The sequence below is a fragment of the Alligator mississippiensis genome, chromosome 1 (assembly GCF_030867095.1).
Source record: "Alligator mississippiensis isolate rAllMis1 chromosome 1, rAllMis1, whole genome shotgun sequence".
NCBI classification, from domain to species: Eukaryota; Metazoa; Chordata; order Crocodylia; family Alligatoridae; genus Alligator; species Alligator mississippiensis.
In genome coordinates this window covers 254491760-254635938 of record NC_081824.1, presented here as the reverse complement: position 1 = coordinate 254635938, position 144179 = coordinate 254491760, and the positions used below count along the sequence as shown (strand labels likewise).

At 44.5% G+C, this 144179-nt stretch overlaps 1 protein-coding gene across 2 annotated transcripts; it reads right to left on the bottom strand.

The window, feature by feature from the left end:
- Positions 1-82596: 82596 nt before the first annotated feature.
- PROS1 (protein S) lies at positions 82597-143699 on the bottom strand. 2 transcript variants are annotated; one of them, XM_059720511.1, is made up of 15 exons: positions 143482-143699; positions 134609-134766; positions 132521-132545; positions 132091-132177; positions 128311-128433; positions 125947-126078; positions 119852-119977; positions 109800-109921; positions 105767-105885; positions 101833-102022; positions 99885-100052; positions 98639-98807; positions 96635-96783; positions 95589-95811; positions 82597-85401 (listed from the first exon to the last, which is right to left on the bottom strand). In XM_059720511.1, the coding sequence occupies exons 1-15, from the start codon at positions 143543-143545 to the stop codon at positions 85238-85240; spliced, it is 2019 nt and encodes a 672-aa protein (XP_059576494.1). In that variant the 5' UTR covers positions 143546-143699; the 3' UTR covers positions 82597-85237. The 2 variants fall into 2 exon arrangements, with proteins under 2 accessions (XP_059576494.1, XP_059576495.1); XM_059720512.1 differs by lacking the exon at positions 82597-85401 and adding an exon at positions 86632-91963.
- Between the last annotated feature and the right edge of the window lie 480 nt (positions 143700-144179).

Genomic DNA, 144179 nt, shown 5'->3' with positions numbered 1-144179 from the left:
ATACTGCCACTGCTCTGTCTCCACTGCCAAATGTCTGGATCCATAGGGAGCCTGTTTCTATTCATATAATGCAAACTCCAATTTTACCAAGCTGGTTTGGGAAGAAAGATGTGCGTAATATGCAAGAAAATATGATAAATGGGATCTTGTTCCACCCTTTTCATGTCTCTGACAAGCCATTAACATCCATTTGTATGCCTTCATCGTAGCTTAACAGTGATTCACAGAAAGGGGTGAAGGGGAAGAGGACCCTTTGCATCCTTTGCATTAATTTTATTTTTTTTTAGGAAGCTGTGCATAGTGGAATAGAATCACCAGTTACTCACTGAAATGCTCTTTAAAATGCTTATCAGGTTTAACTGGATCTGCCCCTAAGTGGTTTGCCCAATGTCTCAGTGGAAGGCTGCAGCTTTTTTAGCATTAACACCTGATAGTATTGAGAGTCTGCTCCTATGTTATTTAATTGAATGTCTTCTAGACATGGCTATTTTTAAATTACCTTTTTCTCTACTAATGCAGATGCTCACAATTATGGCTGTGCAATATATATTTGAGGATGTTGCACCTGAATAGACCTCATTGCTGGATCGCTGTCTTCCAGTAGGTCAACTGAAACTATTGCATTGAATGCTTAAGGCTAGACTGTGTTTCTAATTCTGCTTTGTATAAGGGCCCATACATAGTTGCAGTACTTGAGGAAGCAGAGAAAGATAGGAACTGTGGCATGAGTCACAGTTCTCATCCTGCTTTGTAGTAGATGCAGTCCTACAGGTTTTGGATTACTATCCTTATCCATGTTAATTCAGCTACTTTGGCTAGGGCATGGGGTAACACTAACTAACTACTCCCTAGAGACTGTCTTTCCCATTGCACTGGTACTCAACCACAGAGCCTGTGGCTCATGCAGAGCAAAGGGCATCCTTATCAATGAACTGCTATCATTTTAAATTGAAGCAGGCTAATGGACTTAAAGTGTATGTTGAGAAGTAGTAACCAGTGCACATTACCTTCAGGTTATTTTAGCATGCACAGCATCCGTCTCTTGTTAATATGCCAGCCTAATTCTGCTCTTTTGCTTCACAGTCAAGTACTGCTTTATTAGCCTCAAATCTATTATTTTCCCATTTGAAGGGCTCTGAATGGGCTTAAAGCAAACGTGCTGCTTTTGTAATGCAACAAGCCTTTTCATGTTGATAAAAATACTTTAAAAATAAATAAATAAATGTCGATGGTGACAGAAATTCCAGTCATTCCTTTCATCCTCCCAGTGAGAGCCAGCAGGTGCAACTTGACATTCTTCAAACAAACCTCCCTCCCTTCCCCCCCACCCTTTTGCAGCTGAAGAGAGGCTTTGGCAAATGCTTATCCTTTGATACGATGTACACTTGACAAAATTCATAGGGAGAACTGAACCACTACTTTGAAGGAAACCCTTTTTAGAACACAGGAGCGCTAAAGTGCACTATGATTTGGCTGGGTTGCTAGTAAGACATTGTGGTACAAATACGAGTAGAGGTTAGACATAATGATTGAATTTAGACATAATGACTTTTTGCAAAATGCTTCTGTATTCAACATAACTTGCAAATAGCTTCTGCATATAGGTTAAGGGCAGCTTTGCACATAGAGTTTCACAATCGCACCTGTTCAATGACATAAAGTTACACGAAGATAAGGGGTTACTAAAGGACATTAAGTTTACCACAGCTTCCCTAACACGCATGTGCTATCATCTATCCCATAATAAGTTGAGTCTAACTTAAAAGACCCTGACATCCTGTGGAAACTTAGACGTAACGGTAAAATTGTGAAACTGCCAATAGTTGTAAGACACGCTACAATTCTTTGTTTAGGTAAGCTATAAAAGACCCTCAGACAAAGACCGGGGGTCGACTCGGCTTTGGGCCACTAGCCCTCTTGTTGATCTTGTTTGCGTAAACAATAAATTTGAAATGGACCCAGCCTGAGTGTGTGACTCTCTCCTTGAGGTCAATCGGAAAAGCCTCCGGGGGCACGAAACTAGCCATTTGGGCAACAACATGAAGTAAAATGTACCCATTATGTCAATTCAAAGGCAAGTCTAAACACAGTGACTTCAGAGACATTTGACGAGGCTGAACAATTCTCCTCTTTTATTGCTTCTTTAATTTGCATCCTCCTCTGTGTTCATCAGTACCCCCATGGTGTTTACATTACAGAGGCAGGGGAATCATCTGGGATTCACTTCTCAGTTTCATAAGGGCCCTCCAAGATTTTGTGCCACAACAGCCTTCCCCATAGCCATGGAGGTGGGAGGCTAAATGTAAGACTGGCTTGAGGTGTCAGCCAAAGGGATTTATTCCAAAGTTAGAGCCCTATTAAAAACCTCAATGTACAACAGAACATTAAAGGAAGGAGAGGCAGGAAGTGAGTGGCAGATTCTGGAACAGGCTTATTGCTAAAGTGAAGCTAAAGCACCTTTCTGTCCTAGAAAGAAGTGTGAGAACCCCCCGCTCCCCTCCCCCCACCTGCAGCATTTAAACTTCCCATAAATTATTGTATTTTGTTCTTTTCTCATCTGTGGAAGTATATGCAAAGGCCTTTTCCCTTGATAGCCCACCCACTTCTCTTGCTGAATTGTGCAGTCATGCTACAATATAACGTTTCTGGTGTCCTTCTGGTTCTTGCAAACTTGGTAGCAATTGCAAAATCCCTGAACTGCCTACTGCCATGTTGCACGTTTGTTCTGGTAGCTATTCTGTCTGTTATTGGGGCGCCCTTTCATTTAGCAAAGGCTTATCAAGATATAGCATCTGGAAAGTTTTGAGCAGACTAGAAATCAGGTGCAAATTTCTCTATCAAGACCTGAGGCCTTTTTAGGAGGCAACCAGGAGTTAAGGGCTCAGTGTGTTCTTTGGTTTATATTATGCAGAAGTCCAACTTGGTAAGTCTAATGGTTCCATCTGCCTTTGAAATGGATCAGTCTCTTGCATTCAGAGGCACTCAATAGGTTGGAAGTTAACTCAGACAGGAGGCAAGAGCAATTGTCCAATGACTGTACAAGAGCTAATGACCCTTATAGAAGCCTGTGCCTTCGATGTTACAAGGTGCAGGCTTCTGCAAGGTCCTCAGCTCACCAGGATTAGCTCCTTCCACTGAATTTACCTCCTCCTAGTCTGTCAAAGAAAAAACGTGTTTCATTTCTCCCCTTTTCTTTCCACCTCTCTGTGACAGGATGAGGATACAATTTTGCTTTCATCCTTGGTGGTGTTGCTGTTTACCATGGAGGCTGTATTTGGTGCCTATCTTAACAGCATTCTTTCTGACAGTTACTGGGGGTAAACATCTAACCAATGCTAGTAAAATGGGGAAAATGATACTAGCCTTCCTGTGTATCTGGAGATTGAACGTGCTTTGTAGGAAGATAAGTCATGATGTATTAACCCACAGCTCACTAAGGGATTCGTCTGCTAGCTCTGATTACCTGATCTCCCACTAAAACGTGAAGTGTTTCAATAAGCAATGCAACCTAGGAACTTCAGCTTTCCCCCTGCAACTTCCCAGCTCTCTCAGACTTCACTGTGGCCTTTGAAATGTGTCCCCATTTTTAAATTGGGGTGTTTTTTTTTCTTTTTTTCTCGCCCTTTTTCTGTCTCATCTGTTTAGGTGGTAATTTTTTGTGTGATGTGGCTGTTGGATGCTTGTGGCTTGCCGGTAGGTCTCATTTGGGACCTCTAGGTGCTACTTTAAAACAAATTAGTAATCTTTTGGGAAAATATTTATTAAACTAACCTTCTCATGTAAAACAGTACATTAAGTTCCTTTCCTGTAAAAAAGGGATTAGCAATTGTTGCTGCCACCTCCTCCAGCTTCTCGTTGTCATCTACACAGTCACGCCCCCCAGTTCTTCTCTTTTGCGGGGTGAGATCTGTCAGCCTGTTCCCAAGGGCCGCAGGAATCTGCTGCTCTCCTTTTTAATACCTTTTGTCAGCCAGTCTCTTGCTCCTGCATCTGAAATGAGACAACACTTCTGAACTGACATCAGATGGAGGCAGAGCAAAGCAACTAGGGAAAAGCACAGTGAGCAAGGCTGAATCCACAAGCCCTTAGAGAAATTCACTGTCAAATTGGAGCTAGGAAATGCAACATTACATTTGCTGTATTGGTTTTTCTGTTTCTCTTAAAAGTGCCCAAAGGTCTCCCCTCCCTCCAGACTGAAAAGACTATAGTAGGGGAAAAAATTAAGACGAACATGTCTTTTACACAGAAAGACTCTTCAACTTCAGCCAGCTCGGAAGCCATGCCTATTCTGCTGACTAAGACAGTATCTTGAACATTCTGGGTCCTATATTTCTCTGCAGTATTAGCAACCCAAAAAGTGACTTAGTTATACCTCACCTCTGATTTCATGGAATAACATGGAGAGAGGAATAAAATGAATTGCTCAGTTTAACTGCTTTTGAATTTTAAATGGGATGTAGGAGCTGATAGGTGTTTGGGAAGGAAGTGGGAGAGTAGTGGATGAGCACTCTTTTTGTATTTAATGGTATTTGTAATCCAGTCAACTATATGTTTCATGAAATCACTTTATAGAACCCAGGGTATGGACACTACTTCAATAGGGACAGGTCATGGCTGAGCCTTGTGTGGTTGCATGGGGAAAGGGCTTAGGCAATCTCTTCACAAACCCATTCCCACATGTATGGACACGTAAGGGTCATCCACAATGGTACTACTGAACACTGGAGAATTTGGGATCTGCTTCCCCTGTGCACATTTTCATCCCAGATACCCAGAAGGAACAGAGAGCAACAAAAAATGAGTCAGAGCACTACCCTCTCCTCCTCCCCCTCCATGCTCACCAGTTGCATCTATAAGGCACACAGGTTGGGAGCAAGTAGCACCAACTGAATGAACATGCACCCTATACATTCATGCATACATGAGGAGGGCATAGACCTTTCTACTATTTCCTGTTTCATAGTTTTCTCAGCACTGCATCTTATTCAGGCCAGTGCCTTTAAAGCACATTTTTGCCTGTAATAAATAGATGGTATTAAGCTATAGGAGCACTCTAAACTAACTTCCCTGGCCTCTCAGTGCAGAATTCTTATCCTTTAAGATTTAAAAAAATCCCATCCAGAGCTTGCAGTATCTACCATTCTTACCAGCAGAATTCAAGTGGAGCCTATGCTGCTGTCATCCACCTAGCTATTAGGGCTGTGTGAAGCTTCAGTCCCTGATTCAATTTGACAGAGATCGGCCCAATTTGGTGGCCAAATCTCTGAATCCAAATCGAATCAGGAGACCCTTTAATCTCTCCAAATTGAATTGGAGCCCTCCAAATTGATTCATAGAGATTCGGAAAGATTTAGCAATTCAGACATAGAGACAGCTTTAAAAGTTTTTTCTACATACCTCAAGGTAGCAGGCTCGTGGACGCTGCAATGCTGGGGTGCATAGAGCATCCCACAGGAGTGCCGGCAGGGTCCCCAGCGCACTCAGCAGCAGACCTGGAAATGGACCAGAAGCACTTTCAATCCACTTCCTGGTTCGCTGCTGAGCACATGGAGGGTTCCCCCCATGCTCCTGTGGGATGCTCCATGTGCCCCAGCATCACAGCATTCATGAGCCACCTGCTACCTTGAGGTATGTAGAAAAAAACATTTAAAGCTGTGTCTATGGCCGAATCGCTGATTCTCCAAATCAGCATCAAATCTTCAGGTTCGGATTCGGCCGAATCAAATCGGGGACAGTGATCCAAATCAACAAATTGAATCACTGTCCCTGATTCGGGCCGAATCCAAATCCAAATTGAATAGGGCCCATTTTGCACACCCCTGCTATCTATTGCTATCATGATTTAGCGCTAGAACTAATGGGTGCCTACACACAAGTGGACTCAGTTAATCGAGTCTGTTGGAGCATGGCAATTACCATGCTCCAGCAGCCTCCTGTGTCTCATGTATCAGCGTCCCTGTGCTTCAAAATGGCAACAGGGGCGCTTTATCTAAAGCTCATTTGACAAGATTTAGATAAAGCACCCCTGCTGCCATTTTGAAGTGCTGGGACGCTGATCCATGAGACGCTGTGGGTGCTTTAATTAGAATGGCTCTCAGACCTGTTCTAATTAAAGTGCCCCCCACAATGAAGCATGTGTATAAACAGCTAATGCTTCCTCAGCCCATCAGCTCCCCTAATGTAAGAATAGCCTCTCTCCATTTGAGATTGGGGCCCCGTGGTGTCAAGCACCATGTGATGATCACATACAGCATATGTCCTTGGTACAAATTGCTAAAAAGATGAGACTGGGTAGTGGTGGGGACAGGAAACAGGTGTGGAACGAGTTGCCTGCATTCAGGAAAAGAACGTGACTCTCCTGTCTTCCAGTCTGATATCTGTCCTTTAGATTTGTCTTTCTCCTTACAGAGAAACATGAATATCCTGAACAGAAGACTCTAAGAGATGTCTAGCAACTCACTTGAGGCTAGCATGCAGTCACAGATGTATGGATATCAGGAGGGGCTAATTTTTCTTGCTTCTTGGGTGGTTAATAAGCACACATTGAGTTCAGTGCTGTTATAACTAGACTACTAAAGTTTTCTTGGGGGATGTCACTGCTGTGCTGGGTCACATCAGAAACTGCAATGTAGACATACTCTTAACAAATTAACCCCTCTTCCCTGAAGCAGGTTGAACTGCATGGCTTTGCCTAAGGCCGGCAGATAAAATGCAGCAGGGTAACTTGCATATCTCTGTTACACTGACACCTTTATAATAGCGTAGGACTTGAGACTCTATAATGTGTGGCTAATAAGAGAAATTAAGTATGCCAGCTGCACAAACAGAGTGCTGTGCAGTTCAGCTGGGAAAATATGGCATTCTTCTCTCATCATAGTAATTCCATATTCTACCCACTTTCTCTGAGAGGTCACCCCACTAGGTCAGTAAGGAAAAACTTGTGCTATCTATGCTGGGCCATCTCATTGCTAGTTCAGTGCTCCCTATTTGCTTGTAAGTTAGAAGAATTTCTTTCTAGTGTTGCCAATTTAGTACTGTGAGGAAAACTGGAACTGAAATAAATGCAGAAGGGCCTGATCCAAGTCCCAGTGGGGTCATTCCATTTAACAGACCCTTTGAGACTTTGATTTTTATTTTATTTTGGCTTAATGGACTTCAGTAAGCATCTCCACTAAAGCTCTGGTAGAACTCAAGACTAAGGACATCTGAAGGGAATGCGTGTGAGTATAATGGTCATCTAACAGTAGAGGTACATGCAAGGCAAATATTTTACTGTGGTTTATTGCTTTTCTTATTTCTGCAGCCACAGCTTGTCACAGACACATAAATGCAAATAGGATCATATACTTGTTCCCCTTGGAGGGCTGCAAATCAATATCTTCTGTGCTAACTACTGTGGTCCTTCATTTCCCCTGCAGTCTCAACTGCTCCATTTAACTGGGTATGTACATTATTGCTGTCTTGCAGGTTGCATAATCTATCATGTGGTTGAGATTCAGTGGAATGTTTTGGCAGTCACCAATAAGCCATGTTTATACATTGTAAAAAAAAACCCCAAATTGCCCTACTCCTGTATTCATTCAACATTTATGAGCTTCTCTTTATATTTTATAGTTAAATTGGATTTTAAAAATGGAGACAATTGAAAAAAGACTTAGCTACTATGGTTAAGGGAAAAAACATTACACACCTAGTGCAGTCAATATACCTTGCGCTCTCTTCAAACATATTGCAGTGAATTCTCACTGCAGAACTCATTCACTGCAATGAAAATTAATACTCAAGCCAACTGCTTTAAAAAAAAAAAGTCAATTTGCCTACAACTTGTAAGCAAATGTTTAGAAAATCTCTTTCTTGATCCAGTATTTTCTGTCTCATCTTGGGCAAATTGACCTCCAACTTTCAAAAGCGGCTGCTTCTTTTGTGGGGGTTTACATTGTAGCCGTGTTGGTCTAAGGACATAGGCAGACAAGTTTCCTTGGGTGAATTTAATATCTTTTATTAGACCAACCCAAATAGTTGGAGAAAAGTTATTAAGCAAGCTTTCGGGTTCAAAAACTCTTCGTCAGGCTAAGGAAGTTTCAGCAGTTGGTGTGTGCTCTTCCTGGATGGACTGAAAAGTAAAGAAGCCAGGGGCTGGGCTGGGCTGGGGAGTCAGTTGCCAGGCAGATTATAATGTATCAAAAATCCAATGTCTATGTTTAGTCCATGAGCTCTGGTATCCAGGAGGTTGATGAAATGGAGTTCATAGGCTCGTCTCTGGGATGTGTTGTGTAAGTTTCCCTTGAGGATCAGGACTGAGAGATTGGAGAGAGAGTGGCCCTCCTGTGAGAAATGTGCCCCCACCGGTAATTGGGTATTTCTGTCTTTGATGGATTTCCGGTGTGCGTTCATTCTGGTGCGCAGTTGTTGTTTGGTCTCTCCTACATATTTTCCATCAGGGCATTTGGTGCATTGGATGACGTATATTACATTTCTGGAGGTGCAGCTGTAAGATCCAGGGATGCTGATGGCTCTGTTGTGGGGGGTAGTAATAGTGGGGGTGGTGATGTGTTGGCAGGTTTTGCATTTCTTGTCCTGGCACGGTCTGGATCCTTTTGGTGTGTTCTGGGCTTGAGGAAGTTTGCTTCTGGTGATGAGGTTGGCGAGGTTCGGTGCTTGTTTGAAGGCTAGGATGGGTGGCTCTGGGAAGATCTTTTTAAGAATAGTGTCTCTTTCTAGTATGGGTTGCAATTTTTTGAGGATTTTCTGTACAGGTTCAAGGAAGGGGTGATACGTCATAACCAGCAGTATGCGATTTGTGGGTGTTTTTCTTCTGTACTGCAGCAGTTCTTCACGTGGTATCCAGGTGGCTCTTTCAAACGTGCAATCTACCTCTCTGGAGGAGTGTCCTTGTTGGGTGGAAGCCTTTTTAAGATTAGTGAGGTGGTGATCCCGGGTGTTCTCTTCAGTACAAATGCGTGGCATTTGAGGGCTTGGCTGTATATCACAGCTTTTTTGGTGTGTTTAGGGTGATTGGTGGTTCTGTGCAGATATGTATGTTGGTCTGTGGGTTTCTTGTATACTGTGGTCTGTATTTTACCCTTCTGGATACTGATCATTGTGTCTAAAAAGGAGATGTTGGTGCTAGAGTATTCCTCAAGAACTGCACCATCAAACCCTTGCTATACTTAAGATACATCGATGACATCTTCATCATTTGGACTGAAAACCTGCAATCTCTGATTGAGTTCCATCAGAAATTCAACAGTCACCATCCCTCCATCTGACCAACATCTCCTTTTTAGACACAGCCTTTTTGGCTTCTTTACTTTTCATTCCATCCAGGAAGAGCACACACCAACTGCTGAAACTTCCTTAGCCTGACAAAGGGTTTTTGAACCCGAAAGCTTGCTTAATAACTATTCTCCAACTATTTGGGTTGGTCTAATAAAATATATCAAATTCACCCTAGGAACCTTGTCTGCTTGTTTTGTCACACTTATTTTGTCAAGTTTGGGCCTTCTAGCTTAAGGCTTTGGGGCATTTGTTATTTACAGAAGACTGCTCCCTGCTCCCACAACTTTCATATCAGTTATGAAAGTTGTCAATCTATCACAAAACAGGCAATAAAACCCATAATTAGCATTTTTATTAACCATTGCAGAAGAGAAATCAAGAATGGTATGGACATGAAGATGAAGCTACCCCCTTAAACCTCCATCTCAATACCTGAGGATGGTCCTGATAAGTCAAGGATCTTTTCAGTTTTGGAAAACTTGTCATGCTTCCTAGAAATTCTTTGAGTTCAAGACAGAAGAATTAAAGAATGGCATGTAACCAGGATAAGAAGCAACAGAGATATTAATTATTTATTTTAAAGCAATTTAAAGAGGACAGTGTAGCCAATATTGTGAAAAGAGTGCACTATTCAAAGAGAAAGTGTTCAGTCAAGTGGAGAACGGTACTAATTGCTTTGAGGATAGGTTTCATGCTATAAAGGCCAGATTGTGAAGAATGTTCTGAGTAATAACACAGGAGAAACCAGTAAGGAGCAGTTTCTCCATTTTTCTGGTATAAAAAGTTAGCTGGATATTATGTGGCTGCAGTTATGGCATCAATATTAGTTTTCTTAAGATGTGTAGTTGCTGCAATTTGGTACATAGCAGGAACTGCACAGCCAAGAAATGAGTTACTAAGAAATAGCCTTCCATTTGGGCGCTAGAGTAGTAAGGAAATACAGGGGCTAGGAAGGTATATTTTTTTAATGCAATAATAATGGTGAAGGCAGCAGTGCTAGGGAGGTGTTGTAAGGAGAGGGATCATTGCAAGCTGCAAGTAAATAAATAGGTGATCAAGATGCTCCTGAATGCTGACATAACAATTAGCTTCACAGGAAGTGATTTGAAGAGGAGTCTTGTGAACAAAAGTGTGTGACAGAAATACTGGAAAGGGACCAAGATTTTGGATGCTGCTGGAGATTTCAGAGCAATGAAACAGTGCAGAGTAGTTGGAGGCTCAACAGAGAGCTGGGTTGCTTTCCTGCCCAACAAAAATGATAGTGTGGGTTTGTCATGTATGAGTATTTCCTCAGTTCACAGCCACTTTTCACAAAGGCTCAGTTTGGTTTTACTGAGCAGTTCAGCAAAGCAAGTAAATGTTTTTAGAGGAATAAATAATGAATGCTTTTTGAAGGAACAAAGTTTATTAAAAATGGGGATAGTATTTGAAAAGTAGGGTAATACATTGTTCCTATTGATGCTGCAAAACTAATTGATGCAGCACTAGTCATATGTTCAGTAGACAATGAATAGTTTTTAAGTTCCCCTTTGCACATGTATGGTGGCTGCTGCTCCAAGCAGTTAAAAAAACTGAGAGCGCTCTCCTGTGTGTATTTAAGCAACACAGGGTTCATCTACACATACCCCTGCAGTGCCATTGTTACTGTGCCTTTTGGCAGTACTAAATGATGATGTAGTAACAGCCTGTACTGCACCGTGCTGGTGGCGCACAGTTATTTTTAGCTGCCACATCACCATAGCAATGCACTATAGCAAGGGAGCACGTTGCTATGGCGACATAGTGGCAGGTTCACAGTTTGTGCCCACCAATGCTACATCGCCATAGTGTGTTCCTACGGTGATGTAGCATCTCACGTAGAGTATCCCACTGCAGCGTACCCTCAACCCATCAGCAAGCACTGAGGGCCTTGACAACAGCAAACCAATGAGGTTTTCCTTCATGGTGTTGGGGAGAAATCTGGTACTCCCACATGTGTGCTGCACCCCTTTAAAGAGCTTTTTATGAGTGCGTGGGGGTAGGGAGAGACAGGCATCATTGGATCCACCACTTCACAAATTCTGCAAAGTCTTTTTTTTCCACCTCAATGGAGTGAACTGCAGCTGCCGTAGCTAATGAAGTGCTAAGGCTAGAGCAATGGCTGTGAAACAGCTATTTAGCCTGGGGGAGAAATTCCTCCCACTCGTAGATCCCCACAGATTTCACCATTTACTCAGGCTGGTCCCTGAAGATGGGTTTTGGCCACTGGCTCAAGTAGCATAGTCTGATGACTAAAGCTAGGGACTTTCAAAACAAACATCTAGCCAGCTGCATCCCACCCAGGCTGGTGAAGGAGGATAAAGCTGGCTGGAGATCGCTTCTTAGTTTGAGTGATTCTGACTTTCTTGTGAACTAGCTGGAACAGCAAACAGTCCAGTGCATGCAGAAAGAGGGCCCCAGATATGATATAAACCCAGATTTTACAATGAATTTGTCAACTGAGGTGTTGACATTTATCTTGTTTGTTTTATTGAAGTTGAGTCACACGCATGAACATTTTCCACCCTAGCTATTGTTCACAAATAAATATGAAAGCGTCAAGATACTCACTAGCATATTTACTTTTCCAATATGAAACTAATTAGTGAGCTCATTCGCTAACAGCTGTCCAGCACTTTCCTACAGGGATCGTGCCCTTTGAATGAAAAACAGTTCAAAATCCACTAGAATAATAACAAACATACAAGGATAGCTGAATAATTGAAAAAATAGAGTCATTTGACAGAGATCACGAGTGATCCTGATTCCCAGACTTCTTGTCCTACGCAAAGCAAATTAAAAGACTTAATTTAGGTGGGGAAACATGTAATGCAATGTAAAAAGAAGCAGAAAGTTCCAAAAAGATTCTGAGTTTAAATCTTGTTAAGAGAAGTTCATGAGCCACGTCCCTGGTTTAGACAGATCAAAAATTACAATTTACACCAGTCAAGCCTCATTCAAATGATCTGGTCTCTTTGAACCTCCAAAATGAGAATTTGTGGAAATTGGGTGAGGTCCCAGATGACTACAAAAGGGCAAATATAGTGCCCATCTTTAAGAAAGGGAAGAAGGAGTTTCCAGAGAATTATGAACCGGTCGATCTGACTTCAATACCATGAAAGATTATGGAGCCAGCTTGGATTTACCAAGAGCAAGTCATGCCTGACCAACCTGATTTTCTTCTATGATAAGGTGATAGGCTCTGTGAATGAGGGGAAAGCAGTGGATGTGATATACCTTGGCTTCAGCAAGGCTTTTGACACTGTCTCCCATGATATTCTCATTAGTAAGTTAAAGAAATGACTAGATGAAAGTACTGTGAGTTGGATATACCGTGTGTTGGGAGGAGGCATTGAGTGGGCTTCCCTGTAGGTCTATCTTGCATACGGTATTACTTAATATCTTCATCAATGATTTGAAGGATGGAGTTGATGGATATTTTGTAAATTTGCAGACAACACCAAGTTGGGTAGAACTGAAGCCATTGGAGTATAAGGCTAGGATTCAGAATTACCTTGATAAACTGGAAAAATAATCCAAAATCAAATGGAGGGAATTCAACAGGACAAGTGCAAAGTCCTGCACTTGGGATGAAACAATCATACACACAAAAAATAGACTAGGGAGGGACTGGTTAAGTTGCAGTACTGTAGGAAAGGACCTGGGGACCATAGGGGACCATAAAAGGAATATGAGTCAATAACTTGGTTGCCAAAAAAGTCAATAGCATATTTAGCTGTATTTATAGGAATGTCACTTGGAAATCAAGGGAAGTGATCTTCCCACTCTAGATGACATTGATGAGGCTTAACCTGGAGTACTGAGTCCAGTTGTGAGCTCCTCACGTCAAGAAAGAGATGGATAAATTAGAAAGAGTCAATAAAGAGAAACAAAAATTATTAGACACCTGGGAAACATAATATATGAGGATAGGCTGAAAGAATTAGGATTATTTAGTCTGGAGAAGGAAAGACTATTCTAAGATTCTATTAAATTGATCTGATTTGGCTGAAAACTGAGTTTAACCTATTAATACTTCTGCGACTTTGAAATCTTTGGGGTGAAAATATCACTGGAATAACCTGCCTCACAGTATTTTACTATATTTGGTCCAAATGAGAGATCACAAAAGCGTGTTTCTGCATATGTGTTAACACGCAGATAAATTTATTGGAGTATTTCTTAATCATAGAAAAACAAGCTAAAATGTATCCCTTAAAATGGAATGGATTGTCTTGAAATAGACCATAAAAAAGATGCATGAACCAGAATTTTTTTTAGGGAGTAACCACGGGAACCAGATATTTTTTAGGGAGTAGCCAATATGAAGGACATGGAGGGAGAAAACATATATGAGCCATGTTGCTGATACATTCATATCTGATGCATCTGTGATGGGTAAGCTGGGAGACTAACTTGCTTGTCTCACAGATCACTGAAGGCTCCAGAGAGACAGAACTCCAAAAGACATTCTGCTGTAGCACCAACCAATAGAGCCTAATTATTTTATTTGCTAATACTTTAGGTGAAAATGTTTATGCAAGGAAAAAAACTGCTTCAGCATGAACCTTCCCTGTATCTGTGAGATAATTTTTGGTTCTGTTTATTTGAAAATATTTCTTTCCATAAAAATGAAATGCCACATCCTGTTTACAATGTGCTTCAGGGGCAGTGTGTGGATAGAATTGCTTGCCTTGGAGGTCCCCAGTGGAGTTCTAGACAGACAGAAAATCCAAAAGAAATGTCAGTGATGCCTAAAATAACAACAAAGTCATTTTGAAATTAGTTTTCAAAGGAGATAGACACTGCCCCTTTTCTGTAATATAGCTGTCCAGTATCAGATGAGTAAAATGGAGCGTATGTTAGCACAAATTAAATATGGGGGTTGCAGCATAAAAATGACTAGGGCAACATCTAGTTGCAGGCTATTTTCAACAAAAGCTATAAGCCAAAACTTGACTTGGGGATATCACTTGAAAGGGGATATCACCTTTAATTTCAGTATGAATCCAACCAAAGGCAGAACCTTTTACCTACTAAAGGACCAACTCTTGTGTGTCCCAAGCTAAAAGACGAACCATGTAACAGGCCAGTTGTGCTAGGGCAGGCATTTGAAAACATTGTCCTTAGATTTGAGACAGCACTGAAGAAGTCATTGGTCATTTCATTATTGATTTCATTGGGAATAGGGTTGGGACCACAAGGAATATCAGATCTGCAACTAGAGATGAACAAGTTTTGTTCCTATTTGTTGATCATGAGAACAGCTGAGGTGCCGTTTGGCTTCTTGTGCATGTATAATTATGAAATGGATGCAGGACTTGTTTGCTTGTCTTTTTAACAGAATATAATAGCAAGAAATGGTTTTTTATCGGTCCTTGTGAAAATCATCATAGTGAAAACTTAAAAAAGGGAAGGGGCAGTAATACATGTGTTATATATTCCTTCCTAATATGAATTCAGTGGCAGGCTTTGGATGTCTACAATTAGTAGTGGACTAGAGAACTTGGGCATGTTTAAGTCTGTGAACCGCCCAGGTAGTCGCAGCCTTGGAGGGGCATTGCTGTCAGGTGTACCCCCGACCCCTTTTCCTCTGCAGTGGGTAGCCAAGGATCCACTGATCTGGACCCTGGCCTTCCCAGACAGCTAGCGTGAGGCTTGCCCCTGGACTTATGGGCTTTTCCCCAGGCCTGACTTCCTGCCCTGAATCTATAACCTTTAACTTAAATCAATAGTAAGGATTAAAGAAAAGAGATTGCACTTATTGTGTGCCTGCAGTCTGGGGTCCCTGCCATTCACTCTCTGTGGTGGGTCTGGTGCTTCCAGCAGCCCAGACCTAGGCACAGGCTGGTGGCAGTACTCCTGCTGAGGCAAGGGGAAGCCTGCCCAGGGAACACACCATCCATGCATCCCTCCTTATGGCAGCCTGCTTCCCACCAAAGAGGCCCCCTATACAGCCATTCCTGGCTGCTCTTAACTCCCCATGCCTGTGGAAGCAGGTCCTTCTGCCCTGTCCAGGCAGCCAGGCTTTCAATTACCCACAGCTCCAGGGGTGGGGACCCTCCCCAGCTGGGGCTGTTTATTCTAACTGTGCCTGCCACGCAGGCTTCCAGCTGGTCTGTGTGGCTGCAGAGCAGCTGCATCTGTTTCCTGGAGGAGGGGGAAGCCATCCTGGGCTGGAGGTGGCTCGGACATGCTCCTCCCTGCAGTGACAGGGCCAAGCCCCATTACAAGATTAATGTATATATACAGTCATAGAAAAATTAGAATTGGAAGGGACCTCAGGAGGTCATCTAGTCTAACCCTCTGCTCAAAGCAGGACCAGCCCCAACTAAATAATTCCAGCCAGGGCTTTGTCGGGTCAGATCTTTAAAACCTCCAAGCATGGAGATTCCATCACCTTTCTAGGTAACCGTTCCAGTGCTTCCCCACCCTCCTACTGAGAAGGTTTTTCCTAATATCCAACCTAAACCTCCACTGCTGCAACTTGAGACCACTGCTTCTTGTTCTATCATCTGTCACCACTGAGAATAGTCTAGCTCCATCCTCTTTGGAACCCCACTTCAGGTAGTTAACGGCTGCTATCAAATCCCCCCTCAGTCTTCTCTTCTGCAGACAAAATAAACTCAGTTCCCTCAGTCTCTCCTCGTAAGTCATGTGCCCCAGCCCCCAAAATATTTTCATTGCCCTCTGCTGGACTCTCTCCAACTTTCCCACATCCTTTTTATAGTGGGGGGCCCAAAACTAGACACAGTAATCCAGATGTGGCCTCACCAATGCAGAATAGAGTGGAATAATTACTTCCCTCAATCTGCTGGCAACGCTCCTACTAATGCAGCCGAGCCCAGTAGGCCATTAGCCTTCTTAGCAACAAGAGCACACTGCTGACTCATACCCATTGTATTGTCCACGCTAACCCCGAGGTCCTTTCTGCAGAGCTGTTGCTTATCAAATCAGCCACCAGGCTGTAGCGGTGCATGGGATTTTTCCATCCTAAATGCAGGACATTGCGCTTGTCCTTACTGAACTTCATGAGATTTCTTTTGGCCCAATCCTCCAATTTGCCTAGGTCACTCTGAAACCTAGCCCCACCCTCTAACGTATCTACTACACCCCCCAGCTTGATGCAATCTATAAACTTGCTGAGGGTGCAATCCATAGATTCATAGATTCATAGATTGTAAGGCTGGAAGGGACTTCAGAAGATTATCAGGTCCAGCCCCCTGCACCAGACAGGAAAGACAGGTGGAGTCAGGTGACACCAGCAAGGTGACCGTCCAGTCTCCTCTTGAAGATTTCCAGGGTAGGCGATTGCACCACCTCTGGAGGGAGCTTATTCCACAGTCTGGACACCCTGACTGTGAAGAAGTTTTTTCTAATGTTGAGCCTGAAACGGTCTTCCAGGACTTTGTGGCCATTACTCCTGGTTCTCCACAAGGGCGCCCTGGTGAACAGCTGTTCACCAAGCCCCTGATGTAGTCTCTTGATGTAACAGTAAATTGCTGCCAAGTGCCCTCTCAGCCTTCAATTTTCAGGTTGAAGAGTCCCAGGTCCCTCAACCTATCCTTGTATGGCTTGCCGTGCAAGCCTCTAATCATATGGGTGACCCTTCTCTGGACTCCCTCAAGTTGTACCATGCCCTTGTTAAAGTGCAGTGCCCAGAACTGGACACAGTACTCCATAGATTTCATAGATTTCATAGATTTTTAGGGTTGGAAGGGACCTCAGTAGATTGAGTCCAACCCCCTGCCCTGGGCAAGAAAGAGTGCTGGGGTCAGATGACCCCAGCTAGGTGTTGGTCCAGTCTTCTCTTAAAGACCCCCAAGGTATGGGAGAGCATCACCTCCCTTGGAAGGCCATTCCAGGTTCTGGCAACACTTACCGTAAAGAAGTTCTTCCTGATGTCTAATCTAAATCTACTCTCTGTCAGTTTGTGGCCATTGTTTCTAGTTACCCCAAGAGGCACTCTGGTAAACAGAGTATCCCCTATTCCTTGCTTTGCCCCTCCCCACAATGAATTTATAGACGGCCTCAAGATCACCTCTCAGCTTTCTCTTGTGGAGGCTGAAGAGGTCCAGGTCCTTCAGTCTCTCCTCATAGGACCTTACCTGCAGGCCCTTAACCATATGAGTGACCCTTCTCTGGACCTTCTCAAGGTTATCCACATCCCTCTTGAAGTGTGGTGCCCAAAACTGGATGCAGTACTCCAGCTGCGGCCTCACCAATGCTGCATAGAGGGGAAGTATCACCTCCTTAGATCTGCTCATGATGCACTTGCTAATGCATGACAAAGTACATTAGCTTTACCTATCACTTTATCACACTGATGACTCATGTTCATCTTGGAGTCAGCCTTGAGTCCGAGATCCCTTTCTGCTGCTGTGCTGCTTAGAAAGTCATCTCCCGGTCTGTAAGTGTGTTGTTGATTCTTTCTCCCTAGGTGCAGCCCTTTGTACTTTTCTTTGTTAAACTGCATCCTGTTTTGTTCTGCCCACTTTTCCAACCTGCCCAAACCCACCTGAATCCATTCCCTGTTCCCCAGTGTGTTTACTTGGCCGCACAATTTGGTGTCATCCATGAATTTGGACAGAGTTCTCTCCACGCCCCCATCCAAGTCACTGATGAAGATATTGAACAACACTGGGACAAGGACTGAACCTGGGGGGACTCCACTGCCCCCATCTTTCCAGGTCAATACCGACCCCTCCACCACCACCCTTTGAGTGCATCCCATAAGCCAATTTGCCACCCACCTGACTGTGTAATCATCTATGACACAACCACGTAGTTTATTTATAAGAATGGGATGAGACACCCTATCAAAGGCCTTTTTGAAATCCAGGTAATTGATATCTACTTCAATTTCTTCATCTAAGCATTTGGTGACCTGATCATAAAAAGAAGCAAGGTTAGTCAGGCAGGATCTACCTGCTCTGAATTCATGCTGGTTGCCCTTCAGCATTATTTTTCCCACTGGACTCCCACAAATGCGGTCTTTAATAATTTTTTCAAAGGTTTTCCTAAGGATAGAGGTGAGACTAACTGACCTATGGTTACCTAGATCCTCTTTTCTCCCCTTCTTGTAAACCACACTGGCCCTTTTCTAGTTCTCTGGGACCTGTCCTGAGTACCACAAGTGCTCAAACGCTCGTGCCAGTGGTTCAGCTATGACACTGGCCAATTCCTTCAGCATCCTTGGATGAAGATCATCTGGGCCTGCTGATATGAACACATCTAGCCCCTCCAAGTGCCCCTTTACTAGGTCAGTGCTAACTCTGGGTGGGCTGATGTCCCTCTTGTACCTGTTTATAGCCCAAATGGGAGATATGTCCTTATCCGTGTTCAGGAATACAGATGCAAAAAACTCATTGAAGAGCTCAGCTTTGTTCCTCCTATCTGTCACCAATTGCCCTAGTCTGTCCTGTAGGGGTTCTTTGTTACCACGCACCTTCTTTTTGCTTCCTATATACCTAAAGAAGGACTTTCTCGTTGTCTTTAATTTTTGTTGCCAGTCTGATTTCCATTGTTGCTTTGGCCTTTCTAACTAACTCCCTGCAAGTATGAGCCAAGTAGGTATATTCCTCTTTTGTGGCTACCCCTGCTTCCACAGTTTGTATGCCTCTTTTTTCGCCCCTGGGTTTTCCTGGATTTCCCTGTTCAGCCAAAAGGGTTTCTTGGCCCCTTTCCCCCCTTGATGTGCTGTGGGATAGTCCTCTTCTGTGCCATAAGGATCATTCCCTTGAGAAACGACCACCCTTCCTGTCCTCCCATCTCACCAATGCTCCTGTTCCTCATGTGCTGGGTAAGCTAGGCAGTTGAATCCAGTTTTTATCATTATCAAGGCTAAATTCTAAGCAAGAAAAGACCATTAGGTCAGCTAAACTTACAGCTATAGCTTTGTCTTTGAGACCTAGTCAGTTCCACAAACAGTTACAAGTTACATTTGCAGGTTACAAAAATACAAGCTGTATATTAGACAAAACTTCCAAATGCCTCTAAGAAGCACATATTTATTGCTTATTAATTTTTTTGGTTCTGGCCATCACGGGTGACCCACATGAAATATGCTGATTGTTGCAGTCCAGTTTCTAGTGGCTGCAAATCCATATCACAGGATTTCTGTTGGAAGCATGAAGCACAATCTCTTTCCAAGATCCTCTTCTTCACTCCAAGAGAAGACTCCTGGCTGTTTTACCTTCTTTAATTGCTATAAATGTTGCACCCATATATAAGCTGTTTGGTGTCTGTAACTTCCAGTGTACCAGCACAAAATACACTTAAAAAGAAAACTAAAAAAGTGCAGTCTACTAATCTCGTTTATAAGCATATGCTTAGGGTCCTCACCCATATCAGATGAGTCTTGCTTGCATTTTTGTATCCCATAAAATAATTTACAGGTTCATTTTTAACTTCACAAATGTTTAACCTTGAAATTCATCTAAAACATCTAAGCTCTCCTAGTGTTTAATTTTCTATTGTTAGGCCTGTAAGTTTATTTTTTAAAAGTGCTACAGAAAAAAATAGGGCTCTAGTAGTCTCCAAGTCAGCATTTACGTGACTCGGGTTCATTTTCAGAAGAATAATTTATAGTGGCATGAATAAATAATAGCAGTGAGTTGTAACTGTCCAAACATGATACATAATACCCTGGGAAAAATTTCTCCCCCGCATTCTAATGACTGATTGTCGGCTTTTATGTTGTGAACAACTGTAACAAGTAAATCATTTTAAAATAACTGACGTGCTTAGGTTTGTTTAAGCAGCACTTGTCAAATTGCATCCTCAAGTCAGTTTGAGATATGAAGGCAGTTTGCTACTGTAAATGGTTTGGTTCCTTTGCCTACCTTTGTTAGTGACCATACAAGCTAGCATGGTGAACTTGAAACTCAGTGATATACTGTGGACTGCCGAGCAAAACCTCACTCTTTTATGAGGCCCATCATCATAAAAATAAGTCGATATAGTAGTTACCAGTTAAAAGCCTAGTGAGTTTAAAAAGATCACCAACTAACTCACTAAAAGTCCATGAAAACATTTCTCCAGCATTAATTTAATTTGCTTTTAAAAGACCTTCCCAAGCCAGTATTAATTATGCCTTCCTGACTGCTCATCCTAGAGATGTCTGTGAAGAGTGGAGTTTGCTTTTTCCCTTATTCATATTGCATCTTTACTGAAATGACTTTGTATTATTATTATTTAATCATCCAGGAGCAGAGTCTTGCACGCAATCCCCTCTTTCTACCCACATTGCTTGTCACATGAGGAAAATATCAAAGTAATTTCATTTAACAGTGAAATTTCTTAACATGTAGCCATTTGTTTTCCCCTGCATCCTGCTGCGGACTCTTTTACTCTTTAAAAAGAGGTCACTTGAAAAGTGAAGATCCTTCTATTTATTATTTCAAGGCAATACAATGCCTGAAAGAGGTGGCATCTGATGAGTCCTAGAGCCCTGATGGTGAAATAGTCTACCCTATGTAGACTATCAGCACAAGGACCTGTGGATATAAATGCTGCTCAAGTCCTTGCCCTCTACCCAGGGGCAAATTTTGCCCATGGCCCACTTTATCTGCTGAAGAGTCACAAATTGGTGGCAGCAGAGAAAGCCTCCCTCTCTTCTACTAATTAGCTCATGCTGGGAATAGCATTTCTGCCTACTACGGATTTCACTGGCCAGGTCACCAAACTACCATCCAATTGTAATAATGGATCATGTAGATTTCAAAGCTCCTGCCTCTTAGTTTCAGTTCCCTGTGCCAGTTAGTGCACTGTACATACATCTCACCTTCTAGGGCTGTGTCATCACTGCTTACCTGTCTATTTTATTTGGCTTACACATCTTCACTGAAAGCCTGACCACTAACAAAGATCAATTGATTAGTGTGGTTTTACCCTGCTATCACTTACTATGGAGACAATGATCCATTTGTAACATGAGTGATATTTCGTTGTGGGGAGGGTTCCCTTTCTCAGTTCCTGGGCACGTCTACATGGGAAATTAATTCAACACAATAAATTCCAGCACAGCCCATGCAAGAGTTTATTGTTCCCAGTCACAATGTTTATGTGTGTGCCCAGGACCACAACATGTTGAGCCAAGGTAGAGCAGGGACTGGCTGGAGCTGAGCAGGGGCTCAGCATCCTGCAGAGGGGCTGGCTGGTGCACAAGGGTGCTACGGTGCAGACCTAGCAGGCAGGCAGCTCCTGCAATGTAGCATCCTCAAACCCCAGCCAGCCCTTATCAGCATCTACATGTGCATTGTGGTGGAGTAAATAACTTTGCCGTAGGATAGTACTTGTGCTGGTCAGCACTATCCAATGATGGAGTTAATTAGTTTACTCCAGCCTCATAGCACCGCACGTGTAGACACTGGAACTTTACTGCAGAGCTAATTAGTCAGCTCTGCATTAAATGTCTCATGTAAACATGCACCCTGTCACTTAAAGACCTAAGGGGAATTGTTGCAGATAAGTTGTCAAGGAATTATCATAATTTCTCACTATTCGACATCACCAGAACTTTCAGTACACGCTTCCCACTGAAGTCAATGGAAAGTTTGCAATCGACTTCATAGAATCATTGAAAGTAGGGCAGGAAGTGACCTCATTGACTTCCAAAAGAGAAAAATGCTGTTATCCCTGTGGCACAGGTGAGGACCTGAGTCGGAGAAACAGATTCCCTGGTGTATCTATGAAGTTTGTAGTTTCATAGTTTCATAGTTGGTAGGATCGGAAGGGACCTGAATAGAGCATCAAGTCTGACCCCCTGCCCTGGTAGGAAAGAATGCTGGGGTCAAACAACCCTGGCAAGGTGTTCATCCAGCCTCCTCTTAAAGACCCCCAGGGTAGGAGCCAGCTCCACTTCTCTTGGAAGTTGATTCCAGATCCTAGCCGCCCTGACTGTGAAGTAGCGCCTCCTGATGTCTAGTCTGAATCTACCCTTTGCCAGCTTGTGACCGTTATTTCTTGTCACTCCTGGTGGTGCTCGGGGGAACAGGGACTCCCCCAATGCCTGCTGGTCCCCCACGACTAGTTTATAAATGGCCACTAGATCCCCCTCAGCCTTCTCTTGTGGAGGTTGAACAGGTTCAGGTCCTGTAGCCTCTCCTCGTAGGGCCTGCCCTGCTGACCCCTGATTATGCGGGTGGCCCTCCTCTGGACCCTCTCCATGTTGTCCACATCCCTCCTGAAGTGGGGTGCCCAGAACTGGATGCAGTACTCCAACTGCGGCCTGACCAGTGTCGCATAGAGGGGGAGGATCACCTCCTTGGACCTGCTTGAGATGCATCTGTGGATGTGTGACAAGGTGCGGTTGGCCTTCCTGACCGCGTCCCCACGCTGCCGGCCCATGTTCATTTTGGAATCAATAATGACTCCAAGATCCTTCTCTGCCTCAGCACTGACGAGAAGGGAGTTCCCCAGCCTGTAGGTCTGCTGCTGGTTCTTCCTCCCCAGGTGCAGCACCTTGCACTTGTCCGTGTTGAAACCCATCCTGTTGTCGTCTGCCCACCCCTGTAACCTGTCTAGGTCCTATTGCAGCCTATTCCTCCCTTCTAGCATGCCCATTTCTCCCCACATCTTAGTGTCATCTGAGACTTTGAATAGGGTGCTTTTTACACTTTACATCCTCATTGTGAAACAGGGAATTGAACTGAGTACTCTAAACCCCAAGCTACTCCTTGGTAGGGCTGTGTGAGGCTTCAGACAGAGCTTCAGATCCGGAGAAGCTTCGGACGCGGAAGCAGCACGTCCGGGTTGAAGCATTGCCTCGTTCAGCTTCCCAAAGCGCTTTGGAGCTGCCTCGGAGATCCGGCCATAGGGTATAATGGGGAAACAATAAAATATCTATAACTTTGTTGTTTTTTGTCTGATTTGGATGAAATTTTCAGGAGTGATAGATTCTGCAGAGAGAATGATACCTGCCAAGTTTCAAGAAGATTGGTGCAGAGGCTTGGCGGGAACAGCACCCCAAATTCTTGAAAGCAAAACTCATGTCACGTCTAGGCGTTACAACACAGTGGGGTGAAAACTGCAGGGGTGGTAGCTCTTAACTGAGACCACAAAGCCTGCCAATTTTCAAGAAGATCAGTGCAGGGGTTTGGGGGGTAACTGCCCCTCAAGCTACGGACAAGCAAAACTGGTGCCATGGGTGCTGTGGGACTGACTGTGTCTGTCTTGGGGCGGGAAGGAGAGACACTGCTGCAGGCCTGGCTGCTAAATTGCTGTTCCCAGTTACCAATCAATCATCATGATTCACTCAGGGTCCAGGGACTCGGGGACCAGCTCAATACACAGGACCTAGCTACTATATAACGAGTTAATGAGCATCAATTAGCACCTACAAAACCAGGCTAAGGAGAGGAAAGACTCAATACAAACAGTCAACTGCCCCAGGACAGACAGTCTTGGCACGAGTTTTGCCCATCAGCAGCCAGGGGTGCAGGGCTCCAGAGCCCCCCTGCACCGATCTCCTCCACAGCTGGCAGGCATCACAGCAAGGGCCACCATCCCTGCAGCCGTCACCCCGCTGCGGCTGAACACACCCATGGCACCAGTTTTGCTTGTCTGCAGCTTGGGGTGCAGTTCCCCCAAAACCCCTGCACCGATCTCCTTGAAACTTGGCAAGTTTTGTGGCCTCAGTAAGAGCTACCATCTGTGCAGTTTTCACCCTCCTGTGGTCTGAGACACAGCTGTGACATGAGTTTGGCTTTCAAGAATTTGGGGTACAGTTCCCCCCAAACCCCTGCACTGATATTCTTGAAACTTGTTGTGTTTCATGCTCTCAGCAGAGGCTACCATACAAGTTTCATCCAAATTGGACAAGAAACAACAAAGTTATAGATATTTCATTGATTCCCCATTACATCCTATGGCCAAATCTCCGAGGTGGCTCCAAAACTTCGGAGTTGCTTTGGCCGGACCAAAGCGGAAACCTGGTCTGGAGCTCCAGATTGGATCACGGCCATCCGAAGCGGCCGGATCCAAAGCCAGATTGGATCACTGCTGACTCGCACAGCCCTACTCCTTGGGACTTGGTTGCTGTCTCACAGTCAGGAGCTGGTGTGACAATGAGCATGGAATTGAGTGAATGCAACCTAATGCAGAGCTATGTTTCAATGCTCAGTAATCCACAGCGTTGAAATTATACCTGAAGATCTGTAAACTCCAGCTACCTCCCACACTGTTTGTTTCACAACTGGGATCTTTCACATATAAAACATCAGACCTCCCAAAGGGGTTGTGAGCATGTAACTCAGGATTGCAGCCTTCATAGGATATAGGTGCTGATGCTATTACAGTAATGTTGGTATCACTTGTGCTAATGACAACAAGCCAGATCCTCATCTGGTAAGTCAGTGCAGCCCCATTTGCTTCATTGTGGTTACTCATGTATTTAAAGGCAAGCGCAAGTTTCAAGTGCTACCTTGGACCTGGTCCTAAAGGTCTAAATGGGATATGAGTGATGCATAGAGCTGAACCTCTGCATCTGCATTCCTTTTACTCTCTGCAAGGACCAAGTCCAGGAGTTCCAGCCCTACATGTTAACCACAAGACCAGTCTTCTTCCTCACTACTGATGTTGCCTGTGACTGTATGAGTACTAGGGTATCAAGAGATTTGCCAAGCAGGAATAAGTATCTTTCTCATGTTGAAAGTCCCCTAATAGTTCCTCAAAGGGTACATCCCCATGAATAGGAACATGCATTTCTCTGGGGGCAAATAGCAGCTGCACATATTTGTGCCACTTCTAGTTGTCCCCAGGCATGCCCCTACACATGCGCTCTGGTGTGTGACAGATTGCCCTGGGTGGGAGAAGGGAGGCTGGGGCCAGCACCTGAGCTGGCCCCAGTAGCCTTTCCTGGGGTCCTGGGGGGCTCCCAGGGCTGCAGTAGCGGTGATTTGTCTGACAGAGTGTGGCTCTAGCCAGCCAGGCTTCGGTTTTGGGAAGCACATGCTGCAGCTACATCCTCTTTTCTACTGTGGGTTTTTTAGATACCAGGATTTCCCAGTATCTGATTTTGCCACTGCACTGTAAATATGTAGTGTGGCGAGCAGAATCATGAGTGCCACATGCGTTTCACAGCACCACAAAAGACTTTGAGATCCCACAAACCGCACATTCCTGCTCGTGGGGACATGGCCAAAAATAGCAAATAATTTATCTTTCTGAATCCCTAAAACAAGGGAAAGTTTGGCTCCAGACCTGAACCCATATGTTGAATGTCTCTTTTCTTTTCCCCAGAAAAAAGGCCCAAATAGTTGAATGCAAATTTATGGTTGCTGGCTATTAATTTTCCACATGAGAAAGATGCTCATTCCTGCTTGGCAACTCTCCTGATACCCCAGTATTGATGAAGTCACAGGCAACATCAGTTGTGAGGAGGACGGCTGGTCTTGTGGTTAATGTGTAACTCCAGAGACCTAGGTTTTCCTCTTTGGGCTGCCAGTAAACTACTGTAGAAAGCTGTGTAACTCCTTTGATTGCTTTGGGCCTCAAGAATAAATGAGTATAATACTTCTTGGTAGTGCTAGAGCGATGTTGTAGCCATGACGGTCTATAAATCATACAAGAGGCACAGATTTTTTTGGAGGTGCTATCTTTTATTGGACCAACTGCTTGTTTGGAATAAAGTTAGACAAGCTTTAAAATGCAAGGCATTGACCTGATGAAGAATGTCTTGCATTCAAAACCTTGTCTAACTTGACTCCAGCCATACAGTTGATCCAAGAAAAGATATCGCCCCCAGAAAATCCTTGCCTCTTGTACAATAATTCTCATCACCTTCACAGAGCAGTTCTAAACCTGAATGTATTAATACTGCTAATGTGTCTTCAAATCTTCAGCTAGAAACCGTAATCCTAATAGGTGTGCAAAATTAACCTGAAAAATAAGGGCAGGGGTTCAAACCTCAAAATGATTTCAGTTTCATCAAAGTTTACTGCACAAGCTTGGGTGTGGTGAACCAGTCCCCTGTCACAGCTATAACTTTTTCCAGAAATCAGAGATTTAAAAGGTCAGGTTAAACCAAACTGTGATTAAATTCCTCACTGAGCTGAATAGGTGTAAGTGAGGGCAGAATTGGGTTTGGTGTTTTGTGCACACATTACTCAGATTACTGTTGGTCATTGCATGTCACTCTAATTAACACTAATACAAGAAACATTGGTTACAATCCCTGTGACCTAATCATCAGGTGGGAACAGCCAATTCACCTACAGAAAGTTAACTGTAGTATCATGAAACTATTTCCCCACTGACTTTGCTTTCTTCTTTTTTTTTAAATTTCATTTTTCCCACTCTGCATTGCCCTGCTCTTGAAACAGGAAAAATTGCTTTCTGCCCTTTAGAGAGATTCCCGCCCTTCCTTCCTTCCTTCCCCCCTCCATTCTCAGCTTCCCTGACCCTCCTTTTACCTTCTTTTCACACGGTGCACAATTTGGGTTGTTTTCAAACAAATCTGAACTTTTACTTTGTTCTGATTTTACTTGTGGCCTGAAAAACAAAGCTTGTTAACTTGAAACAGATATTGCACTGCCTCTGAGGGTAACTTGTAAAGTATTGATGCTTGGAAACTCCCCATAAGAAAATAAAGCCCAGTCTTGCCTTGTTTGTAGAGCTGAGAGAGATCACTGACTTCTAAAACCTTTGCCATCTCTTTCCAGCTAAACTCCTAAAAAAAAACAAGCATATAGTCTATGTCAAACAATTATGTCCTTCTGTATTGTGAGCCAGACATTAAAGTGATGTTTAGAGTCTTCCTGTACATAAACACTAATGGACCATGTTCTCAGCTTGGTGTAGTTACATTCCTTCAATGAAATTACTCTGATCGACACCAGCTGAGAATCTGACCCTGTATTCCATAGTGAGCTGCTGCAAATCATGGATGGGGGAAGCAATAAAAGTTTAAAATGAACAAGGATCCTGGTTCTCTCTGATAAAAAAAAAAAAATCCCCAATTTTTGGTTAACCCCCCCCCCCCCCCCCATAGCCACATATTTTCCTGATATAAATGAAACACCACTAATAGATACATATAGTGGTGTTTCATTTTAATCACAGAAAAATGCAGATTTGTGATTACTTTTTTTTCACCTGGGGGGACTGAGACGGGGTTAATCAGAGAAAACCAGGATCCCTGAAGATGAATGACATGCAGTAAGTTAGTAATAATTTGTGAATTAAGTGCTTGTTTGCAGTCATGGGCTGGGTACTACACAGATATGGATATTAAGCAGCTGCAATTTAAATCTGAAACAAAAAGCAACCTCAGGTAAATTTTGAAGACAGTGATCTAATAACAGGGTTCCTGAGGAGAACAGTGTTTTATAGGTTAATTATGCACGTGGCTGGATGACACAAGTCATTTATGATTTGAATCAGTTTGTCTGGGTGACAATACAAAGCCTAGTCCTGCAGTTATGACAAAACAGGAAAATGGCAGCAAACTGCAAGTTAAATATATTTCACACCTGCTTTGAAAGCTCTGAATTTTACTTAATACAAGCAGATAAACAGTATCCGTGGTTTTTTTATGTGAGTCTAGGACCATGGAATTCGTTACTCCATACCGAAAACCTGCTGGTGAATTTTCAGTTCATTGCTAACTGTTTAAAGCATCTGAACATTTCCTTCTGTACCAGAAAGAAAAAGGAGTTTTCTTTATACTGGCATGCTGTATCATAAGTAGTTCCAGAGCTGAGAAAAAGGGATCATCCCAAATCTAAAAGAAGTCCCAGTTAGAATTCTTACAAGCAGCTTTGGTCATGAAAGGATATCTGCAAACACGAGATTATTCTAAGTCCAAGGACATAACTGGAAATTTTGTCTTATATACAGCTGTCTACAAAGGCAGTTATCAGGAATGTAAGTTTTCCCCATCTTCATTCTAGAAATGCACTGTAGCCTTTGATAGTACTGACTGAGAAATGTTGCAGGAAAACAGACGAATGCTTCGCATGCAAAGAAGTGTCACTACAAGGGGGAAGGTAGGGACTATGGTAGCTTTTTTAAATAAATTTAGTTCAGTGGGAGGTTTTGGATATAATCAGGGGCTGTGTCTTGATTCCAAATAAGAAGTGAGCTGAATCAGCTTACCTTACTCCCTTAGGAGACATTCACTCACATCACAAAAGTATACCACCACTCCACTGGCATTCTGTGAACAAAGAAGGTCAAACCTGAATTGGGTTTGACCTTCTCTGTACAGAGAATGCCAGTTCCAGAGAATCCCAGTTCCAGAAGTGTGGCTAATGGAGGTTCATGGGGAAGATCATGGGGACATTAGTCAAGATTCCAGTACAAATTCCAAAAAAAATGTAAATGGCACCAAATCTGCACAGACTTGAATTATCATTCTATGTTTGCATTAAATAACCTCATTCTGTTGTTTAACCTTCCCTTACCGCACTTCCTTGGATATATTGTGCCTGCAATAACAGTTAGTGAGGTTTACCTATTTAAACATCAGTACTAACTTAAATTAGGACAGTGACAAATCACTTATATTCATATTAAGAGGTTGTTGCCTGCTATCCTTCAAAAGTACAGATAGTCAAAAAGCCCAAGCCTGAATTGATTCAATCTTCACAGGTTAATCTAAGCTGCATAGATTGAAATGATAAGCAAGTGAACAGACATTCACTTTGATTCCCACAATGCAACCACATGCCGGCAGTGGCCCAGGCCAGAGGCCAGGGGGCACTAGAGCATGCCTCCCTGCTCAGCTGGAGCAGACAGCTTAGGCCAAGGCTAGCCCACCCACCCTGCAAGGCAGGGGTTGCATGGGAGATGCAAAGCATCCTGGAATGCTGGGGGACTGCGAGTTAAATTGAATCTGAAGGGGATCTGGGACAGAAGTTCAATAAAGTGATTTAATCAAAATCAGTAAAGTCTAATACTATGTCCATCCAGGTTTATCTTAAAACAATTTCGTCCATTTTGCAAGTGGTTTATGTGCAATGAACTTGTGTTGTGTTACAGATTTGAACCAGTTACAATCATTAGGCACATCTACATGTTACCCTACGGCAACATAGCAATGCACTACATCACTGTACAGTGCACTATGGCAACATAGTGATCACATGGGTCTACACATGATTGGTAGCTACATCACCATAGTGGCACACTCCTCCATTTTAGCACTCCGCTATGGCAACGTAGCAGCAAAATCTAACTGTGTGCCTCATACACAGAGCAGTACAGGTGATTACTGTGCCATGCTTTAGTACTTCCAAAAGGAAATACCAAAGCATGGTGCTGTAGCAATGTTGGCATGTCTATGTGTAGACATGTCCACTTATACCGGTTTATGTGTCATTTCTGTCCCTAGCCCATCTGTTGTTATATCCTGAACTCAATTTGTTAGAAAGGTGATCCTGAGGGCTGCTGGACACTAGAATCATTGCCTTTTCACTTTCACAAGTGTATTTCAAGAGCAACTCAAAGGATATATTTGTTATGTCAGAGGAGAAAAATTTCCCTGATGCATCACAATTGCTGGCAGGCCCTCTATTCCTTAGTATTATGCAAACCAGCTATGAAAGTTCACTGCTCTCAACATTTCTTTTTCAGGCCCTGTCTGTATAGAATTACAGAAGTCATCTTGTTAATAACTTGAAAGAAAATAAGACTCATTCACTAAAAAGGTCTAGAAATTGCAATCAGCCCTTGAAAGAGGGAGTGAAATCAGGGATGAGTAACAGATGGTAGTGGCAGCTAATCTTTCAGCCTATTATTTTACCATATGGGGTCTATGCCACAAACTTTCATGCTGAAAATAAAACAGGAATTAATCAGTATGTGATAATATATTATTTAAATGGCATGGTGCGTACAGGGATTTTTGTCTCTGTCTAGGAGCCAAAAGTAAGTGGAAGTTCCAAAACAAGATACAGCTGCAAGTTGATGGCCAATTTGCTGATAGATATAGCAGGAATACCAAAAAAGAGGGTCATACTCTACATGGGGGGAATTCATTCACTGGCTACTCAGATAAGACTGAAAAAAGAAATTCTTATGGGGATCTTCTAGGGAATTTAATAGGAAAGTCTCTGTACAGGAAAGTATAAGCTTTCTGAGGATTGTGCTGCAAAAGGGAATGGGGAATCCCTTATAGAATTCTATAGGATGGCTTAGAGAGAGGCAGTTTCATTCTGTGTTCAACTTTGTGACCCAAATTCTCAGATAGTATGACCTAGTGTAGCTTCACTGAAGTCAGTAGAGCTATGCCATTTTACAGCCTATGCTGCCCCATATAGAGGGGTTTTTAATTGTTTCTGTTTTAATCCCTATAAAAGCAAGTAGTCTGGGATGTATTGACAAAGCATTTAAGGCAACTTCCACAGATTTAAATGTACATTTACACCTATCTCCAGACTCAGTCCCAGTTGATCCAGCTGTTAATGGGCGCATTGTTGTTTGGATTGGGGAATAAGAGATGTCTTAATATATTACTAGCCACAGACAGCAATAGGGATGCAAGAGACCTCTCTGGTCATTTAATCCAACCCCAAACTGCGTGTTTTGCTATTCCTAAATGGGTGCATCAATGCATGCAATTAAGGTGCAGCAATAAACCCTGGCATATATCACACCAGAGTTTATTGTTCCCAGGTGCACCATTCAAACATGCACCCAAGACTGTACATGTTGAGCTGGGTTGGAGAAACCCCAACTGGCAGGGCTGTGGAATTTCCATCCTTAGAGCTTTGGCTGGGATGATCTAGTTGGGGGAGGTCATGCTTTGAGCAGGGGGTTGAACTAGATGACCTTCTGAGGTCCCTTCCAACCCTCATTTTCCATGGTTCTATGATTCCATGAAAATATAATGTGCCTTAAAGCCAATATCAATGTTTAGTCCTTGGTTTTTGGTGTCCAACCAGCTTATGATTTTTTGTTCCTAAGTTCTCCTTTTAAAGGTGTTAGGTAGATTTTTGTTGAGCATAAGGAGAGTGAGGTCAAAGAGGGAGTGAAAAATGTGCTCCTAATGGTGTGTGTATCTCTGTCCCTTATAATTTTTCTGAGAGAGTTCATACTGGTGCATAGTTGCTACTTAGTTTCACCCATGTAGTTGATATGACAGTACCTGGTGCATTAGATCAAGTATATCACATTTTGAGAAAGGCATGTGTAAGAACCATGTATTCTGATGTTTTTGTTATAGGGGCATCGATAGTAGTGGTGGTGGATATGTGCTGACAGGTTAAGCATTTCATGCCAAAGCAAGACTGTATCCCACTTGAAGTCTGTTGGCCGTGGAGAGTTTGCTTCTGATAATAAGTTGAGCAAAGTTAGGGGGTTGTTTGAAAGCCAGGAGTGGATGAGCTGGGAATATTTTTCACTTTATATCTTTCCCTCTTTGTCAATAGGTTGTAGTTGCTTTATGGTTCTTCTGATTGGTTCCAGGGTGGGAGTGGTAAGTGACTACAAGTGGAGTGCCTTCACAGGGGGCTTTCTTTGATGCCTTGTAACAGGTTAATGTCGGGTATTTGGATAGCTCTTTGAAGTGTACAGTCTATTTCTCTACTGTAGTGTACTTGTTGTATAAAGGCAGATTTTAAACTGGTCAGGTGGACATCATGAGTGTCCTCCTCAGAGCAGATACACTAGTCTCTGAAAGCCTGGATGTAGATAACAGATTTTTTGGTGTATTTGGGATGATCGCTAATATAGTGGACATAGGTATGGTGGTCTGTTGGTTTTCTGTATATAGTGGTTTGTAGGATGTCATCCTGGATATGGATTGTGGTATCTAGCAAGGTTTGATGATGCAGCTTTATAGAAATTTTTCTTCCAGGTGGCTCACGAAGAGATTGTCATGATGAGGGGCCATCTTTGTGCCCACAGCTGTGCCCACAGTTTGGATGAAATGATGATTGTTGAAAGTGAAGTTGTTGTGGGTGAGGATGAAGTGGATGATTTGTACAACATATTATTGCAAATCTGAGTGTATTCCATGTTTGTAAAAGTATTTCAGGCAGACAGCTGTGCCTTCATGGTGTGGGTTGTTAGTATATAGGCTGGTGATGTCCATGGTTGCAAGTAAGGTCTTCTCAGGTGGTTGATGTTCTGAATTCTGTTGAGGAAGTCTGTGGTGAAAGCTTTCTTGAATGCCAAAACTGACTAAAGGGTAGATTCTGGTCCTAAGGTAAGGCAATCTTTCCTTCCTTAAGTCTGATCTTTAATCCAGAATTCCCATAAATTTCTGTACTCCAGATATAGCCCCATTCCACGCTTGACCTTCTGCTTGCAGCCCCACTACTGACATAGCTTCATCAGGCCACTTAAGCCAGCTCTATACTGTTCTCTTACTGGAGTAATCATCCCCACCAATGTACTGAGCCCTTTATGGCCCCTGTAAGCAGCTAGAGTAATGGGAAGAGCAGGAGGTTAAATTGGCTGCAACAATTAATTGTGAAAGAGTGATAAATTCAGAGGCCCAGATTCTATTCCATTTCCTAGGTGTGTAAGTGCATTCGGCATCTAAATGTAACTCTAATCCATCCTGCTCATCCATGCAAATTGTGGGTGCATCCTTCTCCTCCATGCTTTTTTTCTGGCTTAGTCTGCTAGATAAGAAGATAATGGGTGCATCTACATGAAATACTTTACTGCACAGCAGACTGATTTGCTGCTCAGTAATGTGTCACCATCTACACATGCAGGCAGTTACTGTGAAATAAATTTGTCTACTGTGTGGTTACAGTCAAGACACGTGTTGAAATGTGCCTTGCAGGCTGCATGAGCCAAGGCAGGAGTGGGTAGGTGGGGTCACCAATAAGGAGGAAAGGGACAGTCACCTTGCCCAACTGGAGGTTCAGACCACCTGGCACAAAGTGCCCACTCTCCACCAGGGCAGTCAGGGAGGAGTTCCAGAACAGCCAAGGATCATAGGTGCTACCTGCCCAGCCAGCATTGATGTAATTACAGGCACCCAGGTGGTCTACCACAGCCTGAAGCACAACCAAATGGAAGCTCTGCCAGCTGTAATACAGGTGGCCCCCCTGGTGCAGGCAGGTGACAGGGATATGGGTCCTATCTAGAGCCCCAATGCACTGCAGAAAACCTAGGGCATGAAATTCCACCACCACCTCCAGGAGGTCATGGACCTGGAGCACGGTGTGCCCTAGCATGTCCTAGAGGGTGCCACAGACCTCCAGGGCAACAGAAGCCCACGGCATGGGTCATCATTGCCTGGGCATGGGGGTGGAACAGCCATCACATCCTGGGCACATGCTCTGTAGACAGTGTCGTAGAGTGCTGTATCAGGAGGCTGAAGACTAGTCCAGGCCAGAAAAGCTGATGGCCAGGGAGCATCACATGAGACTGCCTTTTGAAGAGTGGCCCTGGCACCTGTGGACAGAGCCTCCAGCTCCCCCTGGCTGGTGCAGGGGGGTGGAGCATGGCAAAATGAGGCCTGGAGCAGCCTACTCCCATAAGGAGTAAATCTACTCCCAAGATGCTGCACATGTAGACATGTTCCCAACTCTGGTTTACTGCATAATCAATTACTGCACAGTAAACCCAAATAGCAATAATTGCATGTGTAGATATGCCCAGTGTGTTACAAAAGTAGATACAGTGGGTGGAATTTATCCTTAGGCACCTCAATCCAGTTAAACATCTGATATGTGGAATAGAATCTGGCCCAGAGTGACTCAATGAATCACTAATATATTGTTATACATTAATTCTAGGTACATATTGTTTATGTGTCTATATAAATATTTTTTTACAGAACATGAAAAGAAAATGGGAGGATTTGTACTGTTTACTTAAATCCTATCCCATGACACCACCCGAGATTAACCTTACTTAGTTTGGGATATCTTTACAGAAAACATCCTCAGCTTCCCTGACTGCTGTTATTGTGTGAGGCTTTGAGTTCCCACCTCCACAATTGTCTTAAATCAAGTATAGCAATTATGCTATATTGTATTTCTACAGTGAAAAAAAAAACTCATTTAAGTTAAATTAGGTATACATATTTAGACTGAAGGAATTAGGGACTATTTTTTTCAGTTCAGCTTACAGAGTTCTAGTTCAACAAGGTACTAGTTTGTGAATGGGGAGGCAAGGCATTGCTGCATTATAAAAAAATAACAAAAACCACTAGCAATCAATGGTTTGAATACATATTACTACTGTAGTACGGTTTAGGCAGTTGAACTTCAGACATCCAAGAAACAGCGTTAGAGCGGCACTTCTCAAATGAGGGACACAAAAAGGGGCAGATCCAGGGTGGGGTTAGCGGTGCAGTTACACCCATCTTTGATTTGTGCTCCACCCAAGAGGCAGCAGCATTTCTATTCAGGCAGTGCCGAGGGAGTCGATTCATTTTATGGTTCATTATAATGCCCCTGATTCCTATTGATCTTTCTTTGCTCCACAGGAGTTAATGACCCTCTCTCCTTTTAAATACTTTTGATGTTCCATTAATCAAGTTATTCTTTGTTCTGCAATGTTGCTGTCTGTTACCTATACTTGGTAATGTCTCCTTCTATTTCACAGCCCTGCAGACAGCTTTTAATGTTAGCTAAAAACCTTAACTTAGGAGCAGTAACATTAACTCAAGTGAACATTAACTCAGGCCTGCAAATGACTGACAGTGAAGTGTTGGATGTGCTGTCAAGATGCTCAAGACGGCTGGATTTTGTTTTATGAATCTGAGTAAGAGATGTACATTTAGCTATAATGACTACAGGATAGATAAAATAATATTTTTAAAAGTTTTCACCTAGTTTGTTATTTTTTTTTACTTAATACATAATCTTGCAAATTAGTACCTTCCAATAAAGTTATATTTGTTTTTGCTTTGATCTTAAACTGAGTAATACAGCACTGAGGCTCTAGCATGTTAGTAAATATTCTAGTTTCTGTTGAACTGGAGAAAAATGTGTTGTGTTATATGTGATGAAGCACCACACCATCTGCACCTCCCTTTTCAAAATCCTAGTTCCTCCCATGGACACAAATCTACCTTAACTCTATCTTTATCCATTGTTATTGTGATCATAAATTTCATACATACGTATGGGCTGCCAATATTAAATGTACAGATTTGTCACAGAATCTGTTTGATGCATCTGAGGACCTGGTTATTTGAATGGACAATTAAAGCTGAAGCACAGAACTAAAATAAATCATATCGTGGCAGCTGACAACAAACAAGCAGGCTGTGGAGTGAAGAACATACATTAAAAGGCTGACATTTGACATAGGCCAAATTTAGCCAAGGATACATTTGCCACTGTTAGGGGGAAGCTAAACCACTTCTAGGCTAGGGACAGACATTCAAAAAGCCTGAGCCTGAATTGATTCAATCTTTGCAGGTTAGTCTAACCTGGCTAGGCTGAACCGGTTTATAACTGTACAGACATCCCTTCTGGACTGAGAAAATGCAAGCAAATGCCTGCAGTGACTCAAGCTAGAAGCCAGAGGGGGTGGGGGGTGGGGGGCAGCTAGAGCAGCCCTCCCTTCCCTTCCACAATGCTGAGCTGAGGGGGGCATGGCCAGCCCCTGGCAGGATGCTCTGATTAGGGAGGGGTCGTTTCTCTCCCCGCCTCACACTGCTCCTAACCACCCCAGCAGGGAGTTGATAACAGAGCATTTAGCACCCCATAAAAACAAAACAAATGCCTCTCTCATTAGTTCAAGCTCTTCCTAAAGAACTTTTTCCAAGGAAGGAACAGAGAGACATTAGCAGCTAGCCTGTTGATTAGCTCCAAAAAAGCCCTAAGCAGACACTGTCCTGTCTGCCTTACACAGACACCACTCAGCATTAGCTAGCATACCACATGCTGGCTACAGTCAGTGCCCTGGGAGGTGGGGGAGGAGGGCAAAGCCAGGCAGACACTGCTGTACCTGCGGTCTCTGCCAGAGCTCCAGTGAGGGAGCAGAGGGGCGGGGCCAGCTCAGCTCTCTGGAGCAGAGAGAGCACCTGGGATGCTCAGGGACTCTGGTTTAAGTTAAACAAGGAAGGGGTCTGGGACAGACATTGCATATACCAGTTTGACCCATATCAGTTAAGTCTGATACTACATTCAACCAGGTTTATCTCAAACCAGTTTCAGCCATTTTCAAACTAGCCTATGTACACTGAATGTCTGTTCTGTTACATATTTAAACCAGTTTCTGATCACTTAAGCCAGTTTATGTGTAATAGCTGTCCCTAGCCCTAGGGGTTGTGTCATGTGTTTGCAGCTTTTTAAAACTCTACACAGCATAACTTTCTCTCAGTTGATCTTTTCATGTAACCAGGGCCTGACTCAACCAGCTAGAATTCTTTCTAGGAGCTTCTTCTGTGCCAGTCTCACCTGACTTCAGCATGGACTGCAGCTGGAAAATGTAATCTAGCCCCAAATTAGCAGTGTCTGAGTAAAGATAAGAACATTAAGACAACATTTATTGAGAAATATATTAACTGACTCACAAGAAATGGTTGCTCAAATATGCTTAAGATTAAAAACATAAAACCATATTCTCTTTTTAGTTATGCAATTTTAAACCTGGAAAGTTCCATTGAAGCTAGTGGACTACTTCTACTTTTACCCTGGTGTACATAACACAGAAACAGGCCCCCAAACAGTGCAACTAGAGTAATTAAAAGAAATTAGTCACCTAATCATTCTTCTTCATTTTCATATTGCTTGACCCTCTCTGATAGCTTCATTCACCTAACTGAGGGTTGAGAATAGCTCTCTGGACCCAACATTCCACCCCATCTGCTTACAAAACTCTTGCAAACCAGGGGGAAAATGAATTGAGCTCTTGAAAAACTAGGTCTTCCAGCTGGAGCCCATAAGTTTGGCACAACATTGAAAGAACTGCACCAGAGCTTCTGTCTCTTTCTTTACACTGGTACTCTCAAACTTCATTTTTACATGAAACTTTCATTGCACAAGGGATTCAAAGGCAACCTCAGAAGGGTCTCTGTGCTACTGCAGCAGAGTCCACCCATACAATTCTCTAAGGCTGAAAAAAATGTTTTAGAGAAAAAATAAATGTGCTTGTTTAATAAAGGAATAACCATCTCATTTATAATTCAGAACTAGTCCACCTACAGTTTTGTGTTTGTGAAACATATTAAAAAGGCAAAGCTGCCAAGTTGAAATTAGAATCTGATCCCAAAAGCAGATCGATTCATGGTTTGTGGAGGGCTAATTACTTACTGCTTACTCACCCCACTGGGGCTATATCCCTGTGCCACTACTTTAAATGCTTTCAAGTGATTTTTATGCTCATTTATGAAATATCAATTTATCCCCCGGCCCATCAGGATGCCCATCATCAGGTCAATTATTAAAATGAGAAAATATTTTTTGAGTCACAGATCTTTCATTCCTCTGCCTGTGACAGAAACTGCTTGATGTTATTAGAAACAATTAGTAAAAATTCAAGGCAATGGATTTTAGGGGAATAAATTCACATTAGTTTTATGTCTAATCTATGACTTTTATAAAGCATAATTTGGCAAATTATAAATTTATCATTTATAATCCAGGAGACCATTGATGCCTCAAGTAGGTAAGGCTGTGCTAGACCCCAAGGTATCCTGTAGTCCCAGCCTTAGAAAGTTTCTATCTGAAAGAAAACCAACAGTGACTACACTATCAGGGGTGCCTAAATAGTAGACGAGAAGTTAGTAATATGATCATACATTTGTAGAACTCTGGTTTTCTCTATGGGTAGGAATGAATCTAACATTGGGGCTAGAGACAGAAATTGCACATCAACTGGTATGTACCCGCCTCCGTTCGATTAGGAGCTCGCGTGCCGCCTTAGCCCGGGCTCGGGATCTTGTGCCCCCGAGCTTCGTTGGTGCGCCCCAGGGTTTACCCCGGCTGGTATTAAGGGGGACCCCAGAACTCGCCTGCCACGACTTTGATGACTCTCTCAGTGGGGGGTCTTCCCTTGGGGTATCCCCTGGTGCCGGCACGCCTCTTCGCGGGTACTCTCGGGGCTCCATCCTCCCCTACACCCCGGCCATACGCCACCTCAGGTCTTCCTGTCCTGGCCTCTCACCCATCCTCGTCTCATCCTCTCTCTTGGCTCGGTCACCCTAGCCCCTACCGGCTGTCTTCGGGCCGGGTATGCCTCTCCCAGTTGGAGGGTGCTGCCCTGATCCCTCCTTCCTTGGGATGCAGCCGTCCTCTCTGCCTCCCCAATAGTCTCGGCCGCCGTTACCCGCTCCGTCGGCTCCGCAATACCGGCTACAGCTGGCCCCGCTCTCGGGGTAGCTGCTACGCCTCCCGCTGCCTCGGGTGTCGGGTTCCCTGCTGGCTGCTGCCCCGCCTCTGGGGCTGACTTCTCCCCCTGTCTCCTCCCTTCTGGGCTCTCCGCTGCGCTGCTTGCAGCCTGCTCCGCCTCTACCCGGTGGCGTCCCGCACTCCGCGGGTGGCGGCTGATCCCCTACTCGCTGGGGCTCCGCTCTCCAGCTCTCTCCCTTCAGCCTCCCTGCTGCTTTGGCGGGGCCGCCTTTTGTTCCTCCCGGCCGGCGTGCCCCGCCCCCGCCGCTCAGCCGCAGCCGGATAAACACCTGGCTGATGGCCCACGCCGGCAGTGCCGACGCGTGGAGTTTCTTCGGGTCTTCCAGCCCTACGGGAGGTAAGCAGACCCCTTGGCCGCCGCGGGGGTCTCCCAGTGCCCCCGCTCCCCTGGGACATGGTATAAATGATCAAAAACCACTTCACATCTGTAACACAACAGAAATTCAGTGCATATAAACCACTTTCAAAATGGCCTGACCCAGTTTAAGATAAACTTGTATGGATGTAGTATTAGACTCAACTGATTTAGGTTAAATCAATTTACTGAACTTCTGTCCCAGTTCCCCTCCAGATTCAAGTTAACTCACAGTCCCCCAGTATCCCAGGATGCTTTGCATCTCCCCTGCAAACTCCCCCTTGAAGGGTGGGTGAGCTAGCCTTGGTCCAAGCTGTCTACTGTAGCTGAGGAGGGAGGCATGCTCTAATGCATCCCAGGTTCTGACCTATGCACCTCAGGCATGTGACAACATTTCCAAAAGCAAAAGTGAATGTCTGTTCACTTGCTTATCTATTCAGTCTACACAGCTTAGACTAACCTGCAATGATTGAATTGATTAGCATGGGGCTTTTTGATTGTCTGTACTTAGCCTTGGAGTGCTTCAAAGGGCAGCTACACTTTGAATGGCTTCAAAAATGGAATGTTTTATCCATGACTAGATGTGTAGACCTCTGCCAGTCCTCCAGTTTGGAGAACTTCAAAGTCATCATGGCTGCTTGTAACAGGTCACCCTCCCCAGGGCCATCTTCCCTGTTAATCCACGCCTTATGTGGGGCACCCTCGGAGTCCTCTTTAAGGTTCTTATGTCTCACTCTCTACTCTCCTGCCACGTCTTGATGGAAATTATTATGTTGATGTTCTTGTAAGTGGGAGACTGCCTATTGTATTTCGTATGTTGGGGCCTTTCACTTCCACGGCTCTTGACCCCAGTCTTTCTCTAGCTAGGCCTCTCCCTCTAAACCCACCAAACAGGGTTTGCTTCTGAGGCTCTAGCCTTTTCTGGTGTCTGGAGGCTCATGGCCCCCTTTTCTGCTCCAATCTGGAGCCCAGTGCCCCTGGCCCAGGGGCCCGGCCACTCAGCCAGGGGGCCACAAGCCCAAAGCCAGGGAACAGCCCCAAACTCATATTCTCCCAGTCCAAGGAAAAAAAACAAATAAAACTGCACCTCAGGTGAACCAGACCTCCCCAACCTTTTAAGATCACACCAAAATCCTGCGCCCCCACTGGCACTGGGGCCTATGGACCCCTAAAAGCCACATCCTCACTGGCACCAGGGTCTGTGCCCCCAAAAAGTTGTGCCCTCGCTGGTGCTGGGGTCCCCACTCTGTAATGGGCCCCATAATGAGGCCTCCTTCCCCTAATAGCCTCACCCAAACCACTGGAATTATTCAGTAAAAAAAAGAAATATGAATAGTCCTGTACACGTACAATAACCGCCACCCAAAAAAGGTGATTAAAGAAGGCAGCATGCCAGCTTGCATTTACACAGGATTTGTGCTTCAGCTCCCCACCGTCAGCTAAGGTCTTTCTTCTGGGGTTGCTACCATCCCTTCGGGGTCCTTTGTAGTTCCCCTTCTCCAGCCTTTGGACCACTCACCAAACCTCTCCGTGGAGCTCTGGGACACACTCCTTCCCCTTTGGCTGCTGGCCTCTACTACCGCTCTGCCCAGGGGTTTTATAGTCCTGGCCTGCCCCTTCCAGTCAGTTGACTAGCTGGCCAGGCTCAGCATTTAACCCCCTCCTTTCTGGCCTTCTGTGCCCAGAAAGTTCTGGCCCTAAAGGGGCCGACCTGTCTTCTGGTGACAGGGCTAGGGTTCCCTGTTACACTGCTGCATCCTGCAGCTCCATTCCCACTTCTGTCTGAGAAGGTGTATGACAGCAGAGCCAAGTTTGAGTGAGTACTCTCCTGGGTGCCTTCACCATTCCAGAGCCTCCCCCATAAGGTCTTCTGGTTCCAGTGGATGGGGTGGGGAGAGTGGGGCCTCCAGATTCCTAGCTCCAGCTAAAAGGGGCTCTCTAGAAGAGTGGAGCCAGAGTACATGGGATAGCACTCATACACATTCTGCCCCACCCTCACTGCATACCTACCTTCATGGGGGGTTGAGGGGAAAGAGCAGAACACTATGGGATACTGTAAGACCATCCCCTCCCCTGTCATACTCCATAAACTGTGCACACATAACAGGAGCCAGTTCATTCTGAATCACTTCTAATAGTAGTTGTTTCCTTCAGAGTTATTTTTGGAGTGTTCCCGCCATTTTTGGAGCACTTCAGAGGGTGTGTACATTTGTCTGCTTGCCCTTTGAAGTGCTTCACCCTGTGTGTATGCTGCATGGCAGCTCACAGCAAGAATAAGAAAAAATGCTGATCTGCTTTCTCCAGAAATACAGACCTCTGTGATTTGAACTAAAAGAACAGTATGTCTCTTTGTGCATTTTGTCCTTCAAGAAGATACCAGGTGGTTTCAACTCTATCTTAATATTGTATCTTTAAATCTGTAAGAACAAGCTATCATCCGGCATAAATCAAGGGAGCTCTACTAAAATCAATGAATTGTTGTTCTGTTTTGTTTTTGTTTTGTTGAGGGACATGGTTTTTCAATGGAATTTGTGTTCCTAAATCATTTAGGTATTTTTTTAAATCCAGCCCTGTGTACATAAAATACTCTGGAAAGATAATTTTTCAGATACTAATCTCCTATTCACTAGTGTTAATCTAGAGGAATCCTACTGCCAGTCCTGGGGTTACTCTGGATTTACACCAGTGAGAAATCAAAGCACAGTGTGGCTGTCAAGGTCATCATTTCTCTCAGAAGGAATATCCAACTCATAAAATCAGGCATTCCATTCCTGCGTGTTGGGAATAATGCTACATTGGTTTTCTACCTTGGAGGAGTATTACTGTCTAGTATTCCAGAATCTTAGTTGCCAAAATTTCCTTGTCTATAGTTTAGTGCCCCCCAGTTACCTTTTTGGAGGATTCTGGCTCCTGCCCATTGAACTGTATACAGCACAGCAGAGGCACTATGCCATGCTTCTCTGAGTGAGCTTCAAACTCAGAAACTTTAAAAACTTGCTCTTCTCACAGGGGACTTGATTCAAGCCCTTGTTGTATTGTATGTATATTTCCATTTGCTTCCACCTCTGAACCCTGGGACTCCAGACCTCCTCCAAAGCTGCATCCATTTCTTTGTTAAGTGAAATACGTATAGCTTCAGTCATGATGCATGTTGAGGGGCAAGATGTTCGGTAGAAATTTTAGTCTCCCACAGCGAAAGCTTTAGGGAAGGGGCTCAGTGAGCACATCTACATGTTCATTAATGCACCATAATTATGGCACATTAAGTTTAGTACCTGTCATAACAGGCACTAAATGCACCGTAATTGACACTACTGCGCATTAGCACAGATGAACACTTGTTGTGAGACACTTAATGTGCATTGGTCTAACTCTACCGTGCATTAACACATTAGCACAGTTTTTGCCAGCCATGCTAATGTGCTGCAGAATTAATCCAATGCACATTAAGCATCTCATGTAGACATGCCCTGTATCTCTGCTAATTTAATTCTCTGAGAATTTGAATTAAATGGGTCTAGATTTCTAAAGGTGTTTAGGAGGCTAATGCCTATGGGATTATTGAAAGGTAGGTGCTTAAATATCTTTTGCTGTCTGGCCTTACAGTCAGATTTATGGCTCATCTTTACACAGGTGCCCAGTGGTCAACAGGTGCAAGAAGCTTTTATGTGTCCATTGTCCTTCTACTTAGACACTGGGAAGGTGCCAGATGGGGAGCATAGTCATTGTTCACTCTTAACAATCCCATGGGAACCTAACCATCCAAAAGCAAGCAGGGATGGGATGAAAGGTCAGGGCAATAGTCTGTCCAAACTTGCATCAGTCTGTGAAGCTGCCTGGGTGCACAAAAGAGCTGATGTTGAACACTGTCTAGCCCTGGAGAAATTCTGACAAAGTCACTATGAAAATGGAAGGTCAGAATCTTCCAACACCAGAATTTTCTCAGTTAAGGGCACAGTGTCACAGTGCTGTTTGCAACTTAGGAAATCAATCAGGATTGATCTCCAGAGTCTCCAGACACATACAGCCATGTAAATCCACCCATGTACAAGCAGATACCAGATAGGGGGATTGTTCTTGTCAAGTCAGCAACCAAATTCTGTCAATGATCTTATTAAGTTGTATAGAGAAGGGTTTGCCCCTGGCCTGTCAGAGAGAAAGTTCTTAAGTTTTTAAAGGAAAGAGAAGAGGGTGTTTGTCTTTCTGTTACTTAGTTCATGGTAGGATCAATTTTTTTGTTTTTATGTTACTTCAAGTTTACATTAGTCTAACTCCAACAAGTAGTGGAGTGGCAGACTGTGCCTTAGCTTTGGTGCAACAGTCAATATTAACTAAAGGGGATGAGAATGACACACATTTATTCCTGAAGTCAATAGAGGCATTCCTGAAATGAATTTTGCCCATGTGCCCTTTGATTCAAAGTACATCTTTAATTTACTGTTTTCTGAGCTAATTTCTTTTCAATGTTCTGGTTTCAATCCCTAGTAAATGCTGCTTCTCACAGTTGTACTGATAATGATGAACTGAAGATGCCACATGCCATGAGCAAGATATTGAAATACTTGCTAGCCAGCTCCAGGTCAGAATTTCATTGCACCTTTGGGCTGCCTGTAGAAGTGCTGACTCAGTTAATCAAGTCTGCTCTGTGTGCTAAATAGAACATTTGAATGAGCTTTAGTTAAGGCACCTGTGGCAGGGCACTATTTGTGCCTGCCACTTTAAGGGCCAGAAGGCAGCAGCCAGCAGGTGCCTGATTAGGGCAGCCATTTTAGATTCAAGGCTGCCCATATAAACAGGGCAGTTCTGATTCTGGAGGTCAGGCAACAACATTGCCTGACTGGAGAGCTACTGATATCATCTGGAGGTAAGGGAGGAGCTGTAGGGGATGGATAGGAGGCTCCTGGTCCTGGGTACGACCTAAAACTGCACCCTGCTGGGAGTGGGTGGCCTGGTGGGGCTCTCAGTGGCACAGGAGCCCCCAGGAAATAGCAGGCCAGTTACCACCCCGGTGAAAGGCAGGTCAGGGAGCCTTAACCCCTAGCCCCCACCACCGGGTGGGTTACCCCTAGTTTGGAGGGCCCGGAGGGTGGACCCTCAGAGAAACAGAAAAGGGCCATAGACTCAGGCCTGTCCAGTCTTTCCCTGACTGGTCTATGCTGGGGCCAGAACCAGAAGGGTTGAAGGCCAGGGGCCCACCACAAGGAATGCCCAAGAGCTGAGGGCCTGGGGTTCCAACTGGCCTGGAGGTGGGCCAGGACTAGAGAGCCGAAGGTCCCGGTGTGGGGATCACACCCAGAAGGGGAAGCGGTTCAGGGAGCTATGTTGCCTAAAATGAAGGTGGATGAAACCGCCTGATGAGAGGATTCTAGGTTGGGGTTCAATCAGGAGGATTCTGGGGCCCAGTGTGGGGCCAGTGATGATGAGAACAGCTAGATGCCACCTGCAAGGCTTGGGCTGTGGTGTAGGGGAGGAAAGGAGCCGCAGATAGCGCCCCCTGGCATCGGGGCAGAGAATGGGCAGCCTCCTGCTTATTAACATGTATTTAACTAATTAAAAACAAGGAGTGGAGGGCGAGAAAGCGGGCGGTTAGCCCAGGAACAGGTGGGCAGGCCACAGAGATCGGCCCCGAGCAGGCCCCCTGTTATAGCACCACACAGCCATTTTAAAATGTAGAGGTCTTAATCCACATGACAGTGAGCCATTTTAAGTAGATCAGCTGCCAGGGATCTGTTCTAATTAAAACAGCCCCTCCCTACCACCAAGCACATGTATAAGCAACCTTGGTGTATGTTCTTCTGAGAATGACAATGAGTGTTAACCAACTGGTTGTAACAGATAATAAATTGGGCTGTCTGCTACAAGTGGAAAACAAGTGAATAATTTCCTCCTGAATGTAGAGCTTCAAAGGCCTTCTGTTCAGCAGAGCTCTGCCTTGCAGAGTAAATTGATAGCAGAGACTTGGCGTGTTCCTGTGATACTTCAGAAAGCTAAGCTAAAGGAGGAAGGCCAAATGATAAAGGGACATCTCTACAGAAGGTGAGATCTGATGGATCTCCCTTGATTTCAATGGGACAGGGTAGATTAACAACAGCTGAGGGCATGGATTTTCTTTAGAAATTAATCTATTGAACTACAGCTCCTCTCCCTCCTTCCTGGCTTTGGAGAAGTTTTAAGGCTCCAAACCTGAATCTGGACCAAAATGTAGCAGTTGGCTTTCTTTTTGTGCATTAGTTGTATTTAGAACATTGCTTTGGGATTCACAATCAGGATCAGGGTTTGACAGAGGAAGGGTAAATCAGTGGCTAAGGTGGCAGCCTGTGATTTTTGGAGACCCTGCTGTACCACCTGTAACCTGGAAAAGTACATCTTAATTTAATTACACCAGCTGTAACCTGGAAAAGTGCATCTTAATTTCCTAATTGTAAAACAGTATTTCTCTTCATTACTCAGGGTTTGTGAGATGATCAGATATGACAGTAACAAGTTTGCTACAAATATGTGCAAGAGGGCCTCACTCAGATTAACATATCTGTATAACAAGACAAACCAGAATCCAAACACTCACCCAGTTTTGGGATATTTAAAATCCAGATCCTGAGCTCAAATTTGTGACTCACCTATTTTTGTCTTGTGTTAGTGCTAATATAACACAAGATTATGATTTAGATCTCATTCCAAACCTCAGTGTAAAATCACCCTGCTGGAAAATGAGATTAGAAACAGGGCCTCTGTATATTTATGACTATCTAGGGACTGTGTTTACATACAGCTTATGATTTCTGGTTGAAATTAATAAATTGCTAGCACCATGAAATGTATAGCAAGAGTCATGTCCTGACATGGATTGCATCATGTATCCATCAGGTCAGGGACAATGGTATGTCCTCTAAACCAAGGGTTCCCAAACTGTGGTATGGGATTATGCAAGACATCTCGGAGGAGGGGGGAGCGTCATGGAAGAAATGGTGTAATGGCAAATTTAATTTTCATTATAATAATAATAATAATTGGTGTTTAATGGGTTAAAATATAAAGCATCAACTGGTAGGGGTATATGGGCAGCTGGTAAATCTGGAAAGGGGTGTGCAATAAGAAAAGGTTTGGGAACTCTGATCTAAACCTTCATGATCATCTATTCACAGAGGCTAGGTTAAAGCTAAGACCCTCTCAACATATTCAGGTAAAGGCACAATGGGGTCTAATTTGCAATTCACACAATTGTACCTCTTGCCATGCCACATCATGCCTTATTGCTGGTTCGGAGAGAGCTCAATCCCAGGCTCCCCCAGCACTGGCAAGTAGCAAGCTCCCACAGCTAGGAACCCCAAGCACCCCAGTTGAGAGTCTCCCAGAAAGAAGGGGTCTGGGAAATCCCTGGGGCCACAGAATCATGGTGATCTTCCCACCAGAGGGGTTTCATGAACTCCCAGGGCTGGGAGATTTCATAGATTTCATAGACATGAGGGCTGGAAGGGATCTCGGAAGATCATTGAGTCCAGCCCCCTGCCCAGGGGGAGGAAATCAGCTGGGGTCATAGGATCCCAGCAAGAAAAACATCCAATTTTCTCTTGAAGGCATTTAAAGTAGGTGCTTGAACCACCTCCGGCGGCAGGCCATTCCAGACCTTGGGGGCTTGGACAGTAAAGAAGTTCTTCCTTATGTCCAGCCTGAAACGGTCTTGCAGGAGTTTATAACCCTTCAACCTTGTCATCCCTTGGGGCGCTCTGGTGAACAAATGTTCCCCCAGGTCCTAGTGAACACCCCTTATAAATTTATAGGTGGCCATCAGGTCATGCCTGAGCCTGCGTTTTTCCAGGCTGAAAAGTCCCATGGCTCTCACCCTCTCATCATAAGGTCTGTTTTTCTGACCTCTGATCATGCGCATGGCTCTCCTCTGGACTCTCTGAAGCTTTTCCACATCCTTTTTGAATTGTGGAGCCCAAAACTGGACGCAATACCCCAGCTGCGGCCTCACCAAGGCCAAGTACAATGGGAGAATGATGTCCCAGGATTTGCTTGAAAAGCATCTATGGATGCAAGCCAGCGTTTTGCTCGCTTTACTGGCTGCAGCATCACATTGCAGGCTCATGTTCATCTTGTGGCCAATCCTGATCCCCAAGTCCCTCTCATCCATAGTGCTAGTCAGCGTAGCACTGCCGAGCCTATAAGGATGCTGCAGGTTTTTCCTCCCAAGGTGGAGAACCTTCCATTTTCCAGTGTTAAACACCATCAGGTTCTCGTCTGCCCACTTCCTGAGCCTGTCAAGGTCAGCCTGGATTACCCCCTGTCCTCAGGTGTGGATGCTTTACCATAAAGTTTGATATCGTCGGCAAATTTGGCCAGCTGCTTCTGACTCCAGTGTCCACATCATTAATGAAGAGGATGAACAAAATAGGTCCAAGGACAGAGCCTTGGGGGACCCCACTGGTCACAGAGCACCATGATGAGTGACTTCCGTCAACTACCACACTCTGGTTCTGACCATGGAGCCAATTCCCCAACCAGCGGATCATGGTGGACCCGAGGCCACAGTTTGCCAGTTTTGCCAAAAGGTAATCATGGGATACCAGATCGAAGGCTTTTTTAAAGTCAAGATATGACTTCAATCTCTTCCCCCTTGTCACCTGGTCATAAAAGGAAATAAGATTGGTCAGGCATGACCTATCCACAACAAACCCGTGCTTGCTGTCCCGCAGGGTGTTGCCATCGGCCAGTCCATTAAGAATGGCCTCCTTGATGATTTTTTCTAAGACCTTTCCCAGGATAGAGGTCAGGCTGATGGCCCTGTAGTTTGCCAGATCCACTTTCCTCCCTTTCTTGAAGATAGGCACCACATTGGCCTTCTTCCAATCTTTGGGCACTTCACCAGAGCACCAGGAGCTCTTGAATATCCATGCCAGGGGCTGAGCTATGATGCTTGCCATCTCCTTGAGTACTCTGGGGTGTAAATTGTCAGGGCCAGCTGACTTGAAGGTATCCAGCCTCTCAAGGTGTTCCTTCGCAAGGTCAGCATTGATGGAGAGCAAGGAACCACCCTCACTTAGGCGCCCCTGTCCTGTAATGGGCAAGGACATCCCAGGGGACTTCTGAAAGACTGACGCAAAGTACCCATTTAGCAAGTTGGCTTTTTCCTGGGTATCGGTCGCCAGTTCTCCCTTTTGGTTTATCAGGGGTCCAATGTTGCCCTTGCTTTTCCTCCGGCTTCCCACATATCTAAAAAAGGACTTCTTATTGTCCTTGATACTAATAGCCAGTTGGAGTTCCATGGCAGCCTTGGCTTTCCTGGTTTGCTCCCTGCAGGTCCAGACCAGATTGTCACAGCAGCGATCCTCCTGCCTGCTGGAGGTACATTTCAGGGACCCAGCATCCACAGCTGCTGAGGCTGAGAGTCCCCAGCAGCTGCAGGATTTGCAGCCCTCGCTGGGCACGGTGCACCCTTGACGTTGGGGGCCCTATCAGGTGACTGGCCTCCCAGCTACAGCAGAGCCCCTGTTACACATGCAAATTAAAGCTTGATAGCAACCAGCTATAAAGTAAGTACATATGTTCAAGGTTTAACCTTGCAGCCAGTTGAAGCTTTTTATTGTGTATAGCTACTGTGCATTCATAGCTTGTCTCAAGGTATAGCTATAATGTGTAGAGGGGGGCCTAAGAGAACTAGTTCCTTCAATTCCTTTGCATGGTTCAAGAAGTGGGGAGTGGAAAATCACAAAGAAGATCAAAAGGAGCAGAGGCAAGAAAGCAGCCTTTACAAGAGGACCAAACACAGGATATAGGAAGAAGAGAAAGCTATGAGCAGGAGAGAGGATGCAAGGGGCGTTCTTTCATAGAATCATAGAAAATGAGGGTTGGAAGAGACTTCAAGAGGTCATCTAGTCCAGCCCCCTGCTCAAGGCAGGACTATCCCCAACTAGATCATCCCAGCCAAAGCTTTGTCTAGTTGGGTCTTAACCTCCAAGAAAGGAGATTCCACAACCTCTCTGAGTAACCTCTCAAGGTGTTGCAGTGCTTTACTAGTTTCCTCATGAGAAGGTTTTTCCTAATATCCAGCCAAAGCTTCCCTTGCTGCAACTTGAGACCATTGCTCCTTGTTCTGTCATTTGCCAACACTGAGAACAGTCCAGTTCCATCCTCTTTGAACCACCCTTCAAGTAATTAAAAGCTGCTATTAAATCCCCACTCAGTCTTCTCTTCTATAGACTAAATAAACCCAGTTCTCCCAACCTGTCTTCATAAGTCATATGCCCCAGCCCCATAACCATTTTCATTGCCTTCTGCTGGACTCTCTCCAATTTGTCCACATCCTTTCTGTAGTGGAGGGCCCAAAACTGGACACACAAGTCCAGATGTATGAATAATCACTTCCCTTCATCTGCTGGTAATGCTCCTACTGATGCAGCCCAGTCTGCCGCTAACCTTCTTCACAACAAGGGCACACTGTTGGCTCTCATTCAGCTTGCTGTCCACTGTAACTCCCAGGCCCTTTTCTGCAGAGCTGATGCCCAGCTAGTCAGCCCTCAGCCTATACCAGTGCATTGGGATTGTTCTATCCTAAGTGCAGGACTTTGCACTTGTCCTTACTGAACTTCATGAGTTTTCTTTTGGCCCAATCCTCCAATTTATCAAGGTCTCTCTGAATCCTAGCCCTACTCTTCTCCATATCTACTACTCCCCGCAACTTGGTGTCATCAGCAAACTTGCTGAGGGTGCACTCTATGCCATCTTCCAGGTCATTGATAAAGATCATGAACAAAACCAGCCCCAGGACAGACCCACTTGATACCAGGTGCACTCCACTTGATACCAGCTGCCAGCTAGGCATCAAGCCATTGACTATTATCTCCTGGGCCCGATGATCCAACCAGGTTTCTATACACCTTATAGTCCATTCATCCAACACATACTAGTTTGCTTGCAAAAATGTTGTGGGAGACCGTGTCAAAAGCCTTGCTAAAGTCAAGGTATATCATGTCTACTGCTCTCCGCACATCCACAGAGCCAGTCATCTTGTCATAGAAGACAATGAGGTTGGTCAGGCCTGAATTGCCCTTGGTAAATCCATGCTGACTTTTGCTAATGACCAGGGCCAGCCCACAGTTTTTTGGGGCCCCCTGCAAGGCATAGCTTTGGGGCCCCCTTACACAAAGAAGGCATTGGCACAGGCGAGGCAAGGGGGAGTGCAGAGGCTGATTAAGGTGAACTAGGGCCCTGGACAAGCACAAAATTGGAGCTGGGCTTCCCCTCCTAGCGCTGGATGAACTCTGCCAGGCTGAGGGGCACATGCCCACCACTTTTCTCTGCTCCCCAACCCCACTACAGCCAAATGTACACATACACATGGCAGACAAGGTTCTTTGGGTAAACCTGATATCTTTTATTAGACCAACTAAATAGTTGGAAACATTTTTCTAGAAAGCTTTCAGGTTTAAAAACTCTTGGTCAGGCTAAGGAAGCATCTGCAGTTGGTGTGTGCTCTTCCTGGATGGAATGAATAGTAAAGAAGCCAGATGCTGGGCTGAATGCAAGCCAGTCAGTGAAAACGTAAGTTGAGGAGTCAGTGGAATCAATCCTTAAACTGCTTGTTACTGAAAGAGCAAGTTTTGTCCAAGACACTACAGACTTTCTACAAGAACTTAAAAACATAGACCACCTTCCCAGCAACACCCTCCTAGCCATCATGGATGTTACCAGCTTATATACCAACATCCCACACCAGGACAGCTTGCAAGCCTACCTTACATACCTACAAGAGCAAGATGAAAACTCTGAATACAGACCCAAAGATATTACTGAAAGTATACGCTTCATCCTCACACACAACAATTTCACTTTTAATAACCAACACTTTCTCCAGACCATGGGCACAGGTATGGGCACCAAAATGTCCCCACAGTATGCCAACCCTTTTATGAGCCACCCGGAAGAAGAATTTCTCAAAGACTGCACCATCAAACCCTTGCTATACTTAAGATATATCAATTACATCTTCATCATTTGGACTGAAAACCTGCAATCTCTGATTGAGTTCAACTGATGGGACTCCCAGTCACAGGGGAGAACTTGCTACATGTGCAGCCAACCAGCTTTAAAGTTAGCACACTTTTTCAAGGTGTAAGTTTGTAGTCAATTGGCCTTTTTCATGGTATGATAGGTACTTTGCACATGTAGCTGGTTTCAATTAATTGTGCAATACCTGTAACATGTAGAGGGAGCCAAAAAGATCACACCATAGTGTATGTCTAAACTGCCTCCCTGGTGATCCAAGGTATCCTTCATGTTGCAAAAGTATGTGCCTAGGAGCTGAGATCTAAATATGACAGCCTGTGAATATCCAGCTACAGGGAGCTCTATCAGGCCTATGTGTGACACTAATGAAAGCCTATAATTAAAAAAAAATCAGAGGGCAAAGTTAAATTTTGTTGTGCTATGTCTAAATTATAGAAAACGTAATTCTCCTTAGGAACAGTATGAATCATGATGAGACTTATGATATAAGACAGATTCACAAGTCAGGAGATTGCAGAGGGTGCTCTTCAACTGAAGCAGGGATGTTTGATCTAAATTGGATCTAATACCATGTTTACTTTGGTATAAAACCTTTGGACTTTTATACATATGCTCCGGGAATGGTGGGGAGGGGCAGGAAGGGTACCGTCCATAGCAGGAGTGGGCAAAATACAGCCCGCAGGCTAGATGTGGCCCAATAAGCCATTCTGTCTGGCCCGCAGGGCCCCTAAAAAAACTTAGACAATTAATATTTATCTGTCCTTGGTTCTGGTCAAAGGTGACAGATGCAAGGGGCAGTAGGACCCAGGGGAAGCCCTGGACTGCAACAGCAGTCCCAGTCCCCCAAGCCAGAAGGCCCTGCTACACCTGGGACCATGTGGCTCCTCGTGGCTGTACTGGCATGGGAAACTCAGGTAAGAAGTGGGTGGAAGGGCAGGGGAGGACCGCGGGCAGGGAATGAGCTGGTGCTGAGCACGGGGAAAAGCGGCTCCTCCCCTGCCCTGTGGCCAGCACCCCATGCTGCAGCCACTCACAGCCCGCACGGGGCTGTCCTGAGCAGGCACAAGCAGCCCCATGTGGGCTGCAAGCGGCTGCAGCACAGGTCGCCAGCGACGGGGTGGGGAGAGGGGCCACTTTTCCTCACACTCAGCACCAGCTTGTAACCTGCCCCCGCTGCCAGCCTGGGCCCTGTGCCAGCTCCGGGCTCACCCATCAGGGCTGCGCTGTGGTGACAGCAGCTGCTCAGTGTGGAAGAAAGCAGCCCCCTGACTTGCTGCGCTGAGCACTGTTTGCTGCTGTTGTACCATAGGGCTGAGGGGGGCACTGAGAGTGAGCAGGCATGGGTGCCAGCAGGAGCATGGGGCCCACACCAGTGTCCCGGGGCCAGTGCCAGTGGGGCCCAGAGCAAGGCAGCAGGAGTACAGGGTCCTGGCCGGCAGGGGTTCTATGTGTAAGGAGTGACCTAGAAACCACTACTCAGAGACGAAGCAGAAGAGAATGTTATGTGACGAATGCTCATCTGCAATGATAAGGAGGAGACAGTCCTAGATAAAGGGGGCTTGAAAACAAAAGCAGGAGCCAGGGTACTGGGTTAAAGGGCTCATTAAAATACTAAAAATCACACCCCTAGGTGGGGAAAAAGTATGCTAATGAAACATACATGTATGTAAATGAGATACATGGCTAAAACACAGGTATAGAGACATGCTCAGTAAAGAACTCCTTGCATCACTCCTTTATAACCAATCAGCAAACAAGGATGCTTATGAAGGCTCAAAAACTCCTGAATAAAAGATGCTTAGAAATAGTACTCTGGTGTGCTTGTTACATGAAATATTCCGCTCGCACCTTTTATTGCTAGCAATAAACCTTCTTTGTACTTTCACCCCTGGTATCTTTATTGGCCTTTGCATACCGGGCACGATCCCAGACTTAAGCTGGGGCTCAACAGTTTTGGCACCCCAGATGGGACTGCCTTAGATAAGGCTTTGCCCGGACTAGCTGACGACCAGACGGCCACTCCTCCGAAGCGAATGTCAGGTGCACCCCGGGATCTCTTTTCCCGGTAAGATTTTTGCTTCAGGGGGAGCTGGATCGCTGAGGCGGCAGTAGCCTAACAGTGCAACGCCATAGAGTGAAAGTACCAGTAACAGGCACCTGGGTGAGAGGGTAGAAAGGGCATAAGGCCTACCGTCAGTACGCCTGCCTGGGATTATCTCTGTAAGTATTCTGTCTGGCCTGAGTCCAAGACCAGTGAATTTTTCCCCTGTGAGGACGAGGACTAAGAACAGATCCCTGGATCCCAGGTAAGTCGGATGGTCAGAACTGGGAAGGCAGCCCTGAGTTGGGTACTATTAACAGTAAGGTTAGGAAATGTACCCCCCTCTCTTGTGTATTGGGACATTGGGCAGAGTTTGGTGAGGATCCTATGACTAAGAAGAAAGCTAAATTCTTCTGTGAAACTGCGTGGCCACGCTATAAGCTAGATGATCAAGAACATTGGCCTCCGGAGGGAAGTGTTAATTATAATACCATCTTACAACTGATTTTGTTCTGCCGGCAGAATGGTAAATGGGAGGAATTGATGTATGCGCAAGCGTTTATGTCTCTCTGTAGAGATAGAAAGGTTTTGGAGGAATGTGGATTGGGGGAGGGGGTTGAGATCTGTGAGATGGCAGTGGCTCGACCAACTGCAAATCCTGTCCTGGAATGTCCGGAGCCGGAGGCTCCACTCCCTTTGCCACTTCTACCTTATCCTCCTCCTCTCCCCCCTCCTCCTCCTCATTCGTCTGATTCCTCATTGGCATCCGCTCTTCTTCCTTCTTCCCCCCCCGAGGCAGAGGTTGAGAACACTCCCCGACCCAGGGATCTGGAACAGCACCGACCATGGCTGTCAGGTGCTTGGCAATCTCCAGAATCCCCAACTTCTCCTGATATAACCCCGGGAGGTAGGTGGAGAGTACAGTTAGGAGCAGACTCCGGGGTTAAGGGAAAACATCACAGGGAATCTGATCGTGGCTGTGGGAAGGGAAATGGGGTATTTCCCCTAAGAGAACAAGTGGTACCCGGGCCCCTCGAAGATGACGGTGAGCCAACCTACCATCAAACCTTTGTGCACGTTCCTTTCACCACCTCAGATTTGTATAACTGGCGGAACAATACCCCCAGCTTGAGAGAGGATCCTGAAAAGGTACGAAACCTGTTTGAAACAATTTTCAAAACCCATAACCCAACCTGGGCAGATGTTCAGTCTCTTTTAGATGTCCTGTTGACACCAGAGGAAAGGAGGATGGTAGTAAACAAAGCCCATGAGTACATGGAAAAGGAAATTACCGCAGGGCACCTGCAAGGAAATAGGGACAATCATGTCCCCACCCAGGAGCCAGATTGGAACCCAGACCAAGATATGACCTCCATCCGTGCCTATCGAGTATATATCCTCTGTGGATTGAGAGATGCTGTGAAAAAACCTCAGAATCTCAGTAAGGTGTATGAGGTTCGACAGGAGACAAATGAGACCCCGAGTGCTTTCTTGGAAAGAATTTACACTACTTTCAGACAATACACCCGCGAGGACCCAGAGGATGCATCGAACGCTCGCATGGTAAATATGATCTTCATAGGTCAGAGTGCACCGGACATTAGGAAGAAATTGCAGAAGACAGACGGAGCAACAGGTATGCCTATTTCCCAACTAGTAGACATTGTTTACCAAGTATTTACTAACCGAGAAAGTGTTCAGGAAAAGAAACAGGACAAGAAAGAGGAGAGAAAGATGAAAATGCAGGCAGCCCTAGTGGCAGCTGCAATCACAGGAAAACCCAGAAATGAGGGATCCCGGAGACAGTCTCAGAGGCAGGGTCCATTAGAGAAAGATCAGTGTGCCTATTGCAAACAAAAGGGACACTGGAAGTGGGAATGCCCAAATCGGAAAGTAGGTGAAGGTGAAAAGAAAAGAGAGGAGAGCAGTGGACTGTTTGCTTTTGGAAGGGATTCAAATTGAAGGGGACTGGAGGCCCGGGAGGGAAAAGAAGCTATATGCCGGCTAGCACCCCCAAAAAACAAAGAAGCAACTACGGGGCTTCTTAGGTACAGTAGGTTTTTGCAGGATTTGGATTCCAAATTTTGGGGTTATTGCAAAACCTCTGTATGGAGCTACACAAAGTGATGAAAAGGTGCTCGAATGGACTGAAGAGTGTGAGCAAGCATTCTGCCAGTTAAAGCAGGCTCTTATTGAAGCACCTGCCTTAGGACTACCGGACATGAGTAAGCCTTATTCCCTTTTTGTGCATGACCAGAGGGGGGTGGCCGTTGGGGTATTAACACAGAAATTGGGTAGCTAGCAACGACCAGTGGCATATTTTTCTAAGCAATTAGACCTTGTGTCATCCGGATGGCCTGCTTGTCTCCGGGCTGTTGCTGCCACCTGTCTGCTAATACAAGAAGATGAAAAATTAACCCTAGGCCATGAAATGACTCTACATGTGCCTCACGCAGTGCTTACAGTCCTGGAGCAGAAAGGAGGGAACTGGTTAACCCCGGGACGAATGGCTCGATATCAGGCCATCCTCCTAGATAAGCCTGAAATAAAATTGACCATTTCTCGCACTGTAAATCCAGCAACACTGTTGCTACCTATGGCTGACACACCAGATCTTGTACATGATTGCCTGCAAACATTGGAAGTTGTTTACTCCTCAAGACCAAACCTGAGAGACCGACCTCTTGAAAATGCTGAACTGGAATTCTACACGGATGGCAGCTCGAGTATGGAGAATGGAATTCAAAAATCCGGATATGCTATCGTGACTACACAGAATGTGATAGAAGCAGGACCTTTAAACCCATCTGTTTCAGCTCAAAAGGCTGAACTCATTGCTATGACTCGGGCTTTGCAATTGGCGGCCAACAAAACTGTCAATATTTATACTGACTCTAAATATGTTTTCCTTGTTTTACATGCTCACGGAGCGCTGTGGAAAGAGCAGGGTCTACTTGATGCTAAAGGAGCAAGCATTAAGCATAGCAAGCAAATAAAAGCTCTCCTCAAGGCAGTCTGGGAACCGAAGGAGGTAGCGGTACTGCATTGTAAGGCACATCAGAAAGGGAATGACCCCTCCACAAAAGGTAATCGATTTGCTGATGCTACAGCAAAGAGAGCAGCTAAAAGACCTCAGACAGACTTGCTGCCCGAAGTAAGTAATCTGTTACCTCTCCTCCCAGACCTATACCAGCCTGTGATACCACAGTACAGGGAAAGAGACAAACAATTGATAAAAAAGTTTCAAGCAAAGAAGGGGGAGCATGGGTGATTAGTAGCAAAGGATGGCCGCATTATCATCCCAGCTGCCTGGGTTCATGCGGTAGTAAAGAGCGCTCATCATGGCACCCACTACAGACCCAGGGCCCTGGTAAAATGGATCAGTCACTATGTAACTGGAGTGGGATTAAAAGAGGCTGCCAAGAAGGTATCAGAGGCATGTGAGGTCTGCCAGAGAAATAACCCAAAAGGAGGGAAAAAAGAAACTCCAGGACATCAGAGAATAGGCAATGGGCCAGGAGAAGAATGGCAGGTGGATTTTACCGAGTTGCCTCGGCAACAAGGGATGAGATATCTCCTTGTCTTTGTGGACACTTTCTCTAATTGGGTTGAGCGCTTCCCATGTCGGACTGCCCAAGCCCGAGAGGTGGTCAAGGCGCTCCTACGAGAAATCATACCTCGCTTCGGACTTCCAAAAGGAATAGGGTCAGACAATGGCCCACATTTCATTGCACAAATTACTCAGAAGGTTTCTGAGTTCCTGGGAATCAGCTGGCATTTACACACCCCTTGAAGACACCAGTCCAGTGGAAAGGTGGAACGTATGAATCAGACCTTAAAAAGACACCTTGCAAAGATTTGCCAAGAAGCTCGACTCAAATGGCCAGAGGCCCTACCCTTGGCCCTGTTATGAGTAAGGGTTGCACCACATTCTAAATTGGGATTAAGCCCATTTGAGATAATGTATGGTAAGCCTTACCCTCTGAGTCTGCCTATGGGTACTGAACAACAGTTACATGTTTTAGGAGAGGGAATGATTAGAGAATATGTATGGTCCTTGGTTTCTGTTTTGTCTTCCATCCATCAGCAGGTACGGGACGTGCTGCAGTCACAGGATCAGTCTTCTGCCCCGGAAAACTGACTGTTACCTGGGAGTTATGCCCTTGTGAAAGACTGGAATGAGGAACTACTTCGAGCCAGATGGAAGGGCCCATATAGGGTGCTTTTGACAACCCCGACGGCAGCAGAGCTCAAAGGAATCAAGACTTGGATACATTCCACTCGCCTAAAGCCAGTGGCTGGACCAGAACAAGAAGGAACCCCTGCAGACTCCGGGACTGGAGGCAGAGAACAGTGGAAGGTGGAGCCAATAAGAGACTTAAAATTCCTATTCAGAAGAAAGGAACTTTAAATAATTTGTCAATATTTGATCAAGTTTTTGTTGTAAAGGGTTTTGTGTTATAGGGATTATGGTTTGTTGCTGTATCCAATGTTTACCTGTTTTTATATCTATCTTCAGGCCTAAGGTAAATCAAATGATTTTACAAACAAAGAAAGCTGATGATACTAGATTTGTGTTAAGCCAAATTGAATGGAGCAATCATAATAATAATTAAAAATGCTCCAGAGAGGGGAATGTAAGGTGTGACCTAGAAACCACTACTCAGAGACGAAGCAGAAGAGAATGTTATGTGACGAATGCCCATCTGCAATGATAAGGAGGAGACAGTCCTAAATAAAGGGGGCTTGAAAACAAAAGCAGGAGCCAGGGTACTGGGTTAAAGGGCTCATTAGAATACTAAAAATCACGCCCCTAGGTGGGGAAAAAGTATGCTAATGAAACATACATGTATGTAAATGAGATACATGGCTAAAACACAGGTATAGAGACATGCTCAGTAAAGAACTCCTTGCGTCACTCCTTTATAACCAATCAGCAAACAAGGATGCTTATGAAGGCTCAAAAACTCCTGAATAAAAGATGCTTAGAAATAGTAATCTGGTGTGCTTGTTACGTGAAATATTCCGCTCGCACCTTTTATTGCTAGCAATAAAACTTCTTTGTACTTTCACCCCGGTATCTTTATTGGCCTTTGCATACCGGGCACGATCCCAGACTTGAGCTGGGACTCAACATATGGAGCTGGTCCCGGTCCCCATCTCTCTGCTAGTGCAGCCCAGCCTGGCTCCACAGATCGCTGCTAGCCTGGGCCCTGCCAGCACTGGCCCTGGGACATTGGTCCCAAGACATTGAGACATTGGTCCCAAGATGGTGACCAGGGGGCAGGGCACCTGTCAAGTGGCGGGGCTACCCATGCAGCCCTCGATAGCCTGCCAAAACTGGTTAAGCAGCCCTCCACCCAAAATAATTGCCCGCCCCTGGCCCAGAGTGTCACATGTTTCAGCATCCCTGCACTAAAAAATGGCAACAGGGGCACTTTAACTACAGCTCGTTTGACAAACTTTAGTTAGAGTGCCCCCATCATCTATTTCCAGCATGGGGACAATGATGCATGCAATGCTGGAGTTTACTGGAGTACAGTAATTACCATGCTACTGCAGACTCAATTAACCATAATTACAGCATATCAGAGCAACCTTGCTGCATGTGTATTGGTGCCCATTGTTTCCAGGTGTGCTACTCCTGATTTATATCAGGTAAGTTCAGAATGAGAGCCAAGAACAGTGCTACAGCACTCCACCTGTTCTAGCCAACCAGTCAACTCTTTCTATATTAATTTCTAAATACATGACCTCTGCACTCTTGCTGCCTTTCGCAATTTCATATTGATCTCATAATATTTTCTGTTTCTTCTGCAAATCCCAACCACAGGAAGCAGTCTCAACTTTCATTAGAATAACACTAAGTGTTTAGCCCTTAGGACTGTAAATTAAAATCTTGGTATTTTGAGTGCCAAAAGCAAAATGTAAATGAAAGGAACCCAGAATGTATTATTTCTTTTGAGCCTTATGGTTTGAAGCCTATCCCAGGAATTTTGATCTTTTTGGATAAGCTCTGGCTTTGTAAAATGAATGGAAAAAAGAGTCAAGAAACTAAATTCTGGCCTTTTTTTTTTTTTTACTCTTATGTGACTCTAGAGTGATACCAATGAAGTGAATGGAGTTACTCCTGCTATGTGGTGGGAGTCTGGCCCCTGGACTTGTTGACAGCTTCTAATCTCAGATTTCCTGTATGGCAGCTCATGTAGCCATAATTACCAAGTCACTGAGCTCTCCTATCCCAGGCTTCTATTTGACATCTGCACCGAACTGTAAAATCCCAAACACGTTGGTATGAATCTGTGCAACTCCTCTGATGGTTATTTTTTTCTAATCAGCTATGTAGCACATACCCAATTCCCACAAATGACAGAGGAAGCAATTTCTTGGTGTTCACTCTCTGGGGCAATGATTATAATTTGCCTGGAATGCAGTTTATTGTAGTTCATCATACATATTCCCCCATGGCATAATTGTGTAGCACCTATATAAATATTTGGTCCTGTTAAACTTCTGGAAAAAATAAAAGTGAATATAATCAAGGACAGAATCATTAAAGCTCATGATACTTAAAGGAACACAGCCTTTTCTCCTTATTTTGTTATAGGGTCTAATCCAAGATCCATTAAAATCAATAGAAAGACTCATTGACTTCCTGGGGAATCATATTGGAACTTAAATGTTTAGTGTTCCTGGTAAATGATGGATTTACAATCCTCATCCATTTATTTACCAAACAGGCAGTGCTGAATTAGTTAATTAATTAGATGTGGAAGCGCAACATCTGAACATCAGTAGCCTCTGATTGGCTCCTAAAAGGGGAACCAAGTATTGGAGAGTTAAGATGGTTTTTGTGATATGGTACCTCACCATGGAGAACAGGGCTGAGACATCTAAGTACATGGGTTATCATTATCAAACAGCCCTAAGATGAACTTTCCACCACAGCTGCAATGGTAGCCAGAGCTATTTGGTTCCCACGAGACACTTAATGCACAGTAGACTAATTCTACTGTGCATTAGTATGTCATGGCCAAAACCGTGCTAATGCACAGTAGAATTAGTCTACTGCACATTAAGCATTACGAAAAGACTGTGTGCCTTTGCTACTGCACATTAATGCCAGCTACTGCATATTTATGCGTTACCTCATATTAGAGATATTAAACTTAATGCGCAGTAGCAATGGTGCATTCATGTACATATAGACACGCCCATGGAATATTAACATGGTACGTCTCTCCTCTTCACAAAGTGGGCTCCTTGTGTGTCTTAAACTGAAATGATTTCACTGATATTTCTAGATTTTACTGGCACTGGATAAAACAGCATGGGACATCTCTTGCTAATAATCCTCCTGTGGCCTTTTATCTCTTTTTGAAGGATTTTACAGCAAACACAGGTCTGTGGGCCAAGGAAGGCAGCTACTGAGGAAGAGGAAGTTGTCTTGGGGAAGGAGTTATGAAAGGGTTCATGGAAAACAAGCTGTTATTTCTATTTAGGGCCTGAGTGTAGGCTAGATGTTTACCATCTTTCTTCTAGAACAGAAGGAATATGAAAAATTATGATTCCCCCACTGAGATTTTTTAATCAGGCAGACAAGGCATGTGGACAAGAGGGCAGGGCATTTAATAAGCTTCCTTTCCTGAGGAGGAGAGTGTTTCCAAGTTTTTTTCTTAGGGAAACCTTTGGGTTAAGAGCCATACTTATTATTTGTTCTTCCTGAGAGATTCTGGATTCTGTTGAGAATTACTAAAATGAAACTAGTCCATGGGGAGAAGCAGCACAGTATTTTGTGAAATAAATCCATTGGTACTACCTAGTGTGAAAGTTGGTTTCCAACAGTACATTTTAAAAAAAGAAATCAACTAATCAATCAATCCAGAATTATGTTCCATGATTCCCTTCCTCCCCCACCCCGTCCCCTTTTTTAAATAAAAATATGGAACAGACTCCCTGGGAAATATTTCCTACTGGATATTGGTAATCTCGTGACAAGAAGTGACATGGCTTTTAAAATCTCTATTCTGTTCATATGAATAAGTGGCTCTCCCCATCAAAGGGAATGCCATAACTCAGATGACTGTCAAACTGTTTACACAACACTGGACATGAACTAAACCCTCATTAATATTGCAGTTCCTTCAGCATTATTATACTTTCCTTTCCTTTCAAATTGGTATCAGACTGCAATGGGTAGACATGTAGACATATTTTATTAAACTTCTAGAATTTTTTTTCTAGCTGTTTGGAATTATTTGGATTTTAAAGGATATTTCAAATACTGTCATTTCAATGTAATTTTTTTTGGTGGGGGGAAGGGGGAGTGGCAACTACTTTCATTTTTTTTTTCCTTTGCTAACTGTTCTTCTGACTGAAGCTTTTAATTGATCTAAATCTTATTTGTTTTCCATGTGCAAAATTCAAAATGTTCCTTCAATCTAAATGACTTTGTTTTTTAATTCTAAAGTGGGGAAATGACTAAGAAGAAATTATAAATATTAAAACTCTGTGAGAGAGTGAACAAAGTGCATCTCACTGATTCTGTTGTCTTCTAAATCTCCCAGCAGGCAAGCAGGTTTTTCACAAATTTGCACTGGTCAGAACACTGAATCATATCAGCTGCAGATGCTAATCCACTGATTTAACTCCAATATGAAGGAGGAGAAAGTGGTTTCTTCCAGCTGCCTCTCCTTTCTTTTTCAGGCAAGTTTTGCTCCATCAGGGGAATTGCTATACACACACATACAATTAACATATAATACTATGTCTTACAGATAAAGGCTGAAAGATTACACCACTCCAGGTAGCCCTTAGCAACATGTTGACAAAAAGTTGATCTAAAATAGACAGACAACAGGTAAGTACAGGTGAGTACATATAAATACAATTAAACAACAGTCAAAACACAAATATCTATACTATTACACGTACTGAGTGCTGTCTCTGTTAGTATGACACCTCACTGCGATAGATTAAATTGTTTGGAGTGGGAGTGGAGTGAGAGACCTTTATGTATTCATATTTTCATGCCTTGCTCTGGGAAGACGCTGCACGGGGCAACAATGCACAGGGCATACGTATTCTCATGCCTTGCTCATTCTTGGAAGATATCCCCACTCAATGGCTGTCAAATGCATTAGCAGAGGAGCTGTACTATAACCGGCAGGAGCAACACCAAATTGCTCAAGGTTCACTGCCATGTATGCTTCCAGCTCAGCGACAAATGATGGATGCAATCTTGAAAGCAGTGGAGAAGCAAGAGCCACTTTGTGCATTTGTTGATGCACCTGGTGGTACAGGAAAAACATTCTGCTTCAACACAATTCTTTCAGCAGTGCGTGGGGAAGGGAAGATTGCATTGGCTGTGGCATCCAGTGGAATTGCTGCTACCATGCTTACGGGAGGCATGAATGTGCACTCAAGGTTCAAGGTATCTCTGAACGTGTTGAAAAGCAGCACCAGCAGTATATCAGCACAGTCTGATCTTGCTGAGCTGATTCAAGAAGCAGCTATCACAATCTGGGATGAAGCACCAAGGGCTCTTCAGTACATGCTGGAGGCTGTAGAATGAACACTGCGAGATTTACTTCAGAGCAATTTACCTTTTGGGGGCAAGGTGATAGTGCTTGGGGGTGATATTTGGCAAATCCTGCCTGTGGTGAAAAATGCCTCATGGCCACAAATAGTAGAGGCAGGCTTGAAGCGATCTGAGTTGTGGAACCACTTCCACAACTTCGTGAGAACATGCAAATATGTAAGGGAGGTTTTGATGCACAAAGTACAAAATACGCTCAGTGGCTTTTGGATCTGGGAAATGGCCACGTTCCAAATATTGACAAAATCATTACCCTGCCTCCTGAGCTTTACATGCCTCTGGATCTCTCAGCAATGAAAGAATGGACATTTCCAAATCTATTGGATAATTATCAAAATCCAGGATGAATGTCTGAAAGAGCTATTTTGGCACCACATTACTCTGTTGTACAGGAGATCAACAATGCTATTGTGGCAACATTTCCAGGCCAAGAATGGATTCGTACAAGCGCAGATGCTCTTTCAGAGGATGAAAGTGTTATGGCTGTGCCAACTGAGTACCTGAGTTCCATGGAGGTGTCAGGATTGCCTCCACATCAGCTCCACCTTAAGCCTGAGATGCTCATCATGCTTCTGCGAAACCTTGCCCCTAAGGATGGTCCGTGCAATGGACCATGGCTATTGGTGCAATCCGTCATCACCAGTAGACAACTTGAGGCAAAAGTTGTTGGATCAGAAAGAACAGTACTAATTCTTCAGATAGCACTGAAGCCATCTGATGATACATTTCCATTCACATGGACACATTGACAGTTCCCAGTGCAGGTGGCATTCAGCATGACCATCAATAAAGCCCAGGGGCAAACATTAAAAAGAGTAGGAGTGTTCCTCTGGGATCCTGTCTTCACCGATGGACAACTATATGTGGCTGCTTCCAGAATCTCCCACCCAGAAAACATCCAATTTGCAGTGACTGCTGACTTGAGTAACAAAACCAGGAATGTTGAGTATATGGCAGGACTGTAAAGCCCTTACAGTAAGAAAATGTGATATGTTTAAGGATTTTGTGTAAGCGGAAGTGTTGTGAAGCTGTTGAAGTGCAATAAAATGTGATCTCAAGCAAAAATTGCCTCATTGGGTATTCATGCAAGCAATGCTGCACGGGGCATCTAGTACACAGGTAAGTATATATAACCATCAGGGAAGGGCTCCCAGCAGTATCCTTTAAGAAGTTTATACATAACACTCTATTAAACAACTAATATACAAAGTTAAAATGTCCACAAAATATAAGGTGCAGTGTTACAGACTAGGAGACACCTTATACTTTGTGGGAGAGTATCTCAACAACTGGTTAGCTCAAACTTCCTCGAGGATAAACTGCCTCACAGCCGGGATAGTTCCCCTTCCCTGTGGGAATCCCTTCCCCAACAACTCATGAGTCCACGGCCTGGATGGGTGGTCCTCGTCCCGTCGTCCGAGTTGCTCTTCATGGGCATGGCCTCCTAAGCCACTGACTCAGCTGGGGCTGCCGCTCGCAGGTGGACCTGTGCACCATCGCATGCACTGAGAGCTCTGCCTTCTGCTGGCATTGGAGGCCTGGGCCACCTTGTGCGGTGCCAGGGCTCAATCCACTCCCGGACCCTCCGTGCAGCGTCACCTGCACCGAGCTGCTGGTCTTGTGCTGGTGGCTGCAAACCCAAGCCACCTCAAGCAGTTCCCAGGGTCTAGTTCTGTGCAGCACCACCTGCACCAAGTTTCCTGGCCACAGCTCTTCTTTGCCCATCCTCTTCTCCATCCCTTGATGTGTCTCCTGTGTGCTGGGCACACAGCTTCTTTTATTCACTCTGGAGGCTTCATCCCAGAGTGGTGTTGGACCTGCAAAGAGCAGGCTACAACCAGGTCCGAGGCTCTCCTCTCTCTCTCTCTCTCCCCCCACCCTCCGGCAGGGGTGGGGCAAGCTCCTTCCCAGCATTACCTGATTGGTGGTTGTGCTCCACCAGTCAGAATGAAAATTCTCTGAGGCCAGGCGTGCCAGGGTGTATCAGTAAGCCCGCCACATGCAACTTTTGAGATTGGTGCTTTCCAGCACTTCTTTGTATGCCTGAGGGCTAGAAAGGGCTAACAAATTGTTATTTTCTGTACTGTATATTTAAATAAGTTGGATGGGGCTGGCAGTGCAAACAAGTTCTGTCAGGAACACGAGAAAACAGAAAAGGTTGGGTATTTATTTCTCTGAAACTGTTGTTGCATTTTATAATCTACTCCAATCGGGTACATACTTAAACCCTTCCTTTCCCCTGGAAATGCTACATATTCTACACCTGCAATGTGGACCGGTTTGTGTCTGTATAAATTGGATAACAGGGATTTGCTGTTATTGTTAAACTCCCACTGGTTCAGAAACCAGATATTTGATAATTATAAACAGGTGTTTCTATAATGAATTAGTCTCTGCTCATTAAGCAAAGAAGTGGTTTTACCCTGGATCCTGCAGTTAGTCAGGTAAAAACACTTCTGCAGTAGAATTTTTCATACATCTTCATTTAGCAGCCACATCCTCTACTAAATTCAATTACTTTAACTGCACTTTGGATGGCAAAGGAGCACTAAATGTATACAAATGTAATGGGACTGGAAATGTGAGTTTCTAATTGTGACTACAACCAAGAATGACCTGTAAATGAAGGTGCAGGGCCAAATTCTTTATTTCCTTTTACTTCATTCATTGTCACCAACAGATTTTTTTCTAGTACCTCCTGTTGTGCTCTCTGCATTTCTGGATGCAAGTATCCTTATATGAAGTAATGAACATATGCAATAGAATTGGTTTCTATCCACTTTTTATAACCTCTGAGCTATGTTGGCCTTACATAGCTGTCATTTACCACAGGCATAGTGTAGCAATTACAGAGCCAAACTATCACTGCCAAACTAATACAAATCCCTGCAGCAGCAGAGCCATGTTGCTTTCAATACTGCTTTTTACTTTAAAAAGAGAGAGACATTGAGGTGATAATAAATTGAGACTGCATCCCAGAGATGGCCCTTAATATTTAGCTATCTGAAAACAGAGTCTTGATTGGAAGTTTTAACTGCATGTAAAATTAGTAATTTGTTTAGAGCTTACAGTGGAAATTAAGTGTGTGTATGTGACACATCAGAAGTTGCCATAATTCAAGTATGTTTCCTGCCTAGCAGCCAACATTGTACATTGTAAGAGACCACATACACCAAGCTGCCTTTATTTTTTTGTGAAGCTTTCTTCTTAAATCTATAGCTACGTTATTCTGTGTGAATGCATTATTAGAAAGGATATTGCACATCTTTAATAATAGACAGCACTGTTAAGATAAGAACAGCAGCTAGATTCCTTAGGCTTTGCTTATTAGTGAACGCTTTGTTAGCCTTTAACCAATGCAAAATTTCTCTGTGAAATGTAATTTACCAAGCAAGGAGCAAATCTTAAGAGTTTCTAACCCTGTCGAATTGACACTGACCTCTTTGCTGCTTTTAATAACTTGAGTTGAATTCTTCTTTTTTGGTACTTTGTCCCTTTTTTGTTTTTGTCACTCCATTGTCTCTGGTTCTTTCTCCCTTTCTGGTTATTCCTTCAGCATCTCCCTCAATATGCTGGCTGCCGCCCTCTGTCTCTGAGCAGGGTTCTTAGAATTGGAAACTTAAACACATCACAGGCATCAGAATCAGCGTTCATACAGGCTGAAGTTTGTCTACACTGCTGCCACAGAAGTAACTGCCCAAACTAGAAGTGCCCAAACTAGCTTGGAACTAACTAGCGTTATTAACAGCACTCTAGCTGTGGCAATACAGCTGAGTGCAGGTTACCTTACCCTTCTGTGAAGTGACCGCAGTGGAGATGTACAGTCCCTTTCTGGAGAGGCTCTTGTCTTTAACAACTGTTAAAGACATTTTAGATCAGGGTCCCATTTTGTTCAAGTCCTCAGAGTTTGGAAAGGGATTATGTTTTACAGTCTGTTCTGGCCCTAATCATAGGGCACATCTACACGTGCATTTATGCATAACTAATTTTTTAATGTGCATTAAGCAGTTTTTGGCAGGTGTCTACACATGCAGAGACTTGGCACTAAAGTGAGTACCAACTCCCTGCAGCCTTGCCATGTGCCCCTACCGGCTGGGCAGACCTAGCACTAAAGTTAGTGCCAGGTCACATCTATACATGCATTAATGTGCTTTCACTAATCAGGTCTAAATTGTATACCTTCATCTGAGTGGAACATTAACTGGTTTTCTGCTAGGTACTTCAGAGTTTCTACTTAAAAAAAATGGTTGTGATGTAGGGTCACACTTCACGTAAATGTGAAGGTTTAATTATGTGAAGAACTGATACCCAAGACACTTTTAATTAATGCCTTAAGTAAGGTATAAACCAGGGCTCCAAAGATGAAAGTTCAGTGCTTGACTGATTTACTGTGTCTCACATTCCCACTCAGCCACAGTTTTAAGGGCAAGATCTTTGCCAGCTTCTTGCACATTCTTTGAGAATTATTCTCTTCACCTTAGAGATCCCGTATTATCAACATTAAAGCATTTTTCCAAGCGCTGCAATATACTTTCATGTTAAAATGCTTTTAACTTACTTAACTTCATAAGATCTGATTAAACCTTTTAGACCCGCAAGTAGGCATTTTGCATATTGAAAAATGTAATCTCATACCTAAATCTTCATGCCTCCTGGAGTTCCCCACATGAAAGATATTGTACATTTTTTTTCAGATACTCCAGTATTCACCATGGAAGACTCTGATTATTTTGGTTGGGAGAGGAAATGCAGTTACTTTCCAACTTACTTACAGAACTAACACACCAGTTTCCAGCCTTATCAGAAAGTGACAATCTTCAAGAGGCTGGGCACAAACTAGTTTCAGTTACAGAGGCTGCCATCAGAATCTGATCCAATGTCAAGAAAGACAAAAGAAAGGTGTGCGTTCAAGTCAGAGTTTCACTTGGTTGGAAAGATTCGGCTGGTTCCAAAGGTGGTCTCTCTCTCTCTCTCTCTCTCTCTCTCTGAAAATGGAGCATCCCAACAGAACCATTCAAACGGATACCACTGTTTACAAGCATTTGCTATAATACTTTCTTATCCTCTAAAATGGTGAATGCAAATTACCTGAGACTGAAACAGATTTCACTTTTTTTCCTGAGAGGAAGCCTTTTGTCCCAGGATCTGCTAGACAGCACATGTCCATTATCCTGCTTCAAACACCAGTGAAGTGAGCAGGATAAAATGTGCTAATACTTTTTCATAGGATATCGTGGTGTGCATCTGTAAACTTATTGCCAGGCACTCCAGCAAAAAGCCTGCCAAGCTGTGTGCTCTTGCTGCCGACCTACTGGCAGGGAAGCAGCAATGCAACATGGAAAGGCTGTGTGTATAAATGATTGTGCCATTTCTCTTTTCATCTGAGTCAAAACATGGGACTGCTTTAAATAAGACATCTGTCTACAGCCAAAGAGCCATTGCGAATACAAAGGTGCTGTAATTTGTGAACTGAGATGCTTTACCTCTGAGAATTGGGCTACTGAGTGAGTGCCTGTACTTAGAGAACTGTCTTTGCAAATTTTGGCTTTGTTAAGGATGGATTCTGATACTCTTCCAGTGAGTAGTAGTTTATGCAGTAACTTCTGAATAGCAATTCTTTGAAAATACTGTCAATATGAGTAAAAGTGGCACTGTCTGATTGCTTAATGTATTAAGAAGACATGCATTAGAAAGCAAAGAGGAGGCTATCTTCATGGACTTGAATAATTCATTAACTCTAATATTATTTTATTTTCCTGGAAAATATTGATATAAATTATTTCTGTACAATCCAGTTAGCAAATGAGAGCTGCAATATCATTAAAAGAGCGCCTTTCACTCTACCATGTGTTGTATAGGTATAACCGCATCTGGCACTCAAGCAGAGATCCAAGATTTAAAAAAAAAAAATCAGGGTCTGACTCAATGCTTATTAAGTGAATGTATCCATTAGTAATACCCTAAAGTAGCATACCTACTCATGTACAGTTATATATTATGGTACAGTTATGTTTTCTATACTTCAGGCAGTTTGCTTGCATCTAGTTGCCAACCTGAAATGTAAAGCAGTGAGAGGAAGTAAAACTTTCACAGGGGGTAGTAAAACTAATGAAACATAACTTCCAATATAGTACTTTAGCTCAGCCAAAGGCTAAACACAACTGCTTAGTCCTAAAGATGAGAAAACCAAGCAAGCAATGTAAACTAGTAATACACACCATCCTAGAATGAGCTGTTACTGTGGAAAGGTTGTTGCAGCCCAGTAGAGCTGGGAGGATAATGGTCAATCCTGTGTGATTGTCTTGGCACTGTTTTTAAAAGTAACAGTGTTCTTATTGTTGGTTGGCTGTTGACAGAAATATTTCTTTAGGTCTACATTTAATTCTCACTAGTTTCCTGTCCAAATCGCACTCACTCTACAACTGGAGAGGAGTTCTGATATGGGGAGTAGCAATAAGATTTTTTTTTAATTAGGGGTCTGTGGGGCTAAATACTGGTTCTCACATGTTAGTGTTCCCACCTCAGTGCACGCTATAATGTTAGGGGTGGGACCCCTCTTCCTCTGCTCCCATCCCTGTGTTCAGTGGAGAAATGGGAGGTAGAGAAAAAGGTAGTAGCTTAAAGCAATATTAGTGGTTAATATATAATCTGCGCTATCCTGTTCCCTGTATGACCTCTGGTGTGAGCAGAACAACTTTGGGGTTGCTTCAACTTAAAAGGGGTCAGAGGGTGCAGATTAGAGCTATGGAAAATAGAGTGCAGTTTTAGAGCAGTGTACTTTGGTCCCATCCTTTCCCTTCTACACCTCCTGGGAAGACATGCTCTCTTAATGGTATAGGAACAGAATTGGCTACGCCCCTTACAGTAATCTTAGAGAGGTATAAGAAGGCAAGCCAAAGCAGTCTTCTGCATATAAAATAGTCTTAGGAGACCATTTCTGTCTATTCTCTGCAACAAGAATGGCAAAAATGTACTTTAAGAGTTCCACTACCTTTAAATGTCTTTGGTAATACAAGCATGGGTTCTTCAATAAACCATGCTGAAAGCTCTATTAGTAGGAAATAAAAGACTTGCTATCTGAGTAATACTCTGTGCATTCCAGGCTGTGATTCAGAAACAATCTGCAAAGTGAAGATATTACCAAATCTGAGCATTGGTATACACCAGATGCGACCATTTCATCTGAACACATTTGGTTTGAAGAAGAAGTTGTGCTTGTATTAGTAAAGACTCATTTGTTTTGTGCTATTCTTTACCTTTCAAATACTTGTGAATGGCACTTGGTTCTTGGATTTTAATCTTCAGCATCTATGCCTGACCATAAGGGAAATCTTGCACATCAATTTATGAGGAAGGTCCATTAGCAAAACTTTTAGTCTTTATGAAGTCTAGCCTACCAGGCCATGGAATTGCAAATATGCAGCATCTCCTAGGGAACGTCTAATGCTACAATTCTTTTATGAGAAATCCAGCACTGCTCCAGGCTCCCTTTAGAGCTGGAGACAAAGCTAATTGGAGTGAGTTCCTTAAAATTAGTAGGTGTAAAACTTGGTGGGCAATAGAAGGAATTATGTCTGCCTGAAAAGCCTTTAGGAATAACTGAATAACTACTGACATCTGAAAATATACCTGGAGGATAATTTCTTGATGATCTGAGATTCCTATAGGAGTCTGCCAGTAATACCTATTAAAAGGTAGAGGCTTAGATAAGAACCAGTAATAACATTTTGCTTCTTAATAAATTATTTCACTTGGAGGGGAAAAATCTGAAACGTACATGGTGCACTTGTTTTTGTTAACTTTTCTTGTTCGTGCTTAATTTGCAGCTTTGAAATAAGAACATTCAAAGTAACGTGGCCTGTGTCTACTCTGCTGGGATGTATTCTCAGGACCACACTGCACTGTATATACTGCCAAATTGTCAGGCTTGCATGTACACAGAGTGGGAGTGAGTAAAGCTAAGGACAGAAATAACACACCAAACCGGTATAAGTGATCAGAAATCAGTTCAAATCTGTAATACAACACAAGTTCAGTGTATATAAACTGCTTTCAAAATGGCTGTGGTTTAAGATAAGCCTGGATGGATGTAGTATCAGACTTAAATGATTTAGGTTAAATTGATTTATTGAACTTCTGTCCCAGATCCCCTCCAGATTCAAGTTAACTCACAGTCCCCCAGAATCCCAGGATGCTTTGCACCTCCCCTGCAACTCTCCCCTCACAGGGTCAGTGGGTTAGCCTTAGCCCAAGCTATCTACTCCAGCTGAGCAGGGGGGCACCCCCTGGCTTCTGGCTTGGGCCACTGAAGGCATGTGGCTACATTTCCAGAATCAAAAGTGAATGTCTGTTCATTTGCTTATCGGTCCAATCTACACAGTTTAAACTAATCTGTGAAGACTGAATCATTTCAGCCTCAAGCTTTTTGACTGTCTATACTTAGCCTAGATGGGGCTTCTTTCCTTGGGGTTAGTTCCAGATTCATCAGGGAGGCAGGATAAATGTGGCCTTTTGAGGGGAAAAAGTAAATAATGGTAATGATTAAAAGGGAAAATATATCATGACCAGTCTACATACACTACTGGTTTTTTCCATAGACATTTTGTAATGTTATCATGAAATGTTACCAGCCCAAAAACAAAACTGACTTATCCAGGCTTATGATTACAATAGTGAAAAAAGAATATAGCCTGTTCACCCTTCAAAAAAATTGTTTATGGTGGATGCATTAATATTTTTAAGGGTAAAATAGATGAGTCAGGAACATAACTCTAAGTAATTTTAGCAAATAAAATGGGGATTATTTTGGTGACAATTAATTGAAACTGTTCTACCTTCCAGAAGTATCAGTTGCGTTTCCTTAACGGTTGTTTTGAAGACTAGGGAAGTAACTCTTTGCTACTATATTTGGGCAAGATTCTGAAATTACAGATGCATCTCTCTCTTGCACATATGCACACACACACACACAAAGAAAATATCGCCACTCTCACAGTCAGTGTGCAAACTTGTTTGGTGTTACTTTTGTAACTGAAATGTACTAGTGAAAAGGAAGATCCTCGTTGCAATAACACTGCCATATTTTCTGTTACTGCTACAATCATTTAGCACCATCTTGTGGTTTACCAAACTTAAAACATTTTATCTTAAATTTACCAATTAAATATCATTTGGCTACTTTTTTCATTGATTATAACTACTCAAAAGTACTATGTGATTTGTTGTTTAGCCTCCTAAGCTTAGGTAGAAAGACAAAATAAAATGTATAATGTGGTAAGAAAAAATGTGAGCTGGCTAGAAAAAAAATTCAAGTGTGTGTTCTCATGAAAAGTGTCATTACAAGTGTCACTCTTATTCAAAAGAGCAGGATCTCCATAAACTCTCTCTTCACTGAACAGCTTTACTTTAACATTTTTCATGGATGAGATTTGCTTCGCCAGTTGTGATTCTAATGGGAATCCAGGGGTTCAGGACACAGTTATTGGCCAGATTGCCTGCTGCGTCAGGTAGGTAGCTTTCCCATCAGCTTGAGAAGCTGGCCAGATCAGCAGTTGAGCAGCCTAGTTTCCTGGCTCCTGTTCCCTTGTTATCTGTCTTTACAATGTGTTAGAAACATTTATCTCTGCAATGAGTTAGAAATACAAAAATGGATTTTTTTAAAAACATTTCCTTCATGTAACAAATGTTGGTCTAACTCATTTAACAATTCAAAATGAGAATTTTTGCCACAACACGTTCTTTCACAGAAAGGGAATTCTGGTGCCCTTCCAGCTCTACAGTCAGCATTGCAAAGCTAACAAAGGTTTGCGAAAGTCAGCTCAGCACTGTTTTGCTTTATGGAGCAACAACAAAGCATTAGCTAAACCCCAGTGGGAGAACTGATTACTGGCATGTGCCCTGGAAAACCCTGCTTGATTGTCAAATTCCAGGTTACACTTGCTGTGCTAGCAGCTACAATAGACATTATTCTACTGGCAAGCTAAGCTGATCAGATATAAGAGCCCTCAAATCTTTTTATTTTATTTTATTTTTAACCCAGTCAGTCTTCAGAGTGAACATATACTGAATATCAGTGCTTCCACAAGATTGGCTTTCATTTGTGCATCAAAGTGTTTCACAGAGGAGGAATGGGAAGCCTAAAGCCGAAAAGAGTGGGACCGACTCAACAAATGGATTCTGTCCTTATTACAAGGGTGAAAATCTCTTCTGCAAAGGTAGCATGCTGGCAGAAATCAGTGTGGATTTTCTTTCTGTTTTTAAAAAATATTTTTCACCTTCATAAGGCATTTTAACAAAGCAGTGGCTATTCATTTGAGGAAAAATTGTTTTTCCAAAGTATAGTGTTAAAAATAATCCATTTGACCAGTGGAATATGGGTAAAGTATTTAGGAGGACAAATCTTTAAGGCTAATAGAGAAAGACAGAGGTGCTGCAAGTCCTAGTGAGGAGAAAGGACTCCCCAACCCACCACCTTGTGTTCAGTTCTTTTAAGTTAAATCTTAGCTCTGAAATATGCAGGGGGCACTTGTTTTGGAAATAATTGCAATAGCCCAATAACAGTTGTGTTGTTTTATTTTGTGTTTTGTTTTGTTTTTTGCACCCTGACCTGCTGCTCTTGTTCTTTCATCTTCTTTTGCACTGTAATGCAGTGTTCGTGGAGGAGAACAGAAGAAATAAACAAGGGACATCACCCCCTCCTAGCTTTAGGCACTGCAGAGAACCTATGACAGAAAACACTTATTTGAAAAGAAGGCAAAGATTTCCAGAGTAATAATAAACAAGCAGCTGGTCAGTGTCCCAGTGGGTCAATTAATCCCAAACACGTATTGCTCAGCTGCAACTGGGCATGTCTACACACGCACATTACTGCATGTTAGACTAAACTAATGAACAGTAAAGCTTCACTGTCTACACATGCATAGCAATTACTGCACAGTAGGTTAAACTAAAGTATCATTAGCTAGTACGAACAGATATAGGTACAATAAAATGGTGCTTTAAACTAATGCATCTAAGCGCATGTGTAAACCATGACCAGGAGCAAATTGCTACTGGTCAGCCTAGACAGCAGGGGTCCACAACTGCTGCCTGGCTAAACCCCAAGCTCTGGGGGGCAGAGGGGAGCTGTCCCCATCTCCAAGGGCAGCTCCCAGCTGTGCAGAACTTGGGGCTAAGATCCAAGCTCTTGGGGGTAGAGGGGAGCTTCCCACAAAGCCAGGGACAGCTCCCCCTCATTCACCCAGAGCTCAGGGCTAACCCCTAGCTTCATGCAGCTGGGAGCTGCCCCTGGAGGCAGGGATAGCTGACCCCCATGCCCCTGGCAGCCCAGGGCTGTCTCAAGAACCCCCTGCCCTGTTCACTTGAAAGTCCATAACATGCATCCACAGTTAACCATCACCCCTGTTACAATAACTGCACATGCACACCCATGTGCCCCTCCCCATCTCCTTTAACTGTTACAATCACACAAAACCACCTCCATGTCCTCTATCCTCCCCTCCCAATCCCAACCCCCACAATCCTTCAGTTTCTTTCCCCAGTCATTCATCCATGCCATCTTCCTCATCCTCTTCTTCCCCATCATCCTTGTTGCTCACCCACTCTTTGTCGCTATCATGATCCTATTCCCCATCATTACTGTCATTGGTGTCTTCTGGGAAGGTGCGCACACAAGACACAGGCAGCCCTGGGCTGGGTGGAGAAGGATCCTTCATACAGAAGTAATGGTGGTAAAAAGGGTCATCAAAAGGGGCTCATCTTAATTGATTGCTATGGGGGAATTGGTCACAATGGGCATCTTTACACATGCCATGGGGGTGGGGGGAGGGCACCCTTTAATTAGAGCCTTGGAAACCACTCTAATTAAAGCACCCACGGCATCTTATGTATTTAGCATCCCATGCTTCAAAATGGCAGTGGGAGCACTTTAACTAAAGCTCATTTGAGGAGCTTTAGTTAAAGCACCCTCACCACCATTTTGAAGCAAGGGGATGCTGAATACATGTCACACCAAGGCTACTAAAGCATGCTAATTAATCGAGTCTGCTCTGATGCATTCTAATTAAAATGTGTCAAAGCAGGCATTGGGCATGTGTATAGGAACCCAATGGATGCTGGCATTTGGAGACAAGGAATGGGCTTTGTACCTTATCTCTAGCTTCGCTTCCTGACAGCTTTCTGGCCTTGAAAGACCATCAAGAAACCAGGTTTCTAATACACCTCTTTTTGGAGGGCAGGCTACCATCAGGAGGGAGGGCTTTCACTATAAATGCCATAGAGACAAACAGGGTCAGGCTGCAAAGCACCTGTACTGGCCCAGATCCTCCTCCCATTTCACTACAATTCTGCAGATGAACAAGCAGGAGCACAGAGCAAAGACCCTGCAGATATTTATCAGATGGTGTGGGAGTCCTTGTGCAGATGAGGAACTTTCTTTCTTCTTTTAATTTTGGGTCTGATTTGGCCCATACTGCCTAAGAAATCTGAGAGATAAAACTGTCCAACTGATATGATTGGCTGTGGGGCTGGATGTTGTGCCTGGGAAGCCATGTATATGAGTCTAAGGCTGCTGCAGCTTCCTCCAGCAGAAGAGATGGTCCTCTTGGGTGTGACCATTTTTTTCTTTTAAATTTGGGGGCTTCCATGACCCCTCACCCCACACTACTTAAGGAGACATCTGAGAGAGAAGACTGACTAGCTGATATGACTCTGGGGCTGGACATTGTGGCGGGGTATGTGTGAAGGGTATGAGTTCGGGGCTGCCTGTGGCCCTTTATACCCGAGCAGAGGTGCCAAAGCTTGGGGATTTTGTTTGTTTGGTTTCCCCCGATGTAAGCATTGTTTAAATGGGCTCCTGAGCTCACATGACTAGTGGTGGAACTCCAGGGCACAAAGTGGAAGGGCTTGGCATGCCATGCCAACCCCACTTCTGGACCTCAGCATTGTGTGTCAAGCCTCTGCTCCTAGCTGAATCATCAGTCTAAGCACTAGGAGCCTCTGTGAGGATGGGTGACTTGGTCCAGCTAAAATGTGCTTGGGGCACTGAGCAGCCCCTGAGGTTTGGTCCATTTCATTGTGCAATGGCCAGCCCAACAAGGGCTAGATCATGAGGCACACCAAAGAGCATGCTGCTGTATATAGGCTGATCAGCAGCAAGCAGCAGGCCTGCCAGAGCCCCTTGATGAATCACCAGTGGGAGGCAAAACCCGTGGTATAATTTAAACCACGATTTTTGCCTCCTAGCCAATCAGCCACAAGTGGCCAGGCTGCTGGGGCCCCTCTGCCAATCAGGTGTTGTGGGGAGAGGGGAAGTGCACAGCAACATGAGTAAGATTAAAGGAGCTGCTGCACAGCGCACTTCCACCACAATTGTGGTAGCTCCCTAGTCATAGGGGGCATTTATAAACATGCTCTTGGAGTGGGGGGCACTTTAATTAAAGTGGCTCCGAGAGCAGCCTTACTGCACGCGTACTGCACTCCAAGGAGTCTGAGAAAAAAGGCTGCATATACACTTGGCGGCTCTGGGCTTGGTATTGTGCTAGGAAATGCTGTCTAAGGCCGCCTCTGGCTAGGCAGAGGGACCTTCTCAGGTGTGGCCAATTTCTTTTTTTTTTTCTTCCATTTTTGGGCCAGCGTGACACCTCAGGCCACCACACAATAAGACGGAGAGACAAGAAGGCTCAGCCAAGGTGTTTGGTAGCTCTGGGGCTGGATTTTTCAGCTTGGAATTGGAAGGGTATGAGCTCAAAGCTGTTTACAGCCCCTCTTGTTGGGCAAAAGCATCTGCTCTGCTTTTGAGCCATGCTTCTGTGGCTAGACTGCTTCTGGTTTCTGAGCTAGCACATCTGGACCAATCTCAGGTTTTTCAACATTATACTGCCATGTAGCTATATATGCCCTTAACTGCTGCTGTAATATGAATCTACAAATTAGCTCGAGGCCTACTCATAGGCTGCACGCTTTCATAATAGAAAGTGAATATGTTGTTCCAAATAAACAGATGCCATCTGTTCTTCCTCTTATGCTTACTTTGCACAGCCAACCAGCAGTACTCCTCCTTTATTGGGACTCGGCAATATCCAGCTATTGCTCCATCCAAGACTCAGTCTTAGCCAAATGACTGGACTCTTGATTTCCAGTGAAGCAGATGGGAAGATGGATTTCATTAGCATGTTACAACCCAAATGGTCTTGCTGTCCTAATGGAAATTTTTTTTATCTGAAACGCTGTCACTTTTTGTCTTAAAAATGAACCCCAAACCTTTTTCAGCTTTTAAGATCAGAAGTAATAGCTCTGCTTTTCCTGCAACAGCTGATGACATCACTTACACCTAAAGCAGAGCAAGGATCGGCTGGATGCAACAACTGCTAATGTCAATAGCTGTGGCAAAACTGAGAGAGAGAGAGAGAGAGAGAAAGATTTGTATCTTGACTTCTTGGTCAAAGCCCAAAGCCACTCAAGACTCAAGTGCCATTCAAGACTCAGCGAAGATGGGGTAGGATGAGCTTTCCAAGACATTAGTTACTCTGTAACTGCATGTACATTGATGCCAAGATACTTGCGTGAAATGCTTCCCCCTATGACAAATATAATAAAGTCAAATATCAAAGGTATATTTGCATAGTTTAAAACCAGTGGTTAGGTCCTAACAATACATCTTTCATGGAAATTAATGAGATTAAATTATTTACACTTGTTTGAAAATCCTGTTATGTAGTGCTTTGCCAGGTGTCAGAAGTCTTTTACTTCTATGAAGTACTTCGTTGGAAACAGAATTCAGCAAAATAAAGCGTGTTCATTTTTGTTTTAGAAAAATCCTACAATGTTGTATCAGCAGTTCATCAGATGCAGAATGTTTGTTCTTTCTCATTAGTTATTTAAAAGACAAGAACTGCTCAAATGAAGCCTACTCAGGAATGCTATTTATTCATCTTTGTCTCCGTAGTTAAATGCTTGCCAAAAAGCAGCTTTCACTTGTAAGGACAGGGCATCAATATTGCCCTTAACCATTAATGCCATATTTGATCAAGGGCAGAACATGCAGGTGCTTCAGTACCGCTGGCCCAGGCCAGCTGGTGAAGGAACAGCACTTTGGGGCAGCTTCTGATGTTATTCCTGTCCACTTCTATGTATTTCAGTTTAAATTGTTCACTCAGGATTCATGCTGTGGTGTTCAAGAGAATATGTGAATTCTGTATGTGAGGATGAGCTCTCCATAGATACTTTTATCAAGTTGCAGACTCCAATTAGAATTTCTCTGTCTCCACATCCATGTTGAGCTGCAATTCAAAGGCAATAATAGTATGGTACAAACAGAAGTTTGTTTATGGCACCCTGTTCCAATAGAAGTACTCTAGACAAAAGGCTGACACTTGTCCAAAAAATGCATTTATCAAGGGAGAGGTTGCTTGTCAGTAGAGAGTCATATTTGGGCTAATCGGGAGATCTTATGACAGAAAGCTTCAAGATTATAAGAAAGTAGGAGCAGTTCTATGTAAGAATGGCATTTTTTATAAGTTGAAGCAGAAAGGGACCATGATGAATTAAGAGGACCTTGTACCCCTGCACACAGACTTAGTCTCATGGGAAGAATGAACTGGAGTGAGGGGGTACTGCATTTAGGAATATTTGCTACCCGTATTATCTGTAATCTTTTGTGCTTTGTCTTTTAAATAGAATAATAGTGTTCCTGAAACCCTATGCAAAGCCTGCCTGTATGCAAACATTGTGCTACACCTGTCAGGCATACCTGAAAAAGTATTCTGTAAATCCTAGTGGACCCACGGAGTTGGCGTTCCAAGTTACCAGAGTACCTTGAAGGTCAATCCTGACTTGAAGAGCCTAAAGCAACTGGGCTTTGGGTCCCATTTCATGAAGGGAAGAGAGCCTGTGGCCAGGAAGTGTGCCTGAAAGTCAAGAAGAAAAACAGCGCTAGATCCTAGGAAAGCAAAGAATGCAAAAAAAGTGAAGAAAGCCCACTGGTTGGGATTCATCACAGCAGTCTGGTGAGTGAACTGCTTATAGAGGGGATTTAACCAGATCTGTGAGGATAACTTGAGAAGGAAATTTGGCCCAATGTCTAGAAAAATCCATTAGCTCACTTTCTGCGGTTGACAGATGGAGAAACATGCTTTCTTCTTTCGGAACCAGAGTAGAAGAGAAGAGAGGGACTGATTGATGGGCCTTTTCAGAAGAATTTCATATCAGCCTTAGTCTGCTTCTATTAAAATAAAGCAAGCTACATGGCAGATGTGATTAGCAGATCACACTGCAAATCATAGCCTAGATGACCCAAGAGTTTCTCTTAGCTACTTTTTTAAAGGCAGATACTTTACAATATAGATTTAGCGCACAAACCAGCGCACAACGGACTTGAATGCAAATGAGTGAATTAGAAAACCTGGCCTCCCATAAACTAAACCAGACATAGCAATAAGTTCAAAGTCCTCTGGAGAGACAGGATGAAGGACCAAATTAGTTAAATGAACTTAAATGTAAGCTGCAAACTCTAAGAGACATTCGGTATTGGAAAATATAATGGAATTCCCACTAAACAGAAATGGTTTGATTTTTATCAGAAAATATTTCAACTGGGCATGATGGAAGTCAAAGCACTGACAAGATGTGCTGGCTTTATATATTTTTAATACCTTTTGAAATAAAAAAGTGTTTGAGACTGACAGAAAAGTAATGGGTTTCCCTTGAAATCCTCTGGTAAGGAGTTCAGCATGGGCTGCTTTACTGTAACGTGAGCAAGTGTTGGTAAAGGTAAGGCTTGCCAGAAGTGCTTCACTTGATGCATATTTGCATGAAAATGTCTACATTTCATTCCTTCAGTTGCAAAGTGCTTCTGACCTAGCATGGAACAGAACTCTTTTGTTTTAACTATTTTAGTGTTTTATAATAGACAGCAGTCACAGTCCATAAATCAACGCATACACTCTTTCCTGACTTTCATGGGCTCAGGCCCCAGGGCAACTGTGCCACCCCCTGATGAACACACAGCTCCTGCCTTGCTTTGGCTCCAAAAGTATCTTCCTCTTCTCCTACCTGCCACACCTTGATGTAAATATTGGTTCATGAAAAGGGAGGCTGCCCTAGGGTCCTGATGTGAGCCCTTGTCTGATATTAGTAATTGGTTTCCTCCCAAACCCCACCACTCCTAGTCCTGGCCTCAGGTGCTAGGTGGGACACTCCTGGACTGTTCACATTCAGGTCTACTCTTTCCTTAAGGGCAAAATTCATAGTCTCTGACCTCCCCTACAGCCATGCCCATGCCTTGCAGGTGTTAATGATTATTGCTTAAGTGGGGCACTTTGCCCTCACCCACTACCAGACCGCCTTGGCCTTCCCAACCGTCACCCCTTTTCCCTGACTGTGCCCTTTGCCTAGCCCCCCTGCCCTGGACCTGGCTTATGGGCCCCTGGCCCCTGTCTCTGTCCTTCTCTTGTGCTGGGCTTCAGTCCTTCTCTAGGCTTACACCCCGCTTTGACTTAAGCTTGGTCTGTATCCCAAGCCCCTGCCCCCAGCAAGGCTCCAAAACACTGGTGTGCCCTGGCACCCTGCTGTGGTTAACCACCACATGCCCCTCAGACACCCCACTGTAGGTTAACTGCAATGCACACCTTTAGGTGCCCCACCATGGCTTCTTCACACCTACAGCCATACACCTAGTCCACCAGTCAACCTCAAATAAAAGCACGTGGGCACTAACAGACATGCAGCTCCCTGGTCTAACTCATGCCACTTCACAGAAAGCATCATGAGTTAAACCAATCCTCCTGACCCAACAGACATTCGCCATTGGACCAGGAGAGTGTGTGATCCAGTTCACCTTTGGAGCTGATCGGGGGAGAGTGTGAGAGTGAGTGTGTCTGTAGAGTCTGTCCTCTAGCCCCAACCCCACTCCAAGCTCCCATGCTCTGTCAGGATGGGAGGGGGGGAAGGCAGGGAAGTGAGTTCAGTCTGGGGTTTCCCCAGGCACACTGGACTCAGGGGGGGCAGGGGGAAGTAGATTGGGTCCCCTACCTCAGGGGGGCTCCAATCCACCCACCCCACCCTCCTGCACTGGCTGGGGAACCCACAGACCAAAGTCACTTCTCCACCCTCCTATCTTGAAGACAGCGTGTGGAGCCGAGCTGGGCTGCATCAGCCAAGCCCTGCTCCCAGCCATACTGACACACATTCATGAAGGTGCTCTGCTTTGGAGCACCTTCATCTGAATCCTCATGCAATGAGAGTTCAGATTGTCACGCGATTGGGCATTTTTTAACTATTCTGCAGCTTCTGTCAGTGCATGGCTGTAGAGTGCTTTCAGTGGCCAATTGTGCAATAAACCATCTCATCTGTCAGTGCCCCATAAACGCTTGCACTCTAACAAAAGTCCCAGCTATCTAGCTGTCTGCCAAGCTGCCCCCTGTTTTAGGTCCTATCCCCATTGCAGCAAGCATTCAGTGTCTTAGTTGCATTGTCCTGTCATTCCAGGAGTCAGCAGAGCCTCCCACTGCAGCTTTCTGGGCAGGAGCTCTTCACTCGGTAGCTAGCAGGGTCAGACTGACCGCCTGTTCTCAGGCACCAGCTTTAAGTCTCTTAAACCCCACCCCATCCGGTCATGAGACTCTGCAGGCACTCACAGGAGTTTCCCTTCTGTGCGGGATGACCTGCATGCTCTCCCTGCTAGAACAGAGTTCATGTATCTGCATCCCCTTGTTCCTGGGCAGACTCCCTGACTGCCCCTGCTGCATTTTACAGCTCTGCCTCCCTCCCCAGGGTAAGTTACCCTCCCATAGTTATCCCTTCTCTGTGCCTGACACCATGGGTTGTCTATTGGCAATCATTTCATTAGCAGCTAACTTGTTCCCTAGCTGCAAATCCTTCCTGATTCAGCTCAGCCTGACATAATTTCCTCTTAAAGTAAAAGGAGCCTTCTGTCCTGTTACAAGAGCTATATTAGTATAATACTGGACCATTATCATTTATTCGGTATCATCCTATCTCTCACTAAGGTCTCTCCAAAGACCTTAAATTGCACTTACTATCTCAATTTCTTCTCCCGTAATATAAGAACCATTAATTTTTCCTTTGGCATTAGCCTTTATGCTCCTTGGAATACCTAATTTATTAATACCTAATACATCTTTAAGGATTGCAATCTTTTACAAGCTGTTTTCCTGTATGGCTCTAATTTCTGTTCTGTTAGATCAGTGAAAGATACTGAAGCCAATGGGGCTGTTGTGGATTCATGCTGATGTAAAAAGCCCTGGCGCAACAAAGCAATAAGCATATACTTCATTTAAATCATGTAAAAGACCCACTAAAGCAGGGGCTGGCAACATTTTTGAACAGAGTGCCAAAAACACCCGCAACCTCAACTTGTAAGATGTTGGTATGCCAGGGGTGGATGGCAGTGGAGCCATGAGGGGCCCAATCCTTGTTGTGGCCATTGCTCCCCGCCATCCACCCTGAGATATCCCAACATCTTGCAAGTTGAGGTTGTGGGTGTTTTGGGCACTCCACCCAAAAATGTTGCCAACCTTTGCACGCCATGCTCTGCCACCCATGCTGAGGGGTGCCTAACCCTGCACTAAAGTCATGATGTTTCATATACGTTTAAAGTTATGTTTAAAGTTAACCAGGTGCTCCAGTGCTTGGCTGGATTGGGGTTGATAAAAACAAAGTTTTGGTTCTCTCTAAGATGGAAGGCTTGGGGATCAAATAGAGTAGAAAAAATTACCTATTTTCATTAATGCTAAGGTCCATTTACTGTGATGGCAGTATAAAGGAGACTTAAAATAGATGTATATTTAAGTGTAAAGGGGCCTCATAAATAAGAATCAGACTCAGAATCCAGAATTCATGGATGGAGACAACAGACGGAGAAGACACAGCAGAAGTTGACACACTTCTCTTGCTATTTTTGCTCTTTTTACGTAACACCTAATTACCACCAGCTAATATAGGCAATTTGAAATAACTAATACAGCTCAATACTAATCTAGAGAATATGAAGTTATGATGGGACAGCAAATGAGCTTTAGAATTAATGGGTTTTATTAATATTGAAGATAATCCCAGTCACCTGAGTATATCACTTGGTCATCTGATCCAGGTTTGCACTGTTAAAAGGAATCACAGAATGATGTGCAAATATGCTCTTAAGTGAAAATAAATTTGATTTTTTTCTTTTATTTCATCTTTAAAATATGGAGGCACTTTCACATTCAAAAGTTCAGCGCACAGTTTTGCTTAAAACTAGAATGCAGGTATCCATAGAGAAAAACAAAACAAAAATATTGTTCCTTTATTTTCCATGTTCTTTAACTTCATCTCTCTTCAATTTATGAAATAAAAATCCATCTTCCTCCCCTCCCTCCTCTTTTTTCCTTCTAATTGTAACATAGACATAAATATCTTATGTACTATTGACACTTTTCTTCTGGGCTCTATCTTTTGATTGTTTCTCTGGTAAGGTAAGGTGGCTGAACAAGCACTAAATTCAAAAGAGAGTCTTACTTTTGGGAACTGTTCTTGAAAACTAGAAATGCAGTAAGTGAAGGCAAGTTTTGAGGTTCCAATTGACCAAAGTCACAGTCCTGCACAGCATTTAAACATATATTTGAATTGTATAGATTTCAGCTGGACCTCTGATTTGGAGCCCACATGCAGTGAGGAGAAATTTTCCTCACGGTTATTTAAACAAAAAGAATTGGGGAAACCAACACGGTTTTGCATCAATATGCCACTGCAGAGGTAACCAAAGCAGTTTTGCATCCATACACCATTCCACAGAGGTGGTCCAAGAGCTGACAGGAGCTTAGACACTGCGCACTGGGTTCCTGTGATTGTCAAGGTTTCCTTTTGCCAAGAAGCAGCATTCTGAGATCTGGTACTAAATCAAACTGGGGCTGGATTGCACGGGACGTCAGAGGAGACATTCATTCATTGTGTTCATAAAGTTATACAAAAGGGCCTGGGTCAGAAGTGAATTTTTAAAAAATTGAAAGTATAGGACCAGGTTCTGCACTTGGGAGGTACTACATCATATCATACCATTAATTTCAATGAGACCTCTTGAGGAGGAAGGCATTCTTCAAAGTGAATGAAGATGGTACAATACTTCTTTGGGTAAGTAAATTTCTATACCAGGGCGTCAAATCCTAATTCAAGTGTTCTGATAGGTAGTTGTCTATTCTGTAGCTTAATGAGATGCAGGGGAAGGGTACTCCTGCTTCTGACTCTTCTCTCCCTGTTAGTTTAGGGTTAACCAAAGCCTCTGCAGTAGCTAAATGGAAAGGCTTTACCAGCTATGTGAAAATGAGTCTGGAAATTGAAAGATTACTCACAGGAATTAAAGAAACTAGACATACCAAATTGGGTACCTCCTAGAATCATTCCCTCCTCTTCTAACTAACTTTGTAGACTAATTTGGTTTAACAGGGATATGGCTTGAAGTGCAAAATTGGCTTCAAGATTTAAGCTTTTCATGTAAATAAATAGCTCTTGTTGTAAATCAGGCACTTCTGAGGTGCCTCAAAGTCATATGTAAGGGGGCTGGGGGTGTTAAAGGATTAACCTAAGTAGAGAATAAGTTTGACATCTCCAAGGAGCTAGTTGGGAGTGACTAAGAAACTCTGAAGTGCAAGTTTAGTCAAAAATGGGGAAGTCTGTTTTTTAGGGAGGCCCTGTTTTATTCAGCAAATTCAAGTTTGATGTCGACACCAGTGTGACTACCTCTTGGGCACATCTACACATGCATCGATGCACCATTGTTACTGTGCATTAAGTTTAGTACCTGTAATAACAGGTACTAACACAATGCGCAGTAACTGGCACTACTGCACAGTAGCATCAGTGCACAGTCATTTATTGTTGCTAATGAGCAGTAGACTAATTATACTGTGTATTAGCACGGCTTTTGCTGTGACATGCTAATGTGCAGTAGAATTAGTCTACTGTGCATTTAGCATATCGTGTAGATGCACCCCTTCATGCACACAATTTACTCATGCACATCTGCTGCCATTCTGTTTCTGACAGTGGCATGATATTATGTTGTTTTAGGAATGTGAGTACTTTACTCTTAAGTAATGGAATTATGAATCAGGGAGGGGAGAAAAGTTTTGAAGTTCAAACTACGATAGTGGGACTCCGCAATGGAAAAGGCAACTGTTGGTCAAGAATTTTATAAATTGGTTTACTAATTTCCTTTTCTTTTTAATGTTAATAAAAACTTTTGTTTTTGATGTCACCACCCCAAATGCTACTACAATTCATAAGTATACTGACAGGAATTAGCCTTCTAACCTGGGGGCCTTTCTTTTTATAAAATCATACCTCATAAAAGTTGTTAAAACATTTTCATATATTTTCTTTAAAAGTTAAAATAGTTTGATTTAGATTTTAAATATGCTGGTAGGACTTGCTACTCCATCTGAAAAAATTATTTAAATATAAAATCTAAGGAACTGGACTTAGGCAGGATCATTTGAACAAGAATGCAATCTGTATTCTTTCCCATTATCTCTGAAAAGAGAGGGGTTTTTTCCTTTCCACAGTACATGACGGGGAGAAGAACATTCCAGATGATCTGGTATCCTGGCACATCTTGAATAAAATGGTATGTGAGATGAATGAGACTAATTACAGAAATTATATCTAAAGGAAGAGAGTTACTTAAAGAATTGATCTTCTCCGATTACTTGTGGACATGAATGTGATCTAATGTCACTGTGTTTATAGGCAGCTTGATCCAGATCCAGTTCTTTGCTGTTAACCTTCGCCTCCATGCAGCCGTTATAAAAGACTGTTAGTGGTGTTATACCAAGGGGAAGATCTGAAAAGGGAATAACATCATATTGTTAGGTCAAGGCTTCAAACATCCTATATCCTTCCATAGTAGTAAAAAAAAAAAGTTGGAGCTTCCCATGTCTCATAAGCACGAATCCAGGTTTTCCATTTCCCACGGAAAATTGGGGGAAAATGCAAATTTTCCCTTTTAAGTGAGAAAAATATGGATTTCTCATTTTAATGAAGAAACATACAAATTTTCCACTTTTGCAAAAAGCTCTCTGCAGGCTGGCAGAGTCCCAGCCTTCAAGGGGATCAGGGGAACGGGAGGAGGGCAGTCAGGATGGGGGCGCCATGTGCATGTATATGCACATGGCTGCCAGGCAGCCTGATGCCCAGCTCCCACAAGCCTGGTGGGAGGGTAGGGCAGGGGAATTGAGGCCCCCATGGAAGGGAGTGAGTTGGACTGGGCTGGGGCTGCTGCCCAGCCAGAAGGTGCGTGGGGCTTGGGGTCCAGGGCCAGTATGCGTGGCCACAGGGCCCTGGTGGGTAACAAGATGGGGCCACGGATGGCTCACCCAGGGAGTGGCGGGACTAGCTCATCTAGGGGTGGGACTAGCTGCCTGCTGCTGCACACACTCCAGGGTGAGGGGGGGGGGGGGAGCATGTGCCCCGCCAGATCTGTAAGTGGGGTGGGTGCAGGCTACCTGCTGTGGGTTCAGGCTCCCTGCCCTGCTGCCCTCCCCCAGGGGCCTCCACAGCTGAAAGGGTGAGACCTAGTGCAGCAGGGCAGAGCAGGGCCAGGCAGGAAAGCTCCCTGCTGCTTCAAGCCCCGCGCCACCCTGGCATAGCACCCCCTACCCACACAGCAGCAGCAGGGGCAGCAGCATGGAGTTGTGCCCCTCGTTGCTGCCCGGCAGGCAGGGGACGTCTCAGCATGGTGCTGCAGCTGGGGCTCAGGTAATCCTACAGAGGGCACCTGGGCCTACCTGGGTCCCTGGCCTTATAGCCCTGGTAGCTGGGGGCACCCTCTGGCAGGGCTGGGGGGTGGGGTCAGGGGACTGTGGGTAGGGAGCAAGGGGCACCAGCAGGGCTGTGGGGATTGAGGGGCACTAGCAGGGGTGGAGGAGTTGTGGGTGGGAAGTGAGGGGCACCTGCAGGCCTGGGGGCCTGTGGCTTGCGAGTGAGGGGCCTGGAATTGCATCCTGGTGAGTGTAGGGGGAAGGAGGAGCTCTGATTTTCCATGATAAAAAACCCAAAATCAAATACCAAAATGTATAGGTACTTAGAATTTATTTTATTATAGTGATTGAGGCACTGGTAGGCTTCCAAATTGCTTTAAAGTTGTAACTATATCAATAAAACATTGCGTTAATTCATATCTATATATATAGTGGTGTCTCATTTTAATCGCGGATTTGGGGGGGTTTAATCAGCAAATTCACTATTTTTTATCAGAAAATTTGTGATTTTTCAACAGAGAAAACCAGGATCCCTGCTCACAAGTCAGCATGATCCATGAGAGAAAATGGGAATTTAGTCACTGACTTGGTCAATTCTTTCCCCCTTGTTCACACATACTAAAGATGAAGGCTCCAAACTTAGGAGAGTGAAGAATATTTGAGGTAAGCAGTATAACCTTCCTCTAATCCAGAAACCCAACAAAATGGAACTTTTCTGTAGTCAATAAAGAAATAGAAAACTGCAGAACACTAATAATATAGGGTGTCTTTATAAGTGTTCTGGAGTGGGAGGAGGACATTTTAATTAGAGCAGCAACACCCTCCGCATCTCATGTATTCAGAGTCACATGCTTAAAAAATAGCAGTGGGAGCACTTTAACTAAAGATCGTTGGACAAGCTTTAGCTAATGTGCCCCACCACCATTTTGAAACACAGGGACGCTGAACACACGATGTTGAGCATGCTCAAGTGTTCTAATTAGAGCGTGCACCACCCAAACCCCGGAGCCTGGCTGGCCAGAGCCACACTCCAGCTGCCAGCCAGGCTCCAGCCCAGTGCTGGACCCAGCCTCCCCTAGCCCACCTGGGGCGATTTGCCGCATACCAAAGCATGGATGCAGGGGTGTTCCCTGGGGACAACCAGCAGCAGCATATATGTGCTCCCCAGGGAAGAACATATTTATACTGCTGCTAGTTGTCCCCGGGAAACATACATTTCCACTCGTAGGGATATGCACTTAATGGTCACTATCACAGTCACTTGGGAATCATAAAACATAACCTTCTTGACTTTATTCTGTTACAACCCACAGGTCATGCAGACTCTACATAGAGTCATAGAAAATGAGGGTTGGAAGGGACCTCAGAAGGTCATCTAGTCCAACCCCCTGCTCAAAGCAGGACCATTCCCAACTAGATCATCCCAGCCAAAGCTTTGTCTAGCCAGGTTTTGAAAACCTCCAAGGATGGAGCTTCCACCACTTCTCTAGGTGATCTGTTCCAGTGTTTTACTACCCTCCTAGGGAGAAAATTCTTCCTAATATCTAACCTAAACTTCCCTTGCTGCAACTTGAGACCATTGTTCCTTGTTCTGTCATCTGCCAACACTGAGACCGATCTAGCTCCATCCTCTTTCAACCCCCCCTTCAGGTAGTTGAAAGCTACTATTAAGTCCCCCCTCAGTTTTCTCTTCTCTAGACTAAATAAGCCCAGTTCCCTCAGCCTCTCCTCATAGGTCACATACGCCAGCCCCCTCACCTTTTTTGTCGCCCTCCTCTGGACTCTCTCCAATTTGTCCACATCCTTTCTGTAGTGGGAGGCCCAAAACTGAACAGAGCACTCCAGATGTGGCCTCACCAGTGCTGAACAGATGGGAATAATCACTTCCCTTGACCAACTGGCAATACACCTACCAATGCAGCCCAGTATGCCATTAGCCTTCTTAGTAACAAGGGCACACTGCTGGTTCATAGTCAGCTTGATGTCCACTGTAACCTCAATGTCCTTTTCTGCTGAGCTGCTGCCCAGCCAGTCAGCCCCCAGCCTGTACTGGTGCATGGGATTGTTCTGTCCTAAGTGCAGGACAGAATAATCTTGTCCTTGTTGAACCTCATTAGATTTCTTTTGTCCAAATCCTCCAATTTGCCCAGGTCACTCTGAATCCTAGCCCTACCCTTCAGCGTATCTACTACTCTTCTCAGATTGTTATCATCTGCAAACTTCCTATGGGTGCACTTTAAGCCATCTTCCAGGTCATTGATGAAGACATTGAACAAAACCGGCCCCAGGACCAACCCCTGGGGCACTCCACTTGATACCAGCTGTCAACTAGACATTGAGCCATTGATTGCTACTCTCTGAGCCCAATGCTCCAGCCAGTTTTCTATCTGCCTTACAGTCCATTCATCCAGCCCATACTTCCTTAGCTTGCCTGGGAAAATGTTGTGGGAAACCGTATCAAAAGCTTTGCTAAGATCAAGGTACACCACATCCACAGGTCTCCCTGCATCCATAGAGCCAGTCACCTCATCAGAGAAGGCAATCAGGTTGGTCAGGCATGACTTTTCAAAGATGATGGCCAATGGCTCTGCGATTACATCAGCCAACTCCCTCAGTACCCTCAGGTACATCGCATCTGGCCCCATGGACTTATACACATGCAGCTTTTCTAGGTAGTCCCAAACCTGTTCTTTTACCACGGAGGACTGCTCACCTCCTCCTCAAACTGTAGTCTGTAGCCTAGAGTGCAGTAGTCTGGGAGCTGATCTTGCCTGTGAAGACAGAGGCAAAAAGGCATGGAGCACTTCAGCCTTTTCTGCATCCTCTGTCACAAGGTTGCCTCCCCCATTCAGTAAGGGACCCACACTTTCCCTGATTCTTCTCTTGCTATCAACATACTTGTAGAAACCCTTCTTGTTAACCTTCACATCCCTTGCTAGCTGCAATTCCAGTTGCGCTTTCACATTCCTGACTTCATCCCTGCATGCCTGACCAATGCTCTTATATTCTTCTCTAGTTATTTGTCCAAGTTCCATTTCTTATAAGCTTCCTTTTTGTGATTTTGTTTACTGAAGAGTTTCCTGCTAAGCCAAGCTGGTCTTCTGCCATACTTGCTGGTCTTCCTGCACATTGGGATGGTTTGTTCCTGCACTCTCAGTGAGGTTTCTTTGAAGTACAGCCAGATCTCCTGAACTCCTCTCCCCCTCAGACTGGCTTTCCTGGAGATCCTGCCCATGAGTTCCCTGAGTGAGCTGAAGTCTGCTTTTCTGAAGTCCAAGGTCCTTACTCTGCTGCTCTCCATCCTTCCTTTCCTCAGGAACCTGAACTCAATCATCCTGTGGTCACCACTGCCCAAGTTGCCATCTACTACTACATTCCCCACCAATTCTTACCTGTTTGTGAGCAGCAGGTCAAGAAGAGCATGGCCACTAGTTGGGTGCTCCAGCACTTGCATCAGGAAGTTGTCCCCAGTACTCTCCAGAAACTTCCTAGATTGCCTGCACACTGCTGTATTGCCCTCCCAGCAGATGGCAGGGTAATTGAAGTCCCCCATGAGAACCATGCCTTGTGATCAGGAAACAACCTCTAGCTGTTTAAAGCAAGTCTCATCCACCACTTCCTTCTGGTCTGGTGATCTATAGCAGACCCCAACTACAACATCACCCTTGTTGCTCTCCCCTCTAACCTTAACTCAGAGACTCTCAATAGGCCTACCTCCAGTTTCATACTCGAGCTCTGAGCAATCATGTGGTTCTTTACATAAAGTGCAACTTCTCTTCTCCCCTGCCTGTCCTTCCAGAACAGTTTGTAGCCATACAGGACAGTACTCCAAGTCATGTAAGCTATCCCATCAAGTCTCTGTTATTCCAATCATATCATAGTTCTGTGACTATGCAAGGACTTCCAGTTCTTCCTGCTTGTTTTCCAGGCTCCGTGTATTTGTGTACAGACATTTGAGGTAACCAGCTGATTGCCCTGATTTCTCAAGAAGTATGAGAGTACTTATCCTGTTGCCCCCTCCTGCTTGCTCTTCCTCCAGGTCTCCAGCTTCCCCATTTACCTCAGGGTTTTAGTCTCCATCCCCTCCTGAACCTATTTTAAAGCCCTCCTTACTAGGTTAGCGAGCCTGTCTGCAAAGACGCTCTTCCCTCTCTTCATCTGGTGGTTCTCATCTTCTCCCAGCAATCCTTCTTCTTGGAAGACCATCCCATGGTCAAAGAAGCCAAAGCCCCACTGGCAACACCATCTGCACAGACAGGTGTTGATCTGCAGGATGCACTTGCTCCTGCCTGGTCCCTTTCCCTTCATCAGAAGGATCAACAGGAACTCAACCTGAGCTCCAGACCCCCTTACTCTTATACCCAGAACCCTATAGCCAGTTTTGATATGCTCAGGGTCTCCCCTGGCAGCATCATTGGTGCCCACATGGATGAGCAGCATGGGGTAGTAGTCAGAGGGCTGGATGAGCCTTGGTAGTCCCTCCGTGACATCTCAGATCCAGGCTCTGGATCTGCAGCAGATCTCCAGAGACAACAGGTCAGGACAGCAAATGGTTCCCTCTGTCCCCCGTGAAGGGAGTTTCCAGCCCCCACCACCCATCACTTCTTGGTGGCGATCATCTCGATCCTTCCCACCTTGGTGAGCCCTGGCCTGTCTTCCTCCACCAATGGAACGTGCTCCTTCCTCTCTGCTGCTAGGGCTGCATATCTGTTCTCCACACGACCCACTGCAGGTGGAGGTGATCTCTGCTTGTTGCCAGAAGTCACAAGTCTCCAGCTTTCACCCTCTTGGGTGTCCATGTCCTCTCTCTTCTCTAAATGAAGAGTCCTGGTAAAATAGTTCTCTATATTATGGCTGATCTGCTGAATAACAGGTAGACACAGTAGAACTCCCCATATTTCATTAAAAAATACTGAACTAATTTTTAAATTAATCTTCATATTCCTTTGCAACAGGAAGGGTATCCCTGTCAGAAAAGCCAGTTATTTGGGGCCTTGTTCATTCTTTGAAGAAATTAAAGGGAAATTTTTAAAATTGGAGTAATGAAGAAAAAACAATTTGGCTCCTCTCTTACAATCAGTCCTATACTCTGCAGGTTTATTTGCACTACCTGCGCAAAGAATAAGGGCCAAAATCAAATATAATTGTTTTTAATTTTTTTACCCTCTTTTTAAGTTGCTTCATTTTCTTTATTTGTACATATCATCATATATTATGTTTTAACTTTCTTTAAATTAATACAATGTGTCATTTTATTATAGGGGTGTAGGTTGTATCTATGTTGGTCTAAGGACATAGGCAGACAAGGTTCCTTGGGTGAATCTGATATCTTTTATTAGACCAACCCAAATAGTTGGAGAATAGTTATTAAGCAAGCTTTCGGGTTCAAAAACCCTTCGTCAGGCTAAGGAAGTTTCAGCAGTTGGTGTGTGCTCTTCCTGGATGGAATGAAAGGTAAAGAAGCCAGAGGCTGGGCTGGGGAGTCAGTTGTCAGGCAGATTATAATGTGTCATATATCCAATGTCTATATTTAGTCCATGATTTTTAGTATCCAGGATGCTGATGAAATGGAATTCATAGGCTCGTCTCTGGGAAGCGTTGTGTAAGTTTCCACACCAGGATGGCATCCAAGCCTGCCTTACATATCTACAGGAACAAGATTACAACTCAGAATACAGACCCAAAGATATTACTGACTTTATACACTTCATCCTCACACACAACAATTTCACTTTTAATAATCAACACTTCCTCCAGATGATGGGAACAGCTATGGGCACTAAAATGGCCCCACAGTATGCCAACCTTTTTATGAGTCACCTGGAAGAAGATTTCCTCAAGAACTGCACTATCAAACCCTTGCTATACTTAAGATATATCGATGACATCTTCATCATTTGGACTGAAAACCTACAATCTCTGATTGAGTTCCATCAGAAATTCAACAATCACCATCCCTCCATCCAACTTTCTCTAGAATACTCCAGCACCAGCATCTCCTTTTTAGACACGATGATCAGCATCCAGAATGATGAAATACAGACCACAGTATACAAGTAACCCACAGACCAACATACGTATCTGCACAGAACCACCAATCACCCTAAACACACCAAAAAAGCTGTGATAGACAGCCAAGCCCTCAGATACCACTGCATTTGTACTGAAGAGAACACCTGGGATTGCCACCTTACCAATCCTAAAAAGGCTTTCACCCAACAAGGACACTCCTCCAGAGAGACAGATCGCACGTTTGAAAGAGCCACCTGGACACCACATGAAGAACTGCTGCAGTACAGAAAAAAAAACCCACAAATCACACACTGCTGGTTATGACGTATCACCCCACCCTTGAACCTGTACGGAAAATCCTCAAAAAATTGCAACCCATTCTAGAAAGAGACCCTATTCTTAAAAAGATCTTCCCAGGGCCACCCATCCTAGCCTTCAAACAAGCACCGAACCTCGTTAACCTCATCACCAGAAGCAAACTTCCTCAAGCCCAGAACACACCAAAATGATCCAGACTGTGCCAGGACAAGAAATGCAAAACCTGCCAACACATCACCACCCCCACTATTACTACACCCCACGACAGAGCCATCAGCATCCCTGGATCTTACAGCTGCACCTCCAGAAATGTAATATACCTCATCCAATGCACCAAATGCCCTGATGGAAAATATGTAGGAGAGACCAATCAACAACTGAGCACCAGAGTGAACGCACACCGGAAATCTATCAAAGACAGAAATACCCAATTACCTGTGGGGGTACATTTCTCACAAGAAAACCACTCTCTCTCCAATCTCTCAGTCCTAATCCTCAAAGGAAATTTACACAACACTTTCCAGAGACGAGCCTATGAACTCCATTTCATCAACCTCCTGGACACTAAAGATCATGGACTAAACATAGACATTGGATTTTTGACACATTATAATCTGCCTGGCAACCGACTCCCCAGCCCACCCCTGGCTTCTTTACCTTTCATTCCATCCAGGAAGAGCACACACCAACTGCTGAAACTTCCTTAGCCTGACGAAGGGTTTTTGAACCCGAAAGCTTGCTTAATAACTATTCTCCAACTATTTGGGTTGGTCTAATAAAAGATATCAGATTCACCCAAGGAACCTTGTCTGTCATTTTATTATATGCTTTTACCAATAACCACAAATCATTTAATTTTACTGTTATATAATATATACTTTCCTTGTTAATTCTACTATATCATTTTTGTGAAAGCTATAAATAAACTACTGGTAATGAGAAGCCAGCTTGTTTACTTCAGAACATCTATATTTTCATTAAACATACTTTGAACTTTATAATTTTATGTTCTTCATCTGATTTCTGCTAGTACAAGGTTTCCCAGTGTTCCCAGAAACCTTTTCAGGGATCAACTCAAAGGAGTTGTAAATAAATTAGCATTTCCCAATGTTTACTACCATATTGTAGCTGAAAACAGTTTAAATCTGTATTTTTCAGAACAGGATATTACTGGTACCTTAAGAACACGGGGAAGAAGGGCAGAAACATTGAGACCGCTGTGAGGAAAAAGCTGCCAGATGCTGCTTTTTTATTGCTAATAACTGTACAATTTCCCAAAGCATGGCAATACCTAGTACAATTTTTCAGTTTTACAAAGTAGGGGAAGCAGTGAAGGATAATACAGGCTCAAAAGCCAATAGAAATATGTGATTTAAATCAACATCTAATTTTGAAGACTAGCACACAGGCAAAGTGTAAGAACTATTTTAAACATTACTTAGATGATTACTAAGAAGCATTACTTAGTTCATCAGTATCTTTCTTCAAAAAAGGCTTTTAGGTGCTAATTTCTTGTTTAGCATTTAGTATAATTCTCTGTTGAGCTTTATTTATTTATAAGTATTGGTTTTACCTCTTCATGTAGAGCTGCATACTGTGATCGCAAGTAAAGCTCACAGCAACAACTTTTACTGAAGCATTTGACCCAGAGACCGCCAAAAGGGGTGGGCCACCCAGGCCATGGCCTGACCAACATTTAGCACAGCAATTCAAACACAGCCCCGCTCCCTTTCTGCCTCCATCCCTTCCATGCACAGTGGCAGCTGCAGTCTGCCACCCATAGCCAATGCGCCAATGCGCTGGAGCAGGGCCTGACACACTGGCTACAGGAGGCTGTCACTCTTCCCTCCTGGCAGGGCTGCGGGCAGCAGAGCATGGCTACCACTCTGCGTGAGGGAGGGAAGGAGGCAGGGAGCACGGCTATGTTTGAACCACCGTGCTAAATGTTGGTTGGGCCATGGGCCAGGTGGCACATCCCATTCTGTAGCCTTGGATTTGACCTCACTAAACATCAACTTGAATAAAACCCATCTGCTGTGTTGCTGGTAAGTGTGTTTGATTTCCAAGCCATCACAAGCCCATTCCAAAGTCAAGACAAATGCCTTACTCTCTACTTGTGACAAATGCCTCACTCCTTTTATGCCTAAATCCTATATTATATTTCTAGCCTAATTATCAGGATGTATATGTGATACATCCTTGGGAATGGCCAGTGGAGAACAGATTGCTTTCTCATTTCCCCCACACACATCCAGGTTGAAATACCATCTATAGTGCATATTTGCCTACTTAGGTAGGTTAGTTGAACTAGTCAATAGGAGGCAGCACTAGATCCTCTGGCCCCACCTGACCACTCTTCATTGCCTTGCAGGGAACCCATGAACAGCTAGTCTTCATGCCACATGAAGAGCATGGCCCCCACTTTCTCCACTCAGGCACAAGAACTGTGCTAAAACCAGGGAGGAAGGGGCTAGATTTTGCCCATTCTAGATAGAAATCCATTCAAAGCTGTTGTCAGACTTCTGGGTCTTAAAAAGCTAAGATTTTCTCTGCTCCTTTTAGTGACTTTAAATAGGGGATATCAAAAAGCTTTACTAGCAATAGTTTAGCCTCCTCATTTTGGGTTATTTTGACTCTTTCTAAAGCCGCTGCAGTTCCTTGAGCCTGCCAGCTGATGTCACTTCAGGAATGCTAAACAATCATTTATCTTTTCACAGGGATAGGTGCCAGAGGGTCGCTTCCAAAATTAGGCCTTGGGGAAGAAACTTCTGCTGCGCCATAAAGCTGGCCCACTAATGCTGCTATTGAACTGTCAGTCTCCATTAAAACAAAAGCTTTACAGACTGACTCTCAAATACAAAGTAAAAAAGTAGGGTTTTTTAAGCTGGGAAGGCCAAGTAAAACCAATTCATTCCAACTGATGTTAAGAAATGAAATTCACCTGGAAGACCACCTAAGTAGGTGTAAACAGCAACAGCTCCTCTCATTGCTTGATCCAGGATAGACAGCTCTTGCTCTGAATTTGTTACATCTGTTTGTGAATCAACTGTCAGTTCAATCTGCTGTTTGCTTGCACTGAATCCTACCAGTGTCCTTCTGGTAGTGCAAAATCTCTTAGATTCCAGCCGGGCAATAATGATATTCCCAACAGTCACAACGATGGCCTGTGCGGCAGAATACAAAATACTTCACATACAATCCTGGCATGTATTTCGTTTAGTTTTGGGGCCTTTTGTGTTACGAAGTAAAAATTATAGGAAATATGGGGACCAAGATTTTTCAAAATAGATGCTGGAGGTCTGTTGCTGCCACTTGTATATTTTTATATCTGACAATCTACTTTAACATTTCTGGAAGGAAATCCTGGCCCCACTGAAGTTGAAGTTTCTTCCATTGTTTTCAATGCAGGCAGAATATCATTCTTTGTTCCCTAATTTAGGCAGTTACAAGAAACAAACAAAAAATGAATTGCTTGAAGGCACATGAAAACATGCACTGTCTTGTCATGTGTTCCTTCCTGTAGGCAGGAACACCAGGAAATTCAAGGACAGCAAGACCAGCTGGAATTAACAGGACATGTGCTGACATCATCATATCATTCGCTTTGCTTGTGTGTTGTACCCCTTCTTTCTCCCTCCTTGTGTCTTCCCTGTCTATATAGAGTATAAGCTCCTTAGGGCACATACAGCCTACTGTATGACACTTAATAAATGGGGTAGCATTCTTGGTTGACTCTTTAGCACTCCTCTAATTGCTGCTTAATAAGAATTAATAATAATATCTTTTTAATGCTGTCTATGTGTTCTGAACTCTTTGAGCACTTCAGAAACAACTGAAACAGCTTTGCAACACCCCTATTATTTTGAATAATGACTGTTAGACCTAACTGGCAGGCAGAGAATCAAGGAAGGGATTCTCTTTCATTATGTTGACTTTTTAGGAGATGGATCTCTAGCCCAAAGTTGTTTTGATAACTTCTAAGATCACCTGTGAGTTGGGGGAGCTGGAGTCCACGATAGACAAAGCAAGAGGCACTGATTCACCAGAAACCAAGGCAAACATGACCCCAGTGCCTTTGGATGGGCGAATGTTCAGGGCTACATTTATAACCCACTCTCCAGTGTTAGTATCATTGTCTGGTTTTAGAAAAAAAAAGAGCAAATTAATGAATTGTGAAAATATCCTTATTCATCAACCAATGCTATTATTTTTTATTAGCATTGTTCCTCTCTTTAATCTATAACCCCACTATGAAAAATAAGCTTAATCTGCAATGAAAAGGTGAACTTTGTCTTACTACTTACATGCACGCACATATATGTATGAGAATACAATATACAGTATTGGGGTGGGGGGAGTGAGACAATAGTAAGACAAAGTGACCTTTATATAGGGAGAGGTGGCAGAAATAAAAAGAGGCATTCCAGAAGCCAAAAAGGAAAAACCTGGAAAAACTGATAGTTCACTCATAAAACTTGGCTACCATGAAAAACATCAATAACTCAAACTTACGCATTTTAAAATTGCACACCCAAGTAGCCCTGCTATTCAATGGATACTACTTGCTTGAGTAGTATGCTGGTATTTAATTTTGATGCATTCAAGCTAGGACAGTGTTGGTACAAACCCCCAAGAATGCATTTACATGAAAAATCTAAAGGGGACTTCTAACTATCGGAGAAGTGAGGTTCTGGAACAGCCTACCAGCAGATGTGAGTGGGCCAAACATAACAACTACTGTATTTGTTTTAAAATGGAGGTTGATCAGCATATGAAAGAGATTATGGTGTGCTTCCTGTGATAATATGGAGCTGGACTTAATAACCCAGGAGGTCTTTCACAACACTGTATAGGGCAGAATTCTATTTCCCTTTGTGCACCTACATGCCAGTTTTCTAACTTGGGACTTTTGGCACTTACCCCTGTATTAGGGACATGAAAACCTTTGCATGAAGACTGAGCATGTATAGCAAACAACATACTGGCTGGACAAGCACAGATGGAGAGCAGTGCAGTAGAGCAGTCCAGGGCCCTCTCCGATTCAGGGGCAGCAGACATGTCACTGAGTCACACACTCTCTAGCTTATCCTCTTCTACCTGGCCCCGCACTTTCCCGTCTTGGCTGCCAGGTCAGGAGCCAGATTCAAAAGCAGCACAGGAGAAGCGGGGGCTGGATACTGGCTGAGCTGCAGTGAAATGGCTAGAGCACTGTCCTGGGAAGTCTGAGAAAAACAGGTTAAAACCCACTCTGGGCAAGCAGGCCTAAAACCTGAATCTCCCATTTCCTAGGCAAGTGCCCTAACCACTCAGGTGCTGAGGCTGAATCACAGGAGGATTCTGTTCCATCTAACACCCATTAGTCATGGATTTCTAACCGGTTACATTTTCCTGACATGCATCTAGAATGGAGAGGCATACATTCCCATCAAATGTATAGCCAACTGCACAGGGTTAGTATATGCCTTTGTGCCCACAGTGCAGGGATAACAACATGGCAACTTTTGTGTATGTGACAAAAACACCATTTATGCAGTTAGAAAACTACCATTTAGCTGAACAAAGGGAAATGGCATTCTGCTCTATGCTCCCATGTTTTTGTTTGCTCAGGGATGGGATACTTGAATACAAGAACTACCTGTTTTAAAATGTTACATTAATGCTACATCATGCTACTTAAATCATAATCATCTCCTAACTGTACCTTTCTCTAAAGTAATTTTGTATGATTCTCTTTCATAGTTCGAACTACTCACATTGACAAACCTGGAGCAGAGACAGATGGAAAGAATCTGTTTAATCCTCTCCACCCCTTGCAAGTGTCCCTACTTGAGAAATTAAGCTGAGATGCATGGGACTGAAAGCTATCCTCCTACTTAAGTTAGTGGGGTACTTGTTCAAATCAAGAGCATGTGACTGAGCTCATTACTCTCTTCTGTTCTGATACATTAGTTCAGCTTAAAGACGTGTTGCAAAAGGCTGAAAAATACTTACTATAGTTTATATGAAACTTTGCCACTCCAGTGCCAGGGTAGTAGGATCCTTTCCCCACAGATGGTAAACAGCGTTTGATTTGTGTTTTTTTAATAACTTCTGTTAAGCCTAAATGTCCCTGACTCATCAGATTCAAGGCCCGGGCACACCCATCTATGCGAGGGTTAATCTGCAGAAGAGTTATAGTAGTGTGTGTTGCATTCAGATTTGTTCTAGAAACAGTGTTAATCAATGGAGTGTGAGTTACTTTACATAACAACATATTTATTGACAGACAGTCAACCATAGCCATATTGATGGTATAGGTTTATAACACTGATACTGAACCCAAATATTTCTAGGAACATTTCACATTAGGTGAAAGGCCATTTACAGAGAAGCTTTTAAATGTTGTGTAGCTTTACCTTTTTTCCTTTCCCTTTCCCACTTAGAGCAAAAATGGACTTTAAAAAGAGATTCAAATATTGGCATCTATCTTATTTTAGTGGATTGGTGGCAGGTTTTTAAATGGAAATTATTCTATAGCATTGATTTGCAAGATCCTGGATAGAAACTCCAGATATGAAGGAGAGATACAATATGGGCAATGGAGGCTTTTCTCTTCTTGAGACAAAAGCAAAGTTTGGATTCCAGAGCCCATTCACTTATTGCTTTTCTGCCAAGCTTGTGACTGCTGGGCTGTGGGATGAGCAGCAAGGAGCTGGTGCACCCAGAATAAGTTTGAGCTCTTGAGAACGGAGAGATGAAGGAACCATGCCTCACCCTCCCACCCCCTCACCCCCCTGCTACAAGCTGGGTTGGATAGGGCATGGGCAGAGCAAAAGTAAAATATCTCTGTGCTTTCTTCACTCTTGCACACATACTCAGACTGAGCCAATTTACTAGCAAGAGAGGGAACATCTGTAAAATGCATAAGTGGTCCTGTTACTTCAGGACTCTAGATTTAAAAAATATATAGGTTATAATCCTGCACTACCCCTGCCTTCCCGCCCCCCTCCGACCCTGCATGCATCAGATAACACAAGAGGCAGTTCACTACTGTGATTCTATAATGAAACCCTAACAATGTGCCCAGTGCAAAGTGAGTACAAAGTGTTGATGCATACTCATTTTCAAAGTAAAACAATCAATATACCTTTTTTCATTTTATACATACATTCCTCCCTTTGTGTCCCCAGTTGGTAAACACATTATTTGGAGAAACAAACAATAATATTAATAGGCATAATTATTATTTTCTAGTTACCTGCTTAATGAGGGTGTTGCCCACTTTGGGAGGTAACCCTGCAACATACACCTTGATTTCCAGTGAACCATTTATTTGTTTAAAAAGATTCCCAGGGCTCTTAATACTCATCACTGCTTCCCTTGCTATTTTAACACAGATACTGTGTTCTAGTTCTTCCACTGAGATCTAGAATTAAAAATAAATATACATCCATATATGGTTGGAGATTACTTAATATAGTTTATTAAAAAATAACACTGTTTAAATTCATTCTAGTGTGTTCATGACTTGCAGTAGGTCTTTAAAATTTGAAACAGAGACATTTCTAAGGGAAAGGAGCTGTCTTTTGCTTTCTTTCAGAAAACCTGTTCACTGTTCATTGAAATAAGAGCTATTGAAAATCACAGTTTTTTAGTTTGTACTGCACTTAAAAGGCTTTGCTAAGAGCTTGCTTCTCAAATTGCCCAATATTCTGTCTATACTGAAAGTGGTCCTTTTCTTCTGTTATCACAGACACTTCCCATCACATTATCCTTTGTTCTAGGGAAGAAAAATGTATGGCATGGAAACCAAGACCCAGTGAACACCAAGCATGCAATTTCTACTGTGTAGTTTTGATTATTCTGGCCCTTCAAAACCCTTTCACTCAAGCAGCACCTGCTACTACACTGAAAGGTTACACAAAATGGAAACAGAGTCCAGATATGCAACGCATTTACATGATTTATCTGTACACCCTTTCAGAATCTGTCAAATCTTCGTTACTCAGCCCTGGTATCTGTAAGCTGGATTACTTGTGGGTACGTAACCTCCTCTTCCATGTGTTGTTCACCTTCCTCTATGCTTACAAAGGAAAATGGCATATATTTGCTGCCAGTCAGCAGTAGTTAAACCCTTAGGATATGTCTTCATCGATATTTAGGATCAACCTAAAGCTGCCCTAAGCCAACCCAAGTCATGTGAGCCTGTTAATATCATACCTTGCAGCCCTCACTAAGCCATCCACATTGTGCCACTTATGTATAAATCAAAATCTTTGAAAATATCCTTCTGCAGACCTGTCTCCTTTTTTGTCTGTCTCTATTTAAGAGAAGAGGGGAAAGGATATGGAGTGAGAAGCACCTGAAGACAAGAAGAAAGAATTGTGGGTAGCTCTGGGTAGACTTCCTACACTCCAGATCTGCATGCACAGGTGGAATCCAAACATAATGCAGGAAGAGGTGGGCTATGAGATGAATGGGAGAGAATTTGATCTCACCCCTAGAAATTTGGCATAACTTCCAAAATTGGGCTGAAGATCAAACAAAACATATATAATATATTTTATTAGTGGGTATGGCTTTCTGGAAGACCCTAATTATCAATGAGACATAAACTTAGTAGCAAAGGCAATTCTAAAATCCTGGGTTCAAACCTGCTGATGATACCTGAGGCCATTTCATATAAAATGACTTGGGTTTTTTTCTATAATACTCAGGCAAATGTACACAAATGTACATTAAAAGTATCTTATTAAGTTTTCAAAGTGTGCAAAAATTAGGAAATTCCAAAACGAATGAAGCCCATTTAAACTGCAGTTCTGTTATTTAAGTCTTGAGTAGATGCCTTTGACTTCACAACCTTAATGTATTTTCCCTGAATGTAACAGATTTATTAAAGAGACCCTATTTGTGTTAATTCCTCTTGACTTCACTGGGAGTAGAAGAGACCCCAAGCCCTGAGGCAAGTATCACTGAAAAAGAAAGTCTTAAGATTTTCTTTTGTTAGGACACAACAAGCCTTCATTTGATCAAGCTGTACTGGATAGTGTGGAATAAAAATAGTTGTGTGTTAGAATAACTGTGCTACCATCCACTTGTGTCAAGGTAAATGTATTTACAGAAGTAGGCAGTAGCACTACTGCATAGGTATGAACACCAGACAGAAATCTTGTACTGGAGGGGAGGGTGGGGAGAAGCCAACTTACTGTTTGCCACACACCATCATTAATGGCTTTGCCACCACTTGTTACTTTTGTTCCATGTTCATTCTTGAATTGAATCTCAATCTTTCCATCCCGAAGTGCAAGCAAGAACCATCCTGTGTTGTTGGAGGATTCAGCATATAGTATAACACCCTCATTGTCATATGTCCGGAAATCAAATTCTGCTGAAAATCTGAGTGGTGGGAGAGGAATCACAGTAAAGAGAAAAGGACAGATGAGGTACTGAAGAACTAAGTGTGATATGTTAATAACTTAGTTACACAGACATGTATTAGTCTTCAGAAGGCACTGCATTTGAGCAGGTAGAATGGCTGCAGGCTGTTAGTCACAGGCACAACCCAGCAGTTATGGAAACTTGTTAATCTGAATCCAGAGAAAAAGTTCAATTTTTTTATTCAAGGCATTGGATTTGAAGGATTTGGGGGTTCAATTCTCATGAGCTTCCCATATGACCAACTCACTTTGTCTCACTTCTCCTATTTACAAAACAGGGTTAAGACTCTCCTACTTTTACAAGGGTGCTAGAGGAAGAAAATCAACAGAATAGTGAGCAAGTCCAGAGAAAATTCTACAGTATCCTCCATGAATGTGCTTAGCTAACATTGGCTTTGTAAATGTGTTTTGTTTTTTTTAATTCAGAAAACTGGGCCAATTTATTCTCTGTCTGGGTGAGAGTTGGATGATCAAACATGTACCAGTATTATTACTTATATTACAGCAGTGCTTAGAGATCCTATGCTGCTCCATCACCAAAAGCTTTTAACCTAAATAAACAGGAGAGATAAAGGGTGGGAGGGGAAAACAAAGATACAGGGAGGCAAGGTGAAAGTCATATAACAAGTCAGTGGCAGAATAAGAAGGGCTAGGATTATATAGGGTGATATCATTTACTGGACCAACTGAATAGCTGGGATAGTGTTAAACAAGTTTCCAAATGCAAAACCCTCTTCATTAGGTCTGTGGAGTAAAAGTCAGCACAACATTAGGGCTGTGTGAAGCTTCAGTCACTGATTTGTTTCAGCGGAGATTCAGCCCAATTCGGTGGCTGAATCTTCGAATCCAAATCAAATCAGGAGACCCTTTAATCTCTCCGACTCGAATCGGAACCCTCCAAATCAGCTGAGAGAGATTCGGAAAGATTCAGCGATTCGGACATAAATACAGCTTTAAATGTTTTTTCTACATACCTCAAGGTAGCAGGCAACTCGTGAATGCTGCGATGCTGGGGCGGATGGAGCGTCCCACCGGAGCACCGGGGCGTCTCCAGCATGCTCGGCAGCAGACCCAGAAGTAGACCAGAAGCACTTCCAGTCCACTTCCGGGTAATACTGCCCATTTCACACACCCCTACACAGCACAGACTTTACCCCAACTATGCAGATGGTCCAATAAAATATATCACCCTAAGAAATCCTTGCCTCTTGCAAAATTCCTAGACCATCATGGCTACAAAATCACTCTAACACTAGAATAAGAAAGAGAATTGCTGCCCTAACTCCATATCCAGTTCTTTATTGTCAAGATTACACTGACTTTCAAATACAGTCCTAAAGAATCTTCTTATTTGAAATCTATAAATAACTATCTATGACCTTTGCCAAGGTCTGAAAGTGCCTTAAAATCTTCCAGGAGAAATTAAATCCAGGTCAACATTGATTCAGAACACAAGGATAGACAGTATTTCAATACAGGTATCTCAATACTTATGTTTTTTCTAAAGATTCTGAGGAATTAAAAACCAAGAATTTAACCACTTCTCTTATTGCTGTCTTTGAAATTGCTGAACCTGCAAGTCAGAGAGAACACCGCATTTTCAGCTTCCACCCTTAAGAAGTTCTAGCACAATAAAGAGGACACTAATATTAGTAATTGCTCTAGGATGCTGACAAGTGAAGAGTAAATACTACAAGCTGATATGGAATTGAAACAAGTTATTATACTTCACTAGTGTATTAGAACATTTTGAGGGACAATTAACTTTTTCAATCATTTGTGTACAGCATGCTATAATTTGCGGTCTCTAGCTAAGAATAGCAGAAGCATCATCCAAGACCAAAGCATTGTGATAAAGAACTTTAATCTCTATCTTGCTTTATTTGCTATGAAATCATGGGACTTTTTCCTAGGTCTTTGACTAAAAAAGGAATTGCAGCACTTTAGAAATAAGCTTATTTAAATTTCGCCTGCTGAAGGCAGTGTTTAGAGCCTTACAAGTGTAGAACTCGTGGTTGGGGTTCTTCAGGGCAGAATTTGAGTCAGATGCAAGACTGGCCCATTAGTATCTTTTTCTACATCTGCTACTTTTTCCCCTACAAGGTCTTTCTCTTCCTTACAGAGGGGCAGCAAGCTTCTTTTGGGGTATATCTATAGAGCACAGTATCTGAAGCACAGGACTCAAAGGTGCAGGGATACTACCTTGGATACAGCACCAAGCTAATGTGTATCACTTGTCATGCTCTAACTGTTACATGTGCATGGTCCCATAGCAATACAAGTGTAGCAAAACCACTCCAGATATAATACTCTTCATTCAGGGTTGGATCTTGTCTCGGTGCTGAAGGAATATACCACGTTCACTTAAATCCAAGACAACCATCCCCCTCCTCCCCCCCATTCAACATGGGCTAAAAAAAATCCCTTGTTTTAGATTCAAGTATGGCAAACAGCTGCTGTAGGTCTGGAATGGACCAGGGTGGTTCATGTGGCAGGCAAGGGGTATGTGGAATGGGGGGACGGTGCAAGGGAAGGGGGCACATGGTGCAGGGGAGTGCGAGGGAAGGGGGCTAGCATTTCAAGAAGGAGCATGGGGAAGGGGGCTGCAGTGCAGGGAGGGGAGCATGGAAGAAAGGACAGCAGGGGGGCATGGGGGAAGGGACACATGGAGTGATGAGGACATGGGGGAAATTTGGGGAAAAGGACGCATGGAGTGAGGGGAGCACCGGAAAGAGGTGCAGGGAAGGGGCACAAAGTGCAGGGGGAGCATGGAAAAAGGGCAGCAGGAGGGAACTCGGAGAAGGAGTGCAGAGTGGTGACGGGAGATACTGCAGTGGCCTTGACCCAGCCTGGAGCCTGGAGATGCCACTACTGCCTAGACCAGTGGGGTGCTTTATGCTCCTGGTGGAGACAAAGCTGGAGCAGCTGCAAAGGTAAAGGGAGGGGGGAGGGCAGACAGTAGAGGGTGACAAGCAGGGTTCGAATTACGGGGGAGCTCGGGGGGGGGGATGAGCCCTCCCATAAGAGATGAGAGCCCCCTTGTCACTACTTTCCCTGTGGCAGGGGTGGGGGGGAAGAATTTAAGAGGAACCTCCAATAACTCTATACATGGAAACTTAAAACAGATTTATAATTTTCCATATCTAGAATCTAATAACTGGGGAGTCATCTTAAATTCAGGGTTCTCTTGGACTTGGGTAAACATGGTGATATGCTCACATCAAGACTTTAGTGCAGTGTGGTGCATACAGCCCACACCAAGGGGTTCCCTGCTCACCGACTGACTGCAGTTCTGCACTAGTCAGCTGCTACTGCCTCTTGTCCAATAGAAAGTGCTCTTTAACAGTTCATTTAGCTAATAAGTATCTAGATAAAAGGTGTCTCAGTCATACTATATTAGGAATTTGCTGGTCTCCCTATATTAAAAGACTGCCTTAGGGATACAGTATGATCAGTAAGTGATGCTGTAAACTGACTCCAGGCAATTACTCTTCCTGTCATTTCAAATGACTTCAGTTCCACTAAGTGCCAGTGATATCAATTCAGCCATTCTCCACGCTATAAAGATGTCTTATCTGGTCCTGAGGAGATGATGGTAAGAATTACGCATTCAATGCTGAACATTTCTGTCACCCTCTGAAAACTTTATGGAAACAAATGTCTGTAACTTTCATGCATACTTTTATTGTTGGCAAAGGCTCACCTGCTGGCATTTGGCAATTTAAACCTTAAATGCAGAACAGCATTTTCTGTTGTTTGCTCTGCCAGGTAAAGCAATTGATAATTCGGCTCAAGGTTCAGCGGGAGGCAAACTGGAACAGCCTGGAAATAATGGGTAAAGGGAAAACAGCATGCTCTAATTTTCTACAGTGATATATCACAAAAGAACTCTAGTTCTTGTTGATTTTAGCTAGTTTCATTTTTGAATAATTCATTTTTCATAACTGATCACTATTGCACTTAAAAAATGTGATGCCTCAAAACAAATTAAACTATGTTGTTGCTGTTCTGAAAAAATTAATTACTGAATATGATCAAGCAGAGGGGGCCTTTGGTAGGTCTTGCTGGAGTATAGATTGTGTATGCCTTCACTGCATCTGATAGAGAAAAGAGTGTCCCTGAGTTGGACAGGGTGACATGGAACCAGAGGACAAGAAGATGGTGTTGATGTGAGGGTCCTGCTTCCACAAAGATAGTTTCCTTTGGCTGCAAGGAAGGAAGAAGCAGGAGCTGCAGCTCAGCATTTCTCAGATGGGTGGACCAATGGGGGATGGTGACTGCCAGAGGGGAATAGGGCAAAAGGTAGGTAGGGCCACAACAGCCCTCTCTGCTTCCCATCCCTCCCCTTTGCCCAGTAACTCCCTGAAGGAACATGATGACACAATGAGTTCCAGACTTTGGCATGCACTGGTAGGATCCAAAATGTGAAAACAGGTACTGCTACAGCCTCCTGCAATACCCTTTTTGCCTGAGCTAAACTTGCTGACTGTCACCAGCATCTCCAGGCTTTATTGGCACCTTGGAGGCTGACTTCAAGTTACTGCTATCTGATTTCAATTCTATAGCTGCAATAAGGTGCATCTTACATTTAGACCTCCTTTCTATGTCTCTTATACATGGGAAAATATGGGCAGGTTGTGACACAGGTTTTAATAGAGGCAAACTCAGATACAAAGGCTGGCCATGCAAATCAGGAGTAGGCCTCCAGTCTAAAACCAGAGCACTTCCTTTCTCTCACTAGGATTCTAGCACATAATTTATACTAAGACACATGGTTGTATTGAGCTTGGGGGTGCATGAACTCTAAAACACCTACAATGTTAGAGAGGGGGGTTGGTTCAATAAGAAGCATGCTTTCCTTGGAGGTCAAAGTGAATCAATATACAAGCACAGTGTTAATGCTTGTAAAAAGGAATCTTCTCAGGACAGATGTAAAATTGAAGTCATAACCACTTGTGGCAATGAATGATTCCATGACTATAAAATTGTGGCTGGTGCCCTGGTTAAAATCAGAGTTCGGTACCAGTATTTACATTCTACCTACAGAAATTCCCTGCTGCCTTAATTAAGGGAGGTTATTTATTTTCTGGGCTACACTGCTGAAAAGTATTACTGTGTATGCGATTTATGAATGGTTTCTGTAATTCAGGAGTGATGATCCTAGTATTCAAAAACAATGTAATATTTTGAGTGACATCAGTTTAAACAGATAGGATGTTATGAACAGATTTCTGCTATCCAATATGCACTGCTGCTTTTCTGTCTCTTGTCATGTCACAATTAGTATTAGATGTAAAAGGATAATCAGAAGTTTTATTTTGGGACCAAACCTCTTCTTTTCAATCACATAGTAGACTAAGGTCCCTGCCAGATGTGCAGGTAAAGGTGCAATGGGATTTGATGTGTGATCCACATGTGTATGGCAGGAGCCATGATTGTGGGATCACACATCAGATCCCATTAAGCCTTATTGCCAGTGCAAGGAGAGCCAGGGATCATAATCCCAGGTTCCCCCTGCACCAGCATGTAGCAAGCTCTCACAGTGGATCCCTGTCAGCTGATCCGGGCTCCCAGGTGTGGGGCCACACCCAGTCACACATTCAATTAATGGTGTCACAGGAACGAGTCACAAAGTTACTACACATTTTTTGTATAATAACTTTGTGGCTTATTCCTTGTTTTATGATGCCATAAATTCCTTTAATATGTGGCTGGGTTACAACTTAAGATGTAATTAGTTGGTTAATCATGCCTTAGGTGTAACGTGTGGCAGGGGCCTAAGTCCCACACAGCTGTGGCAGAACCAGCAGCTGCAATGTGCTACAGCAGGGGTATCAAACTCATCTAGCTCTGTGGGCTGGATGAATGGCGTGGGGCTTACCCCACAGGCCAGATTGGGCCCGTGGATTCCTCTCTCTCCTATGCTGGATACAGTAGCCATAGTGCCTACTCCGGTTAGTCCGGGACTGCACTGCATGTGGTGCCCACTCCAGCCAGGCTGGGAACTGCCCTGCAACACTTGCTCCAGACTGGCCAGAGCAGGCCCCATGTGTGGCACAGTGGACCCAGCCATGGGTTTTGGATCCAGCATGATGAGGGGAGTGCCAGACTGGCCAGGACAGGTGCCGTATACAGTACAGAATCCAGAGTGGGAGCCATGTGCAGCACTTATCCTCAGTCCTGCACATCAGGCCAGTCCAGTGTGTGCTGTGTGTGTCATATGGGTCAACTTGAGACCCAGGGCCAGCAGCAGGAGCCAAATGATGAGGTACCACTGGCCAGATGCAATCTGTGGGCTATCTCTGTCACCCCTATGCTACAGTACACATTAGACATGTTGCATTTAGATATTCTGACTTATTAAAGTTCCATTTCTTAAAATGTCTTGATCTTACACCATGTTCATGATAGTCATTCCACTGACTATAATGGAGTTATTCCTGAATTAAAGTAGCATAAGAAGTCTGCCCTTAAATGATGAATTATATATTGGATATTTGGATTCCAGTTGAAAATACCTGCCACTAGCTTGTAAATATTGGCTCAGACTCTTAGGGCACCATTACACATGCCAGATATCTGCTCCAACACGTGCTGATTCATGTTAGTTCAAGTGCGCCCTGCTGCAATTTTCAAGTGCAGGATGCTGAATACATGTGACACTGTGGGCGCTTTAATTAGAGCAGCTCCTGGAACCGCTCTAATTAAAGTGCCCCCCTCCACCTCAGACCATGTGTATAGATGCCCTTTCTGTTCATGCATCTCTTCATGAGGGCTAATAAACCTCTCACACACAGCAATAGGAGTCATGCTTTATAGAGAAACCAAGGACAGACTTCCCACTTTATTATCAACAGGAAATGGCTTTGCTCCCCATGTTGCCTAAGTATTAAATTGTAGTAAGTACAAAACAAGTTCTGGTAAATATGTGCTGATACAATATCAGGCTTTGATCTGGAAATATTTAAGCCCCTCTACTTCCTATGGTGTCAACGACTGTTTTGGAGGGAAGCTGTTTGAACACCCTTACAAGTCCCAACCTGCCCAGCTCCTGCCAAAATAATATAAAGAAAACAATTAACAAAGAAAGGTTTCTGCTGAAATGTTCTACAGTCCTGCTGTTTCTGGCACTAACAAGTATAAATCTTAAAATTCTTTTGTTTCCTAAAAAAAGCTTATTTTGGAAGTGAATTGAGTTTTCAGCATTTGGTTAAACCACATGGTCAACACTTAGTACTTTCTTCTACAGCTATGGAAACTGGGACCAGACAAAACAGTCAACTCATACCACTCAAGCTCAGCTCAAGTCTGAAGTAATTCTGTGGGACTGGGTAGGAAGAGGTTCTCACAGCAAGAAAACACCTTGAAAATGTGCGATACCATTTTCCAAACCATAATTCCAACCCCTAGGGATGCCTAAACCAAAAAGGGCCTACTTTCTTCCTTTAGAAAAGGGATTTGGGGTCATTTTGGGAGAGTGGGGTTGCAGGAAGCTGAGGCAAGTGCCCTGCATGGCCCAAATTCTGTTGAAATACTCATGAGCTGAATTGCTGTGTCTGCTTTGTGGAATGATGCCACAGTGCCGCTGCCTCCAGTGTTTTGCCAGCATTCTGAAATTGGCATGAATTATCTTAGTATTTTTTCTAATCTAGTTCATCCTGTGATCAAGAAACCACCACTTCTGTGGCCCCACAGTGAGACTTGCCTCACAACTTTCACCTCTCAGGCAGTTTTACCTCACAAGTCTTCATGTCTTGAGAGAGCTTGAACCCTTTATGACCATCACAATGGCAGGTATAACTTCCTTCGTAATTTACACACATTTGAGCACAAATGTTTTCAGCACATTCGTCCACATCTGCAGTGAAAGAGAAAAGTTACATGAGACTTAGGCTGAGCATTCACTTCACGCAAGTCCTAAAGCCAGATACATTAAGCTAACTGAGTAAGGAGCAAGGATAGTTCTTTACTGGAATGTGAACCCAGTCTGTGATATGTTTTTGAATACATTATGACAAGTAGTTTTCTTGCTAGCTTTTCACCTGATACCTCTGAATGGCAAAGCCTGCCAATGAAAAGGGGTGACATACCAAGATGATTTAAGTAAGTTGAAAATCATGGCTTAATCTTACAGAAGTAATGCAGAGAAAATGTATTTTTTACAAATCCAAAAAGATGCACTTTCACTTCCTTTGCAGATATTTTGTTATCTGAAAGGGAAGACCCATCCCCCCAGGAACCTGAGCCCACAGATGTTACTGCTGAGGAAGCTATTAGAAAGCAATCTGTAGACAATGACAGCGTGGCATGTGTAGACAAAACGGGGGTTTACTTCACCCTAACTTGAAGCAGTGGGTTTTTAAAAACACCACTTCAATTTAGGGTGAAGTAAACCCTCGTGTTGTGTACACCCATGTCTTACCTGCCTCTCCGGCGGCAGAGTGGAGGGTGAGCTGGCAGCAGGCAAAGTGGTCCCTGGCCTGCAGTGGGAGCTGGTGTTTCCCTCCATAGCAGCAGCACCCCTTTCCTCCCCCCAGGCAGCACTCACCCACAGGTACCCGGCTCGGGTGGTCCCAGGGGACACCGCAGCCATGGAAGGAAGGACCAGGTCCCCGCACAGCTCAGGTAGGCAGACACGCTCGGGGGGGATCAGGCTCGCTGCTTCTTTTTTTTTTTCAGTGAAGCCTGCCTTCCCAAGCTGATGCCAGGCTACCTGCACAGCCCGAGCCACTCCTCAGAGATGTTTTAGTTTGCTGCACCCCAAAGTCATTTAAGGCGTATTACTCCACCAAATGTGTTACAGCGGCTGGAATTCATGCGCAATACGCCGCCAATGCGTGCAAGCACCAACACCATTAAAGCGGTGCAAAAGCATTTAACCTGCTTTAAAGTGTCATGTACCCATGCCACTCATTTCATCTACACATTCCCATGAGCACCAACATAAAGAAACTCCTGTAGACACAGCAGGAGTAGGAGCAGAGGAACCTGGACAAATTCCTTAAATGGGAGACTATGGAAAAGAAGCTGGAACTGGAACTCAAGGAATGCTTCTTCAAAACAGTCTTAGGTCTCAACATCCACAAGACCTGGGCAGGTAACTAACTGTGAAGGCTTCTCAGCAAGCACTAGTCTCTATGTAAAGGTAGGTTTCCGTGTAATCTGCAGTGCATGCCCAAGTGCACAGCTTCTTGCAGCAAACAGGTCCCCTCCATAAGAGCTTAATAATAAGGAACAGGGAATTCTGCTACTCTTTGTTCCTCCATTATCTGCAATGCCCTGCCACAGATTATGATCTGAAGCTGTTGATAGTTCCCTGATAACAGTAGCAAACCCAGGAACAGGGCAAGCCCACCCCCACTTTGGTTGTGCTACACGTACAGTGAGCTCTGAGCTCGTTGCCCAGCATGGGCTCCTGCTGGAGCTTGGCATGACCAGTAGCTCTGAGCTCACGAGCTGGTCAGGGTGAGACACTGATGCTGCTGTTGGCCTTTTCCCTTCCCTACCCCCCTCACCGCTAAGTTCAGCAGCAGGGGAAAGGAGGTGATATGGTGGCAGTAGCACTTACCCCTTGGGCATTGAAGCCATGCAAAAACAGGGGCTCCAGCCAGATCCTGCACTGACAACTCATGTGACATCCAGCCAAAATGGGACGTGACTGTCCCACTGCATCCTTTCTGGACCCACCCCAGCCTGGGAGATAGCTTCTACAATGCCAAGGTACTAACAATCCCTTTTTTTCCTGTCAGCCATGTAGCACAAGAAGAGGAGGAGTAAAACACAAGAGGGTTACTACATGCAGCAGATGCACCACTCCTGCAAGGCTGAATCGGGTCATAATTTTTCACATATTAGTTTCCAAAATTGGCTTTGTTCAGTAGTTAAAAAGCAGTTACTTCTTGTTAGCGGTCAAATGAACAGACTGTGGTCTGAAATTTGTCCTTGGAGAGACCTCTAAATTGAATAAGATTCTGTGGTTTGTGCTAAGCACTTGTCCACTTAATTGTAAGGGAAGAGAAACTGCAGCTATGCCAAAGATTTTATTAGACCATGTAAAAACAGCAGGTATTCCCCACGAGCCAACTAAATGGCACCCTATGTCCCAAAATAAGCAGGCAGAGAGTCACATTTTTTAAATAATACTTTATTTTTCATTTGAATAAGCAGTTACCCAATGCATTACATAAAATTAATAAGGCAAAACAATATCCCATGCTGATTAGCAACCCCTTTGTCCGAAGAGTTTAAGGAAAACAGCTAAATTAGCACTTCAAAAATATCCAAGTATCAGTACCACATGACCTGTGGTATTTTGCAAGCTGCAAAACAGCATGAGTATTAGCAATCAATTACTTATTAAAACTTCTGTGTATGCATGGATGTGAGGACCTATAGCATCTCTTCATCTTTGGGACAACATGGCTTATGGGGGTAATGTAGCTGTACCAAGGAATCTGTTGGTGTCCAGGATCCAACTAGATCCTTTCAGCAACAACTAAAAGTGAAACAGAATATCTTATGTACCATACTATGGTGTTTCCAGTGCCAATAGGTGGGAAGGATTTCTGGTGTAATATCTTTTACTGGACCAACTGCATAGTTGGAATAAAGTTAAACTTTCAAATGCAAGACATTCTTCATTATTCTGACCTGATGAAGAATGTCTTGCATTTGAAAGTTTGTCTAAATTTGTTCCAACCATGCAGTTGATCCAATAAAAGGTATCACCCCACAGGAATCCTAGCCATTCATGTCACTTCTGGACCATCATGGCTACATCATCACTCTAATGCCACCATTGGGTAGGAATAAAGTCTCAGCTTCTCCAAGCATGTAACAAACAGATTTTCTCAGAACTCTGGCATTTTGCACCTTGCCAGGACTTCCCACATGAATATTGATGAATTGGCCCCTGTTGACCGCCAAGAGTTGCACAATCAGAGAATGTTTGCCACTTACATGTAGCATGCTTACTGGCTCCTTCAGGAATGTAAACTCTAAGGATGTGACATGGTTCAAGAATCTCATTCCCTGTAGTGCAGCTCCTACTTTAGACATGTTCACATGCCCATATCCCACTCCAAGAGTAGCATCTCTACGCCATCACCACCACCACCACTATGAGACTGAGAGTTCACTTGCCAACACCAAAATGTAGCAGGCTGAACTCTCCAGCTTTTAGATGGCTCATTCAGCAACATGAATCTGTACTGTCCCTCAATCATGTACTGTGGTGTCAGTGTCAGTGTGAGCTCCTAACACAGGTCTATGAAGATATGCTTCATCCACTAGAATTTCTGGTCATCTCTTGTCTTCTAATATAACACAGTCTTGCCAAAACATACTATTTCTTCTGCTCCAGAAATGCTGGTATCCCCATGAAGATAGTGCATCACATGTACAAAAATCTGTCTTGTATGCTTCATCCATGTTCCAGGGATATATTTGGTAGCCGTGTTGGTCTGAGACAAAAAGAAATGCAAAAATCTAGAACTCTTGGTTCAGAGATGATACTTTTTATTAGACCAACTGAGAAATTGCAAAAAAAATTTACATTTTTCTGCAAGCTTTTGGGCTCACACACCCTTCATCAGGCTCCGGAAAAGTTCAAGATGGTAAAACATCCCCATATGTAGGAAATAAACATCATTTTTGCACAGAAGAAGTTGAAGCTGGAAATCTGTCCCTTGGAGTAACTCATGAGAGTGTCTCATGGACCTAGAAGGACAGATTTCCAGCTTCAGTTTCCTCTGTGCAAAAATGAAGTTTATTTCCTACATATGGGAACTTTTTACCATCTTGAACTTTCCCTGAGCCTGATGAAGGGCATGTGAGTCCGAAAGCTTGCAGAAAAAAATATATATATTTGCAATTTCTCAGTTGGTCTAATAAAAGACATAATCTCTGAACCAAAAGTTCTACATTTTTGCATTTCACCCATGTTCAACACCTTTGCACGTTGCTGCCAAAACGGCCTTCCTGCATTATTTCTTGAACAATGGCATTACAGGGCTGCATTCAGGAGAAGCTGCTCCAAAGTCTCCATGGTTCCACCCACTAGTTATATATGCACAAAAGTGAGCAGCATACTGGGCTGACAAAAACTCATGGCATGTTAAAATAATTTCCATCCTTGGGACTATTAAGGAAAGACGTCCTACAGTGCACCACAGACTAGTTCCTCAAAGGCCTACATTCTGCATAATTCTAGGATTTTTTAATACTCTTCAAGAAATCATGGTATCATATACCAGTACCAGTAAGCAAGAGGTGGATCCATGGGAAATGCGCATTCTCCATGTTAAACTAAAAAAATGTGGACAGGGAAAGTGCTCTTTCCCTACCTCAGGCTCATAAGCATGTGAAAATACATGTCTAAACAGTGCACGAGAAGCTGTGCACCAGAATGCACAGTTCATAAGCTATGCACCAGAATGCACAAGTACCTCGTAGTGCAGACATCCCTTTCTTATTTAATTAGATGGCTCCATGACTTCTTCGGAAGAAACTCCCTATTCAGGGAGAGCAAGGATATATGGAGCTGAAAGAATGATGTAATCGGGGCCCTGACCTCTGTTACTCAGAGTGAGGCCAGGCAGCATTACAGAGCTGAAACCTGATACAGGCAGCTGAGCCAAAGCCAGCTGCAAGGAAGTAAGTAGCCAGGGGCCACACGGGTGTGAGTGACTACCTGGGAGCAAGCTCCAGCAAGCTAGTAAGGTAGTGGCTGCAACACAGCTGGATAGACTGTGGCCTACTGAGGAAGGAGTTGGCAGGAGGCCTGCTAATTAGCAAAGGAGACATCCCTGTGCCCCATTAGGCAGAAGGCAGCCTGGTAGCTGAAAGGGGGAGAGCTAGGCAGAGGATTTAGGGGGAGAGCTAGACAGAGCTCCTGGGCTAGAAGGAGAAGTATAGCCCAAACTGTGATAACAGAAGGAGTATCAGGAAAGCAAGTCCCAGGTAACTGAGCTCTGAGGCATGGGAGTAGCTGAAGGAGGTCAGTAAGGATGCCTGGTGAAGGTGCCTGCGGGTAAACTGTGTGTGGGCTACAGCAAGGGACAGAGAGACAGTGAGGAAGCCTGAGAGCCCAGCAATAAAGAATTAGAGATCTCTTCACTGGGAAAAGGGGTAGACACCTGTTTCCTCAGGGAAGAGATCTCTAGTTCTCTGTTGCTAGACTGGGAGCATGGCTCTTTGAAGGCAGTCTCCCACACACATCATTGTTAACATCAAGGCATAGCAGGTAAGGTAGGAGTGTGCGCCAAGTACCAGGTGCCAGCTAGAGGGAAAAAGACTGGGATCGGATGCCAGGGGGCTACAGGCTGCCCAAGACACCCGAGGCCTTGCTACACATGATAGACTTTTGAATCAAGTGAACCTGTGCTAGATCTAGCTCATTCCTAAAACATCATCTGGGCTAGCTTGAGCTATCCTGGAGTCTGGTTCTGCAAAGCATGTGGAAATTCTGTCTGGCATGCAGAGACAAGAAAGGAAAGTGCTAGCCTCAAGCTCTTCCTAATTTGCAAGGATGTTTGTGGCTCCAAAGGTATGGAAGGGAGATGGGCATCTTTAGTAGCTATCACAGGGTAGAAACATATGTCACAAAACTAAAGTGGATCAGCTGTGGTGGCATGTGTCCCACCACCACTGATCCACTTTACTGGGCAAAATGCAGATTGCTCATTGTTCTGCATCAGGCATAGGCCCCATGTGGAACAACAGACAATGTGTCCCCCTTAATTGGGGATTTCCCAGCTCCCTGCTTGCCCTGCACTTCTTTGCAAGGACCCACAACAACACATGCTTCACACAGCACAGGTCAGCGCACCTCCCATTGTGGAGGTATGGGGTGGCATGGAAGCTGAGGAATTCCTGGCACCCTGTGCTCCATGCTGAGACCTGTGCCAGGTCTCATGCCAACCCATACTTTACTCAGAGGCATTGGTTCATTGCAGGTCCCAGTGTGGATGCACATAGAGCCCAGGATTTCTCCAGTTCATGTGGGTCCACACCCAGACCTGTGTGGACTTTCCCTGCTTATGGAAACGTGCCCAGGAGATCCTGGGGTGAGTCTTCATTAGCAGGGAACTCTATCTTTCCCAACCTAGAGAGGCTCCCCAAGATTCTCCAGGGCACATCTCTCTAAGCAGCAAAAGCTGGGTAGGTGGCCTGGGGCCTTGAGGGGCCCAATCCTACCCAGTGTGTGCAGAAAGAGGCTCCTCAAGTCTCCAGAGCATTTGCCCGCAGCAGCTGGAGTAAGCAGGCAGCTCCAGGCTGCTTGCACTCTACTGCCACAGGGTAAACAGATGTCACTGCAATGAAGTGGCACAATCTATTACGTTCTTTTTTCATGTCCACTGAAAGGCACACCAAAGGGTAAGGACATCTATTTGCTCACCATAAACATTCTTACAGTGGCACAAATGCAAAGTCAGATGACATAGTTTCTATCCATAGACAGCCTCGCTGGTGGGACCTGTAGAGGACCCTGCCTGGATTTTATAGCTGTGTTCCACCAACAGGTCCCTCAGAAGAAGAAGATCACACTACAGCACATTGTGCTGGTGGGGACAAATAGGGAATCCCTTCTCCCTCTCTTGTTACTACTGCAATATGCAAGTGTGTGTGTCAGTGTGGGTGTGTGTAAAAAATGATTTCTTTAATCCACTGGATTTAACTGTTCCATCTATAGTGAAAATACATGTCTAACTTCCACAGTTCTTGTCCAACAGCATAAATCCTTAGGCAAGGTTTGATGACCCACTTAATGTAGTTATAACCAGGTCTGAAAACTTAGCAGCATTATGACTTTAGCAGGAGTTTAGGCCTTGTTTTGTTGTTAATGCCTTTGATCTCAGAACTCTCAAGATCCCTATTTCAGAAGAAAACTAAACCCAAAGGTGTGTAGGATGTGGAGATGTGTTTTAGATTTGTTTACTGAAACCATAATGTCCTTAGTATCCTGATTTACACGGTTCAGAAACATCCACAAGAATATGTCAGTATCCTCCTTGTAACCTTGTAGTAAGGAGATCAGAAGTCTGTGTGTTCAATCTACCATCTTATAAAGTTATCACATTAGAAAGCTGAACACAAACCCACAGAGCAAAATTCTTCCCACCACCTAAGAACTACTTTTAAGTTGTGTTTGTATGGATAAAGAATAAAAGTCATTTTGGGGGTTATTGTACAGAGTTTGTGGCAATCTGCAAAAATGAAAAATTTCCTTCTAAAATGAAGTCCTACAAGTTATGCTTTTCTTCAACAATTGGAATTTCATGATTTCCACAGAATATATAAATAAAAACATGCCGGTGGGAAGAATGAAAATGTACCATGGGTCATAACTAGAAATAACCATAAATATTTAAAACAAACATCAGCTTACATGTGTGAACACTTTTTTTTTCTTTTCAGTGGTTTTTCACAGCTTTACTACTACTTATATATGCCATTACATTATGAATAATTAGGGTACTTGTCCCTGTTAGGACTCTTCCTAAATACTCATTCCACTGAAAACTGTTCACAAGAGAACATTTCATAAGGGAAGATTTCATAGATTTCATAGACATTAGGGCTGGAAGGGACCTCAGAAGAACATCGAATCCTGCCCCAGGGGCAGGAAGTCAACTGGGGTCACAGGATACCAGCAAGATAAGCATCCAAATTTCTCTTGAAGTCACTCAATGTGGGCGCTTGAACCACCTCCGAAGGCAGGCTATTCCAGACCATGGAGGCTCGGACAGTAAAGAAATTCTTCCTTATGTCCAGCCTGAAACGGTCTTGCAGTAGTTTATAACCTTTTGACCTTGTCATCCCTTGGGGTGCTCTGGTGAACAATCATTCCCCCAGATCCTGGTGAACACCCCTGATAAACTTATAGGTGGCCATCAGATCACCCCTGAGCCTGCGCTTTTCCAGACTAAGGAGCCCCATAGCTCTCAGCCTGTCGTCGTAAGGTCTGTTTTCCTGACCTCTGATCATGCACATGGCTCTTCTCTGGACTCTCTGAAGCTTCTCCACATCCTTTTTGAATTGTGGGGCCCAAAACTGGACACAATACTCCAGCTGCAGCCTCACCAAGGCTGAGTACAACGGGAGAATGACATCCCAGGATTTGCTTGAGAAGCATCTATGGATGCAAGCCAGCATTTTGCTTGCTTTAGTAGCTGCAGCATCACACTGAATGCTCATGCTCATCTTGTGGTCAATCATGACCCCCAAGTCCCTTTTCATCCATAGTGCTAGCCAGCGTAGCACTGCCGAGCCTATAAGGATGCTGCAGGTTTTTCCTCCCAAGGCAAAGAGCCTTGCATTTTTCAGCATTAAACACCATCAGGTTCTCATCCGCCCATTTCCTGAGCTTGTCAAGGTCAGCCTGGATGGCCCTCCTGTCCTCAGGTGTGGATGCTTTACCCCAGAATTTGGTATCATTGGCGAACTTGGCCAGTCCGCTTCTGACTCCAATGTTCACATCATTAATGAAGATGTTGAACAATATAAGTCCAAGGACAGAGCCTTGGGGGACCCCACTGGTCACAGGGCACCACGACAATTGACTTCCATCAATCACCACCCTCTGGGTCTGACCACAGAGCCAATTCCCCAACCAGCGGATCGTGGTGGACCTGAGGCTGCAGTTGACCAGTTTTATCAAGAGGTGATCATGGGATACCAGATCGAAGGCTTTTTTGAAGTCAAGATATATGGCATTTATCTCCTCTCCCTTGTCCAGGTGATAGGTCACCTGGTCATAAAAGGAAATGAGATTGGTCAAGCACAACCTACCCGCAACAAACCCGTGTTGGCTATCCCTCAGGGTGTTGCCGTCGGCCAGTCCATTAAGAACGGCCTCTTTAATAATCTTTTCTAAGACCTTGCCCAGGATAGAGGTCAAGCTGATGGGCCTGTAGTTTGCCAGATCCACTTTCCACCCTTTCTTGAAGATAGGTACCACATTGGCCCTCTTCCAATCTTCGGGCACTTCACCAGAGCGCCAGGAGCTCTTGAAGATCCATGCATGGGGCAGATCTATGATGCTAGCCAGCTCCTTGAGCACCCTGGGGTGCAGATTGTCAGGGCCGGCTGACTTGAAGGTGTCCAGCCTCTCAAGGTGTTCCTTCATGAGGTCAGCATTGATGGAGGGCAGGGAATCTCCCTCACCTAGGCATCCCTGTCTCATAATGGACATGGGCGTCCCATGGGACTGATGAAAGACCGACGCAAAGTACCCATTTAATAGGTTGGCTTTTTCCTGGGCATTGGTTGTCAGTTGTCCCATCTGGTTCAGCAGGGGTCCAATGTTGCCCTTGCTTTTCCTCCAGCTCCCCACATATCTGAAAAAGGACTTTTTATTGTCCTTGATACTTGTAGCTAGTTGGAGTTCCATCACAGCCTTGGCTTTCCTGGTTCGCTCCCTGCAGGACCAGACCAGTGCGGAATATTCCTCCTTGGAGGTGGATCCCGTCCTCCATCCAGACTGTCCTTATACAACTCATCCTTCTAACACAGAGTTCTATGAACACAGGGAACACTGTATAGACTGATAGATAAATAGTATATAGACAGATATATATAGAGAGGTCTTGGGTGCCAAAGAAAACCTTTTGAGAATGAATCTCCCCAATAGTTAATTTACATCTTTGTACAAAAAGCAGCCTGACTGAGGCTGAGTCACTGAGAAAATGAACATTTGAGACTCACAGTGATTAAAAATTGAGGATTAAACTAATACAAGAAAGTTGCATACTTTACAAAGATGATGATGATTAAAAGAAAATACTACCTTCACAGTTCTTTGTAGTTGAATTATATCTGAAGCCCTCCGCACATACACATTCATATTTTCCAGGCGTGTTCTGGCACTTGGCTGTTCCACAGATGTTTGGCCGTAACATACATTCATCCCAGTCTATAAATACAGAAGCAGTATTGAGAACATGTTCTCTCAGGAAATTCTTTACTACCACCTGCTCCAAGACAAGGAGAAATAAGGCTGAAAATTCTGGTATGGCTTGTTAGGTTTGGCATGCTGTCAGACCAGAGTCAATATTGTAAGTATTGTAATAGTGACTTCCCAAAGGATTTTTCATATTCATACTCTGTAAACTCTTCTCTCTAAGATACCTGATCCTTTTCCTTGGATCTATAGTACAATGTATGCTAGAGGTGCACCAATACATTGATCCAATATAAAGAAAAGTGGCTGTATTGGATAATGGCCTGATGGGGCTGATCATTTGGCTGATAAGTACCCGTGCAGCCGCAGCGCAGCACTCAGGCAGCGAGGAGTACAGCTGGCGGCATGGAGAGTTGTCTCCAGCTGGTAATTCTGGTGTGGTGGAAAGGGAGGGAGGAGGGAAAGGACATGAGGGGGGACAGATCAATGCCCCCACGGTGAGGAAGGCAGCAGGGGCAGGCACTGCCCAGCCGGGGTGGGGGCAGGCCAAAGCAGTGGCTCATGAGAGGGGGGAGGTGGCTCCTGCCACTTCTTGCACCCCAAGAGGGCACGGGGGGGAGAGGTGTGTGCCCCCCAGATCTGTGCAGGGTAGGCTGCAGCCAGAGCCGTGTGGGGCTCTTCTCAGCAGGGGCTGGGCTCAGAGTGGGTGCTGGTGGTGCTGGCAGGATGCTGCATCCACCACAAATTTCACCACTGCTCCACTTGCAGCGCCGCCATCACCAGCCACCCGGCGCAGCCTTGGCTCAATGCCTCACCTCAACTGACGCGCTGGGAAGAGCCAGGGCTGTGCCGGATGACTGGCAGTGGCAGCATACAAGCAGAGCAGCAGCAAAATTTGGGGTGGATGCAGCATCCTCCTGGAGCCACCGGCACCCACTCTGAGCCTAGCTTCCGCTAAGAAGAGCCTCGCGCAGCCCTGGATGCAGTCCGCCCCTCCCCGCACAGATCCAGGGGGCACACCCCCCAACCCCTGTGCCCTCCCGGGGTGCAAGCAGCAGCATAAGCTGCCTCCCCACTCACAAGCCACTGCTCCTCTGCCCCACCTGGGCAGTGCCTCTCCCTGCCCCTGCCCCCTCCCTCACTGTGAGGGGCATTGATCTGCCCCCCCATGTCCCTTCCCTCCCCTTCCACCACCACACCGGACTTAGCAGCTGGAGGCAGTTGTATCGGAAATCAGATCGGTATCAACCAATATGCCTCCTTAAATATCGGCTATTGGCCCCAAAAATCTCTATCGGTGCACCCCTACTTTATGCAGTCTTCACTTATATCAGTAAATCCTTTTTCTATTGCTAGTGTCATGTAGTCTTCTAGCTTCAGAAGGATAACATGTTTGACAAGGTCTCATCTAGAAACGATTGCACAATCTAGCTCTAAAGAATGAAATAATATGTATGAATAATCTCCCTTCAATAACAAATAAAAACATCACTGGTCTGTATTAGTAAGACCCATATTTCAGCAGTATTGTATCTGCGTCACAATGTCAACTGTTATTTGTTTCACAGACTTTGAGGGTAAAAGGGACTATTGGGTTGTCTAGTTTGGCTTTTAGTATATTATAGAATATGAATTTTAACGGCGTCTTTTTTTTCTTGGGTTTGTTTTTTTTTTGGCTGCCTTTTCATCAGATATGTTGCTTAGAGGGTACTAACCTGTTTTTTGGTAAAACCGTGTCTTCCAGAAAGACAAAAAGAGGTGGGAAATCTATCAGTGCCTGTAAGAGCACTTCATTATAATCAAGTCATCCCACAATTTTCTTTTGATGAACTCAGTTGACTGAGTTAAGTTTGTTTCAAATTGTTTCTACCGCTCTCCTTTTTGTCTCAACATTCTATATATATAAAAGCCTTAGTCTGTCTGTCTGTAACGCTTTATTCACACTCTGATTGGCTGACTGAAACAACCAATCAGAGTGCTCCAAGAGCATTCTGGACAGAAGCCAGTGCAGTTGAGCACCACCATGATTGTGGGGACACAAGGGATGGGGCGGGGGGCAGTGAGGGGGAGAGCGAGGGGCAGCAATGGACACAGGGGACACAGGGGACAGAGCAGAGGCAGTGAGGGGATGAGGGGGGACGAGGGCCAGCGACAGACCAGACAGAGCTGGGCGGAGGCACGGCCAGCACTGTTGGCCTCACCCCCGCACCCTCCCTGCTCTGCTCCCTGCAAGCAGCAACCAGTTCCCCTGGCACACGGGGATGGACGCCGGGGATGGGGGAGGGCACACAGGACTAGAGGCAGATCCAGTCTTGCCACCTCATCATGGGGGGAACGGGCCCGGATGCAGGGCTCAGTCCCCGCCCACCCCCTTCTCCCCCCATGACAGCAGGGACTGGCAGTGCAGAGCCAGACACACCAGAGGGGGAGGGGTCCATGGGGCCAGAGGCAAATCAGCAGCAGCTTGAGGTGTTGGGTGGCGGTGCTCCATCCCCACCCCATCATTCTTGATGGGCAATTGGCTAGTCCTTCTTTAAATGTTGACACCAGAACTGAATTCCACTATCAGTGTACACCAGTATTCCACTATCAGTTTCACAAGTTTCAGACACAAAAGTAAAATCACCTCCCTGTTTCTGCTGTGTCCCTGTCACAATCCCAATATTCATAATATCCCTTCTGTAAAAGCAAAAATGTTGTTGAGTTGTTTATCCACTTTGACCCTTCATCTACATTTCACAGTCATTGTTCTGTAAGATATAGTCCCTCATTCAGAACCACAAGAAACTGTTAGCCAATCATCTATTCAGCCTCCACAAAAGAAGACTTAGAGGGGATCTGGTGGTCATCTATAAACTCACCAGAGGGGACCAGCGGAAAATAGGTGAGGCTCTGTTCCCCTGAGCACCACCTGGGATAACAAGGAATAGCAACCACAAATTGATTGAGAGCAAATTCAGGTTTGATATCAGGAGGCATTACTTTACTGTTAGGGCTGCTAGGCTCTGGAATAGGCTCCCAAGCGAGGTGGTACTCTCCCCTACCTTGGGGGTCTTCAACAGGAGGTTGGATAGATATCTGGCTGGGATACTATGATCCCAGCACTTGTTCCTGCCCAGGGCAGGGGGTCAGACTTAATGATTTCTTCCGGTCCCGTCCGACCCTAGAAACTCTGAAACTATGAAATTGTAATGTCCCAACATGAACACTCTCTCAGTTGCCTGGAATTTCCCTGAAAACTGTATACCCACAAAAGATATGCAAAGATATGTGGACAGGCAAAAAGATATGCAGACATGCAAAAAGAGTCCCAGCAAAAGATAGCCTGAAAACTTGGCTTTTTGAGTTCTATAACAAAGCTATCTCTACCACTAAATGCAGTTAAACAGAAAAGTTTTGAATTGCAATGAAAAGCAATTTTAAGAAGAGGCAAACTCTTTTCTTGCTAAAATAGTAGTAACAAACGTTTCTTCAAATTATATGAATATATATATTTTACCTAAAATTTTATCCCAAACTAGGGAATTAAGGATATAGTCAATGGAAAAGACATTTGAGCTACACCTCTCCAAGTATTTATGGCATTTCAAGGCAAAATAAGCCTCTTTCTTTAGAAACTGCTAGGGCTATGCAAAATTTCGGCAGCCATTTCGGCATCCAAAACACTGAATCCAAATTGAAGTGGAAGTCACCAAAAAAGCTCTGAAATGAATCAGAAGGTTCTAAAACATTTCAGAAATGTTTCGGAAAATTTCGGAGATTCGGAGCTGGGCTTGCAGGAAAACAAAAACTAAGAGGGAGGGGGAAAAGGTGGGGAAAGACTGCTCTGACATTGACATCTAGCTCCCAGTTCAATTCCCAAGCTCTCTGATCACTTTCCCCAGCTCTTTCTGGGGGGGTGCAGGCACCTGATCTGTGCACAGCGTTTCAGCAGGTTGCTGCTGCAGGCTAGAGCCAGCGGCAGCCACTTGGCACAGCCCACGCCACGTACCAAGTAGACTGAGGTGCAGCTGCTGGCCCCAGCCTGCAATGGCAACCCGCTGAAACCCAGCGCACAGATAAGGGGGCCTGAACCCCTGAGAAGACCTGAGGGGATAATCAGAGAGCTGGGGAATCGAACAGGAAGCTGGGGAAGCAAACTGGGGGCTCTGGGTCCCTGCAGCCCCAGATCTCTGCTTCCTGAAGAGCTAAGTCGCCCTGCCACGTGACCTGGCTCTGCAGGGACCAGAGATCTGCACCAGAGTTTCCCTGCTGTTGTTGCCCATCCCCATGCAACCCCATGTTGCTGGGGCAGCGTGGGGTGGGCAACGGTGGCATGGAGACCCCCAGTGTGGATCTCTGCTCCCTGTGGAGCTGAGTCGCGCGGCAGGGACCAGCAGGCTTGCTTGCTGCTCTGCGCTGCTTCCCTGCCCCGCGACCCAGCATGACAGGGATCAGAGATCTGCGTGGGGGTCTACTCTCCTGCACAGAGGGCAGCAGCCCTCCCCCAGATGAGCCACCCACGTCCCCATCCTGCACGCTGCTGGGACCCTGCCATCCCCGTCCCTGAGCCCCACCTGGATAGGTAGGGCTGTGCGAAGCTTCCCTTGCAGCCCATTCGAAACAGATTCGGAGGAGATTCCGCAGAGCCAAATCTCCAAAATAGATTCGGCCAAAACAAAACTAGAAGGGAGGAATAGGCTGCAATTGGACCTAGACAGGTTACAGGGGTGGGCGGATGAGAACAGGATGGGTTTCAACACTGAAAAGCGCAAGGTGCAGCACTTGGGGAGGAAGACCCAGCAGCATACCTACAGGCTGGGGAACTCCCTTCTCATCAGTGCAGAGGCAGAAAAGGATCTTGGAGTCATTATTGGTGCCAAAATGAACATGGGCTGACTGTGGGGACATGGTCAGGAAGGCCAACCACACCTTGTCATGCATCCACAGATGCATCTCGAGCAGGTCCAAGGGGGTGATCCTCCCCCTCTATGCGACACTGGTCAGGCTGCAGTTGGAGTACTGCGTCCAGTTCTGGGCACCGCACTTCAGGAGGGATGTGGACAACATGAAGAGGGTCCAGAGAAGGGCCACTCGCATGATCAGGGGTCAGCAGGGCAGGCCCTACGAGGAGAGGCTAAGGGACCTGAACCTGTTCAGCCTCCACAAGAGAAGGCTGAGGGGGGATCTAGTGGCCGTTTACAAACTAGTCAGGGGAGACCAGCAGGCAATGGGAGAGTCCCTGTTCCCCCGAGCACTACCAGGAGTGACTAGAAATAACGGCCACAAGCTGGCAGAGAGTAGATTCAGGCTAGATATCCGGAGGCGCTACTTCACAGTCAGGGCAGGTAGGATCTGGAACCAACTTCCAAGTGAAGTGGTGCTGGCTCCTACCCTGGGGGACTTTAAGAGGAGGTTAGACAAACACCTTGCTGGGGTCGTTTGACCCCAGTACTTTTTCCTGCCATGGCAGGGGGTCGGACTTGATGCTCTGCTCAGGTCCCTTCTGACCCTACCAACTATGAAACTATGAAAACTATGAAAACAGGACAGTGATCCAAAACACCAAAACAAATTACTGTCCTCCAAAACGTCCGAATCCAAAACCGAATCGAAACACAGCCGTTTTGCAGAGCCCTAGAAACTGCATATAATTAATTCATTACTATTTTCCCTCCTAATTGAGAAGAATGTTATATGACCCTGGTAGTCTAGAAACTTGGCCCAAGGCTTGCTACAACAGCTGCACACTGGACTCATTCTAGTGTGTATTACTCAAACCCTGGGTTTTGTGAACTAGCTAACTCTTCTAGTTCAGCTAGAAAAACTTAGCTGGACCTATCAATGGGAATCAACTGTTACTAAAATGCTGAATGTGGTTCAAAATGGAAGAGATAAATGTAAAGGGACACTAGAAAATTTAGCCAGGACTACATAGCTAATCTACAGTTTGCAGACTATTTATCATTCATGTGCTGATATTTGCAAGTGTTTCCTTTTACCTCTGCAGTCCTTCTTATTTGGAAGCATGTAATAACCATCTTCACAGAAACAGCGGTAGCTTCCATGCAAATTAATACATGTTTGACTACACCCTCCGTTTATATTTTCTTGATCTTGACATTCATCTATATCTAGAAGGAATATAAAAAACAAAACACTAAAGCTTATTCTAGGAAAGGTTATTTGCTGGCTTACGTATTTAATAATATAGTGCTGGTAAACAATGCTTCAATAAGGCTGTGCCTTAAGGAAACGATCCTTCGGGCACAAAGCAAGATGATCCCCGAGCGAGGCAAAAGAGGGAAAGGGGCCAGAAGGCTTCCCTGGCTGACCAGAGAAATCCAGGGCAGCCTAAGGGACAAAAGGGGAGCACATAAAAAGTGGAAACAGGGAGAGATCACCAAAGATGAATATACCTCCTCTGCTCGTGCTTGCAGGGAGGCAGTTAGACAGGCCAAAGCTACCATGGAGCTGAGGATGGCAACCCAAGTAAAAGACAACAAGAAATTGTTTTTTAGATATATAGGGCGTAAAAGGAAGGCCCAGGGAGGAATAGGACCCCTGCTAAATGGGCAGAAGCAATTGGTGACGGACAGGGGGGACAAGGCTGAACTCCTCAACGAGTTCTTTGCCTCAGTGTTCCTAAGTGAGGGGCACGACAAGTCTCTCACTGGGGTTGTAGAAAGGCAGCAGCAAGGTGCCAGACTTCCATGCGTAGACCCCGAGACGGTGCAGAGTCACTTGGAAGAACTGGATGCCTTTAAGTCGGCAGGCCCGGATGAGCTCCATCCGAGGGTGCTGAAGGCACTGGCCGACATCATTGCAGAGCCACTGGCGGGAATATTTGAACGCTCGTGGTGCATGGGCCAAGTCCCGGAGGACTGGAAAAGGGCCAACGTGGTCCCCATTTTCAAAAAGGGGAGGAAGGAGGACCCGGGCAACTATAGGCCAGTCAGTCTCACCTCCATCCTTGGCAAAGTCTTTGAAAAAATTATCAAGGCTCACATTTGCGAGAGCCTGGCAGGACAAATTATGCTGAGGGGAAACCAGCACGGGTTCGTGGCAGGCAGATCGTGCCTGACCAATCTAGTTTCTTTTTATGACCAGGTTACGAAACACCTGGACACAGGAGGAGGGGTGGATGTCGTATACTTAGACTTCAGGAAGGCCTTCGATACAGTATCCCACCCCATACTGGTGAACAAGTTAAGAGGCTGTGACTTGGATGACTACACAGTCCGGTGGGTGGCGAATTGGCTGGAGGGTCGCACGCAGAGAGTCGTGGTGGATGGGTCGGTTTCGACCTGGAAGGGTGTGGGCAGTGGGGTCCCGCAGGGTTCGGTCCTTGGACCGATACTCTTTAATGTCTTCATCAGTGACTTGGACGCGGGAGTCAAATGTACTCTGTCCAAGTTTGCAGATGACACAAAGCTATGGGGAGATGTAGACACGCCGGAGGGCAGGGAACAGCTGCAAGCAGACCTGGACAGTTTGGACAAGTGGGCAGAAAACAACAGGATGCAATTCAACAAGGAGAAATGCAAAGTGCTGCACCTAGGGAGGAAAAATGTCCAGCACACCTACAGCCTAGGGAATGACCTGCTGGGTGGCACGGAAGTGGAAAGGGATCTTGGAGTCCTAGTGGACTCCAAGATGAACATGAGTCAGCAGTGTGACGAAGCCATCAAAAAAGCCAATGGCACTTTATCATGCATCAGCAGATGCATGACAAATAGGTCCAAGGAGGTGATACTTCCCCTCTATCAGGCGCTGGTCAGACCGCAGTTGGAGTACTGCGTGCAATTCTGGGCGCCGCAATTCAAGAGGGATGCGGATAACCTGGAGAGGGTCCAGAGAAGGGCCACTCGTATGGTTAAGGGCCTGCAGTCCAAGCCCTACGAGGAGAGACTAGAGAAACTGGACCTTTTCAGCCTCCACAAGAGAAGGTTGAGAGGCAACCTTGTGGCTGCCTATAAGTTCATCACAGGGGCACAGAAGGGAATTGGTGAGTATTTATTCACCAAGGCGCCCCCGGGGGTTACAAGAAATAATGGCCACAAGCTAGCAGAGAGCAGATTTAGATTGAACATTAGGAAGAACTTCTTCACTGTTCGAGTGGCCAGGGTCTGGAACGGGCTCCCAAGGGAGGTGGTGCTCTCCCCTACCCTGGGGGTCTTCAAGAGGAGGTTAGATGAGCATCTAGCTGGGGTCATCTAGACCCAGCATTCTTTCCTGCTTATGCAGGGGGTCGGACTCGATGATCTATTGAGGTCTCTTCCGATCCTAACATCTATGAATCTATGAATCTATGAATTTAGTTATTAGAACAACAGTTCTCACAACTGTCAGAGTAGGGAGCATACCTTCTTCACATCTCTCTCCTTGCCATCCTTGTTTACAAACACAGGTATAGGCAGCTTTCCCATCTATGCACTTTGTGTATCCATTTTCATTGCATGGCAGAGGGGTACATTGATTTGAAATTTCTGTGGTATGATTGAAAAAAAGTAAAAGTTTATTTTTTTAAGGTGCTTTCCCTAATCTTGCTTCTTTCTCAACAGAACTACTGAAGACAGAAAAAGCTTGGTACAAACATCCATATAGCAATGTCGTTGGGCAAGTCACCTCAACAGTAACAAGACTCTCCCTCCTCCTGCAACTAATCCAAAACAGTATTATTTGTTATGTATCTATAATATTTTGCCTCCATCAAAGACAAAACTATTGTGAGACAAATGGTTCAAGAAACTGTTACACAAAACTTCTTGCTACTTAATATATCTACATTTGTAATAGTGGCAGGATAGAACTAAAGAGCTTTTGAGTGTTGTGTTTAAGTCACAAAAAATGGTTTCAGTTCAGTTCTTATTGGACCACTGTCTAAATCACTGATTACCACCCCAAATATATCAGCAAGAGTCTTGGCAGAAAGGGTAAAGGTCAAAGGGCACAAAGACTAATTTCTCTTGTCATGCTAAATATGGAACATTTACAGGGAGACTTGCATCCCTATTGCCTGTGCCATGGATAAAAGAAGCACTTTATTTTATGCTGCTGTGCTGGAATGCAAAGAGAGGCTTCATTTCCTCCACTCATTCTTTATGTTTTATTTTTGCTTGTGAAAGCTGCCTTTGGGAGAGTACTGGGATCTAAAGTGTCATGTTTTTCCAAAGGTGAAAAAATCTGCTGTGTATTTTTCAGCCTTTTGCGTGTACACATGCTCTGATGACCTAGGAGAATTCTCCTTGGCTTGTTCTCCTGGTAGAAAAACTTTCCTAGAGATCCCTGAACAGACATCTTCAGGCCCTTGAATGCTGAGCCCCTGATGAGCAGAGTTTGCGGTGCTAATTTTGTGCAGCAAGGAGGTCCTTGTGCACACATCTCAGAGTGCTCTACAAACTCCCTCAGTATGTCTGGAGACAGACTGCAGCACTGCTTGGGCAGTCCTGATTTGCTGCCCCAGACTGCTCAGAGTTAGCCTGTCTCCCTGCACACCGTGCAGGATTGTAAGGAGGCCATTTTCTGCCCCCTAGTTGGCTGGTGTAGTAGAATCCAACCAGAGCAACACACTGTTTGTGGGGAAGGGGAGAAGCAAAGCACCCTGGGATGCTGGAGAACTCTGCTGCACCTCCTCTCAGAAGGGTAAGAGACAGCAGTCCAGATAGTCTGGCTTTTACAAAACTATCCAGATAGTGATTCGAAAGATCACGCCAGCCTGCAGGGGAAGGAGAAGAACTATTGAGTGCGTTACAGTATCTTCATCCCCAGCACAGATCATCATGGATCACAACAAATCTTGTAAACCATGTATTTCCTTATCATCTGACTCAGCAGATGTTCTCAGAAATAGGGAAAATGCCCTGGCTAAAGCAAGGGCTATGCTGATTTCAAGTAGGTTCACTAAGGGATGGTAACCAAAGTCCTGAGGTAAGCAGGGAAGTAGGTGACCTGGAGTAAGCACAAACAGGAGCAACAGGAGAGGCATTTTCTTTCTTCCTGAGAAAGCAGGGCAACCAGCTAGTTATCTCAGAGGTCTGTACCTGAATGCATGGAGCCTGGGAAAGAAGCAGGAAGAATTGGAAGTCCTTGTACAATCATGGAACTATGACATGATTGGAATAACAGAGACTTGGTGGAATAGCTCATCTGACTGGAGCATTCTCATGGATTAGTATAAACTGTTCAGGAAAGACAGGCAGGAGAGAAGAGGAGGAAGAGTTGTGCTTTATGTAAAAGAGACATATGATTGCTCAGAGCTCCAGTATAAAACTAGAGATAGGTCTGCTGAAACTCTCCGGGTTATGATCAGAAGGGAGAGCAACCAAGGTGATGCTGTGAGACCACCAGATCAGGAGGATGAGGTGGATGAGGCTTTCTTCAAACAGCTATTGGAAGTTCTCCCAATCACAGGCCCTGGTTCTCATGAGGGACTTCAATCACCCTGACATCTGCTAGGAGGACAATACAGGAGTCCACAGGCAAACCAGGAAGATTTTGGAGAGTGTCGGGGACAACTTCCTGGTGCAGGTGTTGGAAGAGGCCAACTAGGAGCTATGTTTGTCTTGGCTTGCTACTCCCCGCCACTATGTGCACTCCACTTTTGATCCAATTTTCAGTTAAAATTCATTACCATTGTCTATTGAGCGGTTTTTGGTTGCAGGGAGCAGGGGAGCAAAATAATCAAATTGCAACCTCACTCAACAACAAAAGCCTGACTGAATTTTAGACACTCAATTCCTTTATAAGTCTGGCCTTTACAAAACTATTGAAAATGTTACTCCTCCTTTATTTTTATTTTTCCCCCATGGTCATTCAGCAGTAAGAACTTTGATTTCAATTTGGGTTGCTTTGGGAGGTGGATCAACTTACTACTGTTAATCTTCTCTAGAAGACAGTAACATAACATATTGATGCAGGTCTGCAAAGTCCTTCCCTCCTACCCATCCTGGAACCCTCAGTTAGGGTAAGAAAGAGAGTCCATTTTAATTTGTGACTGCAGGAGGTTGGCACCATGATCTAGAAAATGTGTTCATCTGTGTAGTGAAATTATTTAGGATTCTGTTTTACCTTTGTTTGCACTCAAGGACATAAAAAGGACAGATGTTTAAGGACAAATACATATATTTTCAGGCTGAAAGCACTTTCAACATGCCACAGCAATGAAAGCTTAAGTTAACTGTGGAGGGTAACATGCTTAAAGAAGGCATATGACACAGACTGCTTCCTATTAATTTGTTAGAAAGGATGCATTTTCATGTTGAATTAATTGATCAAACATACTGAATGAATAACTACATGGTTATGCAACATTAGGTAGATGTAAGTTTGTTACAAAGTATAAAATCTCTGAGGCTAATGACCTCATCTTCTAGCAAATATTTGAATTCTTCAGCCTTAAAAGATTGCTTCACTGTGAGCCAGACTGACCATGGCACTTATAAAACTGTGTAAAAAAAAGAGGCATAATCCCTTTATTTGACTGAACAGAATCTTTCCAGAATGTGACTCTGGGCACAGGAGGTCATGAGCAACTTGGGCATGAGTTGAGTGAGCTAATATAAGTGGAGGAATGGGCTGCAATGGGCAGATGCCACTATAGTTCTGGAGGAATTGCATGCCCCATTTCCTTTCCAGCACTGCTCCTAGAGTTGAACTTCTTAGTCAGTGTTAACAGTAAAGCTCTTAAATTACCAGTAAAATATAATGTTGTAATTTGCTTTCTAATTGCATTAGATGAGTCAAAACACTATCTTTTTTCTTGCTAGGTGAACTTTTATAAAGGTGATATATATGTAAGCTTAAACTTGATTCAGTACCCCAGAGTGATGCACAATGGGCATGTCTATACATTGCATTTACACTGGCTTAAATTTACTTACTGCACAGTAAATTACTGTGCAGTAAGCAGGAATAGGCCAGCATCTACACATACAGGTGTTAAAATGCATTAAAGCTGATGCAGGTATCAAATTTATGCTCAAGTCAGTGTAAATTGCCATATTTACTGCATAGTACAAGTGTTCATGTGTAGACACGTGCCTGTACTGCACAGTAATTTCAGTTACTGTGCAGTAAATGCGCACATGTAGACACACCCAGTATGTCTCGGTGCTGGGTGAGAAACATATAACAACAGTTCTTACCAGTGACACAAGTCCTCAGGTCACTTGAAGAATCTGGAGACATCACAGAAACACTTGAGATCCCTAGTCGGGTGTAGGTGAGGCAGCCTGTAAATACAAACCCCACGCACAATTTGTTTATGCTCCAAACATCCATTTAGAATGCAATTAGAACAGTTTAACCTTGGCATCTTCAAAGAGTCTGTTCTCCTGGTTGGAACTAGAAAACCTGCTTGGACAAATTAAGGACACCTGACCTCACACTCCACGTTCTGAATAGTTCAGTCAGGACCTAAGGATGGAGAGGTACTAGTGAGTTAATATGCGTCATAATCAAACATGGGAAAAGATTCCTCATACCACTACTACTGTTAAAAAACAATAATACTCAAATGGGAAGAAAGTTACAAGAACTCTACAAACTTTAAAGAATGAGAGGAGTGGTACTTACGTATATATTTTGGGTAAAAGTATTCCTGTAGGAAAAAAATAAGAGAAATATCAGAAAAAGTTAACATAACCAACTGTAAATATACAGGTAACTTATTTTATTGTAATGTTGTTTTTCATTTAATTGTAAGAGAAACTAAGAGAGAAGTCCATACATAACTTACCTTTCTTTTATTTATATAAAAATAGACTAGAAGTCTTCAAGAAAACTTACTTATAAGTTAAAACACAGGATTTTTATTAAAGAAGATTCCAAGTTACTAAAGGATGAGAGGCAGAGGAAAATCAGGCCAGTACTTCCTCTCTAATTCTGTTCTTCACAGCGAAAAAATTAGGCTTTGGCAATGTCCTTGCAGGGAAATCCTTTTAAAGTCCTTCAGGTTGAACAGGTTGCCTAAATTTTGAAAATCTTTCCCTTGAATAGTACCCAATAAATGAGAAAGGTATTAGAAATCTGGCTTTGAACATGTATATACTTCCATGTCAAATGACATGGAAATATGTTATCGGTCACTTATTTAAAAAATATTGATTCCCTTAAGATGGAGTGGGCAATTATTTGGGCCCAGGGGCCACATAGGGAGTTCTGATGAGTTGTCATGAGCCAGGTCAGTACCTCTTCCCCTGACAGCCACCACAGCAACTCACCAAAACTCCCTATGTGAGGAGGAGCTGCAGGCAAGTGAGGAGCAGTGTTCAGGGGCGAGATGGGTGGGCAAGGCTGGGATCACAGGGTGGGGTTGCGGGGCAGCTCCTGCCCTGTGGGTGGAATGTGCAGGTGTGGAAAGGTGTGTGTATGGGGGGAGGAGGCTTGCCTGGGTGCTAGGTCCCAGGAGCCGGCCAGAGGTGAGGAAAGGGAGGAGTGAGCAAGGGACACATGGAGGAGAGCTCACCCGGGCGTTGTGGTCCACAGTTGCCCCTGCAGCTCTCTGTGTGGGGCCAACCCCTGCCCGGGGCAGCCCAGGCTGCACTCCAGCCCACGCCCACCAGCCTGGCTCCAGCACACACAGCTTGGCACATCCAGCTTACCAGCAAGGCTGCTCCCAGTGCAGCTCCAGCCGCCAGGTGCTGCTCTGCACCCTTTGACTCCAGCAGTGGCTCTTCCTCCTGCTTCTGCTCCTTCTGCACTGCTCCAGGCAGGGAAGAGGCTTCAGCCGGGTGGCTCCTGCCCCAGCACATGGGGTTCCAGTTCCAGCTCCCAGCTGCCTTTCACCCACTCGCTGGGCAAACAGAATGGGTGTAAGGCAGCTGGGATCTGCCACTGGAGGCAAGGGGTGTGGAACAGCACTCGGACAGCTGCAGACACACCAGAAGGAGCCCCGCTGGTAAGCTGTGTACACTGGCTAGGGCAGAGACAGCAGGCACCGTCTGCTAGGGTGGGGCTCAGCCCCACGCGAAGCACCACAGGGGCAGCCATGGACCAGATCCAATGAATCAGCAGTCCAGATCCAGCCCACAGGCCACATTTTGCCCCCCCATGCCTTACGAAGATATGTATAATTTAAATGTGCACATCCTTAATAATCCATATGGCCAAATATGCTGCACTATATGAAAAGCAGTGTGTGTAAACAATTTACAGGTTATATTGGACCACAAATATGAATGGATTTTCTCTCGTCTACTTTGTAATAAACAACTGATTTAAATTAATTCAAAATATAGATCTAAAGAGCAAGGTGCATGAGTACTCTCATACCTAGAAGAAAGCCCCTCAGCAAGGGTGCCTAGTATCTTTATCAAGACGGCTGTGTTGCCATGTGCTGTCTGTATAAAAATACTCAGTGAAGCCAATGGGTGTTCCACCCGAATGCCTGCAAAACAGTGGCCTAAAACTCATGCTTTTTTTTTTAAATCCAAAGGACATGCACTCAGCCATCCTACGTGCTTGTAGTCTGTCTTCCCTAATAACATGTATTGTGCCTACACATTGTGCTGCCTGGCTGTACGTGAGAGAATTTCACCCTTGGCTCTCTGTCTGTATCATATTTTTAGCCCTATTGTATAAAAACCTTGTGCAATTCCAAGGATTTCTTTCCCTCTGCAAAAGATTTGTTCTCCATCTTGCAGATGCTCATGAAATTCTTACCGTTTCAGGATCGTTTTCAAAGATTTCGCGGGCTTCTTCTTTATTGCATAGTTCTTCAACACATTCTCTTTCTAAATTTCCCTTCTTACTTTCTTCCATAAAAGAATTTGCTCTGCGTTTCCTAACCAGGTATTCTGAGGCATGCTGCTGAGACAAAACTTGATAAAAACAAACATTTATTTCTTTTTATGGTGTAACAGCTAAACACTTTAATAATGTGAAGATTACCTTCAAGTGAGCATCTAAACCAAAAGCCAGAATTTAACTGTGGCTGTGATGTGGGCATGTACAAATTTGCAGGCAGTGTTGGAGAAAAGAAAGATGCTTCAAAATTGCTTTGTCTGTGTGGTGCCTGGGTTGGTTTCCCACAACCAAAAAAATTCTTATTGACATACAAGTAATTATGTGCTCACAAAGCTGTGCCAGAAGCAACATTTGTATGTAATCTATCAGGAAAACAGACTGATAAACTGAAACCTCAGAGTAAGTGGGAATGATTTGTTTTAATTATACAGTAGTAAGGGTTTTCTGTGTACCTCTTTTATGTGAGGCCGGGGGGGTATTTTATTTTTTATAAGGCTAGATGCCAGCAAATACTTTTAACCAAAGTAAATTGTTCCTTTATATTTTGGAACAACTTGGTATACATGGCAAAATCTCACACCTACAGCGTGGCTTGGAAACACTTGTGTTAGTATTGCAGGAAGAAGCATATGGCCCTGTATAAATGTAGAACACATATACATCATAGACATTGTGGAGTTGCAGTGCTGTGTGCGTATTGCTATTTACTTTTTGCACATATGTGTTGCTATTCCTACTGATTGTTAGGCATATTGTACTATTAGGACCTGATATAATTTTGGAAGATTCCTGTATACTTTAATGAGCTTGGACAGACCACATCTAAATTTGACTGGGATTTTGTTGACTGTTTTTGGTTTCAGCTTTGCTGCTGCTACTGTTTTGGTTTGGCTGGTTTGTTTGTTTTTTGTTTTGGCTACTTCTAATCAACAAGAAACTAATAGATTAGCATAGCTGGAAAAAGTCCAAGTCATAGGGTTAGGGGGCAAAGCCTGATCCATGTTAGCTACTGGGCACCAAAATGTAATGTAATAGAAAGGCACCTGCCTTACGTTAATCAGCATTTGCACGATTTAACCTATCAGATTAACATGGCTTTGTGAGGGTCATGACATTTGCAGACAAGCTGCTCATGAATATTCATCACTACCCTAGGATGCTATGATCATCAGTTCCAGTAGACATGCTTTATGCTCACAAGGAGGATTGTATTGATTAGCTGAAATCTTGATCCACTGGGGTACAAAGACCAGCAATAACATGCTACAGTAGACAGTCCCATAGGTCCCTGTGTTGATAAACAGATTAACGGAAGGAAGTGATACAGCTCATTAAGGAAAGTGGCTGTAGCGGTCTGTTCTCCTGCATACCTTCCCACTGGAACATCATTTGTTAGGGGTGCACCAATAAAAATTTTGGGGCCAATACCAATAGCCAATTATTAATGAGCCATATCTGCCAATACCAATCTGATTGCCAGTATGCAACCTGGCAGCTTTAGAGAGCAGCATCCAGCTGGTAAGTCTGTGGGGAGGAAGAGACAGTGGGGAGGAAAGGGGCATGGGGGGGTGCAGAGCAAGGTTCCCATGGTGAGGGAGGGAGTGGGGCTGAAGCTGGAGCAGGTGCAGGTGCTGGTACAGCCAGGGTGGGGCAGAGCACAGGACAGAGCCACAGTCCATCCAGGGGGCACAGGGGGAGAGGCTCCTGCCACTGCACACACTCTGGGGGAGGCCTGAGGGGCATGTGCCCCTTGGATCTGTGCGCAGGATTAGGGCGGGCTGCTGCTGCACGCTTGGGGCCTTTTCCTGGAAGGGGGGCTGGGCCTGGGCTATACTCAGGGCAGGCAGGGGCAGGGCAGGGCAGGCAGCAGTGGCACTGGGAGGAGAGGCTCTGGGGGGGGGGGGAGGGGGGGGCTACAGCCACCCCAAAATTCACTGTAACCCCCCTCCCAGGGTTGCTACTGCCCACCCCAAGCATGGCCCAGCCCCCCTGCCAGTAAGAGGCTGGCACAGACCCCGGCCCAAAGTGCACAGAAGCAGCCTGCCCTCATCCTGCACACAGATCTGGGGTGCACATGCCCCCCATGCCTCCACTGGGGAGTGCATGCATCAGTGGGAGCCGCCCACCCCACTCCCCCACACTCCCTGGACAAGCCACGGCTCCCCACCCTGGCTGTGCAATACCTGCCCCTACCCCAGCCCCACTCCCTCCTTCACCGTGGGGGCCTGAAAATGACCCCCCATCCCCCTCCCCCATCACAGACTTATCAGTCAGATGATGCTGTCCATGCTTCTGGTCTAAGCTCCTGGCTGCATGCATGCTGCAGCTGCATATGCACGCGGCATTTATTGGCAACATTATCAGCCCAATGAGCCAAAAAAGCCGATTGCCAGCTAACATCAATCTTCCTTTTATCAGTGCTGATATGAATCCCATATGGACCAATGTATCAGTGCACCTCTTTCATTTGTCCTTTGCTAGTGATTGCTCTCTGGTGGCAGGAGCAACTAACCCCTGTATGCTTCAAAACATGTTAAAGCCAGTCTATTAAATGATCAGGAATTCAGGAATGCAACTGAGTGGCTTTGTACAGCAACAAAACTGAATATCAAATACAGGCAGCCTCTATGATATGACATACATCTAATTTTCTGATAGGCTTGTTAGGGTATAAGCACAGGGTTACATTGTAAACTAATGCCATCAGCTATCACCTCACCATACTGTAGCACAGAGTGGGCAAAGTACAGCTCACAGGCAGGATCTGGCCAGCGGTAAATTCCTTTTCCCAGCAGCCCTTGCTCAAGTCACTGTGGCTGGTTTCCATGGAGATCCCAGCAACAGCAATGTGACAGTGTGGGGCCAGGTTTCCATGGAGACCAGCCCCAGCAGCACTGGCCAGGTGTGCAACTGGGCAGGGAAGTGCTCTGGAGCTGGGGCCTTGCAGCAGTCACAGCGTGGTCTGGAGCTTGGGCAGACCCGTCTGCAGCACTGCGCACCACCTGCACCACACATGCAGGCATTCCCCGCGGCGCTAATTTACAGCATGGGTGATTTTGACACCAGAGATCCCAATGTCAAAAAACCCACACCTAAAAAAGGCAGGGCAGTGCACATATCAGCAGCATGCGCCACTCAAAACCTGGAACCTGGATGGCCAGAGCCACACTCCGGCTGCCAACCTGACTCCCTGCTGCTGGATCACCACAGCTGCAGCCCCTGGAGACCCCCCACAAGGACCATAGGTAAGGCTGCTGGGGCCAGCCCACCCGAGGTAATGTGCTATGCACCAGAGCACGCATGCATGGGCATTCCCCAGGGACAAACATTAGCGGCATATAGTGTGCCGCTGCTGTTTGTCCCTGGGGAAACACACATTCCCACTCATGGGGACATGCCCCTGGAGTCTTGGTTGGGGTTTTGTATAACCTAGGCTGAAGCCTATATAGCTGGGGCTATGCAAAACTACTGATACCCAACCTGGCTAGGGTAAAATTAACATGTGTATATGTCAACATATACTGAAAAATCTTGAGACCTGTGATCTGATTTAGTGATTCTTTACCCTGTGTACTCAAAACATGTGGGAAATTGACTCCCAAAGCATAGATTTCTGAAGGTGCCAAAGACCATTTTCTCCTTTTATACTCTGCCTTTTGGAAAATGAAAATTCTCTGCTTGGTCATGTAATTCACCACATATATGAAGAAAATTCTGGATGTGGTAGAAGGGAATGGACTCTTTAAGTTTTTCTCAGTCCTAATCAAGACAACCACTTAAGCCATGCCTAAGGAGACTGGTGTGGCATCTTTACATTGTGAGGGACAAAAGGTATCTTAAAGCTCTAGTCTTGTTGATAACGTTTTATAAGATAAGAGTAACATATGCAGGGCTTTAAAAAAATTCCATATTGGTGAATATCCCAAGTCTTCAATTTCCAGTAAGTCTAGCTGGTAGCTAGTTATCAGAAAATGCTTGTTAAGTGTGTTGAGGATGTGGCAATCACATGAAGTGATCTGAATCTATCTCTTTTTTAATACAATGGGGGGAGCTAAATAAGGAAATGACTCCCCACTTCAGATAACCAGCTCAGTCTTAAATCCCATGAATTTTCAGGTCTAAAACAAAATCTTGCTTCAGTTGTAACTTCCACATTTTTCTATTATGTTGAAGTTAGTGCAAGAAATGTTTTGGTCTATTTGGTGAACTGCTGGTCTTTGTTTACACAGATCCTGCTGTACTCTACAAAAATCTCTTATCTATACTGCTGCCTGTATGATTACTGGAACTTGAATGAACTTTTGACTCTCAAATCATTAGCCAACCCTTCAGCAAACATAAGCGGCTGGATATCAGTATAGCTGAAGGCCAATGAAAACCTCACAATTAATTTCAATAGGCACTGGATGAGCCGTTAATTATATTATGATTATTTACCAAGTAGCTGTGTAATGCTTTTGCAAGAAATAAAGCCACAGATTCCCCCGTACAATCTAGGCACTTAAAAATCTACTCTGGTATTGCAGATCAGCCGTAAATCTGGCCTTACAGAACTGGTTAAGCAGAGTTTACAGTTACTTTATGGAGCAAACTCTAAAAAATGTAAATGACATAGTACTGTGCTACAAACTTGAAACCATCCATGGATATAGCTGCTATATAGCAGCTAACTTCCTAGATCCTCAACTCAGAGTTTTCTAAAACTCCTCAATTAATCCCAAGTTTCCAGTAGGACTCTACATGCAAAAGTTCTCTCATATTGCAGCCAGGTGAAAAGTACATCATTTAATTTCTTCTATTTAGTTCTTCCCTCAGGTGAGGTGATGCAAAAAGGTCCATGTTTTTACCTGTATGTAAGCATGTTCTGAAAGTGGAATTTAGGTCCTGACTTTTGACAATATGTTCCACGTGTCTCAAAGAAACAGCAAAGACCTTTTTGTTTAACGAGTACTTCTATGTACTTTTTGCTTAGCTCTCATATTGAACTTTTTGTTGTCAAGTTCAACATAATAAAGATGCAGTTGAATACCCCTGTACTGTAATAGTATCTGTGAGACGATACCCAGGATCTCAACTGGACTCCAGTGATATTGCTGAAACTCTAATCAGGAATATGTGGATCTCAGTCCAGGACAAAGAGCTTTTAAGGCACATCTACTTGAAAACCACATCGTGATTCACAGGCGTTAGAGACATGAATTAATTCTGGTATTGCCTAACTTCTGAATGCTTTGGAATGCAGCCTTGATATGCTCACTATCTCTTTTTTTTAGATAAATTAATCAACACTGAGTGAATAGAAGGAACTTAGAAGTTCCTGTTTAACCCTTCATATAAAAATAAAAGCACTAGAGCTGCAGTGCTCAAACTCTGGCCTGTCGGCCAAATGTGGCCTACGCAGGCATCACACCTGGCCCGCTGGAGTCCCCATGGGTCAGAAAATTTGGCAGAAAATTCTCCCCCCTGTCAAATTCTCAATCCCTAAGCCTCTCAGCCTGGTTGAAGACAGGCCACACCATGCCCTCTTCCCCAGCAGGATTGGGTTGAGACTGGGCTATACGCCATTCTCCTCCCCGCACTGCGGGGTGAGACATGCTCCCTTCTCCCCTGGGGACAAGTCACTCCCCTTTTCCCCCTGCAGGGCTGGGTCAAGCTCCCCTCCTCCCCACCAGATGCAAGTCAAGTCCACCCCATCACCACAAGGGCCAAGTGAAGCTCCCTTAACCCCCTGCAAGGCGGGGTTCAGGCCAGGCTGACCCCTGCCCTCCACTGGCCTGTGGTCTGACCAGACACTGCCCATCTGGCCCATCAGGGAAAAATGTTGAGCACCACTGAACTAAGGGGTTCTTGATTAAACTAAAAGGTGGCACATTTAAGCTACATAATTAAAAGAGTTTTTTAAGGGTTGCAACCATTTCAAAGTGATGCCCACTATTACAGACAAAAATAGTTTGATTCAAAACAGATTCATCATTTACATGGATAAGAACAGCGGAACTGGTTACAATAAATACAGTAATGTTTGTTTGTTTGTTTTTAAGAGATCCATTCTCACGCTTCAGGGGCATAAATTAAGCACCAGCCACAATCTGTATGGGACCGTGTGTTCATTAGCCCTTTTTCTTAGCATTACTTGGCATGGTTAATTAGTCAGGGCAACAGCTAGGATACAGGACCAGCTGGAACAAAGGGGTCTGCACTGATTTGACAATTATTTTCAGATATAAATGTAATTGTTGATGGAAAAACGTGGCAGGAGAAATAATGAAGAAGGGAAACCAAAAGAAACAAAAAAAAAAGAAACATACAGAGGGAGGAAAATGATGGGGGTTTTTCCATGATCTACACAAAAATAAGTTAGGAAATGAACTTTCATCCTGCTTTACTGTCATTTTCACAGTCAGAAATCCTCTAGCATTTCAACTAAGGCTTAAATAGTAAACATTAGCTTTTCTTCTACAGGTTTAATCATTAGTAAAACAGGTCAAAACCAGGCTTACATTCTTTGCAGCTCTTATTTTGCTACTGCCACTAATTACTTCCCTTTCACCAAGCTGGCTGTTTCTAACACTGGACTCAGAATAAGAAGTGTAATTTTAAAATTCTGCCGTTTCTTAAAAACTCAAGATCTCACAAGAATACTCATTGGTAACAGCAAGTGCTCCTTATCTGTGCACGTCCAGACCTGCAGGCCCAACAAAAGACTCAGAGCTGAGTCTAGTGTTCAAACAGACGACACCAGTCTAACATTGCTACCCCTTAAATATTTTTTTCTTCATCCCACGTATAGGCGACTGGTAGGGGAATCACCGGGGGCGGGGAGAGGGGAAGCCACATGATCCCCCTGACAGGACCAGCCCTGCCACCAATGCCACCAGCGGTATCTGTGGGTGCTCGCCAGCTCCATACCTGCTTCTGCGGGTGCCCCCCCAGACTCAGGAGGCATCAGTTGCCCATGCCCCCACAGAAGTTGTGTGGACACCAGGCACATCTTTTCATTTCCCCTCATCTCACTTTATGTCTGCAACCAGATTAGCAGCCATGACCCTACCCAGCTGGAAAGCATCACCTAAGTATGCAGCTTTGGACTGGTGCAGTTCAGTCAACCCTCAGACAATAATTGCTCAAATGAAGAAAATAAATGAGTAGTAAATCTGAAGCACCAACATCCAAGTGCTTTTATATAGTTTTGTTTTTGATTTGGGGGTTTTTTATGGTCTCAAGTTATTTAGATTCAAGGCAGCCCTCTACAGAGTCAAGGCCCCCTTTGATAGACTCAGGGCACCTCTCAGAAAAGACCAGCCCTCCATTCTCAAAAAGAACAGAGTGATTCTTCTGTTGCGAAGAATTTGGAATAAAAAAAACAAAACATTATAGCACTTGGATGTTGCCATTTGCAATTCTTTGGTCACAACTCACATTATCCTTCAGACTCCCAATCTTGAGCAAGGGGTAAAGCTCAGTGACCTGCATTGTCGAGGCAGTTCTAGTGCCAGGAGAGCACATTTTAGCAGTTAAAACAGTGGTTCTCAACCTGTGTGGAATCAAGGCATCCCTCCACAAATCTGAGACACCTTTTGATAAGCTCAATGCGCCCCTCAGAAAATGCCAATTCTCGGTTCCTACCCCTTTTTGGACCGCAGAAAAATAAGAACATAAGAACTGCTGATGACTGCATCAGGCCACAGGTCAACCTTGCCCAGTGTAGTGTGTTGCACAGTGGCCCCAGCCCCAGACTCCTGTGTCACACAGTGCCCCAAGCGAAGCTGGCAGTATACCTGACCAGAAAGAAGGCTCTGGCTGGGAGGGCTCCTGGGGACGGCGGGGCTGCATTCATGTCCCTTGTGCACCCACATCTCTGGGCAGAGCTTCACTGGGCAGCATCCATGGGCTCCCTGGACTCATTCAAGGGCCAGTGGGTGCTGCCTGGTGTGCCCTGCTCTGTGCTTGAAGCCTATGACCTTGCGCCCCTGGTTTCTCTATAGGTCCCCCTCAAAATCAACTTGAGGTATGCCCAATAGTCTCCCCCTGATAGCAGGGTGTCCATGTGTGTGCCCCTGTGTCTGTGTGTGTCCATGTGTGTGCCCTTACCTGTGTGTGTCCCTGTGTCCATGTGTGTGCCCTGTGTGCCTGTGTACCCGTGTCTGTGACCCTGTCTCTGCGTGTGTACGTGTCCTGCCTGTGTGTCCATGTCCATGCGTGTACCCTGTGTGTCAGCGTGTCCCCATGTTCATGTATGTGTTCCTGTATGTCTGTCTGTGATTGTGTATCCCTGTGTGTGTCCCTGTCTCTATGCATGTGTTCATGTCCTGTCTGTGTGTGTCCCTGTGTCCATGTGTGTCCTGTGTTTGGAACTGTGTATCCCTGTGCGTGTGCCTGTGTGAGTCCTGTCTGTGTGTGTGTCCCTGCCTGTGTCCCCCATCTGTGTGTGTCAGTGTGTGTCCTTGTGTCCATGTGTGTGTCCCTGTCTGTCTGTCTGTGACTATGCATCCCTGTGTGTGTTCCTGTCTCTGTGCGTGTGTCCCTCCCTGTGCGTGTCCATGTCCATGTGTGTGTCCCCGTGCCCGTCTCTGTGCATGTCTATATCCCTGCCTGTGTGGGCCCGTGTGTGTGCGTGTGTCCCTACAGCTCCCAGCGGCCCTCGCCCGGGGGGCAGGGAGTGGAGGTGCCCCGTCCATGAGGCGGCCCAGAGGGGGCGCCCGGCGGCGCTGCGAGCGCGGGGCTGCCACAGGCCCCCAGTCCGCCCCCCCCCCTTGCTGCCCCTTGGGGCGCGGGAGCGCGGCACTCACAGACGCGGGCCTCGGCGAGCGCCAGAAGGACGAGCAGGCACCCGCCGCCCGCCAGCGGCCTCATGGCGGGGCCGCCCGGGCTGCTGCTGCCGCTGCTGCTGCTAGTGGTGGCTTCGCTCGCTCCGGCCTGGCCGAGTGCAGCCGCGGGCGGCGGCGGCGGGGGAGTGACCACGGGCGGGGCGCCACGGCCCCGCCACTGCCCGCCCGCCCGCCGCACCCCCCGCGTTGCGCCCGTCTTCAGCCTGGTGCGATTCGTCAGAGCAAACCGCGTTCAAACTCTGCCACCGCCTGTGAGGCAGCTCGTGGGTTTGAGGCATCAGCAGATGCAGAGCCCAAGCCGCTCTCGGGGAGCCTGAACCCCCTTTGGGGTTTGCTGGTTTTTTTCATTTCATTTGTAGTCCAGGCCAAATTAGCCCCAACTCATTCCAAATCCAAGAGTCCAGAACCGTAAGGGGCCCTGCTACTGGCAAACATCCGCCACCCACATCTGGGGCTTCAGATGTTTCCAAATCCTTTGGCTGGCATCCTAGTCGCCCTCAAGTTTTGCTTGCCCTCAGTCATAAGCAAGGGAGGAGACTCCCTTTTCCATCAACTGGGCTTAAAGCTGCGCACCTCGGTGAGTACTGAACCACACCAGAGGAGTGGTTCGGGAAAACTGCCTTCTTGCAGTTTTTCTTCGAGATACGTGGAACATATTG

What these genes read in the sequence shown, in the direction of transcription:
- PROS1 (XM_059720511.1), bottom strand. Translation starts at nt 143,545, where the DNA reads ATGAGGCCGCTGGCGGGCGGCGGGTGCCTGCTCGTCCTTCTGGCGCTC. An exon ending in AAATAAGAAGGACTGCAGAG is followed by an intron (nt 119,978 to 125,946) that starts GTAAAAGGAAAC and finishes CTGTATTTATAG; the next exon opens with ACTGGGATGAATGTATGTTA. An exon ending in CCAGCTCCCCCAACTCACAG is followed by an intron (nt 95,812 to 96,634) that starts GTGATCTTAGAA and finishes TCTGCCGCACAG; the next exon opens with GCCATCGTTGTGACTGTTGG.